The following is a 144,179-nucleotide window of genomic DNA, read 5'->3' as shown; positions in this document are numbered from 1 at the left end:
CCACCATACTTTCTTCCATAATGGTTGTACTACTTTACATTCCCCACCAACAGTGTATGAGGGTTCCTTTTTCTCCGCAGCCTCTCCAACACTTGCTATTACCTGTCTTGTTAATAATAGCTAATCTAACAGGTGTGAGGTGGTATCTCATTGCAGTTTTGATTTGCATTTCTCTAATAGCTAGTGAAAATGAGCATCTTTTTATATATATATTGGCCATTTGTATTTCTTCCTTGGAGAAGTGTCTGTTCATGTCCTCTTCCCATTTTGTTATTGGATTGTTTGTTTGTTTGTTGTTGAGTTTTATGAGTTCTTTGTATATTTTGGATATTAGGCCCTTATCTGAGCTGTTGTTTGAAAATATCATTTCCCATTTAGTTGACTTTATGTTTATTTTGTTATCAGTTTCTCTTGCTGAGCAAAAACTTCTTAGTCTGATGTAGTCCCATTCATTAATTTTTGCCTTCACTTCTCTTGCCTTTGGAGTCAAATTCATAAAATGCTCTTTAAAACCCAGGTCCATGAGTTTAGTACCTATGTCTTCTTCTATGTACTTAATTGTTTCAGGTCTTATGTTTAGATCTTTGATCCATTTTGAGTTAATTTTAGTACAGGGGGACAAACTGTAGTCCAGTTTCATTCTTTTGCATGTGGCTTTCCAGTTTTCCCAGCACCATTTATTGAAGAGGCTTTCTTTTCTCCATTGTGTGTTGTTGGCCCCTTTATCAAAAATTATTTGACTATATATATGTGGTTTTATTTCTAGACTTTCTATTCTGTTCCATTGGTCTGAGTGTCTATTTTTCTGCCAATACCATGCTATTTTGATTGTCGTGGCCCTATAATAGAGTTGGAAGTCAGGTATTGTAATGCCCCCAGCTTCATTCTTTTTCTTTAAGATTGCTTTGGCTATTCGGGGTTTTTTATAGTTCCATATAAATCTGATGATTTTTTGCTCTATTTCTTTAAAAAATGTCATCGGAATTTTGATGGGAATTGCATTAAATTTGTATATTGCTTTGGGTAATATGGCCATCTTGATTATATTTATTCTTCCTAACCAAGAACAAGGTATATTCTTCCATCTCATTATATCTTTTTGGATTTCCCTTAACAATGGTTTATAGTTTTCATTATATAAGTCCTTTACATTCTTTATTGTGTTTATTCCTAAGTATTTTATTTTTTTGTTGTTGCAATCGTGAAGGGGATTATTCTTTGGAGTTCGTTCTCAATTGTTTCATTGTTGGTATATAGAAAGGCTATTGACTTCTGTATGTTAATTTTGTATCCTGCGACCTTACTGTATTGGCTTATTGTTTCTAGTAGTCTTTTTGTGGATTCTTTGGGGTTTTCGATGTATAGGATCAGATCATCTGCAAAAAGTGATGTCTTTACTTCTTCTTTCCCGATATGGATGCCTTTTATTTCTTTGTCTTGTCTGCACTTATTTCTTCTTTGACCCATTCATTTTTTAAAAGTATGTTGTTTAGTTTCCACATTTTTGTGGGATTTTTTTCCTCTTTTTTGCAGTTGAATTCTAGTTTCAAGGCTTTATGATCAGAAAATATGCTTGGTACAACTTCGAATTTTCTGAATTTGCTGATGTTGTTTTTGTGGTCCAACATATGGTCAATTCTTGAGAATGATCCATGTACACTGGAGATAAAAGTATACTCAGTCACTTTGGGATGAAATGTCCTGTAGATGTCTATCATATCCAGGTGCTCTAGTGTTTTGTTTAAGGCCACTATATCTTTGTTGATTCTCTGTTTGGATGACCAATCTAGAGCCGTCAGCGGTGTATTGAGGTCTCCAAGTATGATTGTATTTTGTTTTAAGGTCGGTCAATAAGTAGCTGTCTTATATATTTTGGTGCTCCTTGGTTTGGTGCATATATATTAAGAATTGTTATGTCTTCTTGATTCAGTGTCCCCTTAGCCATTATGAAGTGGCCATTTTTGTCTCTGAGTACTTTTTCTGTCTTGTAGTCAGCATTATTAGATATGAGTATTGCTACGCCTGCTTTTTTTTGGATGTTATTTGCTTGGAGTATTGTTTTCCAGCCTTTCACTTTGAATTTGTTTTTATCTTTGTTACTTAGATGAGTTTCCTGTAGGCAGCATACTGTTGGATTTTCTTTTTTAATCCATTCTGCTACTCTGTGCCTTTTTATTGGTGAGTTCAATCCATTTACACTTAGTGTAATTATTGACACTTGTGAGTTCCCTATTGCCATTTTATATATTGCTTTCTGTTAGTTTTGTGTCTTGTTTGATCCTTCTCTTTCGTTTTTCTATCTTTTGTTTTTATTTGGTTGTATTCCATACATCTTTCCTCTGTTGCTATCTTTTTTATCTCATGTGCTTCTGTGGTGGTTTTTTCAATGGTGGTTACCTTTAAGTAATGAAAAGGGTTCCTACCCTGTTCATTGTAGCACACTATTTGATGAGTACTTTTGCACTCCATCGTCCTTTGCTACTGTTAATCTCCATACTCTCCTACCCTTTCTTTTTGTTGTTGTCACAGTTTAAATTTGGTTTTATTGTGTTCTTCTTGGAGCTTTTACTTGTGGCTTTGTTTTTTTTTGTTCTTTGTATCTGATTGGAGAACCCCCTTTAGTAATTCCTGGAGTGGGAGTTTTCTGATGATAAATTCCCTCATCTTTTCTGTATCTGTGAATGTTTTTATTTCTCCTTCATATTTGAAGGATAGCTTTGATGGCTGAAAGTTCCTCTCTTGCAGGGCTTTAAATATTGGGGTCCACTCTCTTCTAGCTTGTAGAGTTTCTGCTGAGAAATCTGATGATAATCTAATGGGCCTTCCTTTATATGTTGTATTCTTCTTTTCCCTGGCTACCTTGAGAATTTTTTCTTTGCTGTTGGTTTGTGCCAATTTCATTATGATGTGCCTTGGAGTAGGTTTGTTGGGGTTAAGAAAACTCGGAGTTCTGTTTGCTTCTTGAATTTGAGGCTTTAGTTCTTTCCACATGCTTGGGAAGTTGTCATCTATTATTTGTTTGAGTATGTTCTCCATTCCATTTTCTCTCTCTTCTCCCTCTGATATACCTACTATTCTTATGTTATTCTTTTTGATGGAGTCAGATAATTCTTGTAGGGCTATCTCATTTTTTTAATTTTTGAGTCTCTCTCTTCTTCTCTCTGTTGTGCCTCAAGTTGCTTGTCTTCTATTTCACTAATCCTCTCTTCTATCTGGCCTGTTCTATTAGCTAAGTTTGTTACCTCGTTTTTCAGCTCGTGAATTGAGTTTTTCATCTCTGTTTGATTTGTTTTTATAGTTTCAGTTTCCTTGGAAATATATTCTTTGTGTTCATTGAGTTGTTTTCTGAGCTCCCTATATTGCCTTTCTGTGTTTTGTTGTATATCTCTGAGTATTTTTAGGATTTCTATCTTGAATTCTCTGTCATTTAGCTCCAAGGTTTCCAATATATTAAATTTTTTCTTCATAGATTTTTCCTCATCTAGCTGTGTTACCTCTCTTTCTTTTGTATCCATGATATTTGATTTTCTCTTCCTTAATGGCATCTGAGGGTGGTTTTGTTGATAATATTAATGCGATTTAATAAAGAATAAAAAGTTAAAAAAATAAAAAATCAAAGTTGTTTTTTTAAAAAAATTAATAAAATAAAGAAAAATAAAATAAAATTAAAATTAAAATAAAAAGGAAATAATTCCCCCCCTCCTTTTCTCCTCTCCTCTCCTCTCCCCTCTTTGTTGAGAAAATCTTGTGGTGAACTGTGAATTATATTGTATTAAATAGAACAAACAATGCCTATAATGGAGGGCCTGAATTGGGGAAAAGTAATAAAGGGGCAAAAAAAAAAAAAAAAAAAAAAAAAAAAAAAAAAAAAAGGAAAAAGAAGGGGGTATGGACCCACATAAAGCAAATAAGGAAAAAATTTGGGTCAAGAATAAAATGATTTGCTTTTAGGTGTTGGTTGACTAAGAGTTATGATGAGAGGAATAAGAGGGAAACAGGAAAATGGGGGGACAAATTAAAAAATTACTATTGTATTTAGTGGAACAAGAACTAGATAAAATGGAGAGCCAGGGATGGGAGCACTGCTAGTGAGTTAAAAAGGTGAAGTAAAAACCCCCCAAAATGCCACAAACATAAGTTTGAGTCCCAGATAAGACAATTTGTTCATTATTGAGGTTTGAATGAGAGGAGACGTAAAGGAGAAAGGAAGAAACTAATACAGAGGGAGAAAAGAAAGAGAGAGAGAGAGAGGAAAAAAAAGAGGGAACCACTAAAAGAAGAAAAAAGAAAAGAGAGAGAGAGAGAGAGAGAGAGTTAAGGGTTTTGGAGTGCAACCCTCATAGAAAGGAAGAGGAAAGAAAAGATAATGGGAGATGTAACACTTATGGGTAGTGTAGTTCAAGGAGAGGAGAGAGTGAGACCAGCAGAGAGTTAATTGACCAAATTGGAGGAGGAAAAAAAATATCAAGAATGAAGATAAGAGAAACAAAGGAACAAATATAATAAAATGGGATAGGTTATAAAGTCTGTGGATTATTCTTGATTTTGAGAGGTTATCTTCTTGCTTTTTCTTTTCTCTCCCTCTTCCTGGTCGGTGACTCTGTACCCCAGGTTCTGCCCCTTTGGCATGCTCACGTAGAGGTTTGCAGTTGATAAGTCTCTATGGCGATGTCATGTGCTTTAGTCTCGTTGGCAGTCGAGGCTCATTAGCATTTATAGTCTCTGCCAGTGAGAGAGTCCGTGTTCCTGGAACCTTTCTCCTAGTCTTTTCTTCTTCAATTAGTAGCCTGATAATCCAGCTATGGGGTTGCTGCTGCCTCTGCCTGGATAGTAAGAGGCTCAAAGAGCTGGCAACTCCCCACTCTATTCCCACTCAGCACAGGGCTCTGGGTAAGGCTCAGTCAGAGCTGCTAGCATAATCAGGTGGGGCTTCTACCCACTCAAAGACCTCTGGCTCTGCCCCTCTGTCTGGTAACATGGGCGGGCGCCCACTCCCGGGGCGCTTGGAGGAAATTCTCGCTCACTATCTGCGCGCGCAGACCAGGATATCAGGCCAGCAGTCTCACACTCTGAGTGAAACCCCCACCCGCATGGAAAAGTTCCAGCGTTGGAATTGGCTCTCGCTCCGTACCCATGCGCAGCTTTTTCAAGGCACTGGGGCGGCCCGAGATTCCGCTTTTGCCTCAAACAAAGGCCCCTGACTCTGCTCCTCTGTGGGATAACATGGGCGCACACTGCCGAGGCACTCGGAGGAATCTCTCGCTCACTATCTGTGCGCACAGACCAGGATACTAGGCCGGCCACCTCACCCTCTGAGTGAAACCCCCACCCGCACGGAAAAGTTGCAGCGTTGGAATTGGCTCTCGCTCCGTCCCTGTGCGCGGCTTTTTCAAGGCACTGGGGCGGTCTGGAGATTCTGCTTTCGGCCCACACAAAGGCCTCTGACTCTGCCTCTCTGTGGGATAACACGGGTGCCCACTCCCGGGGCTTTGGAAGGAGTCTCTCGCCCACTATCTGTGCACGCAAACCAGGAGATCAGGGAAAATGGCTGCCCCACTTGTCTTTCTTTGTCTGGGTTTGGCGCGAGTGTTCGCTTGTATTGCCCAGGTTGCCACAGGAACAATTTTTCCTCGGCTTGGATCTCCGTGCCACAACCTGGTTCGGCCGTTTGTGCCACAGCCTGGATCTATTCACCTCCTTTGCCCGCCTTAGTTTCTATATTCTCAGTTCCCAGTGAAAGCCGCCCTGTTTAGGTTAGTGAGGAAGGCGTAGCATTTCTTACTCCCTATTTCCTTCGGGGTTTCGTTATATATTTAGCCAATTTTTCGCTCGACCATACCTTCAGGTGTATTGCGAAACACCTGGAGGCTCCAAGAATAGGTTTTTCTGTTTCGGGTTGAAGATCTTGTTGAGTTTTGGGGGAGATTTATCGGTATTGCTTCCTACCCCGCCATTACTCTGACGTCATCTCTGTCCTTTATTTCACTTGCCTATGGAGATAAATTAGCAAAAATATTGCTGCTAGAGATGTCAGAGAGCTTACTGCCTATGTTTTCTTTCAAGATGATCACGGTTTCACTACTTACATTCAAGTCTTTTATGCATTTTGAGTTTATTTTTGTGACTGGTGTAAGTTAGTGGTCTAGTTTCATTTTTTGCATGTATTTGTCCAATTTTTCCAGAACCATTTGTTAGGAGATTGTCTTTACTTCATTTTATGCTCTTACCTCCTTTGTCAAATATCAATTGACCATAAAGGTGTGGGTTTATTTCTGGGTTCTCTGTTCTGTTCCATTGATCTGTATGCCTGTTCTTATGCCAGTACCAGGCTGTTTTGAGTACAATGGCCTTGTAGTATAACTTGATATCAGGAAGTGTGAAAACCCCTGTTTTATTTTTCTTTTTCAAGATTGCTGAGGCTATTCGTGTTCTTTTTTGGTTCCATATAAATTTTTGGAATATTTGTTCTATATTATTGGTAATTTAATAGGAATTACATTTAATATTGCCTTGAGTAGTATAGACATTTTAATGATATTTATACTTCCTATCCATGAACATGGTATGTGCTTCCACTTGTTTGTATCTTCCTTGATTTCTTTTATCAATGTTTTATAGTTTTCCAAGTACAGGTCTTTAACCTCCTTGGTTAAATTTACTCCTAGGTACTTTATTTTTTTGGTTGTAATAGTGAAGGGGATTGCTTCCTTAATTTCTCTTTCTGATACTTCATTGTTGGTGTATATAAATGCCACCAATTTCTGAATATTGATTTTATATCCTGCCACCTTGCTGAATTCATTTATCAGGTCCAGTAGTTTTTTGACTGAGACTTTAGGGTTTTCTATGTACAGTATCACATCATCAGCAAATAATGAAAGTTTTATTTCATCTTTTCCAATTAGGATGCCTTTTATTTCTTCTTCTTGTCTGATTGCTGTGGCTAGGACTTCCAGGAATATGTTGAATAAGAGTGGTGAAAGGGGGAACCCCTGCTTTGTTCCTGTTCTTAAGGGGATTGCTTTTAATTTTTGTCCATTGAGTATGATGTTGGCTATGGGTTTGTCATAGATGGCTTTTATCATGTTGTGGTATGTTCCCTGTATTCCCACGTTGCTGAGAGTTTTGATCATAAATGGGTGCTGGATTTTATAAAATACTTTTTCTGCATCTATTGATATTATCATGTGGTTTTTCTCCTTCCTTTTGTTTATGTGATGAATCACATTGATTGATTTGCAGATATTGTACCAGCATTGCCTCCTCAGAATAAATCCCACCTGATCATGATGTATGATTTTTTTTCATGTATTGCTGGATCCAGTTTGCTAATATTTTGTTGAGGATTTTATCATCTAAGTTCATCAGAAATATTGGTCTATAGTTTTCTATCTTTGTAGTGTCTTTGCCTGGTCTTGGAATCAGAATTATGGTCGCCTTATTAAAGGAGCTTGGAAGTGTTCCCTCCTCTCAAATTTTTTGAAATAGCTCTAGAAGGATAGGAGTTAGTTCTTCTTTGAATATTTGGGAAAATTTGCCTGTGAAGCCATCAGGCCCAGGACTTTTGTTTGTTTGGAGTTTTTTGATAAGGATTTTAATCTCTTTTGGTGTGATTGGTCTGTTTAGGTTTTTTGATTCTTCCAGATTGATTGTTGAGTGATTATATTTTTCAAGGAATTTATCCATTTCATCTAGGTCAGTGGTAGTCAACCTGTTCCCTACCGCCCACTACTGGGCATTCCAGCTTTCATGTGGGCAGTAGTGGAGCAACCAAGTATAAGTAAAAAGATAGATTTAACTATAGTAAGTTGTTTTTTTCTTTTTTTTTTTAATAAATTTTTATTAATATTAATGGGGTGACATCAATAAATCAGGGTACATATATTCAAAGAAAACATGTGCCGATTATCTTGTCATTCAATTATGTTGCATACCCATCGCCCAGAGTCAGATTGTCCTCCGTAACCCTCTGTCTAGTTTTCTTTGTGCCCCTCCCCCTCCCCCTTCCCCTCTCCCTCCTTCCCTCCTGTGTCCTCCCTCCCCCCACTCCTGGTAACCACCACACTATTGTCCATGTCTCTTAGTCTCATTTTTATGTCCCACCAATGTATGGAGTCATGTAGTTCTTGTTTTTTTCTGATTTACTTATTTCACTCCGTATAATGTTATCAAGATCCCACCATTTTGTTGTAAATGATCCGATGTTATTATTTCTTATGGCTGAGTAGTATTCCATAGTGTATATGTGCCACATCTTCTTTATCCAGTCTTCTATTGAACGGCTTTTTGGTTGTTTCCATGTCTTGGCCACTGTGAACAATGCTTCAATGAACATGGGGCTACATGTGTCTTTACGTATCAATGTTTCTGAGTTTTGGGGGTATATACTCAGTAGGGGGATTGCTGGGTCAAAAAACTATTTTCAGTTTTTTGAGGAACCACCATACTTTCTTCCATAATGGTTGTACAACATCACAGTCGCAGCAACAGTGTATGAGGGTTCCTTTTTCTCCACAGCCTCTCCAACACTTGCTATTACCTGTCTTGTTAATAATAGCTAATCTAACAAGTGTGAGGTGGTATCTCATTGTAGTTTTGATTTGCATTTCTCTAATAACTAATGAAGATGAGCATCTTTTCATATATCTGTTGGCAATTTGTATTTCTTCCTTGGAGAAGTGTTTGTTCATGTCCTCTTCCCATTTTTTATTGGATTGTTTGTTTGTTTGTTGTTGAGTTTTATGAGTTCTTTGTAAATTTTGGATATTAGGCCCTTATCTGAGCTGTTGTTTGAAAATATCATTTCCCATTTAGTTGGCTTTTTGTTTATTTTGTTGTCAGTTTCTCTTGCTGAACAAAAACTTTTTAGTCTGATGTAGTCCCATTCGTTTATCTTTGCCTTCACTTCTCTTGCCTTTGGAGTCAAATTCATAAAATGTTCTTTAAAACCCAGGTCCATGAGTTTAGTACCTATGTCTTCTTCTATGTACTTTATTGTTTCAGGTCTTATATTTAGGTCTTTGATCCATTTTGAATTAATTTTAGTACACGGGGACAGGCTGTAGTCGAGTTTCATTCTTTTGCATGTGGCTTTCCTGTTTTCCCAGCACCATTTATTGAAGAGGCTTTCTTTTCTCCATTGTGTGTTGTTGGCCCCTTTATCAAAAATTATTTGACCATATATATGTGGTTTTATTTCTGGACTTTCTATTCTGTTCCATTGGTCTGAGTGTCTATTTTTCTGCCAATACCATGCTGTTTTGATTGTCATGGCTCTATAATAGAGTTGGAAGTCAGGTATTGTAATGCCCCCAGCTTCATTCTTTTTCCTTAGGATTGCTTTGGCTATTCGGGGTTTTTTATAGTTCCATATAAATCTGATGATTTTTTGTTCCATTTTAAAAAAAAATGTCATTGGAATTTTGATGGGAATTGCATTAAACTTATAAATTGCTTTGGGTAATATGGCCATTTTGATTATATTTATTTTTCCTATCCAAGAACGAGGAATATTTTTCCATCTCATTGTGTTTTTTTGATTTCTCTTAACAATGCTTTGTAGTTTTCATTATATAGGTCCTTTACATTCTTTGTTATGTTTATTTCTAGGTATTTTTTTGTTGTTGTTGCAATTGTGAAGGGGATCATTTTTTTAAGTTTGTTTTCTAATATTTTATTATTGGCATATAGAAAGGCTATGGACTTTTGTATGTTAATTTTGTATCCTGCGACCTTACTGTATTGGTTTATTGTTTCTAGTAATCTTTTTGTGGAGTCCTTCGGGTTTTCGATGTATAGGATCATATCATCTGCAAAAAGTAATACCTTTACTTCTTCTTTTCTGATATGGATGCCTTTTATTTCTTTCTCTTGTCTGATTGCTCTGGCCAGAACTTTTAGCACTACATTAAATAAGAGTGGAGAGAGTGGACAACCCTGTCTTGTTCTTGATTTAAGGTGGAAAGTCCTCAGTTTTATGCCATTTAATATGATGTTGGCTGATGGTTTATCATATATGGCCTGTATCATGTTGAGATATTTTTCTTCTATACCTATTTTGTTGAGTGTCTTAAACATAAAGTTGTGTTGTATTTTATCAAATGCCTTTTCTGCATCTAGTGATAAGATCATGTGGTTTTTGTTTTTTATTTTGTTGATATGGTGTATTATGTTAACTGTTTTACGTATGTTGAACCATCCTTGAGATTCTGGGATGAATCCCACTTGATCATGATGTATTACATTTTTAATATGTTGTTGTATTCGATTTGCCAGTATTTTGTTTAGTATTTTAGCATCTGTATTCATTAGAGATATTGGTCTGCAGTTTTCTTTCTTTGTGCCATCCTTGCCAGGTTTTGGTATGAGGGTTATGTTGGCCTCATAAAATGTGTTTGGAAGTATTGCTTCTTCTTCAATTTTTTGGAAGACTTTGAGTAGAGTAGGAACCAAGTCTTCTTTGAATGTTTGATAGAATTCACTAGTATAACCGTCTGGGCCTGGACTTTTATTTTTGGGGAGGTTTTAAATAGTTTTTTCTATTTCCTCTCTGCTAATTGGTCTGTTTAGGCTTTCTGCTTCTTCATGACTCAGTCTAGGAAGGTTGTATTGTTCTAGGAATTTATCCATTTCTTCTAGATTGTTGAATTTGGTGGCATATAGTTTTTCATAGTATTCTACAATAATTTTTTGTATATCTATGATGTCTGTGGTGATTTCTTCTCTTTCATTTTGTATTTTATTTATATGAGTTCTTTCTCTTTTTTCCTTGGTGAGTCTGGCCAAGGGTTTATCAATTTTGTTGATCTTTTCAAAGAACCAGCTCCTTGTTTTATTAAATTTTTCTATAGTTTTCTCTTTCATTTATTTCTGCTCTGATTTTTATTATCTCCTTTCTTCGGCTGGTTTTGGGTTGTCTTTGTTCTTCTTTTTCTAGTTCCTTAAGGTGTGAAGTTAAGTGGTTCACTTGGGTTCTCTCTTGTTTGTTCATATAGGCCTGAAGTGATATGAACTTCCCTCTTATTACTGCATCCCAGAGATTCTGATATGTTTACTGTCATTTTCATTTGTCTGTATATATCTTTTGATCTCTGCGCTTATTTCTTCTTTGACCCATTCATTTTTTAAAAATATGTTGTTTAGTTTCCACATTTTTGTGGATTTTCCCCCTTCTTTTTTTCAGTTGAATTCTAGTTTCAAGGCTTTATGATAAAAAAATATGCTTGGTACAATTTCAATTTTTCTGAATTTGCTGATGTTATCTTTGTGGCCCAACATATGGTCAATTCTTGAGAATATTCCATGTACACTAGAGAAAAATGTATACTCTGTTGCTTTGGGATGAAGTGTCCTGTAGATGTCTATCATATCTAGGTTCTCTAATGTTTCATGTAAGGCCAATATATCTTTATTGATTCTCTATTTGGATGAGTGATCTAGAGGCGTCAGCAGTGTATTGAGGTCTCCAAGTATGATTGTATTTTTGTCAGTTTTTGTTTTTAGGTCAATAAGTAGTTGTCTTATATATTTTGGTGCTCCTTGGTTTGATGCATATATATTAAGGATTGTTATGTCTTCTTGATTCAACTTCTCCTTAATCATTATGAAATGACCATTTTTGTCTCTGATTACTTTTTCTGTCTTGTAGTCAGCATTATTAGATATGAGTATTGCTACACCTGCTTTATTTTGGATGTTATTTGCTTGGAGTATTGTTTTCCAGCCTTTCACTTTGAATTTGTTTTTATCCTTGTTTCTTAGATGTGTTTCTGGTAGGCAGCATACAGTTGGATTTTCTTTTTTAATCCATTCTGCTACTCTGTGCCTTTTTATTGGTGAGTTTAATCTATTTACATTTAGAGTAATTATTGACACTTGTGGGTTCCCTATTGCCATTTTATAAATTGCTTTCTGTTAGTTTTGTATCTTGTTTGATTCTTCTCTTTTGTTTTTCTATCATTTGTTTTTGTTTGTTTGTATTCCATACTTCTTTCCTCTGTTGTTACCTTTTTTAAGTCATGTGCTTCTGTGATGGTTTTTTCAAGGGTGGTTACCATTAAGTATTGAAAAGGGTACCTACCATATTCATTGTAGTACCCTATCTTTTTTTTTTTTCTTTTTTCTGAAGCTGGAAACAGGGCGAGACAGTCAGACAGACTCCCGCATGCGCCCGACCGGGATCCACCCGGCACGCCCACCATGGGGGGACGCTCTGCCCCCCAGGGGGCGATGCTCTGCCCATCCTGGGCGTCGCCATATTGCGACCAGAGCCACTCTAGCGCCTGAGGCAGAGGCCACAGAGCCATGCCCAGCGCCCGGGCCATCTTTGCTCCAATGGAGCCTTGGCTGCGGGAGGGGAAGAGAGAGACAGAGAGGAAAGCGCGGCGGAGGGGTGGAGAAGCAAATGGGTGCTTCTCCTATGTGCCCTGGCCGGGAATCGAACCCGGGTCCTCCGCACGCTAGGCTGACGCTCTACCGCTGAGCCAACCGGCCAGGGCTCCCTATCTTATGTGTGTTTCTGCGCTTCATCGTCCTTTGCTACTGTTAATCTCTGTTCTCTCCTTTTTTTTTTTTTTGCTTTTGTTGTCACAGTTTAAATTTGGTTTTATTGTGTTCTTCTTGGAGCTTTTACTTGTGGTTTTGTTTTGTTTTGTCCTTTGGATCTGGTTGGAAAACCCCCTTTAGTATTTCCTGGAGTGGGGGCTTTCTGATGATAAATTCTCTCATCTTTTCTGTATTTGTGAATGTTTTTATTTCTCCTTCATACTTGAAGGATAGCTTTGATGGGTATAGTATTCTTGGATGAAAGTTCCTCTCTTTCAGGGCTTTAAATATTGGGGTCCACTCTCTTCTAGTTTGTAGAGTTTCTGCTGAGAAATCTGATGATTATCCAATAGGCCTTCCTTTATATGTTGTATTCTTCTTTTTTCTGACTGCCTTGAGAATTTTTCTTTGTTGTTGGTTTGTGCCATCTTCATTATGATGTGCCTTGGACTAGGTTTGTTGTGATTAAGAAAACTTGGTGTTCTGTTTGCTTCTTGAATTTGAGGTTTTAGTTCTTTCCACAGGCTTGGGAAGTTCTCGTCTATTATTTGTTTGAGTATATTCTCCATTCCATTTTCTCTCTGTTCTCCCTCTGATATACCTATTATTCTTATGTTATTCTTTTTGATGGAATCAGACAATTCCTGTAGGGCTTTCTCATTATTTTAATTTTTGAGTCTCTTTCTTCTTCTCTCTGTTGTGCCTCAAGTTTCTTGTCTTCTATTTCACTAATCCTACCTTCTATCTGGCCTGTTCTATTGGCCAAGCTTGTTACCTCGTTTTTCAGCTCGTGAATTGAGTTTTTCATCTCTGTTTGATTTGTTTTTATAGTTTCAATTTCCTTGGTAATATATTCTTTGTGTTTGTTGAGTTGTTTTCTGAGCTTCCTAAAGTGCCTTTCTGTGTTTTTTTTTTTGTATATCTCTGAGTATTTTTAGGATTTTTATTTTAAATTCTCTGTCATTTAGCTCCAAGGTTTCCAATATATTAAATTTTTTCTCCATCGATTTTTTCACATCTATCTGTGTTACTTCTCTATCTTTTGTATCCATGATATTCAATTTCCTTTTTCTTAATGGCATCCGAGGGTGGTCTTGTTGATAGCACTAATGAGAATTAATAATGAATAAAAAGTAAGAAAAAATGTAGAAAAAATGGCAAAAAATTTGGAAAAAGAAAAATCACAAAAAAAACCCCAATAATAATTTATTATTTCCTGCCCTTTTCTTTCTTCTCTTCCCCTCCTCTCCCCTCCTCCTTAGGAAAATGTTGTGATGACCTATGAATTATATTATGGTAAATGGAACAAAAACTGCCTATAACGGAGGGTCTGAGTTGGGGGAAGTGTTCAAGGGGAAAAAAAGGAAGTAGGCACCTACAAAATGCAAAAAAGGAAAAAATCTTGGTCAAGTATAAAATGATTTGCTTGTAAGTGGTTGTCGACTAAGAGATATAATGAGAGGGATAAGAGGGAAACAGAAAAAAGGAAAAAAATACTATTGTATTAAGTGGAGCAAAGACTAAATAGAATGGAGATTCTGGGTTTGGAGGAATGCTAATGAGTTAAAAAGTGAAGTAAAAAGCACCCAAAATGCCACAAAAAAAAACTTGAGTCCCAAATTAAATAATTTGTTCGTGATTGAGGATTGAATGAGAGGCAAAGTAAAAGGAGAAAAGAAGAAACTAATAGAAAGGGAGAAATAAGAGGAAGCAGGGAAAAAGGAAGAAAAGAAAAAATAGAAAAGAAAAAAAAACAAAAAGAGAGAGAGAGAGAGTTAAGGGTTTTGGAGTGTAACCCTCATGGAGAGTAAGGAAGAAGAAAAGAAATAAAATGTAACACTTATGAGTAGTGTAGTTCAAGAAAAGGGTAGAATAAGATGGGCAGAGAATAAAAGGACCAAGGTGGAGGAAATAGAAATAATAATAATAAAGGCAAGAAGATAAAAAAAAAAAATAGTGGAACAAGTTATAAAGTCTGTGGATTTTTCTTGATTTTGAGAGGTTTAACTTCTTCCTTTTTCTTTCCTCTCCCTCTTCCTGGTCGGTGCCTCTATACCCCAGGCTCTGCCCTGTGTCACTTTAGGTAGGGATTTGCAGTTGATGAGACTCTACGGCAATGTCATATATTTGGCTTCAGTCTCGTTGGTAGTCAAGGCTTGTTAGCGTTTGCAGGCTCCAACAATGAAAGAGTCCATTTTCCCGGATCCTCTCTCCTAGTCTCCCCTTCCTGAATTAGCAGCCTGGTGATCCAGCTATGAGGCTGCTGCTGCCTCTGCCTGGGGAGTAAGAGGCTCAAAGAGCTGGCAAATCCTCACTCTATCCCCACTCAACGCAAGGCTCTGGGTACGTCTCTGGCAGTCAGAGCTGCCAGCGTAACCAGGCGGGGCTGGGAGCCAATTGCTCTCAAGGTGACTTTCTATGAGCCTCCAAGCCTGTTCAGCATGCCTAGCACTCTGTGGGACCACTCTCCCCAGGCTTTCCGCACTTTGTAACCTGTTTTGGCTGGGAAGAAGATGCCCTAGTCGCTGCCTGCAGTACAAGTCTTAACATCTGCCAAGTTCGTCTTTTTAGCCTATATCCCTGAGTATGAAAGCTCTGTCAACCAGAAGTTGCCCCCACCCCTTTAGCAAAAGGCACTAAAGAATATCACGCCTCTTGTCTTGATCGCTGAAATGAGAGAGATCTTGTCAATGAGAGCCGCGTAGGTCAGTTGGGAGGCGAGCAGACTGGGTTAAGCTCATTTCAGCGACTGGATCTGCAGATCTGCTCCAGGACGGACTACAAGCTGCCCACGTGCCCCTCCCCCAACACTTGATTGTTAGCTTGAATGGCTGGGTGAGGCGCCCTGCCAGCGGAGAGAAGCTCAGGCATAGGGAAGTTTGCTTTGGTGCACTCCTTGCGTGCCGCTGGCGGTTGGGGTGCTCTGGGCGCAGGGGCGAATGGAGTGCTCTGGGCGCGTGGGCAGCTGGGACGCCCCGTGGCATGCGGGCCCGAGGTTTTTTGCGGCGAGCAGGCGGTTGCTTGCGGTGCGCGGGTGGTTGCTCACATGGGCTGACTCACCACAGGCACACTCCCTCCTCAGCTTGAACTTCCCTCTTAGGACTGCTTTTGCTGTGTCCCAAATTTTGAATTGTTGTATGTTCATTTTCATTTGTTTCACGGAAGTTTTTTATTGTTAGCCCATTCATTATTTAATAGCATGCTATTTAGTCTTGATCTCATTGTTAAGCCATTCATTATTTAATAGCATGCTAGTCTCCAAGAGTTTGAATGTTTTTCAGTTTTTCTATTGTTGATTTCTAGTTTCATGCTGTTGTGATCAGAGAAGGTGCTTGATATGATTTCAGTCTTAAATTTATTAAGACTTGTTTTGTGTCCTAACATGTGGTCTAGCCTAGAGAATGTACCTTGAGCCCTTGAAAGAATGTATATCCTGCTGCTTTGGGGTGAAAGGTTCTGAAGATATCTATTAAATCCAGTTGATCTAGTGCAGTGGAAGGCAAACCATGGCTTGCGAGCCACATGCGGCTCAATCAGATTGATGACGTTTTTAGCAAAGGCCAGCTTAGGACTACCCTGATTAAGTTAATAACAATGTGCCTACCTATATAGTTTAAGTTTAAAAAATTTGTCTCTCAAAAGAAATTTCAATCATTGTACTGTTGATATTTGGCTCTGTTGACTAATGAGTTTGCCGACCACTGATCTAGTGTGTCATTTAAAGCTGCTGTTTCTTTGTTAATTTTCTATCTGAAAATTCTATCCATTGATGTTAGTGGGGTATTAAAATCTTCTACTATTATAGTATTGCTATTGATCTCGCCCCTTTTTGTCCATCAAAATCTGCTTTATATATTTAGGTGCTCCTATATTAGGAGCATATATATTTATAATAGTTATATCTTCCTGTTGTAATGCTCCTTTTATCATTATGTAGTGACCTTCTTTATCTCTTACTAGATCCTTTGTTTTAAAGTTTATTTTGTCAGATATTATATTGCTACCTCAGTTTTATTTTCCTTTCCATTTGCATGAAATATTTTTTTCCATCCCTTCTTTACTCTCAGTCTATGGGTCTCTTGTAGACAGCATATGTACGGGTCCTGTTTTCTTATCCATGCAGCTACTCTATGTCTTTTGATTGGAGCATTTAATCCATTTACATTTAAGGTTATTATTGGTATGTAGTTGTTTATTGCTATTTTATTCTTTAAATCTATAATCCTCTTTTTCTCGATTTCTTTTTTCCTTTGCTCTTTTTACAACAAACCCCTTAATATCTCCTGCAGTACTGGTTTGGTTGTAATAAATTCCTTGAGGGTTTTTTTTTTTTGGTCTGGTGAGCTTTTTATTTCTCCTTCCATTCTAAACAATAATCTTGCTGGATAGAGAAGTCTTGGTTGTAGGTTCTTGCTTTGCATTACTTTGAATATTTCTTGTCATTCCCTTCTGGCCTCAAGTGTTTCTATTGAAAAGTCAGATTTCATCCTTATGGGGGCTCCTCTATAGATAATTGACTTCTTTCCTCTTGCTGCTTTTAGTATTTTTTCTTTATCTCTTAACTTTGGTATTTTAATTATGATGTGTCTTGATGTAGGCCTCATTGGGTTTCTCTTTACCAGGACTCTCTGTGCTTCTTGAACTTGTGTGACTTTTTCCTTCATCAATTTAGGAAAATTTTCAGCTTTGATTTCTTCAAACAGGTTTTCTATCCCTTGTTCTTTCTCTTCTCCTTTAGGAACCCCTATGATGTGGATGTTATTTCTCTTCATATTGTCACAGAGTTCTCTTATAGTTTCCCAGAATTTTTGAGCCTCTTTTCTTTTTGTTGCTCCGTTTCTGTGTTTTTACTTATTTTGTCCTCTAATTTGCTGATTCTATCCTCTGCTTCATCCAGCCTGCTATTGATTCCTTCTAGTATAGTCTTCATTTCTGATATTGTAACTGCCATTTCTGATTAATTCTTTTTTATGATTTTAATGTCCTATTTGTTTATTTATTTATTTATTTATTTATTTATTTATTTTTTACAGAGACAGAGAGTGAGTCAGAGAGAGGGATAGACAGGGACAGACAGACAGGAATGGAGAGATATGAGAAGCATCAATCATTAGTTTTTCATTGCGTGTTGCAACACCTTAGTTGTTCATTGATTGCTTTCTCTTATGTGCCTTGACTGCGGGCCTTCAACAGACCGAGTAACCTCTTGTTGGACCCAGTGACCTTGAGTTCAAGCTGGTAGGCTTTTGCTCAAACCAGATGAGCCCGTGCTCAAGCTGGCGACCTCAGGGTCTCGAACCTGGGTTCTCTGCATCCCAGTCCGACGCTTTACCCACTGCACCACCGTCTGGTCAGGCTTAATGTCCTTTTTGATGCTTGCAATTTCTTTATTTATGTGCTCATTAAGTCCATCCATTTTAGCTCTGAGATCCTTAAGCATCCTAACAATCATTATTTTAAATTCTGCATCCAGTAATTTGGTTACTTCCATTTCATTCAGTTGTTCTTTTTCTGGGGATTTCTCCTGTTGATTCATATGGTTTACATTCCTTTGTCTTCCCATTTTTTTTCTGTATCGGTTTGCAAGCTTGTTAGAGTTGTGGGTCTGAGATTGGTTTATGGAATGCGGCTTCTCCTCCAGGACTTTATCCCTCAGCCTCTTCTGGTTGCTCAGATTTTAATTCTCCTTAACTAGTAGAGCCATTTAAAGGTCTTAATTTCCCTGCTGTTTGTTTGCTGAGTCCATCAGGGAGCTTTTGTGTTTAGGACCGGTGGTGGGGGGGAGTGGACATATCTTGATCTTTGGCCCCAGTTGAAACTCTATCCAGGAATGTGGTGGGTGTGACCTCTGAGAACCAGAAGGTGTGGTCTTCCCAGTGACTCTCCTGGGATGGGGTGCATTCTCTGTATCAGAAGGGAAGGTGTAGCTTAGGTCTCCCCAGAAACCTGAGTCAATGCCCCTCCTCCTTACTTCCTCCTTTCCGAACAACCTTTCCTGCTGATTGGAGCTGGAAAGCTTTTTGGAGGTGGGTCAACTGGGTCCATGCTAGGCTTGTGCTGGACAGAGGGAACAACCCCTCCCCCAGCTATGGCCGCCTTGGCACTGGAGAATGACTAGCTCAGGTATTCTTCTCCCCATCACCATTTGTGTCCATGTGCCTCAATCTCCCCACTCTCCTCATGCAAGACCAGTCCTCTCAGCCCTTCTCACCCCTGGAGCCCCAGGCAAGTGGCTATAAGCGATATTTACTGTGCTAACCCTTTAAGGCTGCAACTTCTTTTGCCAGCTGCTTCCCACAGACAGAACTCCCACTCTTCTCCTCACTCAATGCTGTCAGGCTGCCTCCTCCAGTTCCTGGGTTTCTAGGCTGGGGCTCTGGTCCTGGGACTGATGACCCCTGCCTACCAGGGTCTCTCTCCTTGCAATGAGAAACTCTCTGAACTCTTAACCTCAGCCTCCCCTCACTCCTGGGAATGGGGGAGCCCCCACCATGCCCCCACACACCTTACCAGGCTCGGTGTGGTTTCTTCTGTGCTCCTTGGTTTTTGAGTCCTGTTCTTTTAGACCAAAGTTAATTTTTCACGATGATTGTTCTTAAATTAATTTGTAATCCCATTTCCCGTTTGGTCAAGGGAGGTGGCAGTCTGTGCATCTGCCTACTCTGCTGCCATCTTGAAATCTCTCTCCTGCTAGTTGTTTATTGGACTAAAAAGTGTTTTCTGAGTTTAAGATAAAAGCACTTTTTTACACTGATGAAATCCAGGTGGTATAAGATGCATTTCTCTTGACTTTTCAGTGAGAACTACCTATGCCTCAAAATTAGACTTTCTAGACTTAAATATCTTTGTATCTAGATTTATTTGTTCAAAATTGGTGGTCTTTTTTTATTACAAATTTTATTACCTATATTAGTAATAATTGGAACTGGTCTCTAATAAGCTAACAGACCTTAGGGCCTTCTAATAGTAAAGTGTGATTATAGCATGTAAGCACATGGACTCTAGAAGCAGAAAGTCACAGGGCTGAATCTCAGCTTCATCACTCCCTGGATACATGACTTTAACTTCTTGAACCTGGCTTTCTCATATATTAAATGGGGATAAGAGCCACTCCTATTTAAAGGGTTGTGGTGAGGATTAAATGAGATTGTGGTCTGGAGCACTTGCCATGGTATCTAACTCACAGAAAATGCTATAGAAATGATGGCAGTTATTATTACTAGTCAACACCGATCACTTACTACTGATGCCAGTAATACAAGGATCCATGGGGGACAGAATGAGTGCAAACACAATTGCTGCTCCCAAGAAAGCAATCCACTCATGTCTGCAAGAGAATTTTTTTATGCAGGAGTTACAGGAGAATGATTTATAGTAAACCATGCAAGTCCACAATTATAGAATTCAGAACATGGGGCTTCTTTGTATGTGTGTGCTGGAAGCTGAGCCTTTAAGGATGGCCAGGGTTCTGGAAAGCAGAGGGAAAGGAGAGGATATCTAGCTGGCTTTTGGTGCTGGGTGCAGAGGAGGCAGCATGCTGGGTGGGAGGTAAGGAGGGGGCAAAGGTGCGGACCACGGACACAGGGGAGGATCAGGACCTGACCAGCCAAACAGCAATCTGTGGAAGACTCAGTGATCCCATCGGAACTGTAAGATCAGGCCAGATTGTGGTGAGCCCAGAGGTCACCCAGTGAAATCTGGATTTGACTTAAAAAGCAATGGAGAATAGATCAGCTTCTGAACTGGGGTGTGAGAAGGTATTAATTTCTTCACCCTTAAGTGTTTCTTGGTCTCTTAACCTTATTATATCATTATGACTCTATGTTTAATAGGACCCTTTTAGCAATTATTATTTCCCTTTATTTAGATAGATCTGAAATATTTGGAAACATGGTTGGCAGTTATCCCAAGCTGTTGTATTCATACATTCTACAAACATTTGCTGTTTGCACTGAAACTAGTATATTGTGTATCTCTTCTCATCATCTTGTGTTTCACATTTCCATTAATAAAATCAGCTTTCTTTCCCACTTCAGATGAGGAAGGCATAGATCAGTACGGCCCCAGAACAAGTGGGGACACAGCACATCAGAACTAGACAAAGGGTTGGTGAGAAGCAGGTGGGTCAGTGACACTCGTGGGATGGGATGAGGGAGTCACCAGCTGTGGAATATGTCCGCCTCTTCCCTCTTGTCAAACACCATTCTGTGTGCAATGGGTTCCAGAAACCCATCACTTTAGACTGTATTTCATCCTGTGTGTTCTGTCCCAAGTTCTAAGGAAGAGCCTTTTTATTTTGAACCAGTAAAATTACTTTCAAAATCCCTTGGAATTATGGGTAATAGGATTCATCTTATATTTCTAAGAATAAGTAGGAGCATAAAGCGATACCATGAGTAGGAGAAAAAACTCCCTACAATGCCAGGGCAATTTGGGATCATCCTGATTCTGCCAGAATGACTAAATATGATTCGCTTGCAGAGAAAGCTCTTTTCGTCCCTTTCTTGAGAAAGGAACACAGCCCTCAATGACTGCCCCGAGAGTCAGCCTCCTGAGGCAGTGTTTTGACGCTGGGGAAGCTGGGGTCCTCGTGGACTTTGAAATTGGTGCACTCGCCTTATCTGGTAAGGAGTTTCATCACTTTGCAGCGCACCTCAGCTGAAGTCCTACTGGCATTTTGGACAGCACAGGTCTTTTCTGCACAGCACTGTCTCCAGGGTGGCAGGATAGCGAACATTTGGGCCAGTACCCACTGTATTCCAGAAGCACTTTGACATATTGAACCCCCAGACTACCTCTGCATGTTCCCCAGTCTTCCCTGGTGTACAGGACCCCTTGCATGAGGGTGTCTGGCCCCAGTGACTGAGTTTCACAGTCCCAGGATGGCCTGACACTGGAATAATGCAGAGAGAGTTGTCAGTCAATCCGTTCAGTTCTGGTCCTTTGTTGCCAGAGTGCTTCTGCTGAGTCAGCTTCTTCATTCTCCTTGACCTTCACTTCTCCTCCTTGTTGCTCCACTAAGGATGCTAATGAGAGGGCTATGGATCACCTTAATCAGGACTCACTCATGATTGCAAATCAAGGGGAGGCGAGCCTGTGATCTGCAAAGACTTAATTTTAATTCTGTTATTCTAAAATGAAAGAAGTTCCATTTCCAGTACCATGTTCTATTCTCATTTTCACTAAGCAGAAAAGGAAAGAAACACACACACACACACACACACACACACACACACACAGAGAGAGAAAGAGAGAAAAAGAGAGAAAGGAGGGAGGGAAGAAAAGGAAGAAAGGGAAAAGAAAAAAAAAAGAGAAAAATCTCTGAAGACTTGGGCACTAGTTTTGCCATCATTTTTGTTCCAGATAGCCATGTACAAATAAATAGATTACATTTTAAAATGAACTTTAACCACAGTGATGTTATTTGAAGATCTCTTAAGATAAGTAGAGCAAAAGCTAGAATGTGGTTTTTCAGGTTAAAATGTTATTTGCTGTTATAAACAGTGGGAAATGAAGGTTGTTGCCTAACAGTCCTGGTGACTACCAGATCTGTTTACAAGGTTCACGTTTGGAAGCAGCAACATTTTAAAAATAAGTATTTGAAAAAGCCAAGTATGCATATTTATTTTTATATGTTTTACTTTTGCTCCTGCTGGGGGGTAGGGGAGGCCTGGCTCTGTGGTTAAGAGAGTGGGCTGGAGACAACACTGATTGAACCCAATTAGTATTTAGGGTTCACACCTACAGATTGTGTGATCTTCAACAAGTGACCTCATGGTGCCTTGGACTCCCCATCTGTAAAATAGGGTTACTTACCATACATATCTCATAGGGTTCTTGTATGGATTAAATTACTTAATACATATAAAAGTGCTTGGCAGACACAAATCATTCAATAAATATTAACTAGTACTATTATTACTATTATCAGGAGTGGTATGTTGGTAACTGCAGTGCGTGGGAAATATTCTTGAGCTCTGTAACATTGTACATGGCATGACATTTCTTGATCTCAGCATCTGCTTTTGGAGAGAAAAAGAGGCTGTCACCAGTGCAGTGCCGTGGGGAACAGAAGGTTCAGACTGACGTCCCAGAAAAACCCACGTGGAAAATACCGATGTGGAAAATTCTGATTTTATGTTGGATTTTACAGTTATTCAATCAAAGTCACTTATTTAACCCCTGTTTTCTTATATCTTACACAAAAAGGTTATTTTCTTTCTTTTTTTTTTATTTAAAAAGGTTATTTTCAAATAGTGTTCCTAAATTGTTAAGAAAATGCTCCACTTAAATGTGGCCAGATCAATGAGAATACTGGCACTTGGTTAATAGTGAGAAAAGTCAATTAATTTCCTATGACAAATACAATTAGGGGACCAGGGAACATGCAGATACTCCAGTACTTCCAGCCTTTTGTATAGTGCATTTGCACCAATGAAATAAAAGTTGGTTTTGCATCTCATTTGCATAATCAACTTTCTTTGACTTGTTATTTGCTTTTCTGATGTTCTTGTTTAATAAAAAAAATCAAATCCTTCGTTTTTTTATCACTTCATATTTATTTTGAAATATCCACTGATTTTTGTGAGCAGTACACATTCACAAATGCACAGAAACACAATTTTCTGCACCAACCTAGTGTAGTTTTTATGGTAAACACATGCCGAGTACATTTAAATTTCTTTCAGCAAACCTTTAAATCAGGGGTCGGGAACCTATGGCTCGTGAGCCAGATGTGGCTCTTTTGATGGCTGTATCTGGCTCGCAGACAAATCTTTAATAAAAATAATAATAACGGAGATAACAAAAGATGGCAGTGGAGTAGGCGGACACACAGACGCCCAGCTCTCAACACCAAACTGGAATACAAATCAATTTAGGAAAAATCAGCATGAAAAACCAACACTGAACTGCAAGAACAGCTCTCAAAAACCAAGGAGCAAAGAGGAAGACACAATAATCCTGGTAAGGAGTGCCTGAATCTCCTCTACTTACAGGAATGAAAGGGGGGGGGGTGAGGCTGAGAGCCCAGAGAGGATTTCACAGAGGAAAAAGAGCAGAAACTACTGCTCACAGCCACTTACCTGGTGACCAGGGAGCAAGGTGGGTTGAAAAGACCAGCTTATCTCCCAAGTGGAAAGGACAGGGAGAGGGACAGACTGTGAGGGGCTAAGGTATGCAAGAAACGAAATAAGAAAGCTGACTCATTTGTGCTGGAGGCAGCCATAGCTGGGGGAGGGACTGAACCTTTCACAAAACAGAGCTGAAATGCTTCTGGATCAGAGATCTCCGGACATCTATTCAGCTCCAATCAGCGCAACAAGACACAGCTGAAAACAAGAAGTGGGGAGCAGGGGCAGTAACTCAGGTCTCCATGGAGATCTGAGATACACCTCCCCCTACTGAAGCTGAGAAAAAAAACCCTGCCCCCAGTGAGATTAGTTGGTGGAAGAGACCTTCAGCATCTCAGGTTACACCCACAGCATTCCTGGTTACAGTTTCAAGGAAGCCCCCTGCTGAGATCAGTTAACAAGACTATCACCTGTTAAGAAAACAAACAAATCAAGACTTCAAAGCTGCCCAAATCCGAAAGTGGATTACAAATAATAGCTGATACCAACCCAAGAAGACCTAGAAATAACACAACTGAAAGCTGGAGGCAGACTAAAACACCATGATGAGAAGACAAAGGAGTGCAACCCAAATGAAACCACAAGAGACACCTTTGAGAGATGAGCTGAGTGATATGGAAATAATCAAACTTCCAGATGCGGAGTTCAAAATAATGATTGTAAGGATGCTTAGGGATCTTAGAACAACAATGGAGGGGCAGTTTGAAAACCTAAATAAAGAAATAGCAAGTATAAAAAAGAACCAGTCGGAGATGACAAATACAATATCAGAAATAAAGACCACAATGGAAGGAATTAAAAACAGGATAGATAGAGCAGAGGATCGAATCAGCAAATTAGAGGACAACTGGAATGAAGGCATGAAAGCAGAGAAGAAAAGAGAAAAGAGACTCAAAAAGTCAGAGGAAACTCTTAGAGAGCTCTGTGACAACATGAAGAGAAATAACATCCACATCATAGGGGTTCCTGAAGAAGAAGAAAAGGAACAAGGGATAGAAACTTTGTTCAATCATATCATAGCTGAAAATTTCCCTAAATTAATGCAAGAGAAACTCTCACAAGTCCAAGAAGCACAGAGGACTCCATTAAAGAGAAACCCAAAGAAACCTACACCAAGACACATCATAATTAAAATACCAAAGCTAAGCGATAAAGAGAAAATATTAAAAGCTGCAAGAGAAAAGAAAGTTATCACCTACAAAGGAGCCCCCATAAGGATGACATCTGACTTCTCAACAGAAACACTTGAGGCCAGAAGGGAATGGCAAGAAATATTCAAAGTAATGCAGAACAAGAACCTACAACCAAGACTACTTTATCCAGCAAGGCTATCGTTTAAAATAGAAAGAGAAATAAAAAGCTTCCCAGACAAAAAACAACTCAAGGTATTCATTACAACCAAACCAATGCTGCAGGAAATGTTAAGGGGCCTGTTGTAAACAGATCAAAGTGGGAAAAGAATATAGCAAAAAAAGGAATACACCTTTAAAGAAGAAAATGGCAATAAACAACTACATATCAATAATAACCTTAAATGTAAATGGATTAAATGATCCAATCAAAAGACATAGGGTAGCTGCGTGGATAAGAAAACAGGACCCATACATATGTTCTCTACAAGAGACACACCTTACTTAGAACAAAAGACACATAGATTGAAGGTAAAAGGATGGAAAAAAACATTTCATGCAAACGGAAATGAAAAAAAAGCTGGGGTAGCAATACTGATATCAGACAAATTGGACTTTAAAACAAAGGATATAGTAAGAGATAAAGAAGGCCACTACATAATGATAAAGGGAGTAATCCAACAGGAAGATATAACTATTATAAATATCTATGCACCTAATATAGGAGCACCCAAATATATAAAACAGACTTTGATGGATTTAAAGGGTGAGATCAACAGCAATACTATAATAGTAGGGGATTTCAATACCCCACTAACATCACTAGATAGATCCTCAAGAAAGAAAATTAACAAAGAAACAGCAGACTTATTGGAAACACTAGATCAACTCGATTTAATAGATATCTTCAGAACCTTTCACCCTAAAGCAACAGAATACACATTCTTTTCAAGTGCTCATGGTACATTCTCTAGGATAGACTACATGTTAGGACACAAAAGAGCTCTCAACAAATTTAAGAAGACTGAAATCATATCAAGCACTTTCTCCGATCACAACGGCATGAAACTAGAAATGAATCACAGCAGAAAAGCTCAAAAATTCTCAAACACATGGAAACTAAATAGCAGGGTGTTAAATAATGAATGGATTAAGAATGAGATCAAAGAAGAAATAAAAAAATTCCTAGAAACGAATGACAATGAGCATACAACAACTCAAAATTTATGGGACACAGCAAAAGCAGTGCTGAGAGGGAAGTTCATAGCACTACAGGCACACTTTCAGAAGCTAGAAAAAGCTCAAATAAACAACTTAACCCTGCATCTAAAAGAATTAGAAAAAGAACAACAAGTAAAGCCCAAATGTAGTAGAAGGAAGGAAATAATAAAGATCAGAGCAGAAATAAATGACATAGAGGCTAAAGAAACAATACAGAGGATCAATGAAACTAGGAGCTGGTTCTTTGAAAAGGTAAACAAGATTGATGAAGCTTTAAGTAGACTCACCAAGAAAAAGAGAGAGAGGACTCAAATAAATAAAATTAGAAATGAGAAAGGAGAAATAACAACTGACACAACTGAAATACAAAATATTGTAAGAAAATACTATGAAGAACTGTATGCCAAAAAACTAGACAACCTAGATGAAATGGACAAATTCCTTGAAACATACAATCTTCCAAAAATCAATCTGGAAGAATCAGAAAACCTAAACAGACCGATTACAACAAAGGAGATCGAAACAGTTATCAAAAAACTCCCAACAAAGAAAAGTCTGGGGCCCGATGGCTTCACAACAGAATTCTACCAAATATTCAAAGAAGAACTAACACCTATCCTTCTCAAACTATTTCAAAAAATTCAAGAGGAAGGAAGACTTCCAAGCTCCTTTTATGAGGCGAGCATAATTCTGATTCCAAAACCAGGCAAAGACAACACAAAGAAAGAAAATTATAGGCCAATATCTCTGATGAATATAGATGCTAAAATCCTCAACAAAATATTAGAAAACCGGATCCAACAATATATGGAAAAAATCATACACCATGATCAAGTGGGATTTATTCTGGGGAGGCAAGGCTGGTACAATATTCGTAAATCAATCAATGTGATTCATCACATAAACAAAAAGAAGGAGAAAAACCATATGATAATTTCAATAGATGCAGAAAAAGCATTTGATAAAATCCAGCACCCATTCATGATCAAAACTCTCAGCAAAGTGGGAATATAGGGAACATACCTCAACATGATAAAAGCCATCTATGAGAAACCCACAGCCAACATCATACTCAATGGGCAAAAATTAAAAGCAATACCCTTAAGATCAGGAACAAGGCAGGGGTGCCCCCTTTCACCACTCTTATTTAACATAGTCCTGGAAGTCCTAGCCACAGCAATCAGACAAGAAGAAGAAATGAAAGGCATTCAAGTTGGAAAAGAAGAAGTAAAACTATCATTATTTGTAGATGATATGATATTGTATATAGAAAACCCTAAAGTCTCAGTCAAAAAACTACTGGACCTGATAAATAAGTTCAGCAAAGTGGCAGGATATAAAGTCAATACTCAGAAATCAAAAGCATTTTTATACACCAACAATGAACAGTCAGAAAGAGAAATTAAGGAAACAATCCCCTTCACAATTACAACCAAAAAAATAAAGTACCTAGGAGTAAACTTAACCAAGGAGACTAAAGACTTGTACTCGGAAAATTACAAAACATTGATAAAAGAAATCAAGGAAGATACAAACAAGTGGAAGCATATACCGTGCTCATGGTTAGGAAGAATAAACATCATTAAAATGTCTATATTACCCAAAGCAATCTATAAATTCAATGCAATACCAATTAAAATACCAATGACATACTTCAAAGATACAGAACACATATTCCAAAAATTTATATGGAACCAAAAGAGGACACGAATAGCCTCAGCAATCTTAAAAAAGAAGAATAAAGTGGGAGGTATCACACTTCCTGATATCAAGTTATACTACAAGGCCGTTGTACTCAAAACAGCTTGGTACTGGCATAAGAACAGGCATATAGATCAATGGAACAGAACAGAGAACCCAGAAATAAACCCACAGTTCTATGGACAACTGATATTTGACAAAGGAGGTAAGGAAATACAATGGAGTAAAGACAGCCTCTTTAATAAATGGTGTTGGGAAAATTGGACAGCTACCTGCAAAAAAATGAAACTAGATCACCAGCTTACACCACTCACAAAAATAAACTCAAAATGGATAAAAGACTGAAATGTAGGCCGTGAAACCATAAGCATCTTAGAAGAAAACATAGGCAGTAAGCTCTCGGACATCTCTCGGAGCAATATATTTGCTGATTTATCTCCACGGGGAAGTGAAATAAAAGACAGGATAAACAAATGGGACTATATCAAACTAAAAAGCTTTTGCACAGCTAAAGACAACAAGAACAGAATAAAAAGACAAACTACACAATGGGAGAACATATTTGACAATACGTCTGATAAGGGGTTAATAACCAAAATTTATAAAGAACTTGTAAAAGTCAACACCAGGAAGACAAACAACCCAATCCAAAAATGAGCAAAAGAGATGAATAGACACTTCTCCAAAGAGGACATACAGATGGCCAATAGGCATATGAAAAAATGCTCAGCATCACTAATCATTAGAGAAATGCAAATTAAAACCACAATGAGATATCACCTCGCACCAGTCAGAATGGCGCTTATCAACAAAACAACACAGAATAAGTGCTGGCGAGGATGTGGAGAAAAGGGAACCCTCCTGCACTGCTGGTGGGAATGCAGACTGGTGCAGCCACTGTGGAAAACAGTATGGAGATTCCTCAAAAAACTGAAAATCGAACTGCCTTTTGACCCAGCTATCCCACTTTTAGGAATATACCCCAAGGACACCATAGAACGGCTCGAAAAGGAGAAATGCACCCGCATGTTTGTGGCAGCATTGTTCACAATAGCGAAGATCTGGAAACAACCCAAGTGTCCGTCAGAGGACGAATGGATTAAAAAGCTTTGGTACATATATACTATGGAATACTACTCAGCCATAAGAAATGATGACATCGGATCATTTACAATAACATGGATGGACCTTGACAACATTATACGGAGTGAAATAAGTAAATCAGAAAAAAAACTAAGATGAATCCATACATAGAAGGGACATAAAAATGAGACTCAGAGACATGAACAAGAATGTGATGGCAACAGGGGCGGGGGGTTAGGGGAGGGGGGATGGGGTGAAGAAGGAGAGAGGGGTTAGGGGAGGGGAGGGGCACAAAGAAAACCAGATAGAAGGTGACAGAAGACAATTTAACTTTGGGGGAGGGGTATACAGCACAATCAAATGTCAAAATAATCTAGAGATATGTTCTCTCAACATATGTACCCTGATTTATCAATGTCACTGCATTAAATTTAATTAAAAAAACATGATGGAATATATCACACACACACAAAAAAATAACGTTAAAAATATAAAAAAATAATAACATTAAAAATATAAAACATTCTCATGTATTAACAATCCGTTCATTTCCTACCACTCATGTTCATGGTTGCGGGTGGCTGGAGCCAATCACAGCTGTCCTCTGGGACAACACCAAATTTTTATTGGATAATGTGTAACATACATGGGTCATTGTATGGCTCTCATGGAATTACATTTTAAAATATGTGGCGTTTATGGCTCTCTCAGCCAAAAAGTTTCCCGATTCCTGCTCTCTAAATCGAGCATCTAGAGCCTTAAAATTAAGGTTTCCGTTCAATAGAAGGTAACAATAAATCTTTCAGTGTTAAAATCAGAATGTCACAGGAGACTTTCTGTGAAGATCCAATTAGACAAAGACAAAACACCTATAAATATAAGTGTGATCTGAAAGGACTTTCATCCTATTTTGTCTCCAAGGTATCTGACTTTCAACTATGCTCCAATCTTCTGCCTTGTCTTTCTAACAAAATATGATGGCTGCTGCAGTGCTTTGGTTTCTAGAGCACCCAATCAAACATGTCTAGACTCTCTCAACCAAGCTTTTTTCAGTTAACTGCTCCTGAAAATTATGACCTGTGATTTCAGCTATAAACTTAGCCAAGATTGGTTTAAATATCTGGAGTTTATAATTCTCCCCATGCCACGGAGTGTCAGATAACCACAGATCAGTTCACTCCTTAATCCTCAAGTTGACAGTCAATAGTCAGTTATTAGGTATAGTAAATGTACTAGTCAAAGAAGACCTGCCATTCAGGGTTGTGGTGGGTATGATCAGTGTAGTGAACAACCATTTCTTCTCACTGAATTCACTCAAGATTGACCTTTGGCTATAGAAGGTTTGTGTTTTCAAAGAAAAGTTTCCTCAAGAAAGTGATTCATTATGATTCCTGGGAGTGACTGGTATAAGCAACGTGTGTCACTGGGCCGAACAAATTCATGTCCTCGTGAGTGTAGCGGCCACATTCAAATTAAAACACTTTGCAACCCAGCTCTGGAGAAACATATTCTTAATGCACTTCCCTAAATTTGTGTGTGTGTCAGGGTAGGTGGGGGCCAACTGGAAGCCACATAAACGTAATTCTACATTTTCCATGTGGTTTTGTACTCCTTCGACATTGTGATAGTGTTCTAAGTTTACCTTAAAAAATATCTGTGATTTAAAGTGTAAGCAAGCTGGGTTTTTGAAGTGGATAAAAACCAGATCCTTCTATCCTTGATCTTAAAAATACATGATGAAATGTGACAATCGCCCCCCCCCCCAATAATCTGCTGTTCTAAAATACCACAAAGCTATAGACATGATTAATTCAGCGTTAGAACCTTCCTTTAATAGAAGGTGAATACTGCTTTTTATTCATTAATAAAGTAATAATCTTATGGCTTACCTACTTTGTACTAAACTGTGCAGCTACTTTTATAAATGTTATTTAATCTAATATGAAAATTCCATCATTAGATGAGGAAAAGCAGGCTCCAGGATCTCTGATATTTTTTCAAGGGTATGACCAGTAAGTTGCAGGGCAAGATTCAAACTAAATAGAGAACAATTTTGTCACAAGAAAAAAATCAAAGCCTACTTACTGTTTCATCAGTGCCATAATTTGATAATCATTAATCTGGTCATTTATTAATGTTTGCAGCTTCTCTTTGAATCTCTTCTCTTAGGATATTAAAATGATTCTCCAAAGGAGTGAACACGTACAAGGAAGTGATGAAGAGAGATCTCCGTCAAGACTTACATAGGAGAAGTGAAAACAGAAGAGTGTGACTTTTATAATTTGATAATGAATCTTCCAACATCAAATGTAAACATGGTGTTTGTCATATGTGTTATTGTTGTAAGTGTAATGGCCCCCAACAGGTTATGAGGGTACCAGAATAAGATATTCAAGAATCAATACATGAGCAATGCCTATGAGAGGCATCTGGGTGAGGGAGATGCAGTGAAAAGTCCCCCAGAACTCCACACCAGGGCAGTTCTGCTGTGGACTTTTTGTTGCCCTTGTTCCATGTGCAGTAAAACTCCCAAGGTTCATCCCACTGGCTAAGGAAAATGCGACATTATCAACTGCTGGTATAGTTATTCACAGTCCTTTCGTGGTAGAATATGCTGTTTCCTGTATTGATAGATGTACAATTGTATCTTTTTAGTTGTATAAATTAGCAAATCAAATTCAATGATGTTTATCACAAGAAAGTATTTTTTAGGTGAGTGGTAACATATTCTCAGTGGCTGGGCTCCACACTGACTACTCCTTCTGGGGTTCACTTGCTGGATCTTCTAAATGTTGGAGGGCCTCTTCTATGCACAATCAATCCCTGGATGATTCATTCGTTTACATGATTTATGGGTAATCTAGAAGCTAACACTGAAATTTCTAGTCCCATCTTTCCTGCAAACTTTTCTTTCACTGTCCACTTGATTACCACATGGATAGGTCATAGTTATTGCAAAAAATGTCCACAGCTAACAGGAGACCTTTGCAAGTCAGGTCGTGTCACCCCCCTGCTCCAGTCCTCTATTGGCATCCCATCTCATGCAGAGTCTAGCCCAAGCCCTCACCTTGATCTTACCCCTTGCCACCTCTCTGATCTCATCTCTGGCTCTTCTTCCCCTTACCCGGTCTGCTAAGGGGCAAATCCACCTTGTTGATTCTGGAAACACACCAGGCACACTCCTGACTTGGGGCCTTTGCACTGTCTTTCCTCTCTGCCTGGAAAAATTTTCTACTTAATATCTGGGCTTACCCTCTGACTTTCTTCAAGTCTCTGTCCAAATGACATTATGTCAGTAAGGCCTTCCCTCAACACATAATACAAAGTAGAAATAACACACCACCACCATATAGCTCTCCTTGACTTCAGTCATTTTCCATTGTACTTATCAACACCTGACAAACTATATACTGACTCTGGTGTTTGTCAGCCACTCACTCCACTAGGCTGTAAGTTCCATGAAGTCAGGGATTTTGTGATACTTTCTTTAATTTTATGCCCAGAACCTGAGACTAAAATAATAGCCAGCTTTCAATGGTGTTGATATTACATTTATGCAAAACGCATGAAAATATCATTTAAACTGCACATTGAAACAATGGACAATCCAAAGACAACTTCTACTACAAGTGGGAATTATATTCTATTTCTAGGAAGTGACACATTTCTTAAATTTGCTTCTTATGGGCTAAGATTTACCCAAGGTTTTGTTACTAAAACTCTTGTCTTTGAAATGAAGATTGATGACCCAGAAGCATCTGTGGGAGATGGTGAGGAAACTCTACCAGAGATTTCAAAATTTCAATTTAGCTGATTCACATTCAATCCTAGTTATTGCCAGATAATTCTAGTTATTCTAGAAGAGAGGACAGAGGAGTACAGATGTCCCTTGCTAACCTAAAGTTTTTGTTAGCCACTTCACTTTAATGAAAGCTGTAACAGTAATAGCTTTTTACAAAGAAATGAAATCCCATAGGTCTCCACCTCTGTCAACTCCTGACTCGCACTGTCCATTGCTTTCAAAGATACATTTCTTCGTCTTAAATGAAGATTGATGCTTTAGATTATTTCCTGGGAGAAACTTGCAAAGGAGTCACCATTTCCTCTAAAGCCCAGGTCCAGGAGGTGTCAGCATGGAATGCTTGAAGAACCTACTTCTAGATCAGTTCCTGCTGGCATAACAATGGCTTCATTAGAAATGTATGCCAACTATGGCTGCCTTTTCTCCATCCTCATCAAATTCACCCACCAATTTGTCACCCTCTTCAGCATCTTCCACGATTTGTATCCTCTCTCTGTCTCCCTCTCCCTCTCCGGCTCCCCTGGCCCACCAAATAATACCATGTCTTCCAGCTTTTGTGATGTGGGTCTCAAGTCTTATCCTAGTTGCTCTCTTCTGGTTATGTGGCATTTTACAGGATCACTTATGATATCTTTGTATATCCTAAGGAACAAGGTAAAAAGAATACAGACTGAATTGCAAAGACACATGAATCTGCATTGGAATGGAGTATTGGTGGAGTGACTTGAGCAAACAGAGAAGACTCGTCACATGAATAATTCATTCTCTCTTCTTCTCAGTGGGCTGTTAGCTGTAGGAGAGACTGACTGTGTCTGTCTTATTCACCTCTGTGACATAAAAACATCAAAGAAATTCAAAGAAAAATATAGAATCCATGCAAATTATAATTATGGTTGACACAATGTTACAAGAGAGTTAAATTAAATTATGTTTAATAAGAGAAAGAAGACCCAATAACAAGGTTAAGATTTTAATAACAAGTAACCAAATAAAGGCAAGTAATATTGAGGGTTTACTATGAGTCAGGCAGAGTGCTGAGCCATTGCAGGCACTGTCCCATGTAATTCTCACAACTTTATGTGATGCTTACTCCTCATGCTGCAATTTGCATATCATGAAAATAACATTGAGAGAGATTGTGTAACTTGGCCAAAGTCACACAGTTGGTAAATAACAAACACAGACTAGGAACTCACTATGAACCCCGAAAGCCTTCCTCTTACCCAATGGAGGAAGTACAGATTAGCAGTATTTAAAAAGAAAACAAAAGGTTGTCGTTCCAAGTAAATTGAATCTAAAACTGGCTGTGGCGTGGCCCCAAGAATCCGATGTCTTCAAGCATTCATGGTGATAAGGGAAGTGCTGATTTTCCCCGATCCACGGTGGTCAGACCTCTGCTGCAAGCCTGTGTTCGCTTCTGTGACCACACTTGAATCTACGCACACCTCATATACGCAGATGAGCTGATAGATACATTCAAAAGTGAGGAAACTCAAAATCCCTTAGCCTGAGGCTTCCAAGTTTCAGAAGCTTTCAACTTAAAGGAATAGGGAGGCATCCCAACTATTGAAAAGATGTCCAGATGAAAAATCTTTTCTGTAGTCCCCAAGGATGAGCCCACACTAGTGTGAATGTCGCAGCATGGCTGAATTCAGCGGACCATGCTACATAGAGCTATGAGCTCCCTGTAGCCGGACGTATTCTGACAGAGGCGGGATGCCATGTGGCAAGGAAGTTGGCAGCCATGACAGGAACCCAGAACTTGACCCTTTTGTCCTGCTCCTACTGCAGTTCCATCTCTACTGAATCAGATTCTCAGCTCTGCTGCCCATATCCCACCTCCCCAAAAAGCCCCTTCAGCTGGTTTCCATTGTGTGTGGATCTCACCTTTCTCTAGAGCACTTCAACCAGGCTTAGCCCACTGTTGGAGCACCCTGTAATGCCCTGCACTAGAATTGCCACCTGTAGAGCCTAATACTATCTTCCAGCCACTTAATGACACCTGCCCAGGCCAGCCTGCGTCTCCCTAAGGGAAAATTACACTGGAGCAGGAGGGATGCAGACGTTGGATGGGGCATTTGGTGGATGACTTGACTACCCGCTATCTCTGTGGTTCTTGGGGAAGAGCCCCTCTTAACTCCCCATTCTGTGTAAATGGCATTGCCTGTGGCTCTCCTGGTCTCCCACACTCACACCCTCAGCGGGAGTCCCTGCCTCCTCATTCTCTCTGCCCCTTCACACCCAAGTCTTAACTGAGTTCTTCTTATAAATGTCTCTCTCATCCCTCCTCTCTTTTCAGTTCCCAGTGTCCACCTTATTTCAGAAGCCCCCATTTTCTTCTCCTGGACACTTGCGATAGTCCTCAATCAGCCCCGATTTTATGCACCTTCTCCCAAATCCTCCGTTTTCTACCCCAACCCAGCCTCTACGCTACTCCCAAATAATCTTCCTGTAACGCTGCTTAAGCACATCACACTTTTGCTTAAAATCTTCCCTCTGACCCCTTGCTATCAAGTAAATTACACATCTCTTAGAATGTTATTTACGATCTGACTCTATCTGTGTTTATCTTCTCACACTCAACACAGCTCTTGGTACTTATTAAATATTCAAAAATTATGGAATGAATAAATGAAGAGTAATGTCTCCTTTTAACAGAAATTCTAGGAGGTGGTGAGACACTCTATGGTAAAGTTATTCCTGTAATCTTATACATCCCTCATGCTAGATCTATAGAGAGAAATGATTTAATATGATATTTTAAGATCGTGTGTGTGTGTGTGTGTGTGTGTGTGTGTGTGTGTGTGTGTGTAGAAGGAGGGTCCAGTCCTTCTCTCTGAATGTCCTGCTGCAGCTCTGGAGAAGGGAGATGAGTGACATCAGGGTACATCTGCTAGACACTGACTGACTCATGGAAGCTAAACAACCAAGAATTCTATTATAAGCAGCTCCTTTAGGACCTGGAGCCTGGTCTATTCCCGAACAGGTCAGCCCAGTGGCCCCCACCATCTGGGCTTCTTCTAGGCCCCTCCCCTCCCTAAGCATTTCCTATCTAGACAAAGGGTGCCTTGACTCTGCCCTACACCTTATGCAATTTCATCTGTCTCTCCTACTTTACTGGCATATTTGTCTGAATAACAAATTTATGTTGCCTATTGGAATAGCTCCTGCGGCCTCCAAAAGTTTCCCTGTCATAGTCTCTGACTCGGATTTAGCCTGGGCACCCTCTGTTACCAGAGACATCACCAAAGATTCTGCTGAACTAAGGATAAACAAATCTATAAGCACATTCACTCTCAGATTCTCAGCATAAGGACAGAGTCAAATTTTGTTTTCAAGCTTGTATCAAAACAAATCTGGGAAGAGATGCCAATAGAGTCTTGTGGCTGCAGTTCAAAGCCCCAGAAGGGCCGCTCAAAGCAGCACCTTGAGCACTTGAGCTCCAAGCAAACACTGTTGAGTCTTTGCTCACAGAGCGCTAACCGCAGGGAGACAGAGGCCCTGAGCACTGTCTGAACAGCTTCACCTTGCTGTGCCCCCACAAACCAGGCTGAAACCACAACATCCTTCTTGCCTACGGCAAACTTCACCGTGTGCTCCGAAGCGTGAGGGCTTTCTCTCCTTCCACCAGCCTCACGGTCTGTGCCCGTTTCATCGTCAAGTCCCCATAAATCAAGGAAAGCCTTTGCCACCATTCTGCTTGCATTAGGGCCCCCAGGAAAAGTGCCCTGGATTGGGAGGCATCACTTAGCTTTCTCACGCTGTCGGAGACATTTACAGTTCCGTTCTGAATTTAGCTACCCTCTGTAAAATGTACCCTTTGTGCCAGTAGGATTGTTTGGGAAATTTCTTTAAAATGCTAAGGTGCCATTTGTAAAAATATGCTGCTGTTATTTCTTTCAGAGGGCAACTTCCTCCAAGCTGATAACCATGGTTAGAAATATTACATTTTCCTAAGGGAGACGAGAGAGGCAGCCAGCAGGTGGTTCTACGCGCTTTCTAAGAATTACTTCATTTAATTCTCATCTATAGGCAACCTTATAAGGTAGGTATATTACTATCTTCATTATGTAGCAAAAGGAGCTAGGGCGTGACGGGGTTGAGGAGCTCTCCAGCCTCAAACAGCTAGTCAGAGGCTAGGATTCCTACCCAGGAGGGAAGGCATCTGTCTTCAGAGTCTATGCTTTTAACCCTTCCCCTGGGCAGCTTCTCTGTCACCAGTGGGCCAGGTAGAGGCATCACAAGGTACAACCACATGCATGAAGTCCCAATTGCTCCTTTCAGCTATAGATTGGTCTCTTCAATGCCCCTGACCTTGCTGTCAGGGGCCTTGGCTAATTGAATCTGACTCCACTGATAGACAGACCTGACTTTTTGTGACCATCTGGCTTACCTTATCTGTGTGCCTAATTTCTCTGTTCTTCCCATCCCCCATTTGGATCTCCATGTCTAATCACAGTATCCCTCTGTTTGACCTCTGACCTGGGTGCATGTAGTCCACTCACCCTGTAGCCTCCCAGTTCAGCAGGAAGGATCTAAACCCTTTGTCCTTGTGAACACTTTCTACTGAGGACATTTGGGACAGATAAGCCCCCCCCCCCCAGAATATACTTGCCAAGGTAAGCTCTGTACTGCAGAAGGGTCGTGAAAAATCAAGATTTTTTTGTCAGCCCAGAAGCTTAATTCAATAGCCAAATGAAGGCTCGTGTGCATTGACTTAACGTAAGAAATGTCCAAACCTGTAAGAATACTTGTGAGTTTATTTGCGCCAAACTGTCGACAATTGCCAGGAAGCAAAGTATCGATGGATGGAGAAAATGCTTCGGAAAATGGTGGTTTCGCTACTCATTTATACATCAGAATCAAAGGGGAAGACATTAGGGGGTTACATGAAATCCACTGGTGATTGGTTAGGGAGGCAGGAGAAAGCAAAGTGAGGGGAATCTTTGGGATTGGAGAGAAAGTAAAAATTACATACTGAAACTTATTTTACATAGGCAGGCATAAGATAGTTAACAACATGATAGTAATAACAATGAGGGGTTTGTGGTTCCTGCTCTGGTGGGGTGGCTGCACCCTGAGAGGCAGGAAGAGAAGATGACCCTACATTTCAAAGCATGTAATCAGGTATGTTATTGTAGATGCAAAAGACAGCAGACAAGCTCAATGAAGGTAAGCATTGACCTTTGTCCCTAGGACTTGACTACCTACCATGACCTACTTTTAGTTAGACAGTTTTAATTCCAGACCATCCTGTGTGGTGACTTTAGGTCTCTGAGTCTGCAAGGCCACCATGCAGGCCTCCCCTGACTTTGTCAGGTTCAGCATGAGGCCCCTTTATCGTCCACAAACTGAATGCCTCCAGTTTGCCTGACTGCACGGTCACGAGATGATCTGACAGAGAGTGCAGGCCGTCAACAAACGTGGAAGGGAACTGGCAGGCATTTAAAAAATACTTAGCAGGTCAGATATACTTTTTAATAGCTTCTCAGTCTATCTTTAATTTAAAAGAGATCACAGGATAGATTTCCCTTTTATCACAATTCAACTGAGGTAAACATCACAACTATGATGATAAAGAGCAATTAACCTTCACCCTCAGGTTTGAAGCCACAGGGCACAGAGAGGGCTGTCACACACTAATTGGCTGCTTCCAACTGTCACCCGGCAATGGCAGTACCATAAAAAACCAGAAATCTTAGTCCTTTTGCAAAATTTCTTGAATTGGAAATATGTATTTTGTTTTGTTTTGTTTTGTTTAAGTGATAGGAGGGGAGATAGAGAGACAGAATCCTGCATGCTGCCTTGACCGAGATCCACCTGGCAACCCCCCACCAGGGGCTAATGCTTGAATCAACTGAGCTATCCTTAGCACCTGGGACCATGCTCAAACCAATAGAGCCACTGGTTGTGGGAAGGGAAGAGGGAGAGAAGGAGGGAAGGGAGGGGGAGTGAAGTGGATGGTCGCTTCTTCTGTGTGCCCCGACCAGGGATCGCACCCGGGACATCCATACGCTGGGCCGATGCTCTACCACTAAGCCACCGGCCAATTTTGGCCAAAGCCAAATTGAAAATATTTGAAACTGGAAATATCAGTGTAAATGCTGCGTGTAGCCACTCAGGCAAATAAGTAGAGACAAATATTGAATTTTTATGGGCGCTTTATTCAGATGGTTGGCAATCTGAGAAGATGAGGATCATAGACCCCTTTCCCCAAAAAACCACCTTAACATCTCATCTCAAGCCAGCCTTTTATATAAGGGGGAAAAGGGGTTAGGTAAGAGGTTTGGGATTTAGGGAAAAGTTAGTTAGATAAAAGTTGCAGTCCAGAAATATTTCTTGTGTTTCTTGATCTGCCAACCAGTAATTCTGTATCTCTGTCTTTGTCAGCAGACCTTTGGTTCTTGGGGCATCGGGGCTTAGATACCATCTTGGTTGCTTGCAGATCTCCTGAGCCTGAGGCACAAAAGTAGTTGTTTGCAGCCCTTATGAAGTCACGCAGGCCCATCCATGTGTCCCACCATCTGGAACAAAGATTTTTACTTACCTTAATCATTAAGCCTATTGATTATAACTTAAAGTTACTATTACTGAAGCTAAAATTTTAACTCTTGGGTTCCCTCTCTCATTCATTCTCCACTGTTGGTTTAAACTATTTTATTTCTATGAGATTAGTTTCATATGGAAGTAATCATTTTGCTGCTGAGCATGTACCTTAGCATTAGAAAGTCTTATAGGGGGTCATTAGACAATGCAGCTGGTCCTGAGGTGAACTGTGGAGTCACTTGTCTGGTTCTGCTGCTTTTCTGGGCCTGGAGCTGAAATGCAACTGAGCCTAGATGTTATCCCAAGGGATTAAGTGTGAAAGCTATGCTCTGGCCCTCTGGTTCAGTCCTCCATTAATGGTGTAAACTGCATGACCAGCAATAGCCTAGTGGAAAAAAGGTTCCCCTGGGGGCAAGGTCCTTGTTTTCTCAGCTTTGTCTATACCTAGGCCCCTGGGGCCTTCTGCCTGTTGGCCATGCTCCACCTGGCTTACAGTCCTTGCTCTGTTCACGTCTGTCTAACTGCCTACCACAGACTGACAACTAATTCAAATACTTTTAAATCCTCTGTGGGCCAACTTTGTGGCAGTCAAATGATCATATTCATATGCCTTGTGTGTGGCCCACTTTTTTACTATCCGGTTTTTGAAAGGGGGTCACTCCACAAACAAGGCAGAAGGACCGGTCATGGCAGCAAGATTAGGCTGCCAAAGCCAGGACTTCACAGTTACAGCCATGAGCCCAGGGCCAGCACGAGCTCATACAGCACCTTCCTGTGACTCTGCACAAGCCACCCACTGGGAGACGTCCCTGCATCCAGACTGGTCAGGCCACCCACAGAGCTCAGCCCCAGCCTCCTCTCAGCCGGTTGCATTTCTGCAGCGCACGAGCCTCCCACCCATGTACAGCAGCCTGAGGTGGGCCCTCCCAGCATATCTGGACACTCAAACCGGTGGCTAAACTGTAAAACAATCAATCTTAAAAAGGAAGGTAGCCAGCACCCAGGGTTCTAGCTGTTGCTCGGCAGTTCCGAGGCTGCCAGACCTTTGACTGCCCAGGGGGTTAGGGGTGCAAGCAGGAGCAAGATCAGAGGGACAACCCTCTCTGCAGCCCATTTTCTCATCCCCTGCATCTTCCAGCCATGCTGGACACAGAAGGACAGAAGAGAAAGGTGCGCAATATGCACAGGGCGAGGCTGAGCCTTGATGGAAGCCGCAAGTGGTATAAACTAGGGCCGGTCCAAGAGCGAGCACAAAACACATTGCACAACCTGTTGATGCCTTTGCCCACACATTTCTTTGCATAAAGAGGTGGAGTAGCAGTACACTTGTATCTAGCTTTCAATTGTATCTGCAAGGCCAAATTGAAATGGAAAAGCCAGCACGGCTTCCTGTAGCCACCCCTCCCCCTATGACTAGGAACAAGGCAAAGCCACCCAGGTGGTGAGTTTACTAAAAACTCACATACGACTGTGATCAAACTGTTATTCTGAAACCACAGCTGGTGGATCTACTTTCAAAGTGGCTGCAGACCCACTTCCCATCCCTTTCTCTCGCAGAAACTCTTGGAAGCAGAAGAGCATGGTCAGAAGAAGTATTTCCCATGCCCACCCCATCACCCGGTCCCCTTCACTGTCACTGTCACACCCCCTTCCTCTTTAGGAAAATAAAACGGGTCTTTGAAAACCTCTTTCCTGATTCTCAGGGCGCTTTAGGTAAAAGTATTTTCCTGGGTCTCCTCCCACCCTCTGGCTCCCCGCCCATCCTGGCACCCACCCGTCACCCAGACATGCTCACAGCACCTGGGAACCCGAGAAAGGAGAACAAGCCCCTCTCTCTCACCCTCCCCAGGAGGCCATGAGGGTCGCTCTTTCCCATGGAGTACAAAACTGATCTCCATTCCACACTGGAGAGGGAAGAAGTGGCTGAAACCCCGTAGAACTGGCCTTGCCGTGGAGCCAAGGACACACCGCTGGCTGGCCCCGCCCCTGAGTGCCTGGAGAGTTGGTACATGGTACCTGGTTAGCCATGGAACCCTCTTATGTAGGCATGAGAGCCTGGAAAAGTCTGAAATAAACTACTATTTCTCATGAACCGGGAGTCTCTGCTGTGGGTATAGTGTGGACTTTATCTGGGACACAGAAGCCCATAAGCAAAAGATAAAATCCTGAGATAAAATGCACCTTGAGCATAGAAGGAGCTAGAGCAACCACATCATGGCCACAGCATTGTTCTGTTACCAGGATATGTCTTCTGGTCAAACCCTTGCATGCCTGTGGCTTCGGGATGGCAAGTAAGTGCTAACAGAGCTGTTTCACCGAAGCCCTGTGACAGGGTTCCCCTAAAAGAAATTGACATCAAAAGAAGACAGTTTTTCCCTCCCACCCAGAAGAACACCATGCAACTCTGATACCCTAATCCCATGCACACACCAGGATGCAGTGCCCCAGGCCCCACTGGAGACAGATGACCACTAAGAGAAAAAAAAGATACTCGGCACAAGAAAAAAAATCTGGCAGGAATGGTGATGCCCAAAGGAAGCAGGGAAAGCTGGTGACAGGTAAGAAATGGCAGACTCCTTGGTGGCCAGCCTCACTGGCTTGTGAGCACATAAAAGGACCACCCCACCTCCCAGATTCCCCCAAATACTTGGGCAACATTTTTCAGGAGACTGGTGGTCTTGAGGGTGTGAGTGGGTTCAAGAGCCAGAGAAGTTTGAATTATTGCTCTTTAATAGAAAGCCATTTAGACCCACAAAGTGACAACACCTGAATAAACTAGATTTAAAAGATTCATATGTTTTAAGTTTTAGAGTCTGCTTAGAATTTCCATCTATTTTCAATGTAACCTACATAGAATGGTCCCTAAGAAGAAGTTGCATATACAATGGCTCATTGAGGTGGAGGGGGATTCTTGTCCTGGGAGGACAAGAACCAACAGCATGGTGGGGAGGCTGTTTCTAACGTCAGAGCTGCCGACTGCTCCTTCAGACCTCCCCAGTCCTGCTGTTGGCAGATCTACCACAGCTACTGAAACTGACATTCTAAACCTGCTCACCAGCTCTCTGAGTCACAAGAAGCCTGAGAACTCTTGTATTTCAAGAAGTTGAATCAGTGGTGACATTTCCAATGCTACTTTCTAGTGTTGTGAAAGAGTATGTTATTGCACATTTAATGTTGGGATAGTGACCACTTTTCACACTATGGGGATGTCACAGAAAAAGTTGGAAGGGGCCCTGTGACACTGACTCACACTGTCATTTGACATTTGCCCTGTCAAATATTCCCTTGCCAGCTAACCCCCATTGACATCATCACATTTTCATATCCTCAAAAAGCAGGCTGGGTTGCCCGGAGACCTGTTCTGTCCCACCGGGCTCCCTCACCCTCAGTACACTGCCACGACAAGTACTTGGAGCCACATGGCTGCCGTCTGCCTGGAGACGTGAGGATGGGAAGTAATCATTCTACTTGCAAGAAGTTGCTCTTAAACTTTTTAAATACGTGCACATGGGAATGTACAAAGGTTCCACAAATATATGGTAAATAGCAAATTTCTATCTCAATCTTATCTTCTTTCCACCTGAGTCAACTGCTATTACTAATTTCCTAATTCTCTTTCCAGGGAAGATATTTGACAAATATACCCCCACCTCATTCAACACAGATTGTAAATGATGCAAAACACTGATTTTCAGATGGTAGAGTGGGGGTAAATCACCCAGGGATGCTGATTCAATAATCTTGCATCCTGAGTCTGGCTAAGGTCCTGCGTTTCCAGGACGTTCCCAGATAACACCTAGGCTGCTGGTTCATAGACCACACACTGAATAACAAGCATTTAGAATATTACATTTACTCAAATACATCTTGGGAGAAATGTGAATTCATACATGTTTTTTGGAAAGCAATCTTACATTTGTTAAAGTTAAAACCATTTGAAGGCTTCAAGCCAGCAATCCCTTTCTTGAAGATCAGTAGAAACAGGTGGAAAATAAAACCCCACTTATAGGAAAGGATTGAGTTACTTGTGACATGTTCAGGTCATGGGACACTACATAGTCATTTAAAAAAAGAGAAAGTTTTTTAAAAAGATGAAAAAGGAAGAAAGATACAGAGAGAGAGAGAAAGAGAAAGGGAGAGAGAGAGACTGCAGAGGTAACTAGTTGATTTAGGGACATTTCCACAACATATTGTTGAGTGAGTAAAGCAAGATTTGGAGAGGTGGTTGTGGGTTAAAAGGGCAACAAATACGAAAATGAGAGAAAAACTGTGTTAAAACAGCATGCATGATTGCATCATATTCACATAAAATTGAATGGATGTGTGTAAGTAGGTTTGTGCATAAAGAAATTGGAAAAATCTTTCTCTTATATTAAACAAACACCTATGTCTGGCATCAAGAACAAACCATACATACATTTTAAGATAAAACATGAGACCCCAATGTTCTCAGAGCATGGTCTTCCTCTCTTAACTTCCTTACGATAACTTGGGTATGAATGTGTGAGAATCCATGCTTAGCTCATTGGTGCCTACATGGTGCCTCCTAGTTTGGTTGCTGTCAGCAGGAAAAAAAAATGAGAGTGAAAATTGATTTCTCAATAATAGCCAGGGAGGACAGGATTTGGGATTCCCCAAATCAATTGCTGGTAAGGGTAGGCACCATAACTGTGATTAAAGCCCCCTGAGGTCTTCATTGAGAAGTCAGATCAATTTCTCTTTATATAGTTCAGAAATTGCCACCTATCTTTAACAGTGGTCCCTTCAAAGCTTGTTTTCCTCCAAAGAAATAAACATCAAATTAGCAGTATTTATCCCACATCATGGTGCAGAATGTGGGGCAGATTATCAAAGTATGTGAGATGCACCTAATTTGAAGTCTTTTTATCCGCAGAGTTAAGAAACATTATTTTTTCCTCCTCACCACTTACCCACATCTGAGGACAGACAGACACTTAAAATACACATACAGCAGAACAGCTAGAAAAAATACAGCCGCACTTGCATTTTTAAAAAAGATTTTCAGATAATATCGAAGATTGTTTCCAAGCCACAGTCCTGGTTCTATAGTCCAAGGCAATGCTTTAACTATTTCAGTAATGGAGCAGAATATAGATTTCTAGCTCTTTCTCCTTTTAAAATACAGAGTTGCCTGACCTGTGGTGGCGCAGTGGGTAAAAGCGTCGACCTGGAATGCTGAGGTCGCCGGTTCGAAACCCCAGGCTTGCCTGGTCAAGGCACATATGGGAGTTGATGCTTCCTGCTCCTCCCTCTGTTCTTTCTATCTCTTTCCTCTCTCTGTCTCTTTCTCTCTGTGTGTCTCTTTCTCTCTCTGTGTCTCCTCTCTCTCTAAAAAAAAAAATACAGAGTTTAGTTTGACTTCAATGGCAAAGCTATTAGACCTAAACAAATACATAATATAAAACATTCAGTTATGTCTAAATAAAATAAAATGTTTATTTTGGGGGGGAACTAGAAAAGTATGAGACAGCTAGACATCCAGATATTTAAAACATCTGTTACCTGCTTTTTCTTTTCTGAGCAGTTTTCTTCCAGAAAGCAAGTTCTAGCTATGAAATTGGACAAAGACAGCCTTCCTTGCCTCATTTTCTTGTCACTTTTATGAACGTTCCCCACCATAGTGTTGGAGGCAGTATACTGTTTACTTACGGTTTGTGAAGGCAAGTCTGCCAAAGCTGCTGTTCTAAGGGCTTCAGATGCCAACCAGGTGAAACACTTAGTTTTCCTGGGCAAACAATGTTGCATTCATCTCACCTCCATCTGTGGGAGCCAGATGCCCTCTGACAAGTAGACGAGCTGTCCCCAAGTCTGCATGAATAAGATGGTGGAGGACATCACCAAGGCAACTAGGCCTCCAATCTGTCATAACTTCCCCTTCCAGACAAATACTGAACGGCCACTGGGCAATAAGTGTTCAGGCCCACCCTTTCTCCACAAGGCATCAGCCTCTCGGGATGAAGGCACGAGAGAGATAATGTCTCATTTTGCCTCCTCCTCAGCACCTTAAGGTAATGTCAACTAAAAATTCAGGGCTCTACACTTGCTGTTGGTTCCTGGATATGCAGCCCAACAACATTGCAGAGGTGTAGGGTGATCCATGGATTAGGAGGGACACCATTATGAGATATAAGACAGTGCACATAGTCATGTGTGTTGCTATTTGAGTGCCTCTCTCATAACTTTATAGCATAATACATACTACTTGTATGATTTAATAGGAAATCCTTTCTGAGTTTAGGACAAGAATAAGCAATATCGTATTCTCTAAGCAGTATACTGCTATTACTTAACAAATATTAAAGATACGCTTTTATAGGAACTACAGTGAAAAAAATACATCCTGTTCAAAGGCCATATTTCATATTATGGACTTTTTTTCCAACACAAGTTAGCATCTCTGAAACTGGAATGAACCTTATAATTAATGTCATCTTGATTTGGTGAATTGCATTAAATAAGAACAATGTCAAATTCATACATAAATGGTGGCATTCTAAAGCACTTGTAAGGACTTGTAAAAAAGTTCTTCTCTTATTCATACCCTCTCAGGTTTTTTGTTTCTTTATTTGTTTTAGTACATGTTGATCTAGGAAGTGTTTTATTAATGATAGTACCTATTTAAGCATTCTTCTAAGTTGCCTAATTTACCAGAATTCTGAAGTACGTATTTGGTGCCACGGTGATGATATTTTGCTTTAATGGTGATTTTTACTTATATTGTGGTTGTCATTCTACCCAATTCCACTGAATGAATTGCAACTCATATTTTATCACTTTACAAGGAGGGCACTGAAACCCTACCTTTTTTTCTTTTATTTTCAAATGGTGTGTAGATTTTATTTTCTTAAGTGAGAATCAGGGAGGCAGAGAGACAGACTCCCACATGTACTCCAACTGAATCCACCTGGCAAGCCTCCTATGGGGTGATGCTCTGCCCATCTGGGGTCTTTGTTCCATTGCTCAACAACCAAGCTATTTTAATACCTAAGGCAAGGCCATGGAGCCATCCTTAGCATTCAGGGCCAACTTGCTCCAACCAAGTGCATGGCAACAGGAGGGGAAGAGAGAGATAGAGAGAGAGAGAGAGAAGGAAGAGGGAGAAGGGTGGAGAAGCAGATGGTTGCTTCTCCTGTGTGCCCTGATCAGGAGTTGAACCCAGGACATCCACATGCCAGGCCAACTCTATTGCTGAGCTAATCGGCCAAGGACATGTTACATAGATTTTTATTGTGAACACTCAACTCCCACTTACTCAAGAAGAAGCATGCTCAGCAGGACCTGACCTACTTTGGAAAGAGTGTGTCGCACAATTGCAAATCACTTACCAACACTGGCTGACCTATTTCCAATTATATAAGGCTCCTCTGAAACACTTATTGAGAGGGAACATGAATTAAAATCATTATGGAATTACTTCTTCAATCAGGCAGGAACAAAATGACAGAAAATGCTACTACAAAGTCCTATTCTCTTCAGATGGAGACATCTTTTTCTATGTTCCCGTTTCTTCTCTTTGAGTGTTCTTATTGATTTATTAAGAACTATTATGAAGAACCAAACTGCTCCTTTAGTCAACTCTCACCTCCTCTTAAGTGACCAGTTTAATTCATCTTATTAGAATGACGACTCATATCTGAATGAATCTTTGAATTAAAAAGCTGTTTTTGCAGGTGAAGCCAGGGCATATCACACAAGATATTACCTGAATATCACATTTTTGATCCTGAACACTTCTGTACATAAAATATTCTCTATTTAAGACACATGAAAATACACCTCAAAATGACACAAGATTAAGCTTCTAGAGGGTCTAGTATCTGCAGTTTCCATAATTACCCAGACCCCCAAAAAATACATCCCTCTATTCATTTTTATTAAATAATTGCCAAAGTGCTAATTACTTATATTTTTGGGTGTTCTCTATTGGGAAAAATGTTTTTAACACCTTTAAACCACAAGCAGAGTGTCAAATTAAACAAAGATCTTTGTTCCCACAATTTGTTCAAGAACAATTTGCACCTGTAAGCAAAAATTGATAACACGGTTCTGGCACGATGTGCTGACTTAGACCACATGTTGGCTAACTGCTGAAAAAGTAGCAGGTCTATAGAAAGAAAGGACTTTAGAATAAACTGAACTTCAGACACCAAGCAGAAGAGGAAGGTGCAGAATCTTTTTAATTTCCACTCAAACTTGGCTCATGATTATTTTTACTGTGCTTCTATTGCCTGGAAACAAGATGTAATCCTACTTGTTTGAAGTCAGCCTCGGAGCACACTCCTACTTCAAAGTGGCTAAGACAAAATCAACTTCTGGTGCATCATAAAAATAAAAGCCAATGTGTCAAGATAGAACTATTGTCTAAACTATGTAAACAGGAAAACCTAATCTCTTAAGTTTCCTACCTGAACACCTTTATTTTTGTTGTTCAGCAAGCAAGCTGGTAAGTCATCAGGAAACATCAAGATGCTGTCTGCAATGGTTGAGATATCGCTTCTTTGACATCGTCATTCACAGCAGGATAACAAAGATGAGAGGAGTGACAGCCAACCAGAACTGAGCCAATTGTGTCTCATTTGCAATAAAACGAAGGAAGAGACTGAAGAGGGAAAAGGATCCGGCAGAAAAACATGCTTAAGAATGTGGCCTGCTTTCATTTGGGAATTGAAATCAGAATGAGAGGGCATATTGAGTCTGGTTGGTAAATCAATTCAATCTTCTTTCTAAACTTGAAGTCAACTTATTTAAAATTTAAATAAGCAACCACCATACCCATGAGAAGTCTGGGAAATTGTCTGTTTCGTATTAGTTTTATTGAAATGACATCAACGCATGCATTTGTCCTCGTGGAAGGTGCAGGAGCATCTTCCAAGTTTTAGCAAATATGTCAGGGATTTCAAGAGAGTCGAGGCAGACGGACATTGGCTGACACCCAAATCTCGTTCTGTGATTCTAACTAAGCAGGGGCAGAAGAACTGGGACAGATGGGCAGACTTCAAAGAACCCTTTGGCTAGCTAAAGGGTTGGGAGTTGTTGTAACAATAAAACATAAAGGATTTGAGATTTACATGTATATTAGTAACAGTCTCCACATATGAAAGGTTCTTCTGAAAACCCATGACTAGCAATTCCTGATGTTTACTAACCTAAGCAAAAAAAAAAAAGTGAGCCTAAACCACTGCATGAAACAACTGTCAAGGCGTCTTTATTCAGTGAACATTTATGAGGAATTGAACTGGAAAAACTCTAATTGAAATGGAAAATATCCATGTTCATGCTGCCTGTCACTACTCAGCCAAATAAGCAGCAACAAGGATTGAATCTTTATGTGTGCTTTATTCAAATGGCCAGAAGTCTGAGAAGACAGGGGTTCTGTATCCAAAAAAATTGTCTTCCTATCTTATTTCAAGCCAACCTTTTTTATAAGAGGAAGAAAAGGGTATGTAAGGGGTTTTGCAATTTAGGGAGAAGTTAATTAGATAAAACTTGCAGTCCAGAGAGTTTTCCAGCATTTCTTCATCTGCTGACCAGTAATTCTTTATCTGCACCCTTGTCAGCGGACATTTTGTCTATGGAGCACCAGGGCTTAGATGCTATTTTGTTTGTGGGTCTCCTGGACTTGGGTCACAAAGGTAGATTGCTTACAGTCTCATAAAGTCACGTAGGCCCATTCATGTCCCTAGCTTCTGAAACAAAGCTTTTTACTTGCATTAATCATTAAGTCTCTTGATTGTAACTAAAAGCTATTGTTACTAAAGCTAAATTTCTTACTCTTAATATCCCAACATCATAATGATGGTTTCATACAGTTGTGATTCTGAGGCTCCTACGTTACAATCAACGACTACGAATATTCACCCATGCATTCATTCCCTCAACACTCCCTGACACCACTGTGGACCTGGTACTAGGATGGCAATGTGGACATGGACAAGACATCAAACTTCTTCTTTTTTTTTTTTTTCTGAAGCTGGAAACGGGGAGAGATAGTCAGACAGACTCCCACATGCGCCCGACCGGGATCCACCCGGCACGCCCACCAGGGGCGAAGCTCTGCCCCTCTGGGGCGTCTCACTGCCGCGACCAGAGCCACTCTAGCGCCTGGGGTAGAGGCCAAGGAGCCATCCCCAGCGCCCAGGCCATCTTTGCTCCAATGGAGCCTCGGCTGCGGGAGGGGAAGAGAGAGACAGAGAGGAAGGAGGGGGGGAGGGTGGAGAAGCAAATGGGCGCTTCTCCTATGTGCCCTGGCCGGGAATCGAACCCGGGTCCCCCGCACGCCAGGCTGACGCTCTACCGCTGAGCCAACCGGCCAGGGCCAAGACATCAAACTTCTGTTCAGGAGCTCCTCACATGGTGAAGGACATTGACTAATAACAGTGTCCTCCTCATCATCACCTCAAGCCCCCCAGGGGGCATGGGACATGCAGCAGGGAGACAGCTGAAGCATATATCTCTTCATTACAGGAGGACTGTCTTCCTCTGAAACAGGATGGAGGAGTTTTCTTTCACTGTGATGGTTTGGGGACAGTCTTCTCTAGGTCCAAGCTAGCTTTGGGAGTTTGGCTCATGTCAAGTGTAGAAGAAAAAAATAATTTTCACTCAACCTTTCCAAGTTTTTCTGGTCAGGCTAATAATCAAATTAATACAAGACAGATTAACAGGAGAAAATAACCAAGTTTAATCCATAGGTACCTGTGGGGATGCCATAGGAATGTGAGGCTTATGTGCCATTCTGGAGCTAAGGAGAAGGGGGCTGTGGTTTGGGACTTCAGAGAGCAGGAAGATAATTCACATGAAGATGGAAAGCAAATACTTGGAAATAAATGTTTGCTGGACCATCTTTAACAACAGGGCACAGAGAGGACTTTGGGCTTTGCTAGGTCCCTATCACGCACTAACTCCTATAAAACTATCATTATCTATGATAATAGCCCCCTTCCCAGAGCAGGTAGTCTATCTAAGTTCCTTGTATGCAGTTGGGGGCAGGTGGGAAGTCAAAGGTTTTTCTTGAGTCCTGTGTTTCTTAAAAATAATTGGCTTAAAATAGTCAATATCCCAACTTGGAGTGGCAAGTTCTGCTCCCCTTTACAAGGCATACCATCTTTCAGTTTTGTCCTTTGGGGCAGATTAGTATAGCAGCTAATAAGAAGGGTTTGGATTCATATAGACCTACATTCTCTTCAAAATACCAGTGGAACCTTGTGGAGGTTATTTAAAATCTCAAAGTTTTGGGTTCCTACTAAACAACTGGTTGAAATAATGAAATGAGGTGAAACAAGGTGCTTAGCATGTATTTGCAACGAAAAAGAAGAAGAAGAGGAAGAAGAAGAAGAAGGAGAAGAAGAAGAAGAAGAAGAAGAAGAAGAAGAAGAAGAAGAAGAAGAAGAAGAAGAAGAAGAAGAAGAAGAAGAAAATAAGAAGAAGAAGAAGAAAAAGAAAAGAAGAAGAAGAAGAAGAAGAAGGAGGAGGAGGAGGAGGAGGAGGAGGAGAAAGGAGTAGGAGGAGGAGGAGGAAGAGGAGGAGGAAGAGGAGAAAGAGAAGGAGAAGGAGAAGGATGATGATAGTGGACCCTTTGCACATGCATTTTCTTACTTGTCTTTTTGAGGAGCCATTGTGAATCACAAGCCCTTCCCACTCTGTTGAGACTTGCCCTCCCCACTCTGCAATGCAGCCCTTCTGCACTGGTATCTTTCCTAGTATGAGCTGTATTTCTCTCTCCTGTCTGGGGTTCTTTCCATTCACCATGCAGAACTTTCAGATTTTTCCTTTGATAAAGGAATCATGTATTCATGATTCCAACCCCCTCCCCTAATTACTGTCATAGCAATTCCTAATTGCCTGCGGGTATTCATAATGGATTCTTATTCTGCATCATAGTTGTTCCCTCAATTGCTTCGTAAACAAACATTTCTTGTAATCACAAATCATCCACCTAGAAAACTGAGGGAAAGAGGTAGTTGCATTGGTGTTTTCTTTTCCCAGTGTTAATCAGAGAGAGACTGAAAGTAATGCTTTATGACTAAACTTTGGAAGAAATGACACTATTCAAGTTGATGAAGTTTTGGTCTGGAGTCTGTGATTAGGATTAAGTATACACTCCTAACATTCTGATTTACTATCTTGACTAAACTTTTTATTTAATTTTCCAAGTGGTGATATTTTAAATAACTATTACGTTAACACAGTGAAATGCACTTTTGGATCCCATTTCTTAGTTTACCTGCAAAGGTAAAACAGTGATGGGTTAGCATTTTGATGACCAAAACAGAGAAAACGTTCTGAGCAATCGTGAACCAATTGATGGGAACAAAAAGGAAAAAAAATGCAAAATATTTTATATATATGAAAAAATGACTATAAAAAACCCAAAAAACAACATATTTTTTGTCAAATGAAGGGCAAATAAAAACTCACATAAAGTAAGAAGAGAAGATAAAAGTAGGAAATGCAGACGGTGGAGAAGACTACTTAGTTTATACCCTGGTTCCATCAGTAAGATGAGTTTTTAAAAGTAATTTCAAAGAAGGAGCAGCTTGTTTCTTCTTCCCAGCTGCCTGTCTCCTCTAACCTTCTGGGGTCAGGTTAGCTCAGGAGACAGTGAATAAGAGGATGAAGTGAATAGGAAAGCTCAATGCATTGTGTGACTGACCTCCAAAGATTAATTTGCCAGCTTTTATTTTGAATTGCCTGACTCTGGGGATTGAGTAGAAGTAGCCCAGGTTGGCAGAGACTCAAACAAAGGGAGTCAAGTAGCAGGGCCAACAGAGATGCTGAGAACAACAAAGAAAGCAGATCTCACAACCCCACCAGTAATAATAGCCACCATTTGCTAAGTACTTGTTATATGTCAGGTTCCTGCTAAATGCTTTAATTCATATCTTGGCAAAAGCATTATCATATGCATTTTTAAAATTAGAACTCAGTGCCCTGGGGAAATAGCTTGGTTGGTTAGAGCAGTGATTTTCAACCTTTTTTGAGCCGCGGCACATTTTTTACATTTACAAAATCCTGGGGCACACCACCTACCAAAATGACACAAAATGACACTCTAACATAGTACATATTATACATATAGTTAATAATATAGTTTCTAAATGTATTTATACTCACTTAGTATGAAACCTGGGCCTGTTTCGATGAACATAAAAGGGATATCCTGGCAGGAATGGTAGAAAGACACACACGAAGCTCTTCCTCAACAGTTCTCAGTCTCTCTCTGTTTTTAGTTTTTATCGCAATCAAGCTTGAGAAGCTCAGCTCACATAGATATGTGGTTGAAAACAGGAGCAATGTCAAAATAGCTTTGTTGGCCAGAATGGGGAACTCCTTGGCAACAGATAACCAAAAACTGTCCAAAGGAAGATCAGCAAACTTTAGCTTTAAACCACGATCTTGTTTCAGTTCAATGAGTTTCTCTTGCTCCTTTAAAGTCATGTCCTTTCCAGCAACGGATACTGAGCTATATGAGTCCCTAACCCAGTCAAGGCATTCTGTGAAGGCTGAAGAGAAATAAAATGACAACGTCTTCTCAAGAGTTTTCAAATGTCTGCCAATCACCTTGCACATTGCAGCAGTGTTGCCATCATGCTGTTTCTCGGTGAGCGGGAACATCTCAAGGTTGCCACGCTGCACATGTTGTTGCCAGAGCTGCACCTTTAAACGGAATCCGTTCATTTTATCAATGCTTGTAAGCAGGTTTTCATTTCAGCCTTGCATCCGTGTGTTCAGTTCATTCAGATAATGAAATATATCAGCCAGGTATGCCAGCTTTGCACACCACTCATCACTTGCAAGCAGCTTTGAGTAATCGGACCTCTCATTTGTCAGAAATAAACTTTAAGTTCCTCTCGCAACTCATACACACGGGCCAGCACTTTGCCGCACGACAGCCACCGGACCTCCATCTGGAGCAATAAGATCTTATGTTCCACTCCCATTTCTTTACACAAAGACGCAAATAAGCGACATCTCAAAGGTCGCGTCTTCATAAAGTTCACTATGCTCACAACATCATCCAACACAGGAGCTAGATCTGCTGGTAAGGTCTTTGCAATGAGGGCCTCATGGTGCAAAAAACAGTGTGTAACAATAACATCTGGGTTTCTTTCTTTGACCCTACTTACGAAGCCTTTGATGCGCCCGACCATGGCTGTGGCTCCATCAGTGCAGACACCTGTGCAGTTTTCCATGTAAGCCCACTTTTATCAAGATATTCCGACGTGACCCAAAATATTTCTTCTCCTGTTGATTTTTCTGGCAGTGCCTTGCAAAATAGGAAGTTTTCTCTAATGGCTTCTCCATCCACAAAACGCACGTTGGCCAAGAGCTGACAATGTCCAATATCCGTCGACTCATCAAGTTGCAAGGCAAATTTCTTACTGATGCGCACCTTTTCCAAAACAACAGTTTCAATGTCCGCAGACATGTCATCAATACGTCTGGCAATTGTGTTATCTGAGAGAGGCACTTTAGCTATCTCTTTGGCCGCGGTAGGGCCAAGCATCTCATTTACAATGGCTTTACAAGCTGGCAGTATTAATGTTTCTGCCACAGTGTGGGACTTTTTTGATTTAGCTACGAGTTCAGCAACAAGGTAGCTAGCTTTGAGGGCTCTCTCGTTTACCTTTGTGGTTTTTCTCAAAAAAGTTTCCCATTTCTCATTGTTTGTAAATAAGTAGTTTGGGGACCCATGTTTAAATTCCCCATGGTACACCTGACCATGTCTCACGGCATACTAGTGTGCCGCGGCACACTGGTTGAAAAACACTGGGTTAGAGCATGGACCTGATGCACAGAGGCTGCAGGTTCAATGCCTGGTTGGGGCACATCCAGGAACAGATTAATGTTTCTTTCTCTCTCTCTTTCTCTCTCTTCCTCTCTCTCTAAAATTAACAAAACAATTTTAAAATAAAATAAGTTAGAACACTGAGACTCAGGGGAGTGGCTTGCACAACCAGATTCTTTCCACCACCCTATAGCACCTCTCTGTTGTGATCTGTAGCTCTCTAAAGGCACTGAACCTTTCCCATGCATTTTGCTTATTTTTTTTTTAATAATTTTATTTTTTTAATGGGGTGACATCAATAAATCAGGATACATATATTCAAAGATAACAAGTCCAGGTTATCTTGCCGTTCAATTATGTTGCATACCCACCACCCAAAGTCAGATTGTCCTCTGTCACCTTCTATCTTGTTTTCTTTGTGCTCCTCCCCACCCCCTTTCCCTCTCCCATTCCCCCCTCCCCCCCGTAACCACCACACTCTTATCAATGTCTCTTAGTTTCACTATTATGTCCCACCTACGTATGGAATAATACAGTTCCTGGTTTTTTCTGATTTACTTATTTCGCTTCGTATCATGTTATCAAGACCCCACCATTTTGCTGTAAATGTTCCGATGTCATCATTTCTTATGGCTGAGTAGTTATTCCATAGTGTATATGTGCCACATCTTCTTTATCCAGTCATCTATTGATGGGCTTTTTGGTTGTTTCCATGTCCTGGCCACTGTGAACAATGCTGCAATAAACATGGGGCTGCATGTGTCTTTTCGTATCAATGTTTCTGAGTTTTGGGGATATATACCCAGTAGGGGGATTGCTGGGTCATAAGGCAGTTCTATTTTCAGTTTTTTGAGGAACCACCATACTTTCTTCCATAATGGTTGTACTACTTTACATTCCCACCAACAGTGTATGAGGGTTCCTTTTTCTCCACAGCCTCTCCAACATTTGCTATTACCTGTCTTGCTAATAACAGCTAATCGAACAGGTGTGAGGTGGTATCTCATTGCCGTTTTGATTTGCATTTCTCTAATAGCTAAAGAAGATGAGCATCTTTTCATATATCTGTTGGCCATTTGTATTTCTTCCTGGGAGAAGTGTCTATTCATATCCTCTTCCCATTTTTTTATTGGATTGTTTGTTTGTTTGTTGTTGAGTTTTATGAGTTCTTTGTATATTTTGGATATTAGGCCCTTATCTGAGCTGTTGTTTGAAAATATCATTTCCCATTTAGTTGGCTTTATGTTTATTTTGTTATCAGTTTCTCTTGCTGAGCAAAAACTTCTTAGTCTGATGTAGTCCCATTCATTAATTTTTGCCTTCACTTCTCTTGCCATTGGAGTCAAATTCATAAAATGCTCTTTAAAACCCAGGTCCATGAGTTGAGTACCTATGTCTTCTTCTATGTACTTAATTGTTTCAGGTCTTATGTTTAGATCTTTGATCCATTTTGAGTTAATTTTTGTACAGGGGGACAGACTGTAGTCCAGTTTCATTCTTTTGCATGTGGCTTTCCAGTTTTCCCAGCACCATTTATTGAAGAGGCTTTCTTTTCTCCATTGTGTGTTGTTGGCCCCTTTATCAAAAATTATTTGACTATATATATGTGGTTTTATTTCTGGACTTTCTATTCTGTTCCATTGGTCTGATTGTCTATTTTTCTGCCAATACCATGCTGTTTTGATTGTCGTGGCCCTATAATATAGTTTGAAGTCAGGTATTGTAATGCCCCCAGCTTCATTCTTTTTCTTTAGGATTGCTTTGGCTATTCGGGGTTTTTTATAGTTCCATATAAATCTGATGATTTTTTGCTCTATTTCTTTAAAAAACGTCATTGGAAGTTTGATGGGAATTGCATTAAATTTGTATATTGCTTTGGGTAATATAGCCATCTTGATTATATTTATTCTTCCTAGCCAAGAACAAGGTATATTCTTCCATCTCATTATATCTTTTTCGATTTCCCTTAACAATGGTTTATAGTTTTCATTATATAAGTCCTTTACATTCTTTGTTATGTTTATTCCTAAGTATTTTATTTTTTTTGTTGCAATCGTGAAGGGGATTATTCTTTTGAGTTCCTTCTCAGTTGTTTCATTGTTGGCATATAGAAAGGCTATTGACTTCTGTATGTTAATTTTGTATCCTGCGACCTTACTGTATTGGCTTATTGTTTCTAGTAGTCTTTTTGTGGATTCTTTGGGGTTTTCAATGTATAGGATCATATCATCTGCAAAAAGTGATACCTTTACTTCTTCTTTTCTGATATGGATGCCTTTTATTTCTTTGTCTTGTCTGATTGCTCTGGCTAGAACCTCTAGTACCACATTAAATAAGAGTGGAGAGAGTGGACAACCCTGTCTTGTTCCTGATTTAAGGGGGAAAGCCTTCAGTTTAGTGCCATTTAATATGATCTTAGCTGATGGTTTATCATATATGGCCTTTATCATGTTGAGATATTTTCCTTCTATACCCATTTTGTTGAGAGTCTTAAACATAAAATTGTGTTGTATTTTATCGAAAACCTTTTCTGCGTCTATTGATAAGATCATGTGGTTTTTGTTCTTTGTTTTGTTGATATGGTGTATTACGTTAACCGTTTTACGTATGTTGAACCATCCTTGAGATTCTGGGATGAATCCCACTTGATCATGATGTATTTTTTTTTAATATGTTGTTGTATTCGATTTGCTAGTATTTTTTTAGTATTTTAGCATCTGTATTCATTAGAGATATTGGTCTGTAGTTTTCTTTTTTTGTGCCATCCTTGCCTGGTTTTGGTATGAGGGTTATGTTGGCCTCATAAAATGTGTTTGGAAGTATTGCTTCTTCTTCAATTTTTTGGAAGACTTTGAGTAGAATAGGAACCAAGTCTTCTTTGAATGTTTGATAAAATTTGCTTGTATAGCTGTCAGGGCCTGGACTTTTATTTTTGGGGAGGTTTTTAATGGTTTTTTCTATTTCTTCTCTACTGATAGGTCTGTTTAGGCTTTCTGCTTCTTCTTGACTCAGTCTAGGAAGGTTGTATTGTTCTAGGAATTTATCCATTTCTTCTAGGTTGTTGAATTTAGTGGCATAAAGTTTTTCATAGTATTCTACAATAATTCTTTGTATATCTACGGTGTCCGTGGTGATTTCTCCTCTTTCATTTTGGATTTTGTTTATATGAGTTCTTTCTCTTTTTTCCTTGGTAAGTCTTGCCAAGGGTTTGTCAATTTTGTTGATCTTTTCAAAGAACCAGCTCCTTGTTCTATTAATTTTTTTTATAGTTTTTCTGTTCTCTAATTCATATATTTCTGCTCTGATTTTTATTATCTCCTTTCTTCGGCTGGTTTTGGGTTTTCTTTGTTCTTCTTTTTCTAGTTCCTTAAGGTGTGAAGTTAAGTGGTTCACTTGGGCTCTCTCTTGTTTGTTCATATATGCCTGAAGTGATATGAACTTCCCTCTTATCACTGCTTTTGCTGCATCCCATAGATTCTGATATGTCGTATTGTCATTTTCATTAGTCTGTATCATTTTGGTTATTTTAACTGCTTTATCCTTCCATGTTTAGAGCTGATGTATTTTAAAAAAATTTTTGTATAATTTTCAAATATTAGTCCACAACTGTGGCTCAATGACTTTTTTAAATGAATGAATAAATATTACAATTTCATAATTTTATCTAGAAAAGAGGATTTTTCTCTATTTATTTATTTATTTATTGCCATGAACATTCTAGTTGTATAATTTTGAGTAGGTCTTTTAACCCCTCTAAGTTTTAGATAATTTAGCTTTAACATAGGAATAATGCTACCACTAAAAAGGGTTGCAGTAGGCATAAATAACACAATAAATCCTGTACCAGGTAAGAAACAACCAAAGCTGATAACTATAGAAATTGTGTCAGAGTGGGAGTTGGTTAGTTAACTGAAAATAATAAAATAAAAGTAAAATAATTAAAAAATCATCATCTAAATATTTTTTACTTAAATTCATGTCTATTCATTTACCAATATCTTGATATAAGACTAAGGACATTTTTTAGGCTCTCTTCTTTGAGTTTGATGTTATTTTTCATGTGCAGTTTTTATCCAATAATTTCTAGTTTCTTATTCTTTTAAATGAACTAACAGGAGAGAGCCCAAAATGGCTGCAGAGTAGGTAGAATCTACACATGCTTCCTCCCAGTGCCAAACCATACTTACAGCTAAATTATAGAGCAATCCACTTGAATGACTAAATCAGGGGTCGGGAACTTTTTTGGCTGAGAGATCCATGAACGCCACATATTTTAAAATGTAATTTTGTGAAAGCCATACAACGACCCGTGTACATTATGCATTATCCAATAAAAATTTGGTATTGTCAGTCGCAGAGCTCCAGGGAAAAGCTACCTGGTCTCATCTCTCCAGGCAGAGGAGAACAGAAGCTCCATATCCACGCATGCTGCAAATGGCTTCTCCAGTCTACCTGAACCATTACCAGCTAGAAGCAGCGGTCACTGGGACTTGGACATGAGCTGCAAAGTATAGAATGGTGACAACAATTCCAGTGCCATGCGGACTTTTCCTGGATGTGGACTTTTCCTGGACTCCCGCTCCCTGTGACAGATCCTACAGACTGAACTGTGGTTGGGTTGCATTTTTCAGGGATGTGACATGGTGATGGGGCCAACTTGGACTTGGTAAACATGTTAAGGACACTACTCTTTTATGGATTCTTGCTGTATTGGCCAAGAGTTTGCTTAAAGGCTTTTAATCACTGTAAAAAAAAAAAATAGAAGGCTGGATAAAGAAGATGGGGCACATATACACCATGGTATACTAGTCAGCTAGAAGAAATGATGACATCGGGTCACTTACAGCAGATTGGTGGAATCTTGATAACATTATGCGGAGCGAAATAAGTGAATCAGAAAAAGACAAGAACTGCAAGATCCCATACATTGGTGGGACATAAAAGTGAGACTAAGAGACATGGACAGGAGTGTGGTGGTTACGGGGGGTGGGGGGAGGGAAAGAGGGGGGGAGGGGGAGGGGTACAAAGAAAACTGGATAGAGGGTGACGGAGGACGATCTCTCTTTGGGTGATGGGTATGCAACAGAACTAAATGACAAAATAACCTGGAAATGTTTTCTTTGAATATATGTACCCTGATTTATTGATGTCACCCCATTTAAATAAAAATTTATTTATAAAAAAAAAAAATTTGGTGTTGTCCCAGAGGACAGCTGTGATTGGCTCCAGCCATCTGCAACCATGAACATGAGCGGTAGGAAATGAATGGATTGTTAATACATGAGAATGTTTTATATTTTTAACGTTATTATTTTTTTAATTAAAGATTTGTCTGCGAGCCAGATGCAACCATCAAAAGAGCCACATCTGGCTTGTGAGCCATAGGTTCCCGACCCCTGGCCTAACTGAAGGACAGCTCTACAGGAATATTAAAGTCAAGGATTTATAGAAGAAGTGTAGTAGAATAACCCATTGCATGGCCTTGGATGGGAACACAGCCAACAAGAAATGAATGTTTTGCCAAGAAAGTTGTTATGTGACTTGAAGGCGGGTCACTGAAACAGGTCTATGTGACTGAAGGCAGTTGCTGGGCTTTTCTCAGTAAAACATTCTCATAAGATTTCTGTACTTTCCAAGGTTATCCCTTAAGATAAGGAGAGGAATGTTGTGGGATCCATAGAAGCAATAGATATTATGTTGTTACTAAGCTATCTTGCAGGTGCATTCTATGTATCTTTAAGTAAAAGTTACTCTTGATGTTATGCCAATTTCTCAGTAAATAAGCTTTTTGAAGTCTTGTGAACAAAATTAGGACACTGCATGAACTCGGGGCCATTTGCCTGAGCGAGCGGTGGTTCTTTGCTAGTCCTTGATGATTTCGTCTGCTGATCTCTCTCTCTCTGCGCCCCCGACTCACGACTCACAACAACAAAGAAGTTACACAGAAACTGGTAAGAAGTGCAGAGATGTGGAGCGGGCTGGCCCCTGCATGTAGGTGTGTTGGCAGAGAATCCAGAGAGTTATCTCAGCTAAAAAGTCATCCCTTCATCCCTGAAGAATATGGAGTCTCAGTCCTATGCCGGGACCCCCAAACCAAAGCATTGGGGCTGAGAAGTGGAGCCTGCATAGCATCTGACAGCAAAAATCAACAGCCCTTCTGTCTGCTGGAAAAAGGAGGGAGTTGGCTAGAATCCAAGGTTCTCTCTAAAAGGCAAATGCACAAGAACTTGCTCTTGGGCACTCACACAGGGTTCTGGTAGAGAAAAGGTGACTCGGGCCATTTGGAAGACACAAACAAAATATCTGGGTGGTATGGCTCCAAAGAAAGATCTGGAAGGTCGGCTACTAAAGTCCCAGTCCTGAGTCAACATTTTACAGCACCTTCAGGTGCCATCTTCCAGGGTTGGGCATTCCTATTCTTACAGCACTAACTGGGGGAGTACACTACCCCAGTCCTCCAAATAGTAGAGACACCACCTTGCCAAGCTCAAGTAGGCAGAAAGGACTATTGACTGCACCCAACAGGGACCTGAGGTGTACTTTTATTCTGGAGAAACTATAATCAGGCTTTCAGATGGTCATTAAACTGTATGGCTTTGGAACAGGGGCAGTTCTTTCTCTCTTCCTTCTTGTGGTTTAGGCAGGCATCAACCCCATGAATGAAGAAGCTTGTCCGGGTATCTAGCAGAGTTAAGGGGAAGTGTGCAACTTGCTTCCCTCTCACGGGCCTGCACTATCCTCAATGGAAGGCTGCCTTGAGCTGCATTCCAAAATCCAGCTGACCCTTTCTTGCTGGACTCAGTTCCATGGGGAAAAGGTGGCTCTTCTCTGAGCTGGGACATTGGAAGTGCATCTTCTTCAGAAGTTCCAGTCTGGGCCTCAAGTAGGCATGTCTATAGAGCTAAGGGAAGATGTGCAACTCAATCACCTCCCACAACGCAGCTAGTATCATCTCAAGCAGAAGTCTTTCTTCATCTGTTTGCTTAAGTCCCAGTGACCCTGTCTTGACAAGTTTTCTCCTGCAGTGGGGGCAGCTGGCTACACCCAACCTGAACCTGTGGTACTCTTCTTAAAGAATCTTGAGTTGGAGATTCTAGCAAAGACTGATAAGAATGGCTCTGGGGTAGGGACCACATTGTCTTCATTGAGTGCCTGACCATGCTGTCCCCAAGTAAGGGACCCATTCACCCCGCCCTCCTAGCCAGGTAACCCTGCCCTACTGAGTCTGAGCCCTGTGGAAGGGTCAGCGGACCTGGTAGCTTGGGCTCACTCTACTGACTTTCCTCATGACTCTGAAGGAAGTCTAGGTTAATTTCAGGGGTGAGGCAGAGTAGCCAACACCAACCTCAGGGAGCTCTGGAATTTTATTGATCTGCCTCCAGCTCAGAGCTTCAGGAAGCTGATCCTGATACACAGCTTGGTTGCTCCTCCACATGCTCAGGCCCAGTAGAGATAGCCACAAACAATGAATAGTGCAGTAGCTTCAGATGGGTAGCCCAAGGCCAGTTACACCAACATCTGACATCAACTTGCACTAGATCCTTTGCCAAGGGGACCAAAACCAACACAACCAGTGGTGGACTCAAACTGTACCAGAACCCAATCCAACTAGCCACACAAATGGCACACAGCTAAAGAGGGATTCCAACAGGCATAAGACCCTACTGGAAACAACTCTGCCTCAGGTCACAGCTCCTGAACAATGATTCATACATGGTGAATGAGGTTTATCCTTATAGTCAGCCAGCCTGAGGGTTACCTCTAATCACAAATGGGTCATCAGTATTCAAGACTCAACTACAAAAAGAGAGAGTATATAACCTATACAAGAATCATTTCTGGAGCTCAGGGGATCAAGAAGACTGTGCCACTGAGACACAAAAAATACCTACATCAGATAACCCACAAAACAAGCTTGAGAGTCACAACACATCTACCTAATACACAGAGACAAACACAAAAAGGCAGGCAAAATAAGGATATGAATAAATATGCCCAAATGAAAGAACAAGAGAAATCCCTAGAAAAATAATTAAACAAAATAGAATCAACCTAAATACCAGGTGCAGAATTTAAAACAATGGTTATAATGATGCTCAATGACCCAAGGGGAAGAATAGATGATCTCAGAGAGAACTTAAACAAAAGACAGCAACCATTGAAAAAAAAAAACAGATAGAAATCAAGAATACAATATCTGAAATAAAGAACACACTATAAGAAATCAATAGCAGGTTAGATGAAGCAGAGGATCAAATTAGAGATTTAGAGGGCAAGATAACAGTAAGCACCCAAGCAGGGCATAAAAAGAAGGAAACAAAGAAGAAGAGAGAAAGAATTAAAAAATAAAGAAAGTCTAAGGGACCTCTGAGACAACAGCAAGCATAACAACATCCACATCACAGAAGTACCAGAAGGAGAAGAGAATGAGGAAGGAATAGAGAAATTTGTTTGAAGAAATGATGACTGAAAACTTTCCTAACCTGGTGAAGGAAAAAATCATACAAGTTCAGTTAGCACACAGCGTTATCAATCAAGATGTACCCAAAGAGGCCCACATCAAGACACATCATCATTAAATGGCAAAGATTAAAGACAAAGATTCTTTAAGCAGCAAGGAAGAGACAGTGACTTATAAGGGAAATTCCATAAGGTTGTCAGTTGATTTCTCAACTAAAACACTAAAGGCCAGAAGGAACTGGATAAAATATTCAAAGTGATAAAAAGCCAAGACCTACAACCAACACTGTTTTATCCAGCAAGATTATTATTTAAAATTGAAGGAGAAATAAAGAGCTTCCCAGACAAAAATGAAAAGCTTAAAGAGTTTATTACCACCAAACCAGTATTGCAAGAAATGTTAAAGGACCTTCTTTAAGAAAAAGAAGAAATAAAGAGAGGACCATAGGTATAAAAATAAAATGGCAATAAATAAGTACCTATCAGTAATAATCTTAAATGTAAATGAGTTAAATGTTCTAATCAAAAGATATAGTATAGCTGAATGGATAAGAAAACATGACCCATATATATGTTGTCTGCAAGAGACCCACCTCACAAAAAAAGATACACACAGACTGAAAGTGGAGGGATGAAAAAAAATATTCCATGCAAATAAAACAACAACAAAAAATGCTAGGGTAACAATACTTATATCAGACAAAATATACTTCAAAACAAAGGCCGTAACAAGAGACAAAGAAGGTCACTACATAATACTAAAGGGGTTGATCCAACAAAAGGATATAACCCTTGAAAACATATATGCACCAAACATAAGAGCACCCAAATATATAATAGAAACAATATCTTGGTGAACATTAAGGGAGTACAGTCATAGTAATGGATTTTAACACCATTGACATCAATGGACAGATCTTCCCAGACAAAAAAATCAGCAAGGCAACAACAACCTTAACTGGCAGATTGGATTAAATAGATTTAATTGATATTTATAGAACATTTCATCCCAAAGCATCAGAATATACATTCTTCTTAAGTGCATATGAAACATTCTCAAAGATAGGCCACAGATTAGTACACAAAATAAGTCTTAATAAATATAAGAAGATTAAAATCATATCAAGCATCTTCTCTGAACACAATGGTATGAAACGAGGCATCAACTAAAATGAAAAAAACTGAAAAGCATTCAAACACATAAAGGTTAAATAGCATATAATTAAACAATAAATGGGTTACCAATGAGATCAAAGAAGAAATAAAAAGTTACCTGGATACAAATGAAAATGAACACACAGCAACCCAAAATCTATGAGACACAGTGAAAACAGCCCTCAGAAGGAAGTTCACAACATTGCAGGCTTACCTCAAGAAAAAAGAAAATTCTCAAATAAACAATCTAACCCTGCACCTAAAAGAACTAGAGAAAGAACAACAAACAAAGCCCAGAGTAAGTAGAAGGAAGGAAATAATAAAGATCAGAGAGGAAATAAATGAAATAGAGACTAAAAAAAAAAAAAAAAAAAAAACAACAAAAAACTAAAGATCAATGAAATGAAGAACTGGCTCTTTGAAAAGATAAAGAGGATTGATGAACTTCTAACCAGATTCATCAAGAAAAAAAGTTAGAAGACCCAAGTAAATAAAATCAGAAATGAAAGAGAAGTAATAACTGACACCACAGAAATACAAAGAATTGTAAGAAAATAGTATGAGCAACTATATGCCAACAAATTAGACAAAATATGAATGAAATAAATAAATTTCCAGAAACACACAATCTTCTAAAACTGAATCAGGAAGAAGCAAAAAGCTTGAGTAGAGAAATTACAACTGATACAATTGAAACAGTAATAAAAAAAACTCTCAGCAAATTAAAATCCTGGGCCAGATAGCTTCACAGGCAAATTCTACCAAACACTCAAAGAAAAGCTAATACCTATCCTTCTCAAACTATTCCAAAACAATTTAAGAGGAAGGAAAACTCCCAAGTTTATTTTACAAGGCCAGCATTATCCTAATTCCAATAGCAAATAAAGACACTACAAGAAAGAAAATTATAGGCCAATATTCCTGATGAACATAGATGCTAAAATTCTCAACAAAATATTAAAAAACAGGATTTGGCAATACATTAAAAAGATTATACAGCATGATCAAGTGGGATTTATTCCAGGGATGCAAGGTTGGTACAATATTCTCAAACCAATAAACATTATACATCATATAAATAAAATGAAGGATAAAAATCACATGATCTTATCAATAGATGCAGAAAAGCCATTTGATAAAATCCAGTATCTATTTATGATAAAAACTCTCAGCAAAGTGGGAATAGAGTGATCATCCCTCAACTTAAGAAAGGCCATATATGACAAACCCACAGCCAACACTATACTCAATGAGCCAAAACTAAAGCATTTCCCCTGAGATCAAGAACAAAACAGGGATGTCCACTTTCATGCCTCTTATTCAACATAGTACTGAAAGTTCTTGCCACAGCAATCAGATAGGAAGAAGAAATAAAAGACATCTAAATTAGAAAGTAAGAAGTAAAACTGTCATTATCCACAGAAGACATGATATTGTACATAGAAAACCTTAAAGACTCCACCAAAAAGTGACTAGATCTAATAAATGAATTTGGCAAAGTAGCAAGATACAGAGTTAATATTCAGAATTCAGTGGCATTCTTACACACCAATAATGAACTATCAGAAAGAGAAATTTAAAAAGCAATCCCATTTACTATTACAACAACAAAAAATAAATAAATAAGGTACCCCAGAATAAATTTAACCAATGAGGTAAAAGGCTATATTCAGAAAGTTATAGTATACTGAAGAAAGAAATTAAGTAAAAATACAAATAAGTGGAAACATACACTATGTTCATGAATTGGAAGAATTAACATCATTAAAATATCCATATTACCCAAAACAATCTATAGATTCAATAAAATTCTTATTAAAATACCAATGGCATATTTCAAAGATCTATAACAAATATTCCAAAAATATATATGGAAACAAAAAAGACTCCCAATAGCCTCAGTAACCTTGAGAAAGAAGAACAAAGTTGGAGGTATCACACTACCTGATATCATATTATATTACCATTGTACTCAAAACAGCCTGGTACTAGCATGAAAACAGGCATATAGATCAATGGAACAGGACAGAAAGCCCAGAAATAACCCCATGTCCTTATGTTCAATTAATATTTGACAAAGGAAGTAAAAGCATACAATAGAGTAAAGACAGTCTTTTCAATTAATAGTGTTGGGAAAATTGGACAAGTACATGCAAAAAAAAAAATGAAACTGGATCACCAACTTATGCCATACATAATAATAAACTCAAAATGGATAAAAGACTTAAATGTAGCTCACAAAACCATGAAAATCCTAGAAGAAAACATAGGCAATAAAATCTCAGACATCTTTCATAGCAATATTTTTTCTGTCATATCTCCTTGAGCAAGGGAGAAAATAAACAAATAGATTACATCAAACTAAAAAGTTATGCACAGCAAAAGAAACCATCAACAAAATAAAAAAGGAACCCACTGAACAGGACAACATATTTGCCAATGAAGAATCTAATAAGGGGTTAATTTCCAAAATAGTAAAAGAACTTATACAACTCAACACCAGGAAGACAAACAATCCAATTGAAAAATGGGCAGAGGACCTGAGTAGACACTTCTCCAAAGAGGACTTACAGGTGGCCAATAGACATATGCGAAAAATGATCAATATCACAAATTATCAGAGAGATGCAAATGAAAACCACAGTGAGATATCACCTCAAACCTATTAGAATGATTATCAATAATACATCAACATACAAGTGTTGATGAAGACATGGAAAAAAAAGAACCTCATATACTATTGATGAGAATGCAGATTGGTGCAACCACTGAGAAAAACAGTTTGGAGTTTACTCAAAAATTAAAAAATAGAACTACCTTTTGACCTGGCAAATCCCCCCTGCTGGAAATATATCCTAAGAAATCTGAAAAACTAATTTGAAAGACTATATGTACCCTTATGGTCATGGCAGTGCTATTTACAATAGCCAAGATTGGGAAACAGCCCAAGTGTCTGTCAGTAGATGAATAGACAATAAAGTGTGATACATTTACACAATGCACTACTCTGCCATAAAAAGAAAGAAAGAAGAAAGGAAGGAAGGGAGGGAGGAAGGAAAGAAGGGAAGGAGGGAGGGAGGGAGAGGGAGGCATAGGAAGGAAGGAAGGAAGGAAGGAAGAAAAAAGAAAGGGAAGGAGAGGAAAAGAAAAAGAAAAGAAATTTTACTGTTTGTGACAACATGGATGGACTTGGAGATTATTACGCTAAGTGAAATAAATCAGACAGAGAAAATCAAATATCATATTATCTCACTTATATATAGAATCTCATGGACAAAATAAACTGATAAACAAAATAGAAAGAGGAATGAGTACATGGAACAGACTGACAACACTCAGAAGGGAGGGGGGTTGGGAGACTGAACAAAAGAAGGTTAAAGGATTAAAAAAACACACACACACACACAACAACAACAACAACAACAAAGACAGACATAGTAAACAGCGTGGTGATAGCCAGAGGAAAAGGGGAGAGGGGCAAGGTGGAAGTGGGGAAAAGAGGGGAAAATAAGATGGAAAGAGACATTGGTTGGGGTGATGGGCACACGATGTGATGTGCAAATGATGTTTTATTGAGTTGTACACTTGAAACCTGTAATCCAATGAATTTAATTTAAAACAAGAAAACAGCTTTGAAAGAAAAATAAGTTAATAAATGAACCAATAAACTACAATACTGGTCAAATTGAGCAAAGAATGTCTTTAGATGTATACAATTTCTTTCTTACCAATCATTAACAATTGTCACACACCTAATTTGATTGCCATATTTCAATGCAATAAATCAACTTTTTTTTCAAATAATTCACACAGAAATCTTCATAGAAATAATATATTTTATCTTGTATAGATAGTTCATCAGTTTATGTAGTATTTAGCTAACTTGGGTAATTACAATAACAAGTATACCTGGCAAAAACAATTTGCAGACCAATACAATTTATCTTTGGCAAATAAACAATTCCACTGGTCAGAGCACTGTGCCCTGGTGATCAGTGTGCCTTACCCATCAGCCAGTGTGTTTAAAGGAAACAGACACCATTGATTAATCTGAAGAGACAGACTTTCTTAATTTAGATTTCCTAATGAAGTTTAGGAACAATGGCCACTCAGCCCAAATTACTTCCTCACACCTGACTCAAGCCCAAGGATTATTTTTAATATTTATTTATTTATTGTGCTTGCTTCATAATTTTACTTTATTTATTAATTGAATTTATTGGGATGATATTGCTTCACAAAACCATACAGGTTCCAAGGGTACCACTGAATATCAACCAACTGCCCACTGCATTGTACATCCTCTGCCCCAAGAAAGTCTCTTTCCGTTCCCCATTCCCCACCCCTTTGCCCACCTCCCCTTGCCCCCAACCTCCTTTCCCTTTGGTTGTTGCCACCATGTTGTCGGTGTCTGTGTGTTATCTCTATATGTTTTTGGCTAATTTCTTCACCTTTTTTTATCCAGTCCCCTTACCTGCCTCCAGATAGCCGTCCGTCTATTCCAAGTATCTGTGTTCTATTCTGTTCATCATTTTATTGTGCTCATTAAATTCCACATACCAGTGAGATCATATGGTATTTGTATTTCTCTGAATGACTTATTTCACTTACCATAATCATCATGTCCATTTATGCTGTCAAAAAGGTAAGATTTTCTTCTTTTTTATGGCTGAGTAATATTCCATTGTATAAATGTACTACAGCTTTTTATCCACTCATGGGCACTTGAAGTTCATGAGGGATTTTCTTCTCCTTTCCAATCCCATCTAAATGTCCAAGGCTGTACTTTTCTTCTCTAGATTTACAATTACCCAAAATTTCTTTGAGGGAAAAGTCAAAGTATACTAGCACATTGTCCCTGTTGGGCAGTCAGAGGGGGGATTGAGGGCTGTGTTGAAGTAAAATCCTCATGGGGCCCCTGGGAAGCATGGCTGGCTGAGCTCTGGGCCATGTTGGTGTGTAGGGTCCTCAAGGTGGAGAGATGAGGCTCTGGTTCATCTCTATGGGAGATCCTAGGTGTTGGCAGATGGTTTGCAGCTGTGGGCTCCATCTCCCAGTTTCTACCTCTTGGCCTTGGGAACATGCCCTCTGTTCCCATCCCTTCTCTCCATTCTCTCCTCCCCTGATAGGAATCCTTTTCTGGGCTGAGGGTGGACATTGTGATATTTTAGGGGACAGAGTAGGTAAGAAGCCTTTATCTTGTGATGCTGTTCATGCCATTCTTCTCTTCACTGGCTCTAAGGCTCAGATTTTTGCATTTCACAGTTGGAAGAGACACATTTTTTCAGTGTTTCCATTTGGCGTCTTTCTAGCCTGAGTCAAGAGTTCAGAATGCCTGGCTCTTCTATGAGAAGAAAGGAATGAGAAAAGCAAAAGGGGAAGTGAGACACTAGGCAGGAGCAGGGAGGGACTGTGATTGGTATTTCCGAACATCACCACTCTAGAGGAGACCCACAGCACCCTGGCTCAGCTTCCTCCTCTTTCTTTGTGCATTCTCTGGTGGCCTCTAAAAGCTTCAGGAAAAGCCCTCTGCAAACTCGGGCACAAAACACTGCCCAGAGTGACCTGAGATTTTACTTAAAATAAGATTTTGTCTTTGTGGGGACATGGTGAAATGATCAGTACAGACAAAAATCCAGCTTCCCGAAATGAACCGGGAAAACCCAAAGTTCTCTCAGTGAAAAAACAAGCACAAGATGTGTGCTGGTACAGTCTGATGTTTCCTGCCTGCCCGGCCACCTTCGTTATTCTTCATTTAGCAGAAATAAATCCTGTCTTTTCTGCTTCCAGCAGTGGAAAAAGAGTTAGCTTAGAAAGCACATTTTGGACATTGTTAGGGAGTAGACAATGTCGTTGTAGAAAGGAAGGGAGCTGTTTTGGAAAAGGCACAGGCAGTGCTCAGAAAGAAGGTGATGATAAGTCCCACCCCACCCCACCCCAGGTGGAAGGCCCACCTCCCTCCAGTCACTGGAGATAGAGTAAGAAAGGACAGCTTCTCTCATCTGCTCTTGAGTCAGGAAGATAGAGACCAGCACAAATACTCAATGCTCGAGTTGCACTGTTGAACATACCAAGACTGCCAAGACTGAGGTCACAGAATTGGCTAAGATCCGGCAGCAGCTCAGGACACAGAAATGCAAGCCAAGAGTCTCAGGCATAGCTGCCTGGGTTTCCATAGTCCACGGTCCCCATAATGACAACTCAATTGCTTTAGCATGGTGTCCCCCCAGGTCAATATATTGAAATTTATATTTTGGGTCACAATTCTTTTTGAGAGTCTAATAAACGAAAGAGACCTTTTTAGCCCTGTACATTGCTTAGAGTTTCAGGAGATTCATAGAGTACTTTGATTAGAATCCTGGCTTTAAAGTTTGAATTCTCTTTAAAGCCTCTTGGAATCACAGATCTGAGGTTATAGAAAGTGACCCTGATATTAAAAGCCTTACTTTCCTGGTGGCCAAGTGCAAGCTCACCCTGCCCAGATCTAGGTCCACTCACCCGATAGGTCATTTCACATCTTTTAATCCCAAGATCAAATGTCTACCTTCTCCTCCTACAGGTGGAGATAACCACTGCTTGCTATGTTCTTCATTGACATACCTTTGCATAACAACTGAGTATACAACTCTTGCAGAGGCTACTTTTTCTCCCCAAAATACATTCTGCCTCTTCTACCTTTTACTAATAGAACCTCCAGTTTTATTTGAGTCCATAGTTATTCCTTTCAGACTACATTTTTCTTTCTCCCTTGCAACTAAAGTAGCCATCATGACTACTTTATGGCTAATAGCAAACAGCAGAAGTTATATATGCAACCTTCAGATCATGTCCTTAAAAAGGATACTGATTTCTCCTCATTGTTTATATCTACTTCCCAAGGACTGCAATGTGCTGATAAGCTAACTTGAAATATGTAGACAAGAACAATGTCCTATGAAACAAAAGACTAAGCTTCGTTCCTAATTGAATGAACTCTTGGAACTGCCTATGCCATGAACCATCTTCTATGAGAAAGCAGTAAATTTACACCTTTGTTAGAGCCATTATATTTCTGGATCTCCTTGTTTCAGCAGCATAACCCAACTAATACTTAAAACAATGAAAAATCCTATAGTAAAATCCAAAGTCTTTTGAGATAAATAAATGGTTTACATGTAGGTAAGCAAAAATAAGTACTATTTTCCCATTTTCTTGATGAGTTTCTGCAAGTGTCTTACTTAGCCCAGAGTCATGTGGTCTGGCAACAAACAGACCCCCTACTTCTTCTATTTTAGGAACACGTATTGCTTCTCTGTGACGGTTACCTGAACACTATCACACAGCGTCACTTTTAATGTTGCCTTTGCATATTTAGGTTGGGAAATTATGAGATACTAATGCTGTTCTTGGAGACTCGATTTACACAGAGATGCTGGGTTCTAAGAGAGCAAGGGAAGCATATGATATAGAGTATATGAGAGCTCTTATTAATTTTCCCACTTAACCAGGTTTAAATGCAAGTATAGTAATCAGCCCTGCAGTTTCTGAGAAAGTGGTTTGTGGGAGGATAGGTGCTTGTCCTAAGGCAAGGAAGTCTGTGCTGGGCCAGGAAATGATGTTGTCATTCAATCCAGATTTTTCTCTGTGAGAAGCTGTTTCTTAAATTAGGCTTATTGGCAGGACCCTACTATGAACTGCCTACTGGGCAGGGGCTACGGGAGAGGCTGTGAGTTACAGACAGACCCACACATGCTCCGTGGCTCCACTGGGATCTCAGCCATTGCCAGAAAGTGCATGTCACTTTCCTCAGGCATGGGCACTCTTGTTTACATTTTTATTAATATCTGAGCATGTGTGCCTGACCTGTGGTGGCACAGTGAATAAAGTGTCAATCTGGAACACTGAGGTCACCGGTTCAAAACCCTGGGCTTGCCTTGTCAAGGCACATATGGGAGTTGATGCTTCCTGCTCCTTCTCCTCCTCCCCTTTTCTCTCTCATCTTTCTAAAAAAATGAATAAATAAAATCTTAAAAAATATATTTGGGCATGTCGTGACATTAAAATCCTCCATTTCTGGCAGAGATGTCTTCAGCAGAGAAGGAAGAGTTGGCACGTAAAGATTCCATTTTCGTTACATCTGAAGACCAACACTAAAGTCTTGTAGAGGCAAAACAGCTATGACATTTCAAACTCTGCCCAGAAAAAAACACAAATGACAGCAAGGCATGGGGCAGAAGATGTGAGGTAAGGAGGAAAGGGAAATGAAAGAAGAGCCACAACAAGGAAAATATCATGCTCCTGGAAATGAAACTTCACCATGCTGGGACTCCCCCTGACAGCCCCAGGGACTGACTCAGCAACACTGATAAATTGCTACAGAAAACTGTTTTAGGACTAGACCAAGGGTAGGCTCCCTTGCAGCCAGCCGTACCCACTTGACATCCTTGGGTGTATTTTTCCCATAGCTCTTGGGGGGTCCTCAGTCATTCTACTGAACTGGCCTGGATTCCTTTTCTCCAACAGAAGACAGGAACCCAGGATTATTTTCTATGTTATGGATAAAATTTAACTGTTAATTAAAGAAGGTAAGTGACCATAGGAGGAAGAACAGCTAATACAGATTTCACAGAATGTGTTTTGGAACTTTTTGAGTATTATTCAAACATCAAATTTTGCACAAGATGTTCTTATAGAAAGATACTGTTTATTATTACTAGTATGTAGTGTTGTTTCACTTTATTGTCCTTCAATATTCAATCTCAAGGTGAGTGACTTTTAAATATTTCTCATTTAAGACAAATTACTAGATGTTTAGGGCTTATTTTATAAGCTTCATCTAAAAACTGACCCAGACAAATATATACTTTAGTTCTTGAAACTAGTCTGTTTCCCAAAGGTGTTGAAAGAGATAATGCATCAGTATCTGTCTCACTAACTTTATAATTTCTGTCAAAGATGGAAATGAAGTTTCTAGAAGAAGAGTCCAGATGGTGAATATTAGTAGTAACTTCAGATGCTCAGCTGAATTTGTCCAGAGATATTTTCATTTTTAACTGATTGAAAAAAAAGAGAATAATATGGGACTTCCTGGGGTGGACTTTCACCAAGTCAACAAACAATCAAATTAAGAGCACACACTACTCCAACTGGAACATTCTGGAATCTTCAATCTAGCTGCAGGGTCCTTTATCTGAGCTCTTTAGGCCTCTACTGGTTACATACAAAGGGCGCATCACTTATTATAGTATGAAAAAAAAATCTTGATGTGCTTTGTGCATTTAACAAGGGACCTGAACAATCACAAAAATCAGAAGGAAAGACGTGACTGGTTGATCCTGGGAGTCTCCCTGAGTCCTTGTGCTCTGCTCGGACAGGAGAAGCAGTCAGATACCTTTCCTGTTTAATGACTCAGCACATCATAGCAGCTCATGGAGCTGAGGGAAGACACGGTATGGAAGAAGGAGGAAAGAAGGGGAGAGAAGAGTCGTGTTTCAAGTAAACTTTAAACACATCAAAGGACTTGCTTTGCCCACAGTCCAGTGCACGAATCCTGGGTTCACCGCTGGAGAATCAGACATCCTGAATGAGTGCCCTTCCTGGTCTGCCTTTCTCATCTCTCCACGTCCCTCATGGACAATAATGACAAAGCAATGTAGTAAATATCTTTCATGTAAAGGACAGGTGGAGCGAGCCTGTCCTTCCTCAGCTTTTCTAAGTTCCCCGAGGGCTAACAAGACCTGGGTGAAGAAAGTAAAGAAGACACCACTGTTCCCCATCATCTCTAGGAGAACAAGTGAGCCTTCTCATTTCTTTGAGTTCCTCGTAATGTAGGCTTCTCTCTGAGGTCCTTTGGCATCTTCTGCCCCACCCAAAGAGAGCAAGCACACCAGAGGAAATCCCCTGAGCAAACTAGCACATGCTGTACCAAAATATTGTGACAAGGCTTTGTTCTTTACATCTTCACAACTAAAGGAAAGAGATACAATCAAAATGATAGTCCACTTAAATGATAAACAAGAGAATTTAAAGAGACATGACCCAATTACTCACCTGTAGAATGACAATCATGAGATCTGTGTTGGTGATAGATATAATTTGTGACTTCTCCTTGAACACTAATTTAGTTCATGAAAATTTGTAACTATAGCTTTCTTGAAGTAGTATTCTGTTCAATACACAAACATACCAAGTTTTGTGGATGGGGCTTCCAATTTTCTAACCAAAATTTCAAAACGAGATTAGAAACAAGGATACAAATTATTATCTAGTGCACCAAATTGTTGCTCTTTTTTTGGAAAAGAAAGAAAGAAAGAGAGAGAGGAAGGGAGGGAGAGAGGGAGGAAGGGAGGAAGGAAAGAAGGAAGAAAGAAGAAAAAAAAATAAAGAAGATATATATAAGGTCTACCGGAAAGTTCTGTCCGTTTTTGGAATAAAACAAAATATAAATTTTTCTTACTGTCAATAAACTTTATTAAATAATATAATTGCCATTATTATTAATGATTTCTTGCCAGCGTGAGGGCAGTTTGTATATCCCATTTTTAAAAAATGTTTTATCTTTTGATGCGAAAAATTGAACCAGTGCTTGTTTGATATCTTCTTCATTTTTGAATTTTTTGCCCTTCAAAAAATTTTGTAAGGACAAAAACAAGTGATAGTCGGAGAGTGCTAAGTCCGGGGAGTATGGTGGATGCTACAGACATACTTCTGTAGCATTTCTTCCTTGTTGAAATTCGTAAAAATTACAGTGGCGTAAATGAACTTTATCAGTAGCCATGGGTACACTATCGCTTCACACATAAGACTAATGTGAATCAACTTTGTTTTAGTTAATTTGCTACGTCAGTATGTATACATTAAGTGATAAAAATAGAGAGGCACACATGCACCAAATAAATGTGCTTACATGTTGAAACTTGTTGTGATAGAAACAGACAAAACTTTCCGGTAGAATATATATATATATAATATATATATATATATATTATATATATATATTATATATATATATATATAGAGAGAGAGAGAGAGAGAGAGAGAGGAGACAGCCTCAGCAGGGGGAAAGAAAAGATTATGTCCTGTTCAGTTGGCTTCTTGTTCTGAAATATCCCTTGAGTGTATAGTCAAGACTGTGACATTATAAACAGGGTACCACATCCATCTTTGTCACTGGATCTGCCCCAGTCCTGCGGAGGGTTTCCCAGAGATTGATACAAATGCCCACCTCCTTTCTCATTTTCCAAGATTGTCATATAACTGTAATGAAGAGACAAACTAGCTTGCCTAGCTTTCAAAGACTCTCTGTTTCACACTCTGGGGGATGTTGTTTATCTTTGTTAACTTAGACATTTTCACATGCCCAGAGGACTGATTCTATCCAATGACAGCAAATCAAACAGAAGCTCATAACTCACTGTCCATGCAGCATTGGTGTCCTCTGGACCTTAAAATCGTGGTCCTGTGGCTCTTGTTTCCAAAAGAGAGCCCTGTGAATCCAGAGTGGAGCTTTATGGTCTAAATCCAGGTTAGGTTATTCATCTAATGAGTAGGGGTATACTCTGGTTTCTCTTCAGATTGCATAACTCTTTTGCCTTTTACTAGTGAGCAAGGCTATGTCCTTCAGAAAATGTCTCCATATCTTTTTTTTATTTTTATTTTTTTACAGAGACATAGAGAGTCAGAGAGAGGGATAGTTAGGGACAGACAGGAACAGAGGGAGATGAGAAGCATCAATCATCAGTTTTTCGTTGCGACACCTTATTTGTTCATTGATTGCTTTTTCATACGTGCCTTGACCGTGGGCCTTCAGCAGACCAAGTAATCCCTTGCTCAAGCCAGTGACCTTGGGTCCAAGCTAGTGAGCTTTGCTCAAACCAGATGAGCCTGCTCTCAAGCTGGTGATCTCAGGGTCTCGAACCTGGGTCCTCCGCATCCCAGTCTGACGCCCCATCCACTGTGTCACCGCCTGGTCAGGCTCTTCGTCTCATAATGACAGGACTGCTCTCAGCCTGTGCCTTTGAATGCTGATAATGGATTAAAAGAAAAATCCAGCAATTACCAAGAGGTCAGCCAGGCTTCACAAATACCACCATGTTATCCATGAGGCTGTGGTGGGAACAATTCTGATTGGCAGACAAGTGTAGGGAGAGTCTGAATCATCCCTGTCAATGTCTCTCGGGCTTCTGCCCTGCATATGTAGATACTAGTGAGAACTGTATGTTCCTGAAAAGTTGTGCAGCAGTCAGATTTCCACAAAGAGAATCCTGTTTTAAATTCACAGGGAAAATAACTATTTTATCCAATAAACAAAGGATCATACTTCTTCTATGAAGGGCCAAATGGTAAAAATTTTATACTTTGTGTGCCATATTTTTTGTCTCAGCTACTCAGTGCTGTTGCAGCATAAAACCATTCATATTTCAATAAAACTTTATTTACAGAAACAGATGGTAGGGCAAATTTGGCCCCCCAGTCATAGTTTGTCAACTCCTAAATTAAACAAATAACTCTAGAATGCCTACTGTGATGGGTGAGGTATAAGTAACTATCAGAGCTTCCTAGAGAACAAAACAGAAAAACTGCTCTTCCTGTAAAACTCTGTGGGTTCAGAGATTGGAGGTAAACCATTTAACATATACCTACAATAAATTACTTCATTAAGTGCAGGATCTTTTTTTTTTTTTATAAATTTTTATTAATTTTAATGGGGTGACATTAATAAATCAGGGTACATATGTTCAAAGAAAACATGTTCAGGTTATCTTGTCATTCAATTATGTTGCATACCCATCACCCAAAGTCAGATTGTCCTCCGTCACCTTCTATCTAGTTTTCTTTGCAGAATCTTTCTTTACATCAAGACTCAACCCAACAATCAATCAATTAGCTTTATAAATTTAGTCCCATAATTCTTTTAACATGTACCCTCTTCACACTCTAGTCTGAAATAGTTTGAGTTTACATTTGAATCCACCACAATACTTTCAAATAAGCACAGTAATTTAAGGGCTTCCAGGAATGCCAGAGAAATACATTAATTTCAAATGCTCTGTCTCCTCATTTCCTCTACTTCTGCTTAGAGCAGCAATACTTTTACTCTGACTTCCTGTTTCTGGCACATACCTTCTCTGTGCTGTGTTTATACTCCCCCCTGTCTGTGGGTAAGTGAGTATAAAGCCCTCAAGTCTCTGGCTCACTCCCGCGCGCACTGTCTCATTCATTCCTGCACGTAGGCTCACATGCCGGCTCTCCTTTCTCTCTCTCTCTCAGAATGACAATTCTAGGTACAGCTTTTGGTATTATTTTCTATTTACTTCATGTCGTTTCTGGAGAAAGTGGCTATGCACAGAATGGTGAGTCATTTCTAACTTTTCTTTAGGATTTCAGATTATTTTGCGAATAAGCTTTAGGTTGCTCAGACCCCTAACAGACCTGAGCCAGGCACTGGGTTGAAATGGAGAACTTACCATGTATTCAGTCACTATGTATGTTCTAACCAGTAGGACAGAGGGTTGGGGGACAATCCTGAGGGCGGTTTGCAAAGTCTTAGAATTGTTGAGAGAAATGCATTTGACTCTCCAAATGTGGATCTTAATGTTGGTCAATGCCTCTTCCCTTACAAAAAGACCACCCATATAGATGCCACAGTGGAGTTTGTTGGCTCTACCTCATTAAGAAGTTAAGCTAGAATTGTTTCGCTTAGCTTTTTAAAAGGTTCCAAGAACAAATCTTTCATGATAAAATAATGTCTGGAAACAGCAGCTTTGTCTGCACTTACCATTGTGCACCCCCAGCACCTAAATGAGTGCAAGGGACATAGTAGGCATTTAATACATATTTGAAATTTTCTTCAAAATACTTAAGTTTTGATAGATTGATAACAAGAGAGATAGATCTGAGGGAGTTGTCTCACTGAAATATATTGTCTCTACATTGACAAACTTATTGTCCTATAATAGTTCTCTTTGGGATTCTTGAAGTACTTAGTTCCTAGAAACAGATGTTGTCTATTTAGTAAATACATTGTAATTACAACAAAACTGTAAACAAAAGTAAAGCAGGAACAGCAGGGCTACCTGGGAATTTGGACCAATAACTTATTCCTGAAAATTAAACTCTTTCACTTCAAGTGCTAAAAACTATTTTTCTATCAAAGATATCAAACACATCAGCCTACTGACTCAGCTTAGATATTTCAAGTCACGTAACTACTAAGGATGGAAATTCCTAGAATATTTTCCAGAGAGTTGACATTTTTCAGTGTGACCTTGTGTGACTCACTTTGTGGGGGCTGATTATTATTCCATGGTAAACGTTGCCTTGTGTTTGGCACAGAAACGCTTGGCAAGTGACACAGAAATCTTCCTTTTTGGACTATAATGTACTTCCTCGATCTCTCCATGATGATCATACTATTTTTAAAAGAAATAAGAAGTCTAATTGAAAGATGAGTCTTTAACTTTTTATATTTCAGACATTTTTAGGAGATCTGTAACTACCCATTCACATGATCACATCAGAATACTTCCCTGTTTGATGTGTAAATTAATCAGCTGCTGTTTGCTGAGAGATAAGTTAGTTTTCTGATAACTGTAAGGATGATCAAGAAAAGAAATGACTACTTAAAAAAAACCAAACTGTTTACCCTTTGAATCAACTAATCCTTTTCAGTAGGAAGACTTCTAAAGCATACTACCTTATCTATAATATACATTCCAAAAAAAAAAAAAAGAAATGTTCTTGAAAAAATATGCTTAGATAATGAGCATTTAAAAAAGAATAGGTTAACTCACTGTTGTTCAAAAGCTCTCTGCAATTTCAAAGCCATAGTAATAACACCTTTGACATAGAACTCTTTTTCAAAGAAGCCCTAAAGCTTCATGTTTATGTTCTCAGAACTAGAATTCTCATTTTACCTTTTTAGTATTTATTTCTCAAAAAAATATATGATGATCATCATAGCTAACCCTTCCTGAGTGCTCACTGTGTTCTAAGCTGTCTTTGTACTTGTTCCTTTGATAACATGAATTTACACATCAAAACGCTGACAGGTTGAGAAGCCTGTCAGAGGAGCACAATGACAGAGCAGAAGAGCCAGGATTTAAACCAGCACATGTCCAGCTTTGGTGCTGAGGACCTTACTCACTGTGCACATTGCTCTTACACTAGAATTTTCCAGCTTAGGTCAGGTATAATATTCTCTCTGTAAAATGACATGCAATCTTGCAAGTCATCGAGGGGGATTTTTCTTGGTGACAAGGCAACTTTGTCCAGTAATATCTGATCAAGGGCCAATGAGCTACATCTCAAAATCTAATCACTTTAATAGTATGACCAATGCTCTGTATATTGTATGAGAATATACAGCAAACTCACTTTCCAGACTGTGTGGCTGAAGGTAGTGGGAGTACTTTGTTCTGCCAAAGCACAGCATCTCTTTGACGTTCTCTTCCTGGCTTGCTTTGTATGTTGAAGTATGTTGGCGACTAAGCTGATCCATGGATGTCTGAACCCAAATAGTAATGAAGGTTCTGTTGTATAGGATAGGTGGAAAGTGCAAAGAAGAGAACATGTCAAGACAGTGTGAAGACTGCCATGTAATAAGGGCAGGCTAAAACTATACAGAGTCTTTCTGTTGAGAAAGATATCCGCTCTTAGGAATCAAGCTCTAAGTCTTTAAGTTTAGGGATGAACATGCTTTCTTTGTGAGCCCTAAATGGTGGGCTGCCCCTGATTATTTAAAACTGTGGCCAGGAGGAGGGTCATACCCTGCTGATATTATATAGAGAGCCTTTGTTGGGAGCAGATTTATGAGCTCAATAAATTCTAGCAATGTTCAGAGAGAACATTGCCCACAGCTTTTGTCTAGATGTGGCTTTTCTCGATTTGATGCTTTGGCTGAATCAACCAGTCATTCAATTGATTGGTCCACTCACAACCGGCTTTACTAACTTCCCCACAGAACTACTGAGTTATTTAAATAAAGAAGGTGCTGTCTGTACATCTCATAGCCTTTGGGACACTCAAGTAAGGTTTAATTTTAGTATATTTAAATCTGATTTAAAGCCATAGAAGCATCTAATCTCTAGTATGTATCTCTACAAGCAATCATAAGCTCACATTCGAGCACTCTGAATGGCTTTGGTTTCTCTGAATTTTCTCATGTTCCGTCCTAAGTATATTTGCTGACATATTTTCTCTATTAAATATTGTGAAATATACATACAAAATGTGTATTTAAACTTAGGGACTTCAACCCAACTTAAATTAAATACTACCTGTGACAGATTATACTTTCCAAAGTAACTGCAAAAAGTTTCTGTTCTCACCCTGGCCAGTGATGCAGTAGGTAGAGCATCGCTCTGGAGCTCCAAGGTCGTCAGTTCCATCCCAGGGTCACTAACTCAATCCCGAGGATACTGGCTTGACCTTGAGGGTGCCAGTTCAAACCCTGATCATGGCTCAATCCTAAAAAGCACTGGCTCAATCCAGTGGCTCCTAGTCAGGTCACAAGAGGCAATCAATGGGTGCACAACAAAGTGGAACAAGTTGATGCTTCTCTCTGTGTGTCTTTCTTTCTTTCTTTCTTTCTTTCTTTCTTTCTTTCTTTCTTTCTTTCTTTCTTTCTTTCTTTCTTTCTTTCCTTCTTTCTTTCTTTCTCTTTCAAAAAAAAATTTCTGGTTCCACACTTATTTCCAGAATATGCTCATATCTATGAGATATACTATGTATAGGAGATCGATAAGCACAGAGGCAGTATCTATAACATTTATAGGAAGGTCCATGAGACCTATGTCCTGTTAGATCTAATTTTTTTTTCTAATCATGTGTGCCTTAGTAGCTTAAGACAAATTACCATAAATAAATATCCACATGATATAAATAATCAGTGATACTTTCCGTCAGAATGCCTGCTAAGGCAAGGAATTGCTACCACTTACACAAATGTACTTCTGACTGTAAGACTTCTACCATCTTCTTTATTCAAAAAAATACTTGAGACAAAATAAATGAAGATTTGTAATAAAGTCAAGAAGTCAAGGCTAGATTAGGTAGCATGAAAATAACGGAGATAAAGTTTCTTTTACTTACAATGTACCAGCTAACAGAAGAAATCACCATTTAAATAAAAGAAAGACTGTGTGTAGTGCTTCATTCTAGATTTTTAAAGCACTAACCCATTGGCAGAAATATTTAGAAATATTTGGAGGTTATTTCTTAATTGTGGTGACTTTTTTTTTTCTATTAGAAAAACCTGTGCTTGTTAGGTTTTGTTTGGGTTTGGGTTTTTGGTGCGTGTGTGTGTTTTTGTTTGTTTGGTTGGTTCGTGGTTTTGGTTTTGAAAACTGTTTCTCTTCTTTGCCTTTGGGCTTTTCTTCTTTAGATAAACTGGAATCTCTTCTTTATGTCTGCCCACCAAGGCTGCCGTTTTATTGATGTCACTGTAGATGTTAAAGCACGCACTTATTTGCCTCATTCACAGCTGCAGGTTTGTTTCTCCCCAGGAGACTTGGAAGATGCAGAACCTGATGACTACTCATTCTCCTGCTATAGTCAGTTGGAAGCGATTGGAAGCCCGCACTTGCTAAACTGTACCTTTGATGACCCAGAGGTCAATAGCACCAATCTGGAATTTGAAATATGGTGAGAAATGGTGGCCACGTTAGGTGCTTAAAAATCTTTCTTTCTTTTCATATGTTGTGCAGCAACAGTGACAAAGAAAAGAGTGTGGGGACTAATTATCAAATATCACAGTTGAATGAATTCCAAAAGCTTTCTCTTTCTGGAACTCCTTGTCCTTTACCAGAAGAATCATGCAAAGAAACTCATGAGTTTATCATTCACATCTGGCTGCTACAGCCAAATGATGGTGTAGGTCTTGAAGATCCCATATCCTTCCTGACTTCACAGCTGAATTTAAATTCTGGTTTGTCTAGGACATTCCTAAAAAATCTCTTGGCCTGACATGAGAAACCCTCATGCCTACAAGTTGCAGTCTGGTGCCTGATTTCTAATCCCAACATCGGCACTTAGCAAGAGTTATGGTAGTTATGTAACTTATCTACGCCTATTTCCTCACCTGTTAAACGAACTCTACTACCTCACAGGGAGATTGTGATGATCAAATAATTAATGCTTTAGTAATTTGATTAGAAGACATGTCCAGTAGGTAATAAGTCACAAAAAAGAGGATTTAAGTAAAAAAATCTATGAAAATGGACTGAAGGAGGTTATTTCTTAATTGTGGTGACTTTTTTTTTTCTATTAGAAAAACCTGTGCTTGTTAGGTTTTTGCTTGCAGGTTTGTTCCTCCCGAGGAGACTTGGAAGATGCAGAACCTGATGACTACTCATTCTCCTGCTATAGTCAGTTGGAAGCGATTGGAAGCCCAACTTCCAATCTCCTGCTATAGTCAGTTGGAAGCGATTGGAAGCCCAACTTCCACCTTCTTGATACAGTTAACTTTTGATAATACTCTCAATATCAATTTTCAAAAAACCCACAGGAATAAATTGGCTCTTGGTTTCATGAGGCCTCAGAGAAAAGGCCAAGAAAATGAGACTGCCTCTGTTTTGAAAGTTTGGTAAAGAGCTTAGAGAGCTTTATCTAATTCCTCCTCCACAAATCAGCTCATGCTGTGAAATGTTACTTTCTCTGGTGACTTAAAAAAAATACTCTAACATAAAATTCTGGCTAGTGGCTGTCTCAAAATTCCTATTAGATCACCTAGTTGTAGTTAGTTTCCTCGTAAAGAAAGTGGGTCAATGTCTGCCAGTAGTAACAGCGTGCTTCTCAAATTCCATCGACATTCAGCCAGCCCCCATGATTGACTTTCAGGAGCAGTGATCCCTGCTGCAGGCACTGGATAGACATGGCCTTGAACTTGAACTCCATAGCGTGTTCTCCAACTACCTGTCAGTTTACTTCTGTAACACACTTTCCAGGAATAAAATATGTAGAGAGGACAGGAACCTACGATATCCAGTGTCTATGCTGCAACTAGACCACACAAAAACAACTGAACAACTCATTCAAACATTGCTCTCATTTTTATGGGCAAAACATCCTCCAACATAGAGGTTTGACTTTGGGTTCTCAAACCCACTAGTTGGTGGACTTCAGTGATCACTGTGGTTTCTCTTAGAAAGTCTGAGGCTGACCTTCTTGTTCACTTTCACTCACACGGCACCTGACCGCTTCCTTGCCCACTTGAACAAACTTGCATGCTTCCTTTAAGAAGCCTCTTCATATTTCCTGCCATATTTTAACCTATCCATAGCCTCCATTTGGGTTTTTCAATTGGATTCAGATATTTCCATTCCGAAGGAATTACCTTAAGACATGTTTCAGTGCGAAACAATGAGTATGAACTCCTTAGTAGGTTATGGTGCTAATTTCATAAAGGAATCTACACCTTGAGAGGTGATTGGTGGAACCCCTAGGTTCAGAGTAGGCAATGTTTCTCAAATTAAACTCACTTAAACGAAGTGCTGCATTCACTGCTTAAGTTGGAGTTTTTTCCCACACTGAAACTAGCTTTATGAAACTTTTTTTTTTTTATTTTTCTAAAGTGAGAAAGGGGAGGCACAGAGACAGACTCCCGCATGCCCCCAACCAGGATCCACCCAGAAATCCCTAGGGTTTTCACTAGGGGGTGATGCTCTACCCATCTGGGCTATTGCTCTGTAACAACCGGAGCCATTCTAGCACCTGAGGCAGAGGCCATGGAGCCATCCTCAGCGCCCGGGCAAACTTTGCTCCAATGGAGCCTTGGCTGTGGGAGGGGAAGAGAAAGATAAAGAGAAAGGAAAGGGTAAGGGTAGAGAAGCAGATAGGCACTTCTCCTGTGTGCCCTGACAGGGAATCAAATCCAGGACTTCCACATACTGAGCCGACACTCCACCGCTGAGCCTACCGGCCAGGGCTTGGAGCTTTTTTTATCCGTGTTAATATAAATATATAAAGAAGAACCCAGAAATCACTGAAAACTGTACTTTCTGATAAAGTCATTACACAGGTGGGATAGTTGCTGGAAACCAGGTGCTGTTTCCCAGAGGGCATTTTTCTAGGTAAATTTACCATCTGCCTGATCTGGCCATCAGTCTCTTATAGAAACCTAGTTGCTTAGTGTTCAACATGCAGATCCATCTCTCAGGGATGAACTTGAATTAACCGAAATCACAGAACTGTATTACCAGCATATCAAAAGACTATTTCACACTGACAGATACAACTAACATTGAGAGCCAGATAAGCAGGGCTCAGGATGGTGTTTGGGGGAGGAGGGACAGAGAGGGCCAGTAGGTTGCATATCAGTACAAAGGAAAGACCTGAAAATATTTCATTTACCAGAACTCTAACCAGCTGTCAGGTACCTGGAGTGGCAAAGCAGAGGTGCGAGGAAGAGGCACCTTGGCTGGAATTCAAAACTAGCTCTGTGAGTCCAGGAGTTCTTGCAGCTCTCTGATCCCTAACACCTGTCTGACACTGGGCTAGAAACATTAGTGTCTGATACATGGTCAGTGCCTGAAAATGGTTCTTAGTTCTCTCAGTCGTCTGATTTTCATTTAAAATTGGATCAAAAGGTTGTTCAGGAAATATAGAAGCAAACAAAGGAAATTTGTATGTTGATTTTAAGACTGAAGTGTTTTGGTTCAGATCTCAAAGTGGCCAAATTTTTAAAACAAGTTGCTAGCATTTAAATATCTAGGTAATCTCTTTTAAAATCAGGTTTCTTGATACTGGTAACGTACAGCAAAAAATAGACGAACAGTGTTCTGGCTACTTCTCTAGGTGGGGGTTTAATTCTCAGCCCTGAAATGAGGTCCACTTTTCTCATTAGTGTTACCTGTACAGGAACTTGAATAGGGGACCCTGCAGTTTAGATGTTTACGTAATTTTTATAGTCAGCTCTCGGAAGGCAATCGTATTTCCTTTATGTCCACATTCTGGGGGGCGCCACAGTCATTCCCATGCACCGCCTACAGATACCACTTCAAATAGGTCACTTTTTGTTTTCCTCAATTACCGCCCATGTGACAGGCTACACCCTGTCAAGCCTACCTCATCCTCGACACACTTCACTAGTAATATCTGTCAAGTGTCTTTAGTGTAGTCCTTTCTACAGCAAACTACACTAACTTGCAAAGTTGTTCTATATTTTTGAGATAGCTTTTGTTTTTCAGGGCCAAAGAAAGAATAAAAACTATAGTTTTCTTTTATTTTTAATATTTCCATGTAAATATCACTGTCACACCAAACTATCTAAGATTGCAGGAAATAGGACTGTGAAGGTGGGGTCAAGAAACAGATGCTGTGGTCCCCAGCCATCTCTCCCTAATTTCAGAGCAGGGGGATTTGTGTGAGTGGCTTAGGGTGGATATCCCCAGGGAAGGTCCTACAGGGCCAAATTTGTTAACCTGTAGTCCCACTCAGATACCTTTTTAAAAATACCCTGGAATGGTTTTATCCAAAAGAAATACAATGCAATTCACAAATGTGTGAGCCAGAAAATGAAATTAAAAAATTTCCAGCAGCCACATTAAAAAAAAGAAGAAAAAAAAAGCCTGACCTGACGGTAGTGCAGTGGATACTACTGCATCAAGCTGGGATGCAAAGGACCCAGATCTGAAACCCTGAGGTCATCAGCTTGAGCATGGGGTTGCTGGCTTGAGCCCAAAGGCTGCTGGCTTGAGCCTAAGGTTGCCGCCTTGAGCCCAAGGTCACTGGCTGGGCTGGAGCCACCCCTCCTCTGTCAAGGCACATATGAGAAAGCAATCAGTAAACAACTAAGGTGCTGCAACTATGATTTGATACTTCTCATCTCTCTGCCTTTCTGTCTATCTGTCCCTGTCTGTGCCTCTATCTCTCTCTAAAAAAAAAAGTGGGGGAAATTAATAATATATTTTATTTAACCTAATATACCCCAAATATTGTCAACATGTAATCAATATGAACAAAAAATGTTAGTGAGGTAGTTTACATTCTTTTTTGCATACTAAACCTTCAAAATCTGATGTGTATTTCATATTAAGAGTATTTCTTGATTTGGACTAGCCGTATTTCAAGTATTCAATAAGCATGTGGGAGAGTGGCTGTTGGGTTAGACTGTGTAGTTCCAGAACATTCCTAACCTTAGCAATGCTTAATTAGCAACCAAGTGAATTGTTTTAATTTAATTAAGTAAATTGAAATGAATTAAATTGAATTTGAGTTGAACCACTCACGGGAGCACATTAAGTTTCCTCCCATCAGCCGAAACCAAGGTCAGCGGCATGACGCAAGGCTATCTGCTCCATGCCACAGTTTTCCTTAGTCTCCTGGCCACCTCCATTCCCTTCCCATAAAGCAGCTCCTGGAACTCAGAGCCCTCCAAAGGATGTCCAAGCTCACAAGACAACCATATGATGATCTCCATTTTTTTTTGTTGCTCATTAATCTCATTTCCCCCAAAAGTGGGAATGAACTGAGAATACCATTTTAGATTCTTCTTGAACTTCCAACAGTACCAGGAATATGCTACATGTTATGGATCTATGGCTGACTATTCCACACATTTAATACTTACCAGTATATTCTATACTCAAGGATTGAACTAAATGCCAATAAACTTCTAATTTCTCCACATCACGTGCTTACATACAATCCAGAAATGGGATTCTGTCCCAATTTACTCCTTTTATCCTTATTCATGAAATCATGACAATGTTGCCATTTTCAAAACTTTCTAACACTCTTCTTAAGGAGTATTCTCTGAAATCCATCGAGCTTACCTTAAATACTGGCTTTTTACTTCCTCTCTATTTCAAGTGGGAAAACCCATCTTGCCCAAAATAGAACACACCCTTAAGAAACTCTGACTCTCCCTCTCTCTCTCTCTCTCTCTCTCTCTCTCAAAACCAGAACAACTGCATTCCCTTAAAAGATAACAGTTAACCAAATAACTACATTTAGGAGAAAAGACAATTTTAAGGAATGTCCCACAAAGAGTAAATATAGTTAGCCAATTAATAAACTTAAAAGGAGCTTATCCACTCACTCAAAGTCACAGCAGCCCAAAGGTGATTCTGCACCTGAAGTTAAGTTAAGGGGTTCTCCTTAGGTTTTAACCCCATGCCCAACTCACCTCAAGCCACATAGCGTCCAGGAATGAATGTGTAAAGGACTCACTTAAGCACATGCAGAGAAAAGTGTACACACATCCAATTCACTGAAGAAAACCAACATGTATTCAGACTGAATGTAGTAAAGGACTTTGTAGAACCTGTTCCCCATGATCAAAAAAATATATATATGATTAATGGGAAGGATTTCTTTTATGTAAACAAACTTATACATAGATAGGTACTTCTTTCTTCCACAATCCCCATTTCCTGTGTGACCCAGTTATACCTCTTTTTTAGTGCTATTTGGCTGGGTTTAAAGAGCATGTAGAAAAATCAAACTGGTAACCATGGTTATCACAAGAGAGGGAAATGAAGGGTTGAGGAAGGAAAAGAAATGAATAATTTCACTTTTCTCTGCATTGTTTAATTTCTTTTGCAGTGAGAATCTATACTTTGCATTGTTTTTTTAATGTTTATGTGCTTCATTAATTTATCTGGTTTACTTTCTTTTTTGCTGATAATTCATTTTGGAAGTAACAATTACCTACCATGAAGTGTACGGATCTTAAGTGAGTTCTGAGAAACAAGTCTGATATGTAGCCAGTGCCTCGGTCAAGATACAGAACAGTTGGTTCAACCCAGAAGGGCACTCAGGTCTTCGTTCACCCCCCATGATCAATCACAATTCTGATTTCTATCACTCTTTGGTTTTGATAGTTTCCGATAGTTCTTATAAATGGAATAACATACTGTTTCCTCTTTTCTTTCTCACTCCTTTCACACAATACAGTGTTTTTGAGATTTATCCATGAGGACTCATGTCTCCTAACTCATCTTTTCAATTGCTTGGGTATTAATTCCACTGTATGAATAGATCACAAATCTTCATCCTTTCTCCTCTTTATGGACATTGTGAGTTTTTGCAAGTTTGAGACTATTATTTTTGTAACTTGTTAACATTTTTGTACCAATCAGTTTGTCAATACACATTTTTGTTTCTCTGCGGTGGAAACCTCAGTGGAATTGCTGTATCATGGAGTAGGTGCGTAGTTCACTCATAAGAAACTGCCCAACAGGTTTTCAAATTGGTTGTACCATTCTACCTCCTACCAATAATGTATGAGCTACAGTCATTTCTAACATGTGGTCTTGAAATAATATCTAGCAATTTTTATTTACATTTCTCAAATAACAAATCATGTTGACAACCTTTTGGTGTACTTGTTGGCCTTTTATATGTCTCTTTTTTTTGGCAAATCTTTTGTCTTTTTATTGAGTTATTTGTCGTTTTATTATTGATAGGATAAATTCTTTATATGTTTTAGGTACAATTTGTGTGTCCGATACGTGCGTTACAATCATTTTCTTTCCGTCTGTAGCTTGCCATTTTATTCTACTAATGAAATATTTTAATATGCTGAAGGTTTTCATTTTGATGAAGTCCAATATAATTTATTTTTTCTCTTTTATGTTTCTTTTTTTTCATCATTATTATGTCTACTGTCAAAGTTAGGAAGATATTTTCCTGTTTCCTTCTAAATATCTTACAGTTTTAGCCTTTTTCTTTAAGTCCATACTCCTTATCTAATTAATTTTGTGTAGGATTGAAACTTACATTTCCTATACATTTGTTCAGTTGTTCTAGGAAAGGTTTTCTATTTCCCATTGAATTGTTTGCATGACTGTATTTAAAATAAATTGACCTTATATGTATGAGTCTATTTCCAAACTCTCTGTACTTTCTATTAATCAATTTATCTATCCTTACTCCAGAGCTAAATTGTCCTGATTATCATGGCTCTATAATATGCTTGAAATCAAGCACTCTGAATCATATTGTTCTACTCTATCAATGTTTTTTTGGCTACTCTTTGAATTTCCACATAAATTTTAGAATCAGCTTGTCAACTTATTTTAAATCTTGCTGAGATTTTAATTAATATTATATATGTTATTCTGAGAATTTTCCATCTCTTTATTACTGCCTTTGCTAATCCATGAATGTAGCTCTCCATTTATTTAGATTCTCTTTAATAGCTCTCAGAAATGTTTTGTAATTTTCATTGCAAGGGCTTTAAACATCTTTTATTAAGTTTATTTCCATGCATTTTGTGTTTCTATTGCATAAATTCAGCAGCTATTTTTAAAATTATTTCTCTAATTGTTTGATACTCACCTATAGAAATTTAACTGACTTTTTGTATGATGACCTTGATGAATTCACTTTATTAGGTCCTGTAACTGTATTGGAGAATATGATTTTCCATGTAAACAAAAATGTTGCCTGAAGATAAAAAAAAGTCTTTTCTTTCTTCCTTTGCAATCTGGGTGCTTTTTATTTGTTTCTGTTCCCTAGCACTGGCTAGAGCCTCCAGCACACTGTTAAATATAAGTAGTGAGATATTCCTGTCTTGTCCTTATCTTTGGGAAAATACAATTCACAATTTCACCATTAAGTATATTAACTAGACCTTTTAAAATGCCCTTTATCAGGTTAAGGAAATGTCTTTTTATCAAGTATCTTCTGAGAATTATCATAAATGGATGCTGAATTTTTCAAATGCTTCATCTGCATCATTTGAGATGACCAGATTGCTTATGTCTTTATTCTGTTAGTGTGAAACATATTGATCGATCTTTGCTGAACCTATCTTGATATTCTGGGATACATCTTACATTTTAATTAAGTACTAACATCAATGTGTTAATCTATTTATAAGGAATTTTACATATACATTCTTAAGGGATGTTTATCTATCAGTTTCTTTTCTGTAATATTCTTTGCCAGCTTTTGGTACCAGGGTTGAGCTAACTTAATAAACTAAGTTGAGGATGGTCTATTTTTTCTGTTTTCTGGAACAATTTGTGAAGGTTTGGCAGTTTTTCTTATATATTTGGCAGAATTTACAAGCACATAACTATGTGGGGGAGAGTTTTCTTTGTAGGAAAGTTTCTTAATAATAAATTGAATTTCTTTGAAAGAAATGGAACTATTGAGATATTAAATTTCTTCCTCTATTTCACTTTTGGGCAATATCTCTTTTTAGTAATTGATCTAAGTATTGCACTCTTCAACCAATCTTATCAGAATTGATATTGTATTAATTTATCACTATTAATTAATCAGTATTTTATACTGATTAATTTATCAGTATAAAATAATTATCAGTATTTATTTAGAATTAATATTGTACTATTTCATTAAAATATAAAAAATTCTCAACAATATAGTTTCACTTATGATACCCTATCCTTTGCACTGCTTTTTTTAATTTTAATTTTTTGTATTTTTCCTTTTTTTATTTATGATTTTAATTTGTTTACATAGATTCAAGTGTCCCACTGAATATATCTCCCACCGCCCCCTTATTCGCTCTCAGCCCCTCCCATGCCCCCTTCTCCCAATGCCTTCCCCCCTTCCCTCCAGGATTTGCAGTCCAGTTCTCTATAATGCTGTGTTATGTATATATAATTTCATTAATCTCTTTCCCTTCTCTGATCCCATCTTCTCTTCTACTTTCCCTCTGACCGCTTTCCCTCTGGTCCCTTTGATCCCACCTCTGCCTCTGTTCCGTTGCTCAGTTCACATTGTTCATTGGATTCTTCAAATGAGTGAGGTCATATGGTATTTTTCTTTCTCTGCCTGGCTTATTTCACTTAGCATAATAGTTCCCAGGTCCCTCCATGTTGTTGCAAAAGGTAAGATTTCCTTCTTCCTCATGCCATGTAGTATTCCATTGTGTATATGTACCACGGCTTTTTAATCCACTCTTCTACTGACAGACACTTGGGCTGTTTCCAGATCTTGGCTATTGTAAACAATGCTGCAATAAACATGAGGAAGCATTTCTTCTTTTGAATCAGTGATTTGATATTCATAGGATATATTCCTAAAAGTGGGATAGCTGAGTCAAAGGGCAGTTCCATTTTTAATTTTTTAGGAACCTCTGTACTGTTTTCCACAGTGGCTGTACCAGTCTGCATTTCCACCAGCAGTGCAGGAGGGTTCCCTTTCCTCTGCACCCTATCCAGCACTTATTATGTGTTGTTTTGTTAATAACCGCCTTTCTGATAGGTGTGAGGTGGTATCTCATTGTGGTTTTAATTTGCATTTCTCTAATGATTAGTGATGTTGAACATTTTTTCATATGCCCATTGGCCAGCTGTATGTCCTCTTTGGAGAAATGTCTATTCATTTCTTTTGCCCATTTTTTGATTGGATTGTTTATCTTCCTGGTGTTGAGTTTTACAAGTTCTTTATAAATTTTGGTTATTAACCCCTTATCAGATGTATTGGCTAATATATTCTCCCATTGTGTGGGTAGTCTTTTTATTTTGCCACAGCAAAATAAAAATGGTGTCTTTTGCTGTGCAAAAGCTTTTCAGTTTGATATAGTCCCATTTGTTCATCCCGTCCTTTATTTCATTTGCCTGTGGAGATAAATCAGCAAAAATATTGCTACGAGAGATAACGGAGAGTTTACTTACTATGTTTTCTTCAAAGATGTTTATAGTTTCATGACTTACCTTTAAGTCTTTTATCCATTTTGAGTTTTATTTTTGTGAATGGTGTAAGTTGGTGATCTAGTTTCATTTTTTTTCAAGTACCTGTTCAATTTTCCCAACACTATTTCTTTTTTTTTTTTACAGAGGCAGAGATAGACAGGGACAGACAGACAGGAACGGAGAGAGATGAGAAACATCAATCATCAGTTTCTCGTTGCGCATTGCGACTTCTTAGTTGTTCATTGATTGCTCTCTCACACGTGCCTTGACCGCGGGCCTTCAGCAGACCAAGCAACCCCCTGCTGGAGCCAGGGGCCTAGGGTCCAAGCTGGTGAGCTCTTTGCTCAAGCCAGATGAGCCCGCGCTCAAGCTGGCGACCTCGGGGTCTCGAACCTGGGTCCTTCCGCATCCCAGTCCGATGCTCCATCCACTGCGCCACCACCTGGACAGGCCCAACACTATTTCTTAAAGAGACTGTCTCTACTCCATTGTATGCTCTTACCTCTTTTGTCAAATATCAATTGTCAATATAGGTTTGGGTTTATTTTTGGGTTCTCTGTTCTGTTCCGTTGATCTGTATGCCTGTTCTTATGCTAGTACCAGGCTGTTTTGAGTTTAATGGCCTTGTAGTATAACTTGATATCAGGAAGTGTGATACTTCCCACTTTATTCTTCTTTTTCAGGATTGCTGAGGCTATTCATGTTCTTTTTTGGTTCCATATAAATTTTTGGAATATTTGTTCTATATCTTTAAAATATGTCATTGGTATTTTAATAGGAATTGCATTGAATTTATAGATTGTTTTGGGTAATATGGACATTCTAATGATGTTTATTCTTCCTATCCATGAACATGGTATATGCTTCCACTTGTTTGTATCTTCCTTGATTTCCTTTAACAATGTTTTATACTTCTCCAAGTACAAGTCTTTAACCTCTGGTTAAATTTACTCCTAGGTACTTTATTTTTTGTTGTTGTTGTTGCAACAGTGAAGGGGATTGCTTTCTTAATTTCTATTTTAGACAGTTCATTGTTTGTGTATAAAAATGCCACTGATTTCTGAATATTGATATTATATCCTCCCACCTTGCTGAATTCATTTTTCAGGTCCAGTAGTTTTTTTGACTGAGACTTTAGGGTTTTCTATGTATAATATCATATCATCAGCAAATAATGATAGTTTTACTTCTTCTTTTCCAGTTTGGATGCCTTTTATCCCTTCTTCTTGTCTGATTGCTGTGGCTAGGACTTCCAGAACTATGTTGAATAAGAGTGGTGAAAGGGGGCACCCCTGCCTTGTTCCTGATCTTAAGGGGATTTCTTTTCATTTTTGCCCATTGAATATGATGTTGGCTTGGGGTTTGTCATAGATGGCCTTTATCATGATGAGGTATAATCTCTGTATCCCCACTTTGCTGAGAGTTTTCACCATAAGTGGGTGCTGGATTTTATCAAATGCTTTTTCTGCATCTATTGATATTCTCATGTGGTTTTTATCCTTTCTTTTGTTTATGTGTTGAATCACATTGATTGATTTACAGATATTGTACTAGCCTTGTCTCCCTAGAATAAATCCTACCTGATCATGATGTATGATTTTTTTCATGTATTGCTGGATCTGATTTGCTAATATTTTGTTGAGAATTTTATCATCTAAGTTCATCAGGAATATTGGTCTATAGTTTTCTTTCTTTGTAGTGTCTTTGCCTGGTTTTGGAAACAGTATTAGGCTTGCCTCATAAAAGGAGTTTGGAAGTCTTTCCTCCTCTTAAATTTTTTAAAATAGCTTGAGAAGGATAGGAGTTAGTTCTTCTTTGAATATTTGGTAAAATTCACTGGTGAAGCCATTTGGCCCAGGACTTTTGTTTGTTAGGAGTTTTTTGATAACATTCAATCTCACTTGATGAAATCGGTCTGTTTAGGTTTTCTGATTCTTCTATATTGATTTTTAAAAGATTATGTGTTTCGAGAAATATGTCCATTTTGCCTAGGTTGTCTAATTTTATGGCATACAGTTCTACATAGTATTTTCTTACAATCCTTTGTATTTCTGCTATGTCAGTTGTTACTTCTCCTCTCTCATTTCTAATTTTATTTATTTGATTCCTCTATTTTTTTTCTTGATGAGTCTGGTTTAAGGTTCATCAATTTTGTTTACCTTTTCAAAGAACCAACTCTTGGTTTCATTGATTCTCTGTATTTTGTTTTTAGCCTCCATGTCATTTATTTCCACTTTCATCTTTATTATTTTCTTCCTTCTACTTCCTCTGGGGTTTACTTGCTGTTCTTTTAGATGCCTAGTTAAATTGTTTATTTGAGCTTCTTCTAGCTTCTTAAGGTATTCCTGTACTGCTATGAACTTCTTTCTCTGGACTGCTTTAGCTGTGTCTCATAAATTTTGAGTGGTTGTATGTTTGTTTTTATTTGTTTCAAGGAAATTTTTTATTTCTTCCTTGATGTCACTGTTAACCCATTTGTAATTTAATATTACATGCTATTTAGTTTCCAAGTATTTGAGTGTTTTTCAGTTTTTCTATTGTAGTTGATTTCTAGTTTCATGCCATTGTGATCCTAGAAGATGCTTGATATGATTTCAATCTTCTTAAATTTGTTGAGACTCGTTTTTTGGTCTAGCATGTGGTCTATCTTAGAGAATGTACCATGAACACTTGAAAAGAATGTATAATCTGCTGCTTTAGGGTGAAAGGTTCTGAAGATATCTGTTAAATCCAGTTGATCTAGTATGTCCTTTAAGTCTGCTGTTTCTTTGTTAATTTTCTTTCTTGAGGACTTATCCATTGATGTTAGTGGGGTATTAAAATCCCCTATTATTACAGTATTGCTTTTGATCTCATCCTTTATGCCCATCAAAGTCTGCTTTATATATTTAGGTACTCCTATATTAGATGCATAGATATTTATTATGGTTATATCTTCCTGTTGGATTGCTCCCTTTATCATTATGTAGTGACCTTCTTTATTCCTTACTATAGCCTTTGTTTTAAAGTTTATTTTGTCTGATATAAGTATTGCTACCTCAGCTTTTTTTTTCATTTCCATTTGTATGAAATATTTTTTTCCATCCCTTTACTTTCAGTCAATGTGTATTTTTTGTTTTGAGGTGTGTCTCTTGTAGACAACATATGTACGGGTCTTATTTTCTTATCCATACAGCTGCCCTATGTCTTTTGATTGGAGCATTTAATCTATTTACATTTAAGGTTATTATTGATTTGTAGTTGTTTATTGCCATTTTATTCTTTTAATCTACATTCCTCTTTTACTAGATTTTTTTCCTCCTTTGTTCTGTTTACAGCAGGCCCATTAACACTTCTTGTAGCATTGGTTTGGTTGTAATGCATTTCTTGAGGGGTTTTTTGTCTGGGAAGCTTTTCATTTCTCCTTCAACTTTAAGTGATAGCCTTGTTGAATAGAGAAGTCTTGGTTGTAGGCTCTTGTTTTGCATTACTTTGAATATTTCTTACCATTCCTTTCTGGCCTCTAATGTTTCTGTTGAGAAGTCAGATGTCATCCTTATGGGGGCTCCTCTGTAGATAATAGACTGCTTTTTCTTTTACACCTTTTAGTATACTTACTTTTTCTCTTAATTTTTGTATTTTAATTATGATTTGTCTTTTTGTTGGCCTTTTTGGGTTCATCCTTAATGGAACTCTCTGTGCTTCTTGAACTTGTGTGACTTTTTCCTTCATCAATTTAGGAAAGTTTTCATCTATGATTTCTTTAATCAGATTCTCTATCCCTTGTTGTTTCTCTTCTCCTTCAGAAATCTCTATGATGCAGATATTACTTTTCTTCATGTTGTCACAGAGCTCTCTTAGAGTTTCCTCAGACTTTTTGAACCTCTTTTATTTTTGCTGTTTGCTTCTGTGCTTTCATTTATCTTGTCCTCTAACTCGCTGACTTGATCCTCAGCTTTATCTATCCTGCTTTTAATTCCTTCCAGTGTGGTCTTCATTTCTGATATTGTATTTGTCATTTCTGACTGATTCATTTTTATTATTTCAATGTCCTGTTTTATACTTGTTATCTCTTTATTTAGGTGCTGATTATGTCCATTCATTGTTGCTCTAAGATCTTTGAGCATCTTAACAATCATTATTTTAAACTCTGTGTTCGGTAATTTGGTTATTTCTGACTCATTTAAGTCTTTTTCTGGGGATTTCTCTTGATTCACATGTGTTGCATTTCTCTGCCTTCCCATTTTGTCTGTGTATAAGAAGGGTATAGCCACAGGAGTCTGATGGGTGTGGCTCTGTGTTCCCTAGGTGTGGTCTGTCTGCAGGCCCACTACCCCATCTGCTGCCACCTCAGGTGTTGGGGCACAGGTGTTGCTGGTGCTGCAGTTTCCACCTTGGCTCTGCAGCCAGGACTGTGTTCGTGTGCTCGGACTGCAAGCCTTGGCTGGCTGGGCCTCTGCACCTCCTCCGAGGGCAGAACTGCATTCCTGCATCTGGGCTACAAGCCTTGGCTGGCCTCCACCTTTGCCCTGCCCTCGCGGATGGGACTACACTCCTGCACTCAGCTCCAGGTCTTGCCTGGTTCCCTGACTTTCACCTTGCTCTGCAGGCAGGACTGCAGGTGAGATCTCTCTCGCTAGCCCGGCCCACAGCTGCGGGTGGGACTGCTTTTGTGTGCCCCTTCTGCTGCCATGGCTTCCTTCAGTCCCTGCCCCCACCAGGTGGGACTGAGCTCATGCCAGGCCTCAGTGGCTGCCAGCCCCAGCTTCTTCCCCCACTGATAGGACTGTACTTCCACATCCTGCCGCCACCTGCCCTCCAGCGAGCCCTCAGCATTGTGGGTGGGGGCGATGCAGCTCAAACATTAGCATTCAACACTGTATTTCTGAATGCTCCCTGCATTTAAGTGACTCTGTTCTGGATGCAGCAGGAGAGCTTCTGATTGGCTGGTGACCTGCTTCTGTTTGCTGGTATTGCAGGTTCCAGGAAAAATATTCACTTCAGATTTGGAGAGTGACTCAGCCCAGGGGTTAGGATGGCTGTCCCTCAAAGTGTTTCTCCCTGTGCATCCTAGATTACACTCTATTCTTGCTACTTTGGTTCTCTTATCTCTCCCCATCCCCCAGAGCCCCAGGTGAGTGGTTGTACGGTCCCTTTAAGAAGAATCCTGGGTCTGAGAAATCTGTCTCTTTCTTGCAAACAGTATCCTGGCTTGTTTCACAGCTAAATACTGTCCATACGCCTCTTCTAGGCTCTGGTGCTGCAGGTTAGGGATTCTTTCCTGGGGCCCAGGACCCTCCCTTCTCTGCTAAACTCACTTCCTGCCATGCGAGTCCCTCCAGGCTGCTGTTCACTCCTTAGGAGTGGGGCAGCCCTCTCTGCGTTTTCACTTTTCCTACCAGTCTCAGTGCGGCTTCTTCAGCAATCCTTGGTTAAAGAGTCCTCTTAGTTTAGTCCAAAGTTGGTTTTTCCAGATGATTGTTCTTAAAATTAAGTTGTAATCCACTTTGGTTCTGGGACGTGGAAGTTGGTATGTCCGCCCACTCCATCACCATCTTGCCACCTCCATTTTTTGTATTTTTCTGAAGTGAGAAGTGGGGAGGCAGAGAGACAGACTCCTGCATGCTCCCTACCAGGGTCCACCCAGCAAGCCCACTAGGGGACGATGCTAGGCCCATCTTGGTGTTTCTCCATTGCAACCAGAGCCATTCTAGCATCTGAGGCAGAGGCCATGGAGCCATCTTCAACACCAGGGCCAACTTTGCTGCAATGGAACCTTGGCTGTGGGAAGGGATGAGAAAGATAGGGAGGAAGGAAAGGAGGAAGAGTGGAGAAACAGATGGATACTTCTCCTGTGTGCCCTGGCCTGGAATTGAACCAGGGACTTCCACACGCTGGGCCAATGCTCTAACAATGAGCCAGCCAGCCAGGGCCTTTGCATTGTTTTTGTCATGTATTTTACTTCTACATACCTTATAAAAGTAACAACAATGTCAGAATATTTGCTTTAAGCAGGCTATTATCTTTAAAGAATTTAAGAGAAAATGTACATTGTCTTTTATATTTACCAAAGTGAACCATTTCTGGTACGCCTAATTCTTTTCTGTAAATCTGAAATATCATCATTTCCCTTTGATCTAAAGAACTTTCTAAAACTTCCTAAAACTAAGTCTTTGGACTTACTGAGTTCTTAAACCTAAACACTGGTTAATTTTTTTTTTTTTTTTTTTTGCCACATCTGGAAAATTTGGAGCCATTATTTCTTTAAACATGTTTTCAGTAATTCTTTCTCTCTTCTTCTTCTGGAACTCTAATTACATATTTATCTCTTTGATGTTGATTTACAGGCCATCAAGACCTTTTTGTTTATTCTAGACTGAATAATGTCTATTGATCTATCTTCATGTTTACTGACCCTTTTTGTGCCATCCTCAATCTACTGTTAAGCTTATATATTCAGTACATTTTTTAAAAATTCTAGATATATACTTGTTATACTACTTTTATTTTGTTCTCTTTTAGCTTTTTCACTCTCATTAAGAATAAACATCTGTTCGATAATCATGACAGTGCTTTATGTTTGGTCCTGGGGCATATTTATAAAAGTTGCTTTAAGTTTCTTCTATTAGTTCCAACATCTGGATCATTTAAGGGTCAGTTTTTATTGATTGCTTTTTTCCTTGACTATAGGTCACATTTTTCTTTTTCTGGTTATTTGTAGTAGCTTTTGAATGTAGGAAGAACTCTATTGATAATGGGGGAGAGGTTCTGTTATTCTCTGGCGAGTGTTAATTTTAGTTATCTTGCTTAGATTAATCTACAAATTCATCTTTTGAGGCAGCATCTAAAATTTATGTTAGTTCTTTCTGGAGCATTGTAGCTATCGCTATCCCATGGTTTCTGTGAAATCTCCTCAACACAGGGATAATTAAGAGGTCATATAATAATTTGAGCAGAGTTTATATGTTGACTTAGTGTTTCCATGTCTATATTTTTCTCATTTCTAGGCATTTTCCCCATAAAAATAGCCAGCCCCTTGGAGAACCCAAAATTCTTTCTTTTAATTCCATAAAACAAAACTGTAGCTTTTTAGTATATCTTAGATGCTTATCACAATGTAACCCAAGAAGAGTCATCAGATAAAGTAAAAAGAAAAGAAAGGAATAAAAAAGAAAAAAGAATCTCATCTACCCTTTTCGAAAGTATAAAATTCCCTTTAATTTCTTCCTGTTACTTTCTAATGTTTTTAAATAGGATTTTCAAAAATATATTTCCTAAGATTATAGAAATTTTATATTAAAGGGTTAGTGTGGTTTAAATTACTCTGCCATTACTGGAACTAAACCTTATATTTTTTTAAATAGGGATTTTTGAAAGAGTACAATTTCGAGCTTTTGATGTTAATTGCATGGTAAACAATGTTCTCTCTTCTTCAGCTTTCTGAGAGCCTGATCTTATTGGGAATAAGAAGTTACAGAGGTGATAGAATTATTCCTAGAGCATTGCTGTTGCATGCTAAGTAGGGAACATAGGGAGGAGGGTTGGATAAATTTTTTTGTTGAGTTAAAATTACCTATAAAAAACCCTAAATTATCCATTAAATATATATATATATGTTTTATGTGTACAATCCTTTTAGAATATTTTATCATTTCCTTTAAGTGTTTTTTGGTCACTGTTTCTTTACAGGTCTTATTTATTCCATTTATTCCTGTAGGACATTAAAAAAATGCAATTACTTTCTTACCTAAGCAGAGTATTTGTTTTTCAATGGTCAATTATTAAAAGTAGAAATTTTCTATTATTTTCATAAACATGTTTTGGCTATTTCAGATCTAATTGCATCTAAGTCCTGAGTAATCACTAATGGTTATAGCAGCAAAAAGCTACATCATTTCAAATCTTACTCTCTCTTTAACACCCACATACCAACAAACAGAGTTGAAATCACACAACTGAAGCACACCTGTGATACATTTCTACTGCACACAAACACTCCTACTTGAATTAAGACATCTCTTTTTTGTTTCTACAGTGGGGCTCTTGTGGATGTAAATTGCCTCAATTTCAGTAAACTGCAAGGGATATATTTCATCAAGACAAAGAATTTCTTACTGATCGGAGAAAGTAAAATTTGTGTGAAGCTTGAAGGAAAGACTTTAACTTGCAGAAAAATGAATATAGCCAACATAGGTAAGAAGATTGTGGGGGATGGTTGCCATTTTTCAGATCCTCTTAAGATATTGCTAGTGTCCAAATTTTGGGTATTTTAAAAACAGACAGATCATGAAAGCTATTAACAATTTCTCTCATACAAATAATTTTTATTTATTTTTTGTTTAATTTAATTTATTTTATTTTTCAACCACAGTTTAAGTTCAATACCATTCTGTACCAGTTTCGGATGTATAGTAAAGTGGCCAGAAAACCATGCATTTTACAGAGTGGTCCCTCCTACTGCCCCAGGCACCCACCTGGAGCCATACCCAGTTATTTCAACATTATTTACTATGTTTCCTATGCTGCAAACCACATCTCTGTGGTTATTCTGAGAATACCAATTTATACCGCTGATCTCTTTACCTTTTTCACCCAGCCCCCCTTACTCTCTCTCCCCTTTGACAGCTGTCAGTCTGTTCTCTATATCTATGAGTCAAATAATTTTTAAGCTTGACCAGGCAGTGGTGCTGTGGATAGCATCCCCAAACTATGGCCTGCGGGCCCCCTGAGGCCATTTATCCAGCTCCCGCCGCATTTCTGGAAGGGCATCTCTTTGATTGGTGGTCAGTGAGAGGAGCACTGTATGTGGCGGCCCTTCAACTGGCCCCCTGTGTAAAAAGTTTGGGGACCCCTGGCAGAACATCAGCCTAAGACACTGAGAACCCAGGTTCGAAGCCCCAAGGTCATCGGCTTGAGCCCAGGTTCACCAGCTTGAGTGTGGGGTTGCCAGCTTGAGTATGGGATCATAGACATGACCCCATGCTCACTGGCTTGAGTGTGGGATCATAGACATGACCCTGTGGTCACTGGCTTGAGTGCAAAGGTTGCTGGCTTGAGCCCAAGGTCACTCACTTGAACAAGGGGTCACTGGCTCAACTGGAGCCTCCTGGTCAAGGCACATATGAGAAACCAATCTATGAACAGCTAAGGTACCGCAACTATTAGTCGAACCTTCTCATCTCTCTCCCTTCCTGTCTTGCTGTCTCTCTCTCTCTTTCTCTCTCTAAAAAATTAAAAATAAATATAAACAATAGTTTTTAAAAGAAATGAAAGTTTTGAAGCTTATGCTATTAATTCTTGCTGTGAAAACTATCTAGATTTTCACCCTCAGTGAATGAGGAGGGTGAGTGGCGCTTACAGATTGAAAGAAGAGTTCATCTATATAAAGTGTCTAACTGGATAGAACTGCATCTCCTGTCATCCACTCACCTATATCCTTTCCTTCCTCACTTTACCTTGTTCTAAATTTCTTGTAGTCTTTTTCCTCTATACTTCCATGTTCTGAGGGTGCTTAACTAAATAATCAAGTTATTTTAAAAAGCAAATATGCTTTCTGTATTCAAGTTCTCCAGAGGAAACAGAACCAATGAGGGAGATATATACACATATATATGGTTCACATGATCGTGAGGCTGGCAAAGCTGCACTTTGTAAGGCTAGCTAGAAGGCTAGAAATTGAGGTTAGAGTAGACATGTAGTCTTGAGTCCAAATTACACAGGGCAGGACAGGCAGTCTGAAAACTCAAGCAGGGGTTTTATGCTGCATTCTTGAGATAGAATTGCTTCTTCTCCAGGAAAGTGCAGTCTTTGCTTTTAAGGTCTTCATCTGATTGGATGAAGCTTACCTCATTAGGGAGGTAATCTGTTTTACTCAAATGCTTTAAATGTAGTTATGTCTTTAAAAAAATATCTTTAGACTAGTGTATGACCAAACAAATGAGCACCATGTTGACAAATAAAGTTACCACCACACCTTGTAAGAGACCTATTACTGAGAATTGATGCCAAATCTAATTTGGCTTAGAATACATATATTAATTATACTTTACTAAAAAGTAATAATTATATATATATATATCAAAGTTGTGATTATAATTAAAATTACTAAACTCACCTACATGTTTTCTTTGTCTCTATACAATAACCATATGCATGATAATACAAATTAGTAAATCCATTCAATTATCTGGTTATAAGTCAATATTCATTGTCAATTTATCATTTGGTTACCAGGTAAGTAAATCAAGACAGTCAGAAAGATTGGAAATTTAGACGCAAAAAATTTCTTGCATTACTTACAGATTTATGACCCTGAGTGAACAAAGTTCTTTCTCAAAACCTCAGTGATACCCTGGTATAAGAGAATATCTAAACCAGGGGTCCCCAAACTACAGCCCGCGGGCCACATGCGGCCCCCTGAGGCCATTTATCTGGCCCCTGCCACACTTCCAGAAGGGGCACCTCTTTCATTGGTGGTCAGTGAGAGGAGCACATTGACCATCTCATTAGCCAAAAGCAGGTCCATAGTTCTCATTGAAATATTGGTCAGTTTGTTGATTTAAATTTACTTGTTCTTTATTTTAAATATTGTATTTGTTCCCGTTTTGTTTTTTTTACTTTAAAATAAGATATGTGCAGTGTGCATAGGGATTTGTTCATAGTTTTTTTTTTTTATAGTCCAGCCCTCCAACGGTCTGAGGGACAGTAAACTGGCCCCCTGTGTAAAAAGTTTGGGGACCCCTGGTCTAAAACAATTATAATATATTAGTGCTACAAAATACTAACTACTTCTACATTTCTATCTATGAAGATTTCATACACATAGACAAAAACAACAACAACAAAAGAAAACCCTGTTAAAACGATTAAAGAAATGATTTTTTCTGCTGGTTTTAAATATAATACTATGGCTCTGTCTCTCCATATTCTCAACCTTGCCCCCTTTACTCTAAAAAAATGTAAGAAAGCAATAATCATTAGAGAAAACAACAAGAAATCTGAAATCTAGTTTCAGCTTGGTTCACAAAGGTGGTAACATAAAGAACAAAAGCAAAAGTTCCTTATGTGAACATTGTCTTATAAAACAACAGAGGTGGTGGGAAAGAAAACTAGACACAGCATGAGTGCTGTCCAGGTGGGCTGATGGTCACAGGTATCTCTGAGCGTGTGACACAAGCAAGCTAGGTCTTGCTCAGTGGAGACTGGGCTGCTTTGGATAGGAAGTCAGTGTGTGCACTGCACCGTCTGTGAAGGTTTGCTGTTTCTTTGCACTTATATACTCACTCTCTGCAAGCAGGCAAGGAAGGCAAAGATCTCAGTCCTCCGAAAGAGTCTGAGAGCATCAGAGGACAGCCCCTTCCTTCAGAAACCTGCATGGCACACGGGGCCTGCGTGCATGTCATAGAGTGAGCATGTGAAGGCTCACAGCATGCTCATAGACTCTGGGTGGCACCCTGCCCCATCTGAATACCAGATCTCACATGCCCAGGGCTTGTAGGGGCCCACATTCTGTACCCCCCAGCCAACTACAAACCTGACATGCCTCATTTGAGGGGCCAGAGGGAGAGACGAGGTGTGCACACTGCTGGTAGCATGGGCCCCTGCAACAGGCTTGGGGGCAGCACTTAGGGCTTTGGAAAGCACGCCTGGGCCAGGAGGATGAGAAGTGGGGAAGGCGTGTCTCACTGCAGCATCCTCTCCTCATTCCTACTGTGACATGACATTAATAGAACTGTCATTGAATTAAACCTAAATTGGATGCTCCTGGTTGAATCACAGAGCCAGTGCCCCTGCAGCCACCTGCCTCCTCCCTGCTTTCCAGTCTTTAGGTCCAGAGGGGCAGCTCCTGCCCCCTTTTCCTGGCAGGGAAAATTCATATCATTGTTCAGGTTGTGCAAGAATAAATACACTTTTTAAAAAAATGCTGCTTGAGGAATGAGCATCTTTTTTGAATTGTTCTAAGACAATGTTTAGCTGAGAAGTGGACATATGAGGAGAGAGCCTGAGCCACTAGTGGGAGGTGACAGAGTCTAGAAACAAAGCTAGACTAAGAGTCATGAGCCTTAGAGCAGATAGAATTGAATTACAACCCTCTTATACCATCCTACAGGAGTCTGAACAAAAATTCATCAACCTCTCTGAGACTCAGTTTCCCCATCAGGGTAGTGGAGATAAGTGATTGTTGATGGAAGTTGGCCTCAGTAGGTGCTTGGCACTTAGTAAGTACATAATCAATATTAGTCTTCCTTTATCTCCCTTGGGAGATGGGGATGGAGTGAGGAACTCAGTTCCAGAGGTTTTGTTGAGAATGTGGTTTTAATTGTTTCCTTGAATCAAGGCAGGAACTGGCTGGCAGGTGTCACAAGGTTGGCAGTGCTTTCTGTTTGGTCTGTTTCTCTCCACCCACGTCCTTTCCTCCTGCTTCCCTTTCAGGCATCTAAAGGTAAAAGAGGATCAGCTTCCCCTTTCACGAGACGCTCGGTGGTAGAGAAGGAGCCACTTCCTCTTTTGTAGTAAGTCTAGAGTAATGCAGGGAAAACGTGGGCAGTCGCCACTGTGAGAAACTTATGGTAATATGTGGGTCAAACTCCACCGCACCAGTTTATTTTACTGAGTCAGCAAGTCAGTCTTAACGTCCAGCTCAGACTGCCCAGAACCCGGCTCAGTCCTCTCAGCACAGGTGTGATGAACACACACTCTCTTGTTAACAACAGGTTTAAGTTCGACTTTACCCTCCGTGTCCCTTCACCTCTGTCTGAGATCAGCCATGCAGAAAAGTTTCTGCCCCATCCCTGGATAATTAAGTTGCCAGGCTTTGATGGAAGAACAGCTGAGAAGCCAAGACAGGGAAGCCTCCAGTCCGTGACTAGGAGGCAGCCTGACACATGCTCTTCTAGGAATTCAGTACCTTTCTCAGGGTTTATTCTGCCTGGAAGGATACCCATCTCCCTCCAGTAGCATTTCATACACGGTGCATGTGATCCTAACAGCCACCCTGTGAGGCAGGCAACTAGAGGGAAGAGGCCAGAGAGAGGTTTAGAACAAATGCCAATGAGAAGGGGGCCACAGCCTGGAGTCACACGGGAAGTTCCACACCAGGGCCAGGATGCAGACCTTCAGCTTCCACATAGCTGAACTGAGTACAAGCTTATCCCCTGATCTTGTGTGAATAATGAAGACTCAAAGTTTAAATACTCTGCCCTGGGGCTAGTTAATAACAAGTATTCAAAAAGCAAAAAAAAAAAAACATGTGTTTTAGTGTAAAATTAATACTAGCCACTGTAACAACAAAACCCTAAATAATAGGATCACTCAAACACCACTAAGTTTATTTCTTAAGCTCCTAAGAACCAAATGGGTATTTCTAACCTGTGGGAAGGGGTCCTCCAAGCAACATTCAGGGCTCCTTCATCTTGTGGCTTCACTGTCTTCAGTATATGGCTCCAAGAGGTGGAAAGTGAAATAAGCAAGGGCTGATACACGTGGGGTTTCTAGGCCAAGATAGGAAATAGTGTGCTCCTTCTCATTCACACTGTTCACTAGGCCCCACATAGCTGCAAGGGAGGCTGAGAAATATGGTCAGCCTTTGAACCAGGAGAAGAAGAAATAGTCTTCTGAACAGGTATGTGATTTTTAGAGTAGGTGAACTTTAAAAATTATATCTGTCCTATGGGCTGACCTCATTGCTTTTTCCTTTCCAGTTAAACCTGAGGCTCCTTTTGATGTGAGAGTCATCTATCGTGAGGAAGCAAATGAGTTTGTGGTGACATTTAATACATCGCACTTGAAAGACGATTACCTGAAAAGTTTAGTCCATGAGGTAGCCTACCGCTGGGAAAACAATGAAGATGATTGGATGGTAAGTGGATCAACCACATTTACAGACTTTGAAATTTATAAAGGTGTACATATAAATGTACTTAATAAATAAATCACACATATAAGTTAAAATATATAAAGGTATAATACTATAAAATACAAACTTCTTAGTGTTACATATTTTACTGTTCCAGAGGTACATTTGCCTGGGAGGAATTTTGTGCTCCAAATGTACCTTTTACTGAAAGGAGTTCTAAGAGTAGAAGTTTCCAGTTTCACAAAATCTGGGTCTCCTCTGACCCATTACTCTTGTAACTGCTTGTCTTCTTGCTCTATTATTTTTTTTTTGTCTTTATGATTTTCTAAGTTAGGTTGTTGGACTAACACTATAGGCCAACACCAAACCAATCCTCTTTATTTGGGGACCTCAAAATCTATCACATTTAGCACAACTTTCACAGGCAAGTCAGGCAAAAACTTTACCAAGTCATAGCCACATTGATTACTGGAGGTTGTGAGAGCAATAGACCAATAGACGGAGGAAAAGGAAAGAGGAAAGTGGAATGAGGGCTTCCTGGAAGGACATGATTTCTGCTCACTAGCCTTATCATTTTCTTTCATCTCCTCTTGGGATGTGAAGGGAAAGAGAAAGAAAAAGAAGAGACTGAAATGTTGAAGGAAAGGGTGGGAGCCATCCTTCCAAAGCAGAAGAGCCCCACTCACCAGAATAAAGACCCATTGAATCACTGCCTCCCTTTCACCACTTATAACATCATTTATGAGCTCATAGTCTCTGCCTCAAATTTGGCTGCTGGACCCTGCATATGTCGGAGTTCTTTCTTCTAACAAATATGGAAGAACTCTGGGTGAATGTCCACAAGACTAATGATGCTCAACTTTGAGTGACTTGGGAGATTTGGGCAGCACTTCTGTTTTCATCCTCAAAATGTCATGACACTTTTTGCTCTTCAGAGTGTGAATGTATCCACTACAAAGCTGACGCTCCTACAGAGAAATCTACAACGTGATGCAATGTATGAGGTTAAAGTTCGATCTCTCCCTGATTTCATATATTTTAAAGGCTTCTGGAGTGAATGGAGTCCAAGTTTCCACTTCAAAACGCCAGACACCAATAGCCTAGGTGAGAAGTGACTGTTGTCAGTCCCCTGCAGAGCCCAAGTGTGAGAGTGAGAGTGAGTAAAAGTGGGTGAAAGTAATAGTGAGTGAGAGTGAGGGGGAGTGAGAGTGAATGAATGGGTGAGAGTGAGAGTGGGTGAGGATGAGTGAGAGTGGGTGAGAGTGAGTGAGAATGCGAGTGGGTGAGAGTGAGTGAGAATGGGTGAGAGTGAGAGTGAGTGAGAGTGGGTGAGACTGGGAGTGAGTGAGAGTGAAAGTGGGTGAGTGGGTGAGAGTGAGACAGTGGGTGAGAGTAAGTGTGAGTGAAAGTGAGAGTGAGGGAGAGTGAGAGGGAAAAGTGGATGAGAGTGGGTGAGACTGGGTGAGTGAAAGTGAGTGAGTGGGTGAGAGTGAATGAGAGTGACAGTGAGTGAGAGTGGGTGAGAGTGAGAGTGGGTGAGAGTGAAGGAGAGTGAGTGAGAGTAAAAGTGGGTGAGAGTGAGAGTGGGTGAGAGTGGAGGAGAGTTAGAGTGAGTGAGAGTGAATGAAAGTGGATGAGAGTGAGTGAGAGTGGGACTGAGTGAGAGTGAGAGTGGGAGTGAGTGAGAGTGGGTGAGAGTGGATAAGAGTGGGTGAGAGTGAGTAAGAGTGGGTGAGAGTGAGTGAGCGTGGGTAAGAGTGGGGAAGAGTGAGAGTGAGTGAGAGTGATTGAAAGTGGATAAGAGTGAGTGAGAGTAGGTGAACATGAGAGTGGGGGGAGAGTAAATGAATGAGAGTGGGTGAGAGTGAGTGAGAGTGAGAGTGGGTGAGTGGAGGAGAGTGTGAGTGAGTGAGAGTGAGAGTGGGTGAGAGTGAGTGTGAGTGAGAGTGAATGAAAGTGAGTGAGTGATATTCTGCCCCCGAAGAATTTCACACACTTTCTAGGAGGAGATCTGCCATCTTTGCCCTTTACGTGAAAAACCGGGAAGCTGTGGGCATGAGGCACTCAGTTGCTGATCAGCTGATGGATGCTGTCTGGACTCTACTGTCCTGGGTGCTTCTGGAAACTGCTAATAGCTCTGACCACAATCCCCACCCGCCACCTCCAGCTTACCAATCAGACTGGGCTCCCAATGGCTAGTGTCTCGAAGGCCCCTCTAGAGAACACTTTTGTTGATGGCAGATGGGCAGACTCCTGTGGCTGCCCTGTGCTCTGTTTTCCAGAATAGTGAAGATAGTCTGGTAATCTAGAAAATGAGAGCGACCAGAAGAGCCTGAGGACATGGCTCTGGCTGGCCCCCGGGGACCTGAAGTACTGCACATATACCTCCCCTTTAGGGGACGAGGGGAGGTATCTGCCACACTAATGTCTCATCATCTCCCTAGAAATAGCTGAGACCATGGGGGAGAGCATTTATCTCACCCCCACCCCCAACAGTTGGCTTCTTTCTCTTGGTGATGAGAATTGGAAAGGGAGTCCTGGTATCTTTAATGCCTGGTAACTTTTACATCTCAATTGACAGATGTTCTGAGCCTCGCTGCCTAAGTCAGTGCCACTTACTGAAAGCAAAATTCCCCCATAAGCTATGACATCATCCTGTTCTTTAAAGAGCATTTTCAAGAAATAATAAATGAACCCAAGTTACTAAATAAACTCAAATCATCCTAAATCTCCTCCACTGCCTGCTTAATGACTGTTAACCTAGAACTACCCTTGCATTCCAGAAGGGATGGATCCTGTTCTACTAATAGTCACCTTTCTGAGCTTCCTCTCTGCGTCTCTGATGGTCGTCTTGGCCTTTGTGTTATGGAAAAAGAGGTAAATTTCTTTCATCAAGAGGGTGGTTACATGGGATCCCAGATAGTCCGAGCTCTGCCCCTATGTACTGATGAGAAAACTGCAAAGGGGAATAAGCATTTCAGGAATTAGAGTGCTCAACATCCCACCTCAGCCTCAGTCACTCATAATTTTTCATAGTTAGTTTCCAAAGAGGTGAAACTATATAAACTTGATGTTAGATGAATGCTCCTCCCCCTAACTTTTCCTCCTAGAGGAGTAGGAGTCATGCCTCCACAATACTTGGGCTAGAAGAGACACCCATGGAGAATGCAGAATCTTTTTGAAGTGTAGCACACATTCATAGGACTTTTGCATTCTACCTTATGATAAGGCCATGTTTGTTTCATTATAAAAATGATGTTTTAAGCCTTGGCCAGTGGGCTCAGTGGTAGAGCATTGGCCTGGCATGTGCAAGCCCTGGGTTCGATTCCCAGCCAGGGCACACAGGAGAAGGCCTATCTGCTTCTCCACCCTTCCCCTCTCCTTTCTTTCTCTTCCCCTCCCACAGCCAAGGCTCCATTAGAGCAAAGTTGGGCCAGGCACTGAGGACAGCTCCATGGCCTCTGCCTCAGGCACTAGAATGGCTCCAGTTGCAGTGGAGCAATGACCCAGATGGGCAGAGCATCGCTCCCTGGTGGGCATGCCAGATGGATCCGATCGGAGTCTGTCTGTCTGCCTCCCCACTTCTCACTTCAAAAAAATACAAAAAAAAAGATGTTTTAGATTTAGATACATACCAGACAAGTTATCATATTAATGCCTTCTGCACAAGGCTACATACATATCTCAGCCTTTGCAAGTACTCCCATTTGATAAAGTACCATCTTAGAGCAATTTCTCTGGGTAACATAGAAACTATTCCACACTTCTGCAAAAAAATGAGAGAGAAAGGGTTGCTGCCAGCAAAGAGAAAGAATAAGATGACAACATATATATGTATTGGGAGTAGACGAGTAGGTTCGATTGCAGCTTCATTACTGCACCAAACCACATCATTGCCAGGCCTCATTGTCCCTCTTCTCCAGGGCTCTTTCCTGGAGGTGCACCTTTGTTATGTCTTGTTCACAGAGTGGGTCACAGAAAACAGTCTCTGGTCCAACTCTTCCATGGATTGGCAGGACACTGAGGCCCAGAAGAAGCAAGTCACCTGCCCAAGCTGACCCACTTAGCTGTGCTGTGCCAGAGCCAAGACTAGAAATCCATTCTTCTGATTTCTGGCTCAGAATAAGTTGTTGTGTGTGTTCCTTCTGCCATTATTTTCATTTATAAATGTCTTCTTATTTCAGAATTAAGCCCATAGTGTGGCCCAATCTCCCCGATCATAAGAAGACTCTGGAGCAATTGTGCAAGAAACCAAAAAAGGTGAATGCTTCTGATGCTCTTCTGTCACTATGTTGAAGCCATCCCAATAGCCAAGAATGATATTGCAGGAAAAGAAATAGTTGAACCTCAAGTAGTTGCTGTCTTTTGAGCTTTCCCCAAACCAGGGTCCCTCTTAAGATTCTAACTGCAGCTTCTGAAGGTAGGAAGTTAAAATGGGATATAAGTTTCAGAATATTCCAGGCCTCCCCAAGGCTAGAGGGCACAGCCAGTGGTCATTTCAGACCCTGAGCTGTCACAACACCTCCAAAACCAGAGAGTCAACCACAATACGTGGGTTCGTCTCTGACATTCCCTGGTAACTCCCCCGTCAGAAGTTCTTCAGATCGTCTCCTGAACAGAACACTCAGCGCTGCATGTCCCTGGAGCGCTCTTCACACTTTCTCTCTTTTCTGGTGCAGAATCTGAATGTGAGTTTCAATCCTGAAAGTTTCCTGGACTGCCAGATTCACAAGGTGGACGGCATCCAAGCGCGAGACGAGGTGGAAGGCTTTCTGCAGGACACCTTCCCCACGCAGCCGGTGGAGCCCGAGAAGCACAGCCTTGGAGGGGGTGTGCAGGGCCCCAGTGGGCCATCCGAGCACACGCTCACCCCGAAAGCTTTGAGAGGAGATGCACCCCTCAGGTGCCTGGCTGCGAATGTTAGTGTGTGTGATACCCCCATGCTCCCCTCATCCAGGTCCCCAGATTGCCAGGACGGTGGCAGGAAGGGACCTCACATGTGCCAGGGCCTGCTGCTTGGTTCTGGAAATACAAATGTCACCCTGCCTCCTCTGTTTTCTTTCCCATCGGAAATCCTGACCTGGAACCCAGATTCCCAGGGTCAGTCCCTCCTCACCTCCTTGGGGTCAAGTCAAGAAGAAGCATATGTCACCATGTCCAGCTTCTACCAAAACCAATGAACTATAAGACATCCAGGACTGGGATCCTGTGACTAACAAAGATACTGAGCATCTGCCCCCCCTCTTCCACACTCCCCCACCCTTCAGCACGAAGAAGACAAAACTAAGGCAACCCTCTCCATAACCAACAGGACTCTGAAGCACCGCTTTTCCCGCTCCTCCCACGCTCAACCGAGCGTTCTGCATCAGGCGCTGCAAACAATCCAATTATTTCAGAAAGTACAAACTACAGAAAAGAGCGAAAGAAAGGATGGAGATGGGGGTCGGGGCGAAGAAGGCAGGTGGGAGCAGGAAGGACGAGAATGAGATCCACTGTTATCAGGATCTTGCTCTGCATCCAATGCCAGGTCCGAGCTCAGTGTGCCTCCCTGCACCCTCACAACAACCCAGGTGATGGCAGCAATTATTATTATTAATTATTATTCTCTTTGTTAGAGATGATGAAACTGGGGCTTAAAGTAACTCGTGCATGTTTCCCACTCGGCAAGGGGTGGGACCATGATTTCATGCCCAAGAGTCTACCCTTTGGATTTTATTAAGGAAGAACTTCTGATCAGAGATGTTTAAATCAGAGATGAAAACTGCGTAGTTCTGTGTAGTACGAACTGAAAAGAAAACTGCTCAAGTTGTCATTTAAACAACTGTGTCCGGACCTAGAAAGCCCTGGCTTATCCTGGTTTGACCTTCTGCCAGACTTTGCCTCTCCTGTCATTCATCCTGGTTGCCATGGGAATTTGTTTCGAAAAGCCAAGTGTGGGCTGTTTCAGATGCATGTCCTTGTGTTTTCCTAGCATTGCTAGAGGGGCTTCAAGACAGAACTAGCCAAGACAACGATACATGGATCGACAATTGGAATGGTACAGATCAAGTGGCATTCCTGCCAGGTCCGTGGTTTTTCTTTAAAAATATTCATTGCTCACTACAGTAAATGTTTCTGATTTGACTTTCCACATGCATTACATTTTCCAGAGCTGCTATCTAAGTATACAATATATGTTATCATCTCATATTTAATTCAATGCTATGAAACGCTCTACGTCTGTACTTGTCTTCTGTGAGAAATATGGAGGGAGGGAAATGCACAGTGGGCCCCAGGTCTCCTCAGCGACTGGAAACATTCTGGTATCATTTGCTGTCATTAGGGGTTTGATTTTCAAGGGAAATTTTCTCATCAATTAAGTGATTAGTTCACAAATGAATGAATTCACAGAAATTTGTTGAGGACCTGCCTTGTGTTACTTTGCACTGTGCTGGGCACTGGGCTCACAGAGATGAGACAGTTGGCCCCAGCTCACAATCACATGGGGGGCAAAGACACACAGGAACAGTTACACTGCCATATCATTACTTTAAGGCAAAGTAGTCATCAGGGTTCTTAGCTTTTAAGCAATGAAAATCAACTTGGCTAATTTGAGCAAAAAAAAAAAAAAATAATTGACTCAAGGCTATAAAGGAGACTATAGAGGCCTCGCAGGATCTCTGGGAGGGTCAGAGAACCAAACATGGAGACCACAGAGCCACCCCTTACCTCTACCACCGGTACCTTCAAAAATGGAACGGCCACCTCCACTGCCTCCACCAGCCCCAGAGCAGACTTGCAGCAGCACCTGGTGATTTCACATCTCTGGCTGCTGCTTGGTTTAAAGACAGAACTGAGACCTGGCCAGACAGCTTGATTGGTTAGCGCATCATTCCAAAGCGCAGAGGCTGCCAGTTTGATCCCTGGTCAGAGCATGTACAGGAACAGATCGACGTTCCTGTCTCTCTCTCTCTCTCTCTCTCTCTCTCGTCAATAAAGTAAACATCAAAAAGAATAAAGATAGCAGAAGCCTGTGGTCAGGTGCAACTATGCCCAGCCCCTGTGCCTGGGAGCTAGCAGTGGGGAGCCTCTTCCACAGCAAGAGGCAGGCTCTGTCTCCTGGAGTGGGGTGTTTCCCAAGTAAAGGAAGGAGATTCTGCTGCTGGTTGGTAAACACACACACACACACACGCACGCACACACACACACACTCATGCCTTAGGCGAGAAGCTCTGAGCAGGGTAACATGAAGAAAGCCACACTAAATGCAGTAGCTCAGAATCAGTAGGTGTGTGCCAGATCAAGGAGCCCAGAGTACAAAGAGGAAACAGCATGTTCAAAGTCATGGAGCTGTGGCAGAGTATGGAACCTTTGGGGAGCTACAAATACACTGGGTGATGTCTTCTTACCTGTCTCAGTTGGAAAGAGTAGAGTGCCCGTGTTTACTCCCGAAAGTTAGACACAGGGCACTTTCATAAGAAAATAATATGTATCTGCCTGTAACTTTTTTTTATAAATAAATTTTTATTAATGTTAATGGGGTGACATCAATAAATCAGGGTACATATATTCAAAGAAAACATGTCCAGGTTATCTTGTCATTCAATTATGTTGCATACCCATCACCCAAAGTCAGATTGTCCTCTGTCACCTTCTATCTAGTTTTCTTTGTGCCCCTACCCCTCTCCCTTACTCTCCTTCCCTCCCCCCTCCTGCCTGTAACATTTTATTTTAATTAAAAACATTTGTCTGTACATCCATTCATTATTCTTGTTACAAGCCCAAGGATGTTTGTTCAAGTGAGGGGTTATTGATTGTAATTTCCTGTTGTCTTTCTTAGGTGACATGTACCATGACACATCATCTACTCTTTCTAATTCCACTTTCTTTAAAATGGACAAGATCTTTCCAAAAAAATCTAAGTGCAGTTGCCTACATTTTGCCACTATTTTTCCAACCCTGTGATCTCTGAATTCTTTCAACATGCCTTTACCAAGTCTTTCAAACCATTTAAGGTCATTCTCAAAGATCAGAATCAGTCTTCCTCTGCACGCTCATATTTCATCAGCTTGCATAATATAATTTCAATAACAAATAAAGCTGACCTGCATAAGTTTGGAAAAATACACAGGTGCTTTGGGTGGGTTTATGGCTCCTTTGTTGGGTACAGGGTACGCTAGAGGACAGCCTTCCAGCAGCCAAGTCTCAATGTAGCTGTCTGTGTATCTCACCGAGGACATGGACATACCCCTGGGTCAGTTGGTGGGGTGCTCAGTGGAAACCATCTGCAATCATCCATTTATTTTAACCTTCCTAGTTTAGAAAGTCCGTCAAACAGCAGCTGAGATGACACTTAGCAGAACTGGTAGGTGCCAATGGTTAAGCATTTGATATGCCAGTCTAAGAAGTTTTGATTTAGTCTGAAGGGGCTAGGGTACAATGGAGGATTTTAATCAGGAGCGTAGTGTAATAAATTTTAGGCATTTATGGAGAAATCCTAATGCATACCCCTAAATATCCCCACACTGATTTGTAATGACCTAATTTGTCTGATTCCTCTATGGGCTTCTAAGCACTCTGGCAGAGAGGACAACGACTTATTAAGGTTTATGCTAGTTTCTAAACACAGTACATATCTAAAATATAGAAAACACACGATCATAAACATGGAGTGAATGAATCAACATGTTAGTGAATGGAGTTTTATTTGTTAACGTGCTTTCTCCTGGCCGTTCAGGATAGAATGCCAGGCTAGGATGCTCTAATGGTGACAGGCGGTGTGTCCCTGAGAGACTGGCACATGTGCGCCCTTGTGGAAGGAGTCAGTTGTCCTCCCCATCCACAGTTACCTCCCCAGCTGCACTCTCAACCACTGTAACCACAGAAGTGGGCAAACAGTAGGGTGGGGTGGGGAGAGAACTTTCCAAAGTTTCATTTCTCTGATGAGTACCTGCATTTAATTTTGTGTGTTCACTTGTTTACTTTATTCTTGATCAACTTTTACTTCTACATATGAATTTTAATGGCTAGGGGCATTTGTGCTCAGTGTGTGCCTAGCTTTCAGGAAGGCAGCTAGCCGTTCAAAGAAAATAAAGTGTACCTGGTCCAAGGAATACTCTCACACTCTGCAAGACACCAGACACCAGTAAAAACCAAATGCAAACAACACGCAAAGCCCCTGAGGCATGAAAAATAACAACTCAGTGCTGACTTCTGCAGAAAGACTTGCATTAATCTGGTGGGCGCTCAACTGGAAACCTTAGGGGCCAATGCTTTTTCTACTCTGCTAAAGTTTTCTCATCAAGGAGAAGAACTTTCAGAGGCTGAAGACTTTTTCTTTTCTTTTCTTTTCTTTTTTTTATTACGAAGTACTTGCTGCAAAGTATAAACTGTGCTTGTCATTAGATAAAAATGCAAGATAATCAGGAAACATTTTACTATTAAGCTAAAGATACTGTTATCCACAGATATCAGTGAAATAGTAACTGGATAACCTAAGGAAGACTTTGTTTAATTAGACAGTTCAACACATGCTATAGACTAAGGATTGATGAATATGCTTTAAAATTCTTTTTACCATATTAATAAACTTTCATGAATTTAAGGGGCAACTGCTAATGTAGATTTGAGTGATGCTTAAATTCATTTTTGAACATAAAAGTTTAGTAAAATGTATAAACCATTAGCCAGAGTAATGCTCATTGTTTAAATTTATTTAAAGTACTCCCTTAAATTTAAAATAAAACAAACCATAAAATCCCACTGTAACCAATTTAACATTGTTCTAGAAATGCTAAGAAATGCAATTAGACAAGAAAACAAGGTAAAAAGCATAAATATTAAACAGGAAGAAACCAAATGAGTATTATTAGCAGATGAAATGATTGCATATCTGGAAATACAAGGGAGTAAAGTAAAAAAAAATACACAAAAATATACAAAGATTTTATTAAGGTCTTTCACTATAATAATTTTATATGTTATTTCTTTAAATCTTCATTGTATCTTTATTACTAAAATAATACTTACTTGTTCTCAAAAATTCAAGAAATACCAACATATATGATGCAACAAGGAAAGACCTCATTCCTCACGCCTCAGAAATAATCATATCCAATAACTGACATGCAGCCTTCCACATCATACACACGTACACGTATGTATTCTTCAAAATGCTCTGTGAAAAAATATATATCAAGAAAAGTCCAACAATTCTGGAGACTCAAAGAATTGAGAAGAGACTATATGAATAATTTTAACATTTTATTCATTTTTATTTTTTATTTTATTTTATTTTATTTTAAATTTTTTTTTTAATTTTATTTATTCATTTTAAAGAGGAGAGAAAGAGAGAGAGAGGAGAGAGAGACAGGGGGGAGGAGCAGGAAGCATCAACTCCCATATGTGCCTTGACCAGGCAAGCCCAGGGTTTCGAACTGGCGACCTCAGCATTTCCAGGTCAACGCTTTATCCACTGTGCCACCACAGGTCAGGCACATTTTATTCATTTTTAAAGGTGTTATAAATTACTTTCACTTGGAAGTGAGAAAATAATAATTATTATCAATGCAAAAAGACACAAAACTACCCTAGAAATTAAAGATATCTCTGGTTATATTTTCTTTATATCTTTTGCTTTTTCACAGAGAAATCAAAGGAGTAGAATGGAGAACCTGTGTGTCTAGATCCGTGGTTCATATAATTATAATTCTGAGGGCTGACAAGTCTTGAAATCTATGTTGCAGTCTTGGGCCTGAATTCTACAGGGCCAGCCAGGCAGGCTTGAAATTCAGGCAAAGTTTATATATCAAAGTCTTGAATTTATAACCAGTTAGTTAAAAATGCAGGTCCCTGTGACATCCTTGGTTTCAGTAATTTACTAGAATGACTCACAGAACTCAGGAAAGCTATAACTTGCAAGTACGGTTTTATTTGAAGGATACAAATCAGGACGACCAGCCAGATGAACCACGGTAAAGTCTGAGAAAAAATGCAGAGTGCTCTCTTCTCTTCTCCTAGAATCAAGACCTGTCGCCCTCCCAACACATCAACGTGTTCACCAACCAAGAAGCGCCATTGAGTCTCAGTGTTCACAGTTTTTATTGAGGCACATTATGTAGATGTGCTTGATTAAATCATTGTTGATGTGACTGAACTCAGTCTCCAATACCGCCTCTCTTCCTCAGGAGTGTGGCTGGCCCAAACTTCCAAGACTCTAACCACATGCTTAGTCTCACTGGTGACCAGACCGTCCTGAAACTTTCTAGGTGCTCACCCTAAGTCACCTCCTCATGATTTATTAAACCATGTTGATTGGGTATATCATATTCTGATTTAATTTTCCCTTCTAATATGAAACAAGAAAGTATCTAGTTTCTGTGGTCAGTTCACTGGAACGATAGTAAGGTACACTCCAAATAACAAGAAAATAATATATCCCTTGAAGAAACACTAAAATTACTGTAATAGTATATACACAATGAATGAACAGAGGTATATAAAAGTACACTAAAGAAACACATATCACCCCCAGGCAGGAAAGGCAGGCCTGATCTGGAGTGATTTCATTGACAAGTCTAAAAAACATATCTAAAGTGAAGAGTGTGTCCTTTCTATAGGTTGTTAGTCAGCTATGAAGAGGGAGGAGAGACAGGTCATCTTTGTTAGTCCTCTTCAGGGACTATTGGGAAAATAGTATTATGGTCTCATTGGCAAGATGAATACAATCAAATGTCACCCTCATTTCATTAAACAGTCTAATCTTCCTGCCCTTTGTTCTGATTCCAATTGCCCAATAACCTCATAATTATAAACACGTTTTCAATAAGAAGTCTGACTATATGGCAAAAATTTTCTCACTTACCAACATGAATAACTTGTTCCAGTATATGCAATAGGACATAGCTACAAGGCCCCACAGAAAGCCCCAATGTAGACACAGATGGAAAATCCTAGACTTTGTATCATAGAGGCAGATAAAGAATGAATTACCACAGTGTTGTGGCAGCACAAATTTTAAGGGAGTGAAATAAGAGCATGAAGTCCAAGTGACAGGACTTACTGATTAAAGAATTATTACTTTGAATAGTTGTAGAACTTGGCCCTAAATGGTTGGTTCACTGGTAAAATGTTGGCCTGGCATGTATAAGTTCTGTGTGCCCAGTCAGGGCACATAGGAAAAGTGACCATCTACTGTTCTACCCCACCCCCTCTCCCTTCTCTTTTTCTCTCTCTCTCTCTTCTCCTCCCACAGCCATGGCTCAAATGGTTTGAGCAAGTTAGGTCCAGGCACTGAGGATGGCTCCATGGCCTCACCTATGGCACTGAAATAGCTCAGTTGATGAGCAATGGAGCAGCAGCCCCAGATGAACAGAGCATCACCCCATAAGGAGTTTGCCGGGTGAATCCTGGTTGGGGTGCATGTGGGAATCTGTCTCTCTGCTTCTCTACCTTCCTGCTTCTCACTTCATTTAAAATAAATAAAGAAATAAATAAATAGTTGTAGAACTTGTTTCCTTGATTGCTAACAGGGTTAAAAATAAAGAGACCTCAGATCTACACTTCTCCAACCCAGCAAATATCTCGCTCCATTTTAGCTACCAAGACTACCAAGCATACCTTTGTGAAAAATTTTTTTAAAAGTAGAAGGCAGTGGGGACTGCTATTTTAAGTGGCAGAGAAAGCTAGTTGTCTAGAAAACTTTTTACTCTCCTGACATTAGATATATTTTCAGTGGCAATAAGACTTCATGCCTGGAACTATACCTCCCAGCCTCCTTAGAATTTAGATGTAAACACATGACTAGTTATCAGCAAATGGAACGCAAGCAGAAATGATGGGTGTCCCTTCCTGGCCAAAAATATTCAGGAAGCTCTTCAGTCTTCTCTGCACCCTCTTCCCCTTCAGGCACATGGATAGCATTGATTACAAATCCCTAGAGAACAGCAAAACCACAAAATGTAGGAATCCCACAAACTAGAATCACTACATGGAGGAAACCAGTTCACTGATGATGAATAGTAGATACACAATAGTGTTTCATGAGTGAAAAACAGACACAATGTTATCTTGTCCAATACCATTTCATTAATACGTTGATGAGATTCTGTAGGAACAGAAGTCTTGTTTCTATCAATTCGTCTACGGTAAAATTGGTTTTATTATACATCATTTCACTTAAAGTCACAGAACCTAACATCAAGTGGGGACTTATGTATTGTGTTTGAACTTTTATAAATGTGAGGGTTTATTTGTTACATCAGGTAGCATTACCCTAACATACCACATGTAGATTGTCTTGCACTGCTTGACAGTATCTAAGAATAAATGGCTAAAAGCCACCCTGACCTGAATGCTACACTGTCACTCTCTCATATCCCCAAGCCCAGGGGGGACTTCTGTGACCTGGTCTCAGCAAACCTGAGCACTGTATTTCCCCGTGGTGGATTCATGACTCGGCATTTCAATTTTAGGGCCAGTTGTTAGGAGCTTGCTCACTCTAGGTCTCTTTCAGGTTATGAACCCCCTGTCTCTGGGCTGACACACGGATCTGTGAGTCTGGAAAGTGGTAGGACTCAGTCGGACTCTGGGAGATTTCTCAGTGTCACCACTTGGAAGTCGTAGTTCTCTCCTAGATGTAGTAGCTGGGAGGCACATACATTTTCTTGATGCTTCCTCCATACTTTTCTGACTGTTAAGACAAGGTGGATATGGCTCACCTGTCCCAAATCATAAATGATGCTGGCCGACCATCGGGAGGCAAATAATAAGCCAAAGGCACTGGGATTGTGCAAGCTGGTATAGCTCTACCCCTGCTACTCAAAATGTTAGTTGCAGAACAGAGGCATTAAAATGTAGAAGAGCTTGTTAGAAAGGCCGAAGTTCGAATCCCACCTTAGACTTTTGATTCAGAATTAGTATTTTAGCAAGACTCCCCCCCCCCACTGATGATCTGTGGGCTCCTTACAGTTTAAGGGGTACAGCTTTTTTTCTCCTGTTCCCTGTCCCACCCTTTTCCTCCCTGCCTCCCCGCTTTTCCAAGACAAAGGGCCTGTGGGTATGTATGTAATAAATTTACTGACGTTTCTGTTTCCTGAGAAGCAGTTATTAGAGGAACAGAAATGAGTGAGAAGACCTGACATCATCTGCCTCGTGGAGGAACCTAGAAGTAGGCTCAAAAGATGAGTTCCTGGCCCTGGCAGGTTGGCTCAGCGGTAGAGCGTCGGCCTGGCGTGCGGGGGACCCGGGTTCGATTCCCGGCCAGGGCACTTAGGAGAAGCGCCCATTTGCTTCTCCACCCCCACCCCCTCCTTCCTCTCTGTCTCTCTCTTCCCCTCCCGCAGCCAAGGCTCCATTGGAGCAAAGATGGCCTGGGCGCTGGGGATGGCTCCTTGGCCTCTGCCCCAGGAGCTAGAGTGGCTCTGGTCGCGGCAGAACGATGCCCCGGAGGGGCAGAGCATCGCCCCCTGGTGGGCAGAGCGTCGCCCCTGGTGGGCGTGCCGGGTGGATCCCGGTCGGGCGCATGCGGGAGTCTGTCTGACTGTCTCTCCCCGTTTCTAGCTTCAGAAAAATACAAAAAAAAAAAAAAAAGATGAGTTCCTAAAAATAGCTTCAGTGCCCTCCTCCCTGGTTTACTCTACAGCTCCAGAAAGCCTTTGAGGGCTCCAGCAGGTACCTCCCTCCTACCCAGGAAGTGTGCCCATGCCACGAGAGCCCAGCTTTCCATCTGGTGGGCCAGCTGGGCTTGCTCACCTTTCTATTATTGTCGGGGACATTTATGTCCCCTGTTCATGCAAGTGTGGGAATTGGCTGAGTTTAAATCTCTGGATGAAAATACTAAAACAGCCCCACTCAAAATCATTAAATTTCAGAATAAAATCTATTTCACTTATAAAGTATTCACCAAGAAAAACATTAAAATAAGTAAGCTCAGAAAATTTTACAGTCAGATATTCTTCCAATTCTTTTATTATCACTTTCTACTACAGACTCCAAAGACAGTAAATAGAATGAAAGTGTGAGCAAACACATGTGTGTACTCCCATAAGAGGAACAGCTATAACCAGAGGTATATTATTTCACCTAGAACTACATCTCAGTCTCACGTCTTTGTTTACTCCTCCCCTCCCTCCCTCCTTCCCTCCCTCCCTTCCTTTCTTCCTCCTTTCCTTCCTTTCTTCCTTATTTTCCTCCTTTCTTTATGATCTAAAAATATATCCTCAGGCCTTTAAGGAAGTGAACATGGTCCAGGTAATTAAAATGACTGAAGACCTATTATTTTTACAATTCCAGGTCTCCCAGAAGCTGTAGTTTACACCTTACTAAGATCTACGGTACTGGACTGCTCTCAAACTCATCCCACTTTCTGAGGGTCCCTAATTTCCAAAGGAATTAACAGACAGAAGTCATAATCTCCAGGATTTTGTCATCATTAAAATGAAATAGGCGTCGGTGTCAATAGAAGCACTAACCGCAGCATAATAGTTCAAAAAGTCTTCTTTTGAGACCTGAGAGGGATAAAAGGCAAGGGAAAAAGAAGGAAATAGGGTCAAAAATATGTGAGTCGTAGTAGAGCATTTTACATTCTTCCTGAGGTATTTCCTATTGAGCTTGATTTGCCACCAGAAGTTTAGCTGGGTCTGGTGAGTTGGGGGGCCTGGCTTGCCTTTCCCCTCTGCAGTGGCTCTGTGAGACGGGGCATTTGCAAGGGCCACAAAAGACCTGCCTGCCACTGGCCATTACAGCTCCCCCCATAGCCATCATTTTTAAGATGCAGACCTGCAGAGTTGCACTAACCAATGCGATAACCATTAGTCACATGTGGCTCTTTAAATTTAAATTAATTACAATGAAATATAATGAAACATTGAGTTCCGCATTCACACTTGCAGACACTCAATAGCCGTTATGTGGCTAGTGGCTCACATCTTGGAGAACACAAGCATAGAACATCTTCATCTTCATGGAAAGTTCTGCAGGACAGCACTGCTCTAGAGAATACTTGGTATGATCATATTTGTGCTTATTATTAATGCTTTAGGGTAGAGAAGTTAATAGCTAAATGAAGAGATAAAAACTCTTTAGGGAAAGGGAGTCTAGACCAAACACATAGGTAGGAATAGAACAAGAGAATAGGGCACCTCCCAGAATCCTCGGCACCCAGGAGTACATGACGCCTGGCATTCAACAGCAGGGTGCAGGAACTAGCCATATGGGAGTTGCTGGAAGGCAAACTCTCCCAACTTCTCAGTTTGGTTGGCATATATGTTAGTGCTTCCTGGTGGGCCCTGTGCTTCCTGTAATGGGCAGTGAAGTTAAAAATAGAGACACAAAGAGCAAGCCCTGGGCTCCATCTCTCTCTCCTTTCTCTTAAAGTCCCCTGTTGCTTAACACCAGCCCATAGAGTACCAAGTAGTACTATTCTTCACAGTTCTAGAAGCCCTAGTCAGAAGCTGGGCATTCTGGGAACTCTCAGAAAAAGGAATATTAACATCAAATTTTCAAACTCTCATTTTTGGCTGTCAAAATAGTGCTTTTGTGGGCAATTTGAACCAGGACCTGATCATTTTCAAAGAACTTTTATCACCGGTTAGTGAAAAATCTCACGAGTAACATTGTTAAATTGTCAAAAGCCCCATCTGGGAAGTAAACTTACAAAAGAATCATGACATTTTAATGTTGTTTCATACAAACCTAGAAGAACTTTTTTATTACAAGAGCAGTTCATGTTTCAAGACATAAATTAAGGAAATTCTCTTAAATCAGAACCACATTAATGACAAGGCACAGTCTGATAATGTGAAAAAATGACAAGGTTGGTATTATAAATTAAACTTTGTAGCTTAAAAACTTCCCAATCTCTGCTTCCTAGAAATGATATCCTTGATCTTGCCATTAGAGACAAGTGTTTGAAATGCTTGTGTAGCTTACCACTAAGAGCCATGCATAGCTTTTCAAACAAAATACTTTTAAATCTTTATGATATATATTTTGGAAATTCTTCTTTAATGCTGTTTTTGAGCATAATTTCAAAATTAAAACCTGTCAAGATAAGATTTGCATATAGTAGAAGCACCTCTCTATCTAGAAAATAGCTTGTATTACAGTTTTCGTGCAAATAAAGCATTGTCAACTAACACAGTGGCCTGGGACTGTTTTAAAGGGTATGTGGGGAATTTCAATGACTAGCATACCGATTATATTTATATGCAAATAAATATCTCCATGCATCAGCCCTGGCCGGTTGGCTCAGTGGTAGAGCGTCGGCCAGGCGTGCAGGAGTTCCGGGTTCGATTCCCAGCCAGGGCACACAGGAGAAGCGCCCATCTGCTTCTCCACCCCTTCCCCCTCTCCTTCCTCTCTGTCTCTCTCTTCCCCTCCTGCAGCCAAGGCTCCATTGGAGCAAGGATGGCCTGGGCGCTGAGGATGGCTCCGTGGCCTCTGCCTCAGGCGCTAGAATGGCTCTGGTTACAACAGAGCGACGCCCCAGATGGGCAGAGCATCGCTCCCTGGTGGGCGTGCTGGGTGGATCCCGGTAGGGCGCATGAGGGAGTCTATCTGACTGCCTCCCCGTTTCCAGCTTCAGAAAAATACAAAAAAAAAAAAAAATCTCCATGCATCTGTAAAACACATATGAATGTAGTTGGGCACAGCCCTTACCATTCTCTCTAACTTAGTGACAACCTTCCTTCTTTTAAACTTTTTTTTAGTATAGATGAAACAAAAGTAAAATGTCATTCAAACTCTATCTAAATGAGCTCAATTAAGGGAGTATGAATTAATGGTAATTTACTATATTCAGTTTCCATCTTCAAAGCTAGGTAAATGATTGTTGAATGATATTGTTCAATGAGATTCCAGGCATGACTAAGTATGAAACTTACAGAACGATGTTTTTTTCCCCAGTTTCCTTGAAGAGTAACAGCATAATCCGAGTTTCTTAAGGTAATGCTTGATGTCTGATAATGGCCTGCGATCACGCACCCCTTGGCCCCGTGGAGGTGGAAACACCCGGAAGCTCACCATTTCCCTGGAGAAGGCAGCCACTCTGCTACCACCTGTCATCTGCTCTCACTTGCAGGTCCCCACTCTGTTGGAAGGCTCTCTCAGAGCCCAGATTATCATCAGTCCTGCAGGTGGCCTGAATGTTTCTAGGAGACTGGCAACTCAACCTTTCAAGTTCAACGTCAAAATGTTCCCAGAATCAATAACAGTGTCTGAGTGCCAAGCGTTAAAGTCAGTAATGGAAAAGCGACTCGAGCCTTGGATGGCAGGCTTACAAACTAGATATTTAAATCTTGCTTCATTTTTCCAGGTGCCTAAGCTCTGGGTCCCTCATGAATTAACTGTGGGGTTAGACCGAAGGAAATAGGAGATAAATGACAGTTACTGGGAAGCAGCCTTATGCAAAGCTGGGTGTGGCCCTCAGCGCATTTGCAGTGCTCACCACTGGTCCAGTGCTGGAAGCCAGAATAGCAGCTAGAAACCCACGGCACTCACAAGAACTTTGGTGCAACAGAGATTGCTGTTAGGATTTGTATAACACTCCAGAGAAATAATAAATCATTAAATTCTATTCATGATGAATTGGGAGAAGAATCTAGAACAAAAGAAATAGGCCACAGCATGCTGAGATTTTTCTTTCCCTGATGCAATATGCCTTTCTGATGGTCGCTAGGTCCCTTACCTGAACCTCAGCTATGGATTAGCTGTTCAAATTCTCAGTGAATTTCACTCCTGGAGAATACCTTCCTCTCTGTTTCGCTGAGGGGCAACACTGGCTTTGGCAAAGCAGGTGTGAGAATGCGACAAGAAGAGCCACGCTCTTCTCAGAGAGGAAGGAGCAGTTTCACCACAACCTCTCACCGCACCACTGGGAGGGCAGAAAGAAGGCTTCTCACACAGCCGTGTTGTCAGAACCCCCATCAATCATTGTTTAGGTTTCTTTCAACAGATTTCACTTGGCATCTGTTTTAGAACACTTACTTTTAGGGGACTGACTTAGTGGGGTACTTTGTATTACAATAAAAGGACTAGCAATCTCCACCAACATTTTGTAGAATAGCAACTTGGAGAATAAAACAGTGCTTAGAAATGCTGGCTTTCGAAAGGGTCAATTACATATAAACAACATCATAGGACCATCTATCAGACCCTTGACACCTTCGTTTTTCCTTGAATTACAAACATTTCTAAAATTTGAAAAGTTTTTGCTTCTTTCAACAAGGTCTTAATTTGAAAGAACAGCCTACATATTCCAGGAAAGCAAGTGTGCTGACTAATCTCAAAAACTAGGATTTGTGAGGCTTTTTATTCTATGCCCAAAAGAGAGAGGCATAAATCCAAGAAGGTATGTAACTCAGAGGGTGTCAGCAGAATTTCATAAAGCAGGAGGGGCTGGTGCCCACACAGCACCCAAGAATACATTGGTTAATTTCATCTCTCCACATGATTAAGCATCAGTGCAAAAGACTGCATCCTCGATGGTCTGATAAGGGTTGAACCATTACCCACTTGTAGTTTGTGGCTCAGTGAAGCATCAGCATTGGTCAAGAGAAGTCAAAGGCCAATTAATTGTCTGCCTTTAAGAATAGAGGGGACTTTCCTTGCCTTGTCTTGATGGATTGTTTACATTCAACAAACTTATTACATAGTTCCCCAACACATTGTCATAGGAAGGTCCCCCAAATGTCCTGGCTCCAGAAGCTGAGTGACACTCAGAGAGGAGAATTTAAGTAGCCATGCTTTCTTGCCTCTCTGATGGCTTAACAAGTACGTCTGTTAGTTTGGTTTGAAAGACAGCGGTTTTGTTTGCATTCATTCCAGCTCATTGCTCTAGCCCTATAGCCTAGATTAGAACACAGCACATAGCAGTGGCTCAATAAATATTTATTTTCAACCTAAAACAATGCTGTGTCCAGCCCTGCCTTCAAAGCTGCTATTAGAGTATGAAACATGCCCTCATCTGTGCCATCAAACTACGAAGAGCCACACACCAAAATGCCAGCTGAGTCTGGGAAGAAATCCTATCAAGGTGTGAATGTCTGTGAAAACTGGCCCCACAGATTGGATGGAAGAATTCTGCCTCAGTCTACAAGTCAATTCAGCTGGTCTTAGACTTCTCATTTGCATTCTGAATGAAATTCAAGCAGGAAGTGAACCACTCTGTTCTCAACTACGGTTTGCCTTTGGGGGATTTAGAAGCCAGATTCAGTACTGGTCTTGGCGGCTTTTTCTGACCAAATCTGACTCAGAATTTTTACATACATTGTTCCTCTTTCATAAAAAGCTGCTAATTCCATCCTTTTTTCTTTATTCTTTTTTGTTTGTTTGTTTGTTTACTTCGCATTTGGGGTCCAGGCCCAAAAGGTAAACTGTGCCCAAGGGTTGTTTTGGAAACTTTTAATTGCATTTTATCTTCTGACCCAAACAGCTTACTTTTTATATTGCAAATTGAATAATGTTCAAATTGTGTGAGTTAGGTAAACAGAAAAGTCCTAACAAATGACTTCTAATGACCTCTGTCTGTTCCTCCCACGAGGTAGAAATCACAACTAAGACTCAGAATAGGACTGGAGTGATCATTGACCATATGGCTGTTCTATCTGGCTTGACAGCGGAGGGTGAGAGAGCCTAGGTGGAGCCCTTGTTTGTGGACCCAGACCAAATTTGCTAGAAAGGGGTGACTGAAGGTGATCAAATATTCTGTGAGGCATGGGTTATCTGCAATCTGATAGCTGTGCCCTGTGCCCCAATTAGACAGGAAGCAAAGTACAAGTGGGGAAGACAAAGCTGATAGCTGCAACCTAGCCCATGTTCGGAGTTACATGCTCACTCGAGGGCCGCAGTTAAGCAGAGGCGTGAGTCATACCCAGAATCAAAGACACAAATCTATCTAGAGCAGCTAGCTGGCTTGAAGGAAACCAGGTACCTGTCTTTAGCCAGTCTGTAAGGTGCAGGCTGCAGAAAGCATAAATCCTCTACACATTTACTCAGAATTTCTTCAGGATTTTGACATCATTTCTATATATTTCTTCATAACACTTGACATCCTTTGGCCTACCTACCTCTACAGACACCTAGAAAATAAATCCAATGGAAAACCAGACTTGTGTAATTAACTTCCAAACTAGCTAGCTTCTTTGGGGAGGCTGCAAGAAAAATGTTCCTTTTCCTACCTGTTTCCAGGGTGAGAGGGCTCAACAACAAACAAAGCAAGGTGTCCTGTTTAATGACTGCTCTAATTCACATCTGAAAACATCCATTCTCACTATTTTTAAGTCAATGTATATCCTAATCTCAACTTCCAAGTCTGAAAAATAAAAAATAAACAAGTTAATTGCTATAAAACATAGCAGGCATGTTGAGGTCCTCAATCCAGTCACAAATATATACAATCTTAAAGGATACCATTATCCCAATTCATGTCCCCCAAGTAGAGGGTGAGTGCAGCCAGGGGCAGAGGGGACTAGAAGGAGCTCCACCCCTGAGGAACAAGCAGAGTGGTCCCTATGTCTGGGGCCATAGCCAGAGGGCTACTTAGTCTCTGTGTTTGTCTCTGGCCCCGACACAGAACACAGAGGAGAGGGCTGTAGTTTCAACATCTATTGTCCAATACTGGGGCTGCCTTTGAGCAGGGGACTTTCCTAGGGAGTTTCTTACACATTAACAACATGAAGCCAAGGCTTAGAACTGGGAGGAAAGAGAATGCTTTAAGCCATAAAGTGTCAAGAGAGACAGTCTTCTTGGGAATATGCTTGTGATTCTAGTCTATGTCACACCACCCTCCTCATCTGGTGGGAACTTCAACATTGTTGTCCAACAGCAAGGAGAATAGAGAGGAACATTCCACCAGGAGAAGGTTCTCTGGTACAGTCTGCCCACTCACAGGGCAAGATGTCCCACATAAAACTGGGAACGGAGCCGAGCCTCAGACTTCAACCACAGGAACACTTGGAACAGTCCTGGCCCTGCCGCTCAAGGAAATGACCTCCAGTCTCACATCAGCCTTTATCATGACCCCAAAACATCATTTTAAGTCTATTCACCAAACTGAGTCTTCCCTAAACTGTAGGGAAAAAAACACCTGATTTAATTATAGAAGTTGAACTCAACATGTGTTCTTTAGTCCCCCAATTGGGACTGAAACACTTAAACACTTACAGTCCCAAAGACAGATGAATTTTCCCACCTAGAAATGAACCATCCAAAAAGGAGGTGAAGAGAGATTGTGAGTGAATGTGTGGGGATTACAATGAAAATATCCCAATTTTTATTACTGGTCAAGGAAGGCACCTAACATTTATCTGACACCTATATGAATTGGCTTGACTCTGGAAGCTTCACAGATCTTATCTCAATTAATTTCTAGCTTAGAACTAAAGAAACAGGCTCAGAGAGATAAAAGCACAGTTAGCTACTTGGCATCTTTATTTCTTCCCTAGAAAGTGCTGTTGACAAGGAAGAGGCCCTGGGATGAACATGAACTCAGATAGAATCCTGGTTCTGAGCTGATGTTTAACCATGTAGAGCCATGTGGCTGTACCCAAGGCCATGGTCCCCGGTTCATACACTTAAAGCTTCCAGGCTGTTCTCATCATGACAATGAAATACACGTCGGTGTCGATGGACGCGCTCACCCCTGCGTAGTAGTTCATAAACTCCTCGGGGGTCACCTGCAAACGAAAACAAGAATTTGCTTTTCCCCATTTCAGTGAGGGCCCATCTCCAGTACCTGGAAATGGAAGAGAAACTTCTTCAAGGGGAGCTTTTTAGTGACCACAGCTGGGGACAAGATCTAAACCAAGAAAAAGGCGAAGTTGAGGGTGGTAGTGACAGGTGGCCTAGGGGAAGAGAGGAAGAAAGTCTTGAAAATTTCCAAACTGGTAACCTAAATGGAAAGTGAGATACAGGTTCTGTCTTTCTACAAGAGTAGAAAGCCCATCTGGTCGGATAAGTGTGACTGAAACTCAGAATACAAATTGAGGCCTTTGACTGTATGAAGTTAATACTATCTTTCTGTGACACATCAGAAACAGCTTCTCAGGTCCTTGTTCCAAGGCGAGTAATGTTTTACCTTTCAAAACATGGAGATCTGTCCTGTGGATAAAGAAACATATTTCTGATTAATCATTCCATGGCTTCATGCTTTTTTAAGATACAAATTACTCATTCAAGGCTCAGAATGATTAAAAAAAAAAAAAAAAGTGCCCCACGCTCCATGCCTCCCTAACCCTCTCCCCAGGGTTCTCTCTCAGCCCTATGCCTATAACTGCCTCTTTGGAATAGCAACTAATGTTTTTATCTGTGCTAGGATTGCATATTGCTTTCCCTTTCATGGGCGTAGGTGATACCTACACTCCAACCATACTGGCTGCATGTTTAGTTGATTCAGAGAAAAGAGCTGTCTTCCTCTCTGGTGTCTACAATTAGTCCATTCAGCCCAAGGTAGAGCCCTGCTTACCTGGGAGGACACAGACACAATAATTTATTGCTCTCTAATTAGCCCTTAATTTTAAGTGTCATGAGGGATTAGAAAGATCACAAGAAATGAAACCCATAACAAATTCAAAGCCCCTTTGTCGCCATGACAGCAAAGTCCTCTTCCACCAAGCACCCACCCGCCTCTTCCAAGTATCCCATGAGCTGATTGCTCCACTTACCCTTTCTGCAGAAGTTATAAGTAAACAGAGGAAAACTTTAGAGTACCCACAGTTCTCTCTCTGTACCTATAGTCCCTCCCCCAAAAAGTATAAAGGCACTGGATTGAATTAATAGCTAAGCTGTGTTATCAGTTGTCTAAAAGTAGAAATAGAAAATATACGTGCACAGCTTTTATTAAAATTGGAAGATTATTAATGTCCTTCTTTCTTGAATTTCTTTTATTTCTGTTCTTTTTACACTCCATTGATACAGCATGAAACCCCCCCCCCCCCCCACACACACACGTAAGCCAAACTCCATAAAACCTGAAGTCAGACCTAATACCTTGGATTATTTCAGGAAAGGCCATTGGTTATTCTTGGAGAAGGGCCTGCTTGTTCCCTGAGACAACTTATTCCACAAATTCTAGGATTTGCCCATAAGTTTGCTCTCATCATGGTAACGTACTTTCCAGCAAGTAATTAATTACTTCGTTTGGAACTAGAAAAGATGAGAGAAGGGACACCCCTACTTCCAGCAGGCCTCTTCCTGCACTACCATGGCTTGACAGAGTACATGTGGTCTGCAGGCGAAGGTCCTGGGTGGGCAATAGAAACAGCTGAGTCATAATACAGAGGACAGTCCCTTTCTCTCAGCCCCAGCCTGAGTAGAAAAATCATAATATAAGTTTGGGTTATCTACATACACTCAGTAATATACTTAAAGTATTTTTAATTACTAAAAAGTTTCTATATGAAATAGACTTATATTCCCTCAAAGGCTAAAGCGTCCTAAGAAGATGTTTTGAATATTTACAATTAGAATATAACATACACACATAAAAACTTCAAAACCTAGACATTTAAAAAAAATAAGTGAGAGCCCCCTCCCCCCCATCAAGGTGAGGTTTAGGGACAGAATCAGAGTGAGGACGGTGCTTCACACACTATCTGGTTGCTGTCACACCTCCATCCAGGCGGCTGCTGGAGTACAGGCTGCTTTGAGAGCCCCATGTGGGTGCGAGTGCAGGACTTCTGGCACCGAGTCCTGGGACTGTTGCAAACCCCCACAACTGTATGCCACTCAGAGCTAAGCCTAAATTACTAGAAGTTCACAAATTTGAGTATCAATCTTGGCTGAAGACTATGCAAACTTCCTTGTCTTATTCTAAGTTCTGTCTTGTTTGGATACCAACTATGTTTTTTAAGCATATGAGAGCACTGGTTTCAAGTATAGCTATAATGTCACCATAAGAAGTCTCAATGTATAAAACAACTCCATCTGAACAAGATAAATTAGGGGCTAATTATTCTCCTTATAAAAGAATGTCCTTTACATCAACAGGTTCTTGTATATTTAAAATATGATTCAACATGCAAAAGTTTACATCACACATCACTTTTCAGAAACATTTCCATTGTGCCTGTAAAACCCTTAACATGACGTCTAGTAAAAAAGTAGTCAATACACAGTGCTCAGATCCATAATTATGCTAAATAAGGTTAATGTGTATATTATGTTTAGTGATTTAATCAGACACTTCAGAATCTTTTAGAGGCAAGACTCTCAAGTATGAATGTGAATAAGAGTCATCTGGGGCACTTATTAAAATTGTAAATCTTTCAGTTCCACCTCTCCCAAAATCAGACTCTGTGGTTGTGTGGTGCAGCCAGAAATTAGCATTATTCATACAAAGCCCAAATGATGATCGCACAGTCAGAGTTGGGTATCAACACCTAGTCTGTGATAGTCAGGTGACAGTCAATGCTGAAACTGCTAAAAAAACCCATGACCTTTATGAGCTTACCATGGATGTTATTAAGATAAATAAATGTCAAAAGGGATGGGGTGGGAACTCTAAGTCAGCTGACTCACAACCAATGGCTACACTGACTTGGGTTAGAGTCAAGGGCAGCTGAGGTTTCCCCTGGCAATGGGGAGGAACCACCTGCAGAAAGGAGGCAAGCACACCCTGGGACCCCGTGTAGAGTTAGGCTAATTTGGGGAAATGACAGTTGACTATTTTCCACTGCCATCTCACCGGTCAAAGACACCAGTGATGTTAGAAGAAAACAAGCTCTGTTATTTCTGTGCCTAACCATTTGGCTGTCTACAGAATCTGCCTCCTCTTTTTTTAATCTACCTCTGTAATTCCTTCAGTCTAAAGTGGAGGGTATTTCTCTGTCCCTGGCAGGAAAATGTCAATAGAAAGAAAAGAAAGTTAAGAAAGTTCTCCTTCCTGTCCCGCTCACCCCTTGCAAATCGGGCTCACCATGAAGTTTTGTGGGAAAAGTGGGGAGAAATTCTCTCCTGAAGAGAATGCTTGTTTCCCCTTCTGTCACCACCATCTCTTCTTCCCACTCACTGTCCTACTAATCCTTCTGGTGTGGCACCAGGCTTAGGAGAAGCCTCCCCAGGGTTCTGCTGCTGCTGACTACCATGCAGGAGAGAACTCTCTTCCCATCACCATAGCCTTCAGGAAACCTAAGAGCAGAACTGGTTCCAGGTCCAAAAGTCCACCTACGGCTGTGGATAAGACACGTGACATTTTGGTCTCAGCCTAAACATAACTATGGAGATATAATCCCCAACCTTACCAATCTATGCATTTGTAACTTGGAGGTAACAGTTACTGGAGAGGGGGTGATAGCTTCTGTCTTTTACTTTTTTGTTCTATTTCTTTTTTATTTTTCATTGAATTAATTGGAGCAACACTGGTTAATAAAATTATACAGGTTTCAGGTGCATAATTCAATAATACATCATCTGTGTATTGTTTGTTCACCACCCCAAGTCAAGTCTCCTTCCATCACCATTTATCCCCTTTACCCTCTTCTACCTCTGCCTACCCTTCTTTCTCTCTGGTAACCACCATACTGTTGTCTGTGTCAATGAGTTTTTTGTTTTGTTTTTGCTTAATCCCTTCACCTTTCTCACTCAGCACCCTAACCCCTCCCTCTGACAGCTGTCAGTCTGTTCTCTGTATCTATGAGTCCATTTCTTGTTTATTTGTTAGTTTATTCAGTTCATTAGATTCCACATGTAAGTGAATCAGATACTGCTTGTCTCTCTCTGATTGGCTTACTTCACTTACTTTTATGTTTACTGCACTTTAGAAATGCAAGTTAATCTCAGAACCTGCTAAATATTAAACCATGTTAAATTCTGCAACCTGGCATTCCCTTCACTGAAAGCATCCCTTAAATGGCATGTCCACAGGGCAAAGTGTAATGACAAATGAGAATGTGTGTAAAAGGCACAGCGATGTCCTGAAATGTCTTGTAAATTGTGTTCCAAAAATTGAACCATGGTTTCATTTTGAAGTCAAATATGTTTCATTATAGTCTAATTTGTTGGAAAGTAGCTAGCTGTATATGGTAAATAGGATAACCACAAAGTGGGGTGTTTCACCAAAATACCACATTCTCCAGGTAACGGGTATTGAGCGGCATGTGGATCCCCTACTGGTATGTGTGTGGAGGTTCCCGGAGCAATGACAGGCAGAGAACTGGAGACTCGAGGCCCAGGCTGAGTGGAGCACACACACAAATTTTTTACTACTTTAGTTTCCAACTTTCTAAGTAGTTACTAAGGAAATATTTTACTTCTATTTATAACTGTAATATAAGTATTTTTTAAGGCATTGGACCTATCCTCTATCTATATGTTTACAATTACATATTGGACAGAAGAAATTTCACCTGGACTAGGCTCTTTTACTTACCAACCCATCTTTGTCATAGGGCGAATCAAAGTTATCCAGAAACTTCCTGAATACTTGTTCCTCAGTCCATTCTCCATTCTGGTACTTTGGGTGGTGCTTTGCATTGTACACCTCACGGAGATCTTCAATTGTTATAACACCATCTCCAGTCTTGTCCAACTTTCTAAAGGCTTGCATAATTACCTCTTTTCTGGCTCTGGACATTGGAGGCTAGATAAATAGAAAACACACACACACACACACACACAGACATACACAAGCAAATGAGCTGTTTTACATCAGATGTGATAAGGTCCCTTTTTCCTCTCAATGATGTGCACTTGTTCGTGTGCCATGAAATGATAGGCATTATGACTGCTCCCCAGACCCCTAAATCTGTTCTCCATCTCCTGCCCCATCATCTTCACAGTATACTAACAACTTCTGAGAATAAAACCTCAAGATAGCCAATCCAAACCACGTGGAAGCCAAGCTCAACAGACGCACTAATTCGAGGGGCCACTTACTCTTAACGTGAGAAGAAACTCATTGAAGTCTATTGTTCCGTTTCCGTCCTTATCAAACCTCCGGAAAAGCTCTTCAGCCTCTTCCTTTTCCATGACCACAGCATAATCATTTAACCCTTTCACGAATTCTTTGAAATCAAGAGTTCGGTTATTATTGTCATCCATGATGCGAAACACTCTGAAGAAAACAGACACACACACAAAGAAAAAAAAACCCCACAAAGAACAAAGTTGAGCAGAGAGGTTTAGAAAAAAAACCACCCCTCAGGGTTTTTTTCAAAGTAAAATACAAAAATCTTCAATTCTTCTCTGAACCCTCCTCCTGAAACTGGACAGCCTCTTCCCAGCATCTCAAAAAAAGAAAAGAAACCTTTTTGGAAAAAAAAAAAGTACTGTGTGATTCCAGTGAAGTGACATTTTGGCAAAGCTATAAAAACAGTAGAAAGATGGGGAGAGGTGAAAAAATAGGTGAAGGTGAGGGGATTTCTAGGGCAGCGAAACTATTCTGTATGATACTCGAGCGGCGGTTCATGACATTAAGCATTTGCTCAAGTCCATAAAAATTTACAGTACAGAGAAATCAGTAATGTATACAATATTTAAAAAATTATTTAGGAGGTCAGGGATTCCAAAAAGGAAGACAGGCAGTGACGAGTGACTAACTGTATTACAAACGTTGGGGGTGGTATCACTAAAGGGAGGGGTGGGGGAAGGTGCTGACCTAAGTTACTTTGGAAACCAGTCGAGTCGGTAAAACTAAAGGTGAAAGGAACTGCACAGAAGCACTGCACACTGGTTGATAAAGCGATATCCCAGGAAGATGAGTTAGCTATTCTGATACTGCTCTTCAGGTAGACAGGAACCGAACAACGAAGTAAATGGATGGCAGGGGGTGGGAGCCAGGCTTCTCACTGCTGGAATGGGAATTTATAGACACACTAAGGGAGGAGGCTAGAATGATGAGATTCATGTGGCAATGGATTAGAGTTGGAGACATCAGTGTGAACTCGAGTTTAGCTTAATATGAACACAGATGATTTTATATAAAAACATTTACAGATACGTGTGTGTGTGTGTGTGTGTGCGCGCGTGCGCGCACGCAGGTTAAGATATACTCATTCCCGATGCTCAGAACCTTCTTGGAAGTGAAGCCTTCCACAGCCTCCAGAAGTGAGGATGGATTTCCCTGTCAGCAATCAGAGGAAACTACCACCTCTTTCTTTCCCCTTAGGCTTCTCAGTCCTGAGGACTGCTCATGTGGTCAGAGGGTCAGAGACCAGGACCTGCAGAGCTGGGGGCGGGAGGGGAGGGGCTGTTAATTTTCTGACAGGCAACTCCAGTGCCTCTGGAAGTGAGTGAGGCATGACTACCTAACAGGGACAGGACACTTCCAATTCTACAATTGCATCTAAATCATTGCTTCTTCTCCCATCCTCCAAGTCCCTATGTCACAGCCTCATGGAGTGTCTCTCTCCTTGTCCTGCTAGGTGGCTCCAGTTCCAGGACAAGCATCTCCCTTCACCTCAAGTTTTCCCAGTAGTTGCACTTTCTTGTAGCAAACATGGACTCTGATGAACCTGGGACTAAGAACCAAGAATGGTCATGAGGGATGTCAGAGATCAACTGGCCCAAACGCTGCATAGGTGATTAAGGAACTGAAAGCCCAGGAGGAAGTGACTTGTTCAAGGTCACACTAATATTAGCCTCCCCCTGGCTGTGTCCTGCCTTTCTCCTCCATGTCCTTGCCACCTGAGGGCCTGGCTCCTACCTGCCAAGTCCTTTGATGCCCGCAGAGCCCCTGGCCAGACACTGCAGTCGGAGTCTCTCAATGGGGTCGGTGGCCGTGATGAGCTTTTTGTTGGCCTGGATCGCCATCTCTCGGTCATGGCGCGCTGTCCCCGCCATCTGACAGGAAATCCACAGCACATTAGCAGAGCTCAGGCCTTGTCACCTGTCTGGCTGGGCAGGGGGACAGCAGCCTCGATGAGAAGGACATGTATAGCATGCTCTCTCATTCACCTCCTGAGGACAATCTCAAACCTCCCAGAATTTCCCATTTTTAGGTCTACCAACTGTGTCCCTGCCATACTTCTTACTTACTCCTCCTCTAGTCCTGAGGACGTCTGATTTCTTCAGCCTGGACAATAGTTTTAAAAACACAGCCATTCCTCAGCATGCTGTCATCTTTCCAAAGCCCTCCTGATGCCATAACAAAGTAGTTTCATTTCTCTGAATGGTATGCTTTATTCCTTTATTCAGAATGCTCCATTTTTCCTTTGACTCTACATTTAATAGCCTCTTTTTGGTCCAGCCATTAAGTTTGGTTTGATCTGTCTTCACTGAGATTCTCAACACTTGGGCTTTAATGATACCTACCAGTAACTGGTACATTTTCTTTGATTAATAGGCTAGTGTCTGTGTAACTCCTAACTAGGTCTCTAAAAGTGGTGAATGTACCTCGGAGAACCTCCGCTTTCAGCAAGAGGGCTCCACGTTAACTTTAGGCAGAGCAAAGCAGCTGGAACCTGACAGGCAAAGGCCTCCTCCTTGCCTGCTGCCCTAGAGAATGGAGAACACTTCAGTCTTCAACTATAGGATGGAAATGTCACTCGGTTTTTGGGAGGTGCTGTACGAAATGAGGCAGTTAAATATGTGCAAACCTGAATGATCTATTCTTGTGTCTTCTGTCTGAGATTCCTTCTCTCAGGTTAAATAATGAGAACGTTGCAGGGAGAAGTTATGGGTTGTATTGGAGGGGAACAGCCCTAGAAGGCACAAGACAGAATCTTATCCTAATGCGCCTGGAAAGTGCCAGCTTTTGGCCGGCAGGGGGAGCCCTTGAGTCAAAGGCAGGTTCATTCTACCATTTTTCTGCACCCTGAACTCTGTTCCTTGTACAGTATATCCACCAAGTTCCTGCTCTTTTCATTCACAACACACTCTAAAGAAGAATTTCTACAATGCTCCATGTGCTGGGGCAGCAGGCTCATATGAAGATTGGTGATTTGGGGAGCAGGAATGGAACTTAAAGATCAGCTCATCTGTCTCTCCTATTTAACAGAGAAGGAGGAATCAGAGGGCCTGAGATTTGTGACTGGGAGCGTTCTGATGAGACAGGACTAGGACCTGGGCCTAGATCTCAGCCCCCTTTCCACTACTGTACGGGTTCTCAGGACCCAGGCCCACGTGCAGGAGTCTGTACATCGCTCATGGACCCCCCAAGAGCTGGGACTTCACCACACCCACTCTCCTATTTCTGAGTATTTAAAACACACAAGACAAACTGTAGTAAAAAAAAGATAAGCCTATTTGTCAGGAGAGTGATAATGTCACCTGCAGCCCTGGTTGGTGCCTTCCTGGCAATATTAACTTTCTTAAAACCTGATCCCACGCTGACAATTTTCAGAGTTTGTTCCCGACTTCCAGCTCTAATGCCAACTCCATAGAATCTCCTGGACACCACCAGAATCCCACGTTCCTGTACACAACCCTCCCTTTATCCACGTCACCCTCTCCCCACTCCTGTTCCCTCTTGATGGTCACCATTCTGTTGTCTCTATCTGTGAGTTTGGTTTTTTGTCTGTTTTGTTAGCTCGTTTGTTATTTTTGGTTTTCTATTTCACATATGAATGAAATCAGTTTTTGTCCTTTTTCATCTTTAGTGACTCAGTTCATTGACAAATAGCTAATATTTATTGCATATTGTATTCAGGCACAGCGTGAAATAGATTGCTCTGAGAAGTAAGCCCTTGAATAGCTAAGAGTCTTAAATCTGCACACTGAAGTCCCGCACTTAAGCAGCACAGGAAACACGCAGTTTCCTAAGAACTGGGGGGCTTCTGAAGAAGTTGTGATAGCTCAAGTAGGTTGATATTCAGAGCTTCTGAAGTTTGCACGAAGACACCAGGGCAAGAGTCTGTCCCCAGACATATGTCACCGAAATCAGCACTGCACAGAGCATTCCTGACTTTAGAAGCCCCTGTCCTAGCTTCCAGGTGTCCGCATGGTCACCAAGAGCCCATCCAGCCAGGCCAGTGCAAGGCCTGGAATAGGCTGCCCTCTCGATGCACTGGTCGCAGGGCCACCTCGTGTTAGCATCCCCTCTGCGCCTTTCCCCGGTCAGGCGCGCTTTGAGTCCACTCTTTCAACAAAGGTCTACAAAGGGCTCAGTCAGGACTGCGCGCTGTGCCAGAGACAGGAAAGACGCAGTGAGACAGACCCCGCTAACAGATCATAGGACGGGCAGGTGCAAATCCCAGGCTTAGCTGCAACAGATCGAAAACGGGCAGCTCCCCCAGCCTTGGAGTGGGGCTTTCTGAAGACTTATCCCAAGAGGAGGTGATGTTCAAGTTTTAATCCTAAAGGAAAGTGGTAGTTATTCAAGCTAGGGTCCTGGGGGTAGAAGAAGGAAGGGCAATGTATTTTTTTCTAGTATTGAGGTCAAATGAAAGAGAAAATAGTATAAGTGGGGAAAATCCAAGTATTTTAGTATGATTGGAATATCAGGGGTGTGAGTACTGGCTGAGATGAAGAGTGTGGATGGAGTTGGGATAGAACGTGGAAGGGGAACTTAGGGGGAAGTGATAAGGCTCAGATCACAAAGAAGTGGGACACGTGGGAGGGAGTTCAGAGTATGTACTGAGAGCAACAGGAGACCGCAGTAGGTTCAAATGAGGAAGTGACAGATGGTTTTGTAAAAGAGCCATATGGATGCGGAGGACAGACCTGAAGGTGGGAGGCTGACCCGCAGGAGATGAGAGGCCACACTAATGACCCTCGGGTGAGAGGTCCAGATGCCTGGAGAGAGGTGTGGCAGCGTGGACAGAGAGGATAAAGCAACCTGAGAGGGATAGTCACTCAGTGTGCTGCCTGAGGGAGAGGGAGCACCCTGGGGCGGCATCCAGAGCTCCTGCCTGTGGCCCCCATCAATGAAAGGCAGAGAACTGGAGACTTGAGGCCCAGGCTGAGTGGAGGCACCAGCTGCAAAGCCATAGGAGACTTTGTGGCAATGGTCATCAGGTCTCCTGGGTTAGGTCTCCTTCATCCCACTGCCCTGGTGCAGAGCGCCCTGCTGCTGCCAAAGCTTCCTGTCTGCCTGGACTTCCAGAATCGTTGTGGGATCATTGTGGGACGGGATATAGAAATCTGATTATTCACCAAAGCCTGTCTCTTCGTGATTCTCAGCGGAGTTCATGGGAGTTTTCCTGCTGAACTCAGGGACAGATATAAACTGACTCTGGAACTAGAGAGGAAAAAAATCCTCAAGCCCCAGACTGCACTTTATTGGGTTGTCTTTGGTGCCTTCTAGTGGCAATGAACTAAATTACACATTCTAATCTCTCAACCTCCCCCCCACACACACACACACTCTTTCTCCCCTCTGGCCCTCAATGCTAAATTGAGTCTACAGCCAACAACTTGCAACACAAAGGGTGATTTTAGAATCAAAGAGGGACCCCAAACATCCATAAAGAAAAGCACCAAGGGCTTGCACATGCTCTTTTACACAAAATCCAAAGGAAATCTCTCACTCACTCTGCCCTCTAAACTAGAACCCTCCCCACTTCGGTTTCTATGACACTACCTTCCAGTTTTCCTCTTTCAGGATAAACGATGAAGGAGCTGAGGCAGGTTTGGTGAGCCCTACTGAACTTTAGACGAGAGTTAGCTTGTGTAAGAGCAGGGGGGGAGAGAACAGAATTAGACACCAGAAAGGCACTGCAATCATGTGGATGCAGAGGGGAGACAGGCGAATCCTGTCCCACACAACCTATGCCCCCCCACCCCTCCCCTACCGAGGAGGGAATGCACGCTCACCTGGCTGGACAGCATGTACCTAAACTGTCCTTTGCACCTACTGCCTAGGGGTACTCAGACTAGACAGGGGACAGCTTGCACTATGAGTAAACGGTCCTTATTGAGCAGATGACATAGCCCAGCCTGGGAGAACTTCCTGCAGAGAAGCCTAATCTTTCCAGAGGCCTCTCCAACCTCTGCAAGCAGTCAAGAGTCAAGATCATTTTCCCACAGTCGGGCCATGCAATGACCTTCACCTGGACGTTCTTAGGCATCCCTGTAATTTAAATACCTGTTCCATTACATGGACCAATTCAGTAGCAAGAGGCCTGGAGTTGCTATAACAGTTCGGTGTGATTTTAGAAAACATCCTGCTTTTAGCGAGAAGACAAGAGTGAGCCGATATAAAGAGCAGACAGCTATTGATTAAACTTGTGGGGCTTCACACTCATTCCCAGGAGGTGGGAACATATTTGCCTTCTATCAAGTTCATATCCAAGTCAAAACTATTCCCATCTCTGCTAGCTCAGTCTTGAGCCTGCGTATAGAGACCACTCACCAAGGAAGCGGCTGACATGGGTGATTTTACTCTTTCTCTCTCCATTTGGGAAGCGGGTGTAAGACTGAAACTTTGATTTAGACTCAGTGGACCTTTTTATACTGGAAATGTCACACAACAGACCATGTTTGAAGGAATGCTTACCATCTCTTCTGACTCCAGTCCGTTCAATAAACTAGTAATTACTACATGGTAGATGACAAAAATGTGAGGTTCCTTCAGAAGTTTCCCCTTCGATCCCAGTGCTCAGAGTAGCCGAGCAGGTGGTTGGGAGGTCCCTCCCTTGAGTGTAAAGTGAAAGGCTCAGACAAACTGAGGGAGGCGTGGCTCCTCCTGTAGAACATGGGGCAACCCCCAAACAAATGCAACGACGGGTGTGTCAGTGTTGTTGAAAGTCACGAGAGTTCCTTCATTGAACTCCTCTGAGCTCAGTTCAGCTGAACAGACCCTTAGCACCTCGAGCTCCACGGAAGACTGTGCTAATCTTCCAGGTGACAGTGGAGAGTGTTGGGTCCAAATGGGTATGATTTTGAACCCGGGGAACATTTGACAATGTTTGGAGACACAGCGGGTTGTCACAACAGGAGTGAGGGGTGCTGTTGCATCTAGTGTGCAGAAGCCAAAGTTGCTGCTAAACGTGCTCAGAGAGCCCTTGACATTGACAATAAAAAGCTGTCCAAAGGAGTGACGTCATAGAAATGGCACTGTGAGGAGCACGACCGAAAAATCTCCCCAAAATTTCAACAAGTTCATCAACCAGAGACAGAAAAAATCTATCCTTCAGCACCCTGAAGACAAAGGTAAGGTTGAGCGAAAAATTGACGAAATATATGATCAACCCTGAAGGAAATAAGTAGGAGGGAGAAACACTCTGCCTTCTTCACTAACCTGAGCAAAGGCTGCTTTCACTTGGAACTGAGAGTTGGGAGGAGCTAGGGGTGTGGAGGTAGCTAGGCTGTGGCACGGACTTTCGTTCAAGCTGAGGAAAGAGTGTGCCTGTGGTGAATCAGTCCACACAGGCAAGCACCTGCACGCGAGCAACCCGGCCACCTGCACGCCCCGCCGCAAGTGGCCCAACCTCCCATGCACAACCTCCCACGCTCGGGAGAGCAGCCCAACAGCCTGCGCAGGCAGAGAGCAGCCACCCGCACACGAGCAACTGCCCACGCCACAAGCAGCAGCTAGCTGCCAGCGGCGCTCAGAGAGTGCGCCAAGGTGAACTTCCCTACACCCGAGCTTCTCTAGATGGGCAGGGCACCTCACCCAGCCATTCAAGCTAACAATCAAGCGTTGGGGGAGGGGCACACGGGCAGCTTGCAGTCCTTTCTGGAGAAATTCGGTGGATCCAATCGCTGAAATTAGCTTAACCCACAGGCTGCTCACCTCCCAACTGACCTATGCGGCTCTCATTGACAAGATATCTCTCAGTTCAGCTATCCAAGACAAGAGGCGTGATTTTTTTAGTGCCTCTTGCTAAAGGGGCGGGGGCAACTTCTGATTGGCAGAGCTTTCATACTCAGGGATATACGCTAAAAAGAGGGACTTGGCAGTGTTAAGACCTCCTGTACTGCAGGCAGCAACAAGGGCATCTTCTTCCCAGCCTAAATAGGTTACAAAGTGTGGAAAGCCTGGGGAGAGTGGTCCCACAGAGTGCTAGGCATGCTGAACAGGCCTGAAGGCTCAAAGAAAGTCACCTTGAAAGCAATTGGCTCCCAGCCCCGCCTGATTACGCTGGCTGCTCTGACTGTCAGAGCCTTACCCAGAGCCCTGCATTGAGTGGGGATAGAGTGGGGATTTTTCAGCTCTTTGAGCCTCTTACTCTCCAGGCAGAGGCAGTGGTAGCCTCATAGCTGGATCATCAGGCTGCTAATTCAGAAAGGAGAGACTAGGAAAAAGGCTCTGGGAAAATGGACTCTCTCATTGTTGGAGCCTGCAAACGCTAACAAGCCTTGACTACCAATGAGACCGAAGCCAAATATATGACATTGCCGTAGAGTCTCATCAACTGCAAATCCCTACCTAAGCATGCCACAGGGGCAGATCCTGGGGTACAGAGTCACCGACCAGGAAGAGGGAGAGGAAGGAAAAAGGAAGAAAAAGTTAACCTCTCCAATTCAAGAAAAATCCACAGACTTTATAATTTGTTCCACTATTTTTTTGTTTGTTTCTTTCATCTTCTTGCCTTTATTAGTATTATTTCTATTTCCTCCACCTTGGTCCTTTTATTCTCTGCCCGTCTTACTCTTTCCTTTTCTTGAACTACACTACCCATAAGAGTTTCATTTTATTTTCTTTCTTCTTCCTTACTCTCCATGAGGGTTACACTCCAAAACCCTTAACTCTCTCTCTCTCTCTCTCTCTCTCTCTTTATTTTCTTTCTTTTTTCTTCCTTTCCTTTTCCCCTTTTTCTTGTTTCTCTCTTTCTATTGGTTTCTTCTTTTCTCCTTTTAATTTTCCTCTCATTCAATCCTCAATAACAAACAAATTATTTAATTTGGGACTCAAGTTTTTTTGTGGGTTTTTTGTGGCATTTTGGGTGCTTTTTACTTCACTTTTTAACTCATTAGCATTCCTCCCAACCCAGGATCTCCATTCTATTCAGTCTTTGCTCCACATAATACAATAGTTTTTTTCCCCCTTTTTCTTGTTTCCCTCTTATCCCTCTCATTATATCTCTTAGTCGACCATCACTTACAAGCAAATAATTTTATACTTGACCCAAATTTTTTCATTTTTTGCCTTTTCTGGGTCCCTACTTCCTTTTTGGCCCCTTGAACAGTTACCCCCAACTCAGGCCCTCCATTATAGGCAGTTTTGTTCCATTTAGCATAATTTAATTCACAGTTTATCATGATATTCTCCTAAGGAGGAGGGAAGAGGAAGGGAAGAGAAGAAAGAAAAGGAGAGGGAAATTATAAATTATTATTGGGTTTTTTCCCAATTTTTTTTCATTTTTTTTACTTTTTATTATTTATTAATTCTCATTAATCATATCAACAAGACCACCCTCATGCCATTAAGAAAAAGGAAATCAAATATCATGGATACAAAAGATAGAGAAGTAAAACAGATAGATGTGGAAAAGACTATGGAGAAAAAATTTAATATATTGGAAACCTTGGAGCTAAATGACAGAGAATTTAAAATAGAAATCCTAAAAATACTCAGAGATATACAAGAAAACAGAAAATCAATTTAGGGACCTCAGAAAACAACTCAACGATCACAAAGAATATATTACCAAGGAAATTGAAACTATAAAAACAAATCAAACAAAGATGAAAAACTCAATTCATGAACTGAAAAACAAGGTAACAAGCTTAGCTAATAGAACAGGCCAGATAGAAGGTAGGATTAGTGACATAGAAGACAAGCAACTTGAGGCACAACAGAGAGAAGAAGAAAGAGACTCAAAAATTTAAAAAAATGAGAAAGCCCTACAGGAATTGTCTGACTCCATCAAAAAGAATAACATAAAAATAATAGGTATATCAGAGGGAGAAGAGAGAGAAAATGGAATGCAGAATATATTCAAACAAATAATAGATGAGAACTTCCCAAGCCTGTGGAAAGAACTAAAGCCTCAAATTCAAGAAGCAAACAGAACACCAAGTTTTCTTAACCCCAACAAACCTACTCCAAGGCACATCATAATGAAGATGGCACAAACCAACGACAAAGAAAAAATTCTCAAGGCAGCCAGGGAAAAGAAGAATACAACATATAAAGGAAGGCCTATTAGATTATCATCAGATTTTTCAGCAGAAACTCTACAAGCTAGAAGATAGTGGACCCCAATATTTAAAGCCCTGAAAGAGAGGAACTTTCAGCCAAGAATACTATACCCATCAAAGTTATCCTTCAAGTACCAAGAAGAAATAAAAACATTCACAAATACAGAAAAGATGAGGGAGTTTATTATCAGAAAACCCCCGCTCCAGGACATACTAAAGGGGGTTTTCCAACCAGATCCAAAGGACAAAACAAAACAAAACCACAAGTAAAAGCTCCACCAAGAACACAATAAAACCAAATTTAAACCATGACAACAAAAGCAAAAAAATAAAAGGGGAGAGGATGGAGATTAACAGTAGCAAAGGACGATGAAGTGCATAAACACTCACAAGATAGGGTACTACACAATGAATATGGTAGGTACCCTTTTCATTACTTAATGGTAACCACACTTGAAAAAACCACCACAGAAGCACATGACTTTAAAAAGGTAGCAACAGAGGAAAGAAGTATGGAATACAAACAAACAAAAACAAATGATAAAAAAACAAAAGAGAAGAATCAAACAAGATACAAAACTAACAGAGAGCAATTTATAAAATGGCAATAGGGAATCCACAAGTGTCAATAATTACACTAAACGTAAATGTATTAAACTCACCAATAAAAAGGCACAGAGTAGCAGAATGGATTAAAAAAGAAAATCCAACTGTATGCTGCCTACAGGAAACTCATCTAAGTAACAAAGATAAAAACAAATTCAAAGTGAAAGGCTGGAAAACAATACTCCAAGCAAATAACATCCAAAATAAAGCAGGTGTAGCAATACTAATATCTAATAATGCTGACTACAAGACAGAAAAAGTAATCAGAGACAAAAATGGTCATTTCATAATGATTAAGCGGACACTGAATCAAGAAGACATAACAATCCTTAATATATATGCACCAAACCAAGGAGCACCAAAATATATAAGACAACTACTTATTGACCTAAAAACAAAAACTGACAAAAATACAATCATACTTGGAGACCTCAATACATCGCTGACGCCTCTAGATCACTCATCCAAATAGAGAATCAATAAAGATATATTGGCCTTAAATGAAACATTAGAGCACCTAGATATGATAGACATCTACAGGACACTTCATCCCAAAGCAACAGAGTATACATTTTTCTCTAGTGTACATGGAACATTCTCAAGAATTGACCATATGTTGGGCCACAAGAATA

The 144,179-nt window shown here is 40.4% G+C and overlaps 2 protein-coding genes across 8 annotated transcripts; one reads left to right on the top strand and one right to left on the bottom strand.

The window, feature by feature from the left end:
• Nucleotides 1-76,772: 76,772 nt before the first annotated feature.
• Nucleotides 76,773-111,197, top strand: IL7R (interleukin 7 receptor). Of its 4 annotated transcripts, none has more exons than XM_066379103.1 (8): nt 76,773-76,910; nt 81,041-81,201; nt 99,184-99,341; nt 104,849-105,006; nt 105,939-106,107; nt 107,787-107,880; nt 109,188-109,263; nt 109,683-111,197. In XM_066379103.1, exons 1-8 carry the CDS (start codon nt 76,875-76,877, stop codon nt 110,181-110,183), a joined length of 1,353 nt encoding a protein of 450 aa, XP_066235200.1. In that variant the 5' UTR covers nt 76,773-76,874; the 3' UTR covers nt 110,184-111,197. The 4 variants fall into 4 exon arrangements, with proteins under 4 accessions (XP_066235200.1, XP_066235191.1, XP_066235182.1 ...); XM_066379094.1 differs by having other exon boundaries at nt 76,779-76,910; nt 81,063-81,201; nt 107,790-107,880; XM_066379085.1 differs by having other exon boundaries at nt 76,779-76,910; nt 81,063-81,201.
• Nucleotides 111,198-120,158: 8,961 nt separating this feature from the next.
• Nucleotides 120,159-134,787, bottom strand: CAPSL (calcyphosine like). Of its 4 annotated transcripts, XM_066360858.1 has the most exons (5): nt 134,621-134,787; nt 132,853-133,030; nt 132,347-132,556; nt 128,057-128,079; nt 127,418-127,655 (listed from the first exon to the last, which is right to left on the bottom strand). In XM_066360858.1, exons 1-5 carry the CDS (start codon nt 134,755-134,757, stop codon nt 127,652-127,654), a joined length of 552 nt encoding a protein of 183 aa, XP_066216955.1. In that variant the 5' UTR covers nt 134,758-134,787; the 3' UTR covers nt 127,418-127,651. The 4 variants fall into 4 exon arrangements, with proteins under 4 accessions (XP_066216954.1, XP_066216955.1, XP_066216953.1 ...); XM_066360857.1 differs by lacking the exons at nt 127,418-127,655; nt 128,057-128,079 and adding an exon at nt 120,159-120,488; XM_066360856.1 differs by lacking the exon at nt 128,057-128,079 and having other exon boundaries at nt 127,422-127,655.
• Between the last annotated feature and the right edge of the window lie 9,392 nt (nt 134,788-144,179).

The sequence above is a fragment of the Saccopteryx leptura genome, chromosome 1, assembly GCF_036850995.1.
Source record: "Saccopteryx leptura isolate mSacLep1 chromosome 1, mSacLep1_pri_phased_curated, whole genome shotgun sequence".
NCBI classification, from domain to species: Eukaryota; Metazoa; Chordata; class Mammalia; order Chiroptera; family Emballonuridae; genus Saccopteryx; species Saccopteryx leptura.
This window is presented reverse-complemented; position numbering and strand designations above follow the sequence as displayed.

Coding starts and splice junctions, on each gene's coding strand:
- CAPSL (XM_066360857.1), bottom strand. CDS start 134,757: ATGGCGGGGACAGCGCGCCATGACCGAGAGATGGCGATCCAGGCCAAC. Junction 132,557..132,852: donor AGTTTCTTCTCACGTTAAGA/GTAAGTGGCCCC, acceptor CTATTTATCTAG/CCTCCAATGTCCAGAGCCAG. Junction 120,489..132,346: donor CCTATGACAAAGATGGGTTG/GTAAGTAAAAGA, acceptor TATCCCTCTCAG/GTCTCAAAAGAAGACTTTTT.
- IL7R (XM_066379085.1), top strand. CDS start 76,829: ATGACAATTCTAGGTACAGCTTTTGGTATTATTTTCTATTTACTTCAT. Junction 76,911..81,062: donor AAGTGGCTATGCACAGAATG/GTGAGTCATTTC, acceptor GTTTCTCCCCAG/GAGACTTGGAAGATGCAGAA. Junction 106,108..107,786: donor GCCAGACACCAATAGCCTAG/GTGAGAAGTGAC, acceptor CTTGCATTCCAG/AAGGGATGGATCCTGTTCTA.